The 144,179-nt window shown below is 42.6% G+C and overlaps 6 protein-coding genes and 3 long non-coding RNA genes across 27 annotated transcripts in view; 4 read left to right on the top strand and 5 right to left on the bottom strand.

The window, feature by feature from the left end:
• Positions 1–5,209: 5,209 nt before the first annotated feature.
• LOC125907552 (uncharacterized) lies at positions 5,210–8,587 on the bottom strand. Its single transcript, XM_049610619.1, has 3 exons — positions 8,573–8,587; positions 6,748–7,124; positions 5,210–6,449 (listed from the first exon to the last, which is right to left on the bottom strand). Exons 1-3 carry the CDS (start codon positions 8,585–8,587, stop codon positions 6,230–6,232), a joined length of 612 nt encoding a protein of 203 aa, XP_049466576.1. The 3' UTR covers positions 5,210–6,229.
• Positions 8,588–9,751: 1,164 nt separating this feature from the next.
• Positions 9,752–11,296, bottom strand: LOC120957771 (uncharacterized). Its single transcript, XR_005751982.2, has 2 exons — positions 10,199–11,296; positions 9,752–10,135 (listed from the first exon to the last, which is right to left on the bottom strand). It is a non-coding gene; the product is annotated as an uncharacterized LOC120957771 (long non-coding RNA).
• A 5,552-nt stretch (positions 11,297–16,848) lies between these two features.
• LOC120960018 (WD repeat-containing protein 81) lies at positions 16,849–25,324 on the bottom strand. Its single transcript, XM_040383880.2, has 4 exons — positions 24,790–25,324; positions 18,769–24,311; positions 18,239–18,700; positions 16,849–17,298 (listed from the first exon to the last, which is right to left on the bottom strand). Exons 1-4 carry the CDS (start codon positions 25,000–25,002, stop codon positions 17,067–17,069), a joined length of 6,450 nt encoding a protein of 2,149 aa, XP_040239814.2. The 5' UTR covers positions 25,003–25,324; the 3' UTR covers positions 16,849–17,066.
• Positions 25,325–25,683: 359 nt separating this feature from the next.
• LOC120960019 (putative inorganic phosphate cotransporter) lies at positions 25,684–43,253 on the top strand. 3 transcript variants are annotated; one of them, XM_040383883.2, is made up of 5 exons: positions 25,684–25,822; positions 40,417–41,048; positions 41,117–41,501; positions 41,599–41,837; positions 42,453–43,253. In XM_040383883.2, the coding sequence occupies exons 2-5, from the start codon at positions 40,452–40,454 to the stop codon at positions 42,660–42,662; spliced, it is 1,431 nt and encodes a 476-aa protein (XP_040239817.1). In that variant the 5' UTR covers positions 25,684–25,822; positions 40,417–40,451; the 3' UTR covers positions 42,663–43,253. The 3 variants fall into 3 exon arrangements, with proteins under 3 accessions (XP_040239817.1, XP_040239815.1, XP_040239816.1); XM_040383881.2 differs by lacking the exon at positions 25,684–25,822 and adding an exon at positions 27,376–27,662; XM_040383882.2 differs by lacking the exon at positions 25,684–25,822 and adding an exon at positions 34,981–35,447.
• On the bottom strand, positions 29,959–34,842 carry LOC120960021 (uncharacterized). The gene is made up of 3 exons (XR_005752285.2): positions 34,653–34,842; positions 31,044–31,477; positions 29,959–30,943 (listed from the first exon to the last, which is right to left on the bottom strand). It is a non-coding gene; the product is annotated as an uncharacterized LOC120960021 (long non-coding RNA).
• Positions 43,254–43,323: 70 nt separating the features above from the next.
• LOC120960020 (sialin-like) lies at positions 43,324–45,409 on the top strand. The gene is made up of 4 exons (XM_040383884.2): positions 43,324–43,454; positions 43,529–44,704; positions 44,775–44,815; positions 45,143–45,409. The coding sequence occupies exons 1-4, from the start codon at positions 43,421–43,423 to the stop codon at positions 45,275–45,277; spliced, it is 1,386 nt and encodes a 461-aa protein (XP_040239818.1). The 5' UTR covers positions 43,324–43,420; the 3' UTR covers positions 45,278–45,409.
• An 803-nt stretch (positions 45,410–46,212) lies between these two features.
• LOC125907541 (uncharacterized) lies at positions 46,213–50,784 on the bottom strand. Its single transcript, XR_007452759.1, has 2 exons — positions 47,270–50,784; positions 46,213–47,167 (listed from the first exon to the last, which is right to left on the bottom strand). It is a non-coding gene; the product is annotated as an uncharacterized LOC125907541 (long non-coding RNA).
• A 9,460-nt stretch (positions 50,785–60,244) lies between these two features.
• LOC120959366 (coiled-coil domain-containing protein 170) lies at positions 60,245–66,022 on the top strand. Of its 4 annotated transcripts, none has more exons than XM_040382677.2 (10): positions 60,245–60,809; positions 62,963–63,013; positions 63,080–63,824; positions 63,890–64,071; positions 64,135–64,305; positions 64,368–64,532; positions 64,617–64,730; positions 64,796–64,933; positions 65,061–65,366; positions 65,427–66,022. In XM_040382677.2, the coding sequence occupies exons 1-10, from the start codon at positions 60,729–60,731 to the stop codon at positions 65,856–65,858; spliced, it is 2,385 nt and encodes a 794-aa protein (XP_040238611.1). In that variant the 5' UTR covers positions 60,245–60,728; the 3' UTR covers positions 65,859–66,022. The 4 variants fall into 4 exon arrangements, with proteins under 4 accessions (XP_040238611.1, XP_040238610.1, XP_040238613.1 ...); XM_040382676.2 differs by lacking the exon at positions 60,245–60,809 and adding an exon at positions 60,822–61,587; XM_040382678.2 differs by lacking the exon at positions 60,245–60,809 and adding an exon at positions 61,597–62,017.
• A 31,513-nt stretch (positions 66,023–97,535) lies between these two features.
• The window catches only part of LOC120955947 (uncharacterized), a 57,504-nt gene continuing 10,860 nt past the window's right edge, over positions 97,536–144,179 (top strand). For 2 of the 14 annotated variants that reach the window (XM_049608344.1, XM_040377217.2), the window contains exons 1-3: positions 97,536–98,696; positions 98,812–98,900; positions 122,201–122,246. The gene's annotated coding sequence lies outside the window, so the exon portion shown is untranslated. Of the gene's footprint in view, positions 98,697–98,811; positions 98,901–103,532; positions 103,842–103,930; positions 104,644–104,723; positions 104,896–122,200; positions 122,247–144,179 lie in introns of those variants that run through there. The other 12 variants (XM_049608342.1, XM_040377216.2, XM_049608341.1 and 9 more) reach the window with 11 other exon arrangements.

Below are 144,179 nucleotides of genomic sequence, written 5' to 3' on the forward strand. Positions count from 1 at the left end.
AACTCTAAAACATTAATGCGGCGAACCTCTGTGCCGATGTATTTCAACCCTCGAAGCCGGCAGTGTAAACTATTCTTTCCATAGGAATCCGCACGTACGTGTGAAACTCGAGATACGCAATTGTGCTCGGTACCGTAATATAATATTCAGATAATAAATCTAATGCTAAACTAACGCGCTAACCGTTAGCCAAAACTCTGGAAGCCACGGCGCGCCACCAATCGCAACCTAAAAGGGGCGAGGACAAGCCTCCCATCTATCCGAACAAAAAATAAAAAAACCAATTTTCTTTCTTTCTTTCTTTTCGTTTATTTTTATATCACAAAAAACTTTCGGAGGTCTTCGTGGCGTACCGGAACGATGAAACACCAGCAGCTGCAGCTACCAGCAACCTGAAAAAGAAAACAAAACAAAACACTTTAAAATATGAAGGAAATAATAAAACTTATTTGTGATAGAAAACTTACCAGCTACCAGCAACCTTCCAGCAATACAGCCCTTCCCGCAGCTGCAGCTACCAGCAACCTTCCAGCAATACAGCCCTTCCCGCAGCTGCAGCTACCAGCAACCTAAACAAAACAAAACAAAACACTTTAAAATATGAAGGAAATAATAAAACTTATTTGTGATAGAAAACTTACCAGCTACCAGCAACCTTCCAGCAATACAGCCCTTCCCGCAGCTGCACGTACACGAACCGTGCTGTCGATCGTTTGTTGCGAGCTACCTGTATGGAATATACATAAAAAAACACGAATTAATAAGCATCGATAATTATTACACTTAGAATGTAATTTTAATTATAATAATACCTCGCGAAAGATATACAAAAATATTAAAACAAACCTTCACAAAGGGACGCCTCATTTTTTATCACAACAAAACACAGCTTGACAGCTTCACAGTGGGCCGCGAGGCGAGTTTGACCAGCATAGCATTTTGCACTGAACAAAAATTCCAAGTTCGAAAGTAAAATTAAAAACGAACCTCCGGTTTGATTCAATTCAAAAAATTTATTCTGAATCTAAAAACTCTGTGTTAAATTCAGTAAGAATCGTATAAAACGGTTAAATTAATTTTAGAGCCAAACTCTAAAACATTAATGCGGCGAACCTCTGTGCCGATGTATTTCAACCCTCGAAGCCGGCAGTGTAAACTATTCTTTCCATAGGAATCCGCACGTACGTGTGAAACTCGAGATACGCAATTGTGCTCGGTACCGTAATATAATATTCAGATAATAAATCTAATGCTAAACTAACGCGCTAACCGTTAGCCAAAACTCTGGAAGCCACGGCGCGCCACCAATCGCAACCTAAAAGGGGCGAGGACAAGCCTCCCATCTATCCGAACAAAAAATAAAAAAACCAATTTTCTTTCTTTCTTTCTTTTCGTTTATTTTTATATCACAAAAAACTTTCGGAGGTCTTCGTGGCGTACCGGAACGATGAAACACCAGCAGCTGCAGCTACCAGCAACCTGAAAAAGAAAACAAAACAAAACACTTTAAAATATGAAGGAAATAATAAAACTTATTTGTGATAGAAAACTTACCAGCTACCAGCAACCTTCCAGCAATACAGCCCTTCCCGCAGCTGCACCTACCAGCAACCTTCCAGCAATACAGCCCTTCCCGCAGCTGCAGCTACCAGCAACCTAAACAAAACAAAACAAAACACTTTAAAATATGAAGGAAATAATAAAACTTATTTGTGATAGAAAACTTACCAGCTACCAGCAACCTTCCAGCAATACAGCCCTTCCCGCAGCTGCACGTACACGAACCGTGCTGTCGATCGTTTGTTGCGAGCTACCTGTATGGAATATACATAAAAAAACACGAATTAATAAGCATCGATAATTATTACACTTAGAATGTAATTTTAATTATAATAATACCTCGCGAAAGATATACAAAAATATTAAAACAAACCTTCACAAAGGGACGCCTCATTTTTTATCACAACAAAACACAGCTTGACAGCTTCACAGTGGGCCGCGAGGCGAGTTTGACCAGCATAGCATTTTGCACTGAACAAAAATTCCAAGTTCGAAAGTAAAATTAAAAACGAACCTCCGGTTTGATTCAATTCAAAAAATTTATTCTGAATCTAAAAACTCTGTGTTAAATTCAGTAAGAATCGTATAAAACGGTTAAATTAATTTTAGAGCCAAACTCTAAAACATTAATGCGGCGAACCTCTGTGCCGGTTTTCAGCAGGCGACCGACCAGTGTACATTATTTGAATTAAGAATATTTTAAATTGAGATGAAAAAAAAGTTAATTGCTGTAAGATGAACCGATTTCAAGGAGATTTAATTTTTAAATAACAATTAAATAACAGGTTTATTATTTTTCATTGTTGCATTATGATTAATGAAAAAAGTCTGAAAGAAAGAAGCTCATGAACACCCCAAAAGCTTTCAATTGGAGTAACATTTTCTATGATTAGAAAATATAAAATATTCAAATATTTTTAATCAAATTATATATATGAAATATAACTATTAACTTTTCAATCTATGTTTCTGGCCATTTTGAATAAAAATTACTTTAGATGCAAGGGCTCTTTTTAAAATGAGGTTAATGAAGTTAATAAATACTTGTAAGTATTTCATTATACTACTTTATCAATAACTGGGTAAATAAATAAATAATCTTTTTTTTATTATTTACATATTTTATTTATAAGATTGTTAAAATTATAATTCTTGAAGTTGTGACAACTTTTCTAATTATCAACAAAGCTTTTCTAATTATCATATAAAAGTAAACAATAATAAGACATGATTATCTATTAATTTGCTCATCCACGGCGGTTAAAACAAACGTTCAAAAAGATTGCTTGGGTTTGTGATTAACAGGCGTTACGCGTAACGCTAGCGTAACGTAGAGGGCTGAGCCTTACTTTTACCAAACGTGCAAAAGTAAGGCTCAGCCCTCTACGTTACATTGGAGAAGCGTTACATTCCTTATAACATTCCCAAGCAGCATTTTTATGGCCATTTTGTCATCCACGCGGTCGAGCAGTGTAGGTTATTGAATTAAAACAGGGGTATCCAAAATTTTCACTTCGCGGGCCGCAAATATCGTTTTTGGGAGCAATTTGACGTCACCTTTAGCTAATAGTCGAACATTTAAAGCTCCTTTTGATAAGAAAAAGCAAATGGATGTATCAAAATTGTGTAACTTACTAGTATTGAAGCTACCCAAATAGCCAAAATTGCTTAAGCAGGCAATTATGGCAAGCTAAAGATCGCTGCTTGAATTCGCTTTTTGCAGTAGATAAATAGCTTCAAAGCTCCAGGTGGTCCTTCTAAATAGCGCCTAAGCAGCTTCCTTATGACAGGGTGTCGGGGATTATTTTTCTTTGTGTTTTATTTTTAAGCAAGTTGTCATCATTGAAATAGAGAACTCATTTTTTTGTTTTTTGTATTTCTTCTTTTTTTTGTATGCATTTTTATTTGTGAACTGTAAATTTTCATAACGTTCACAGAGTTTTAAATAATTTACAGTTAAATCAAAATCACTTCACTACATATTGCTACTTCAAATAACTAATCTAACTGGAGTAGTGGTGTTAAACAGGAATCACGAGGCGAAGAAATCCAGTACGTGTAAACGAGCGAACGAATGAGATTATCAGTTATATTTTCATCATCATTGCCGCGTGCACAATCGCTAAAGCTTCATCGATTAGCGAAAATTTTATATGGAATTGACACCTCGCACGCAGATTTCTGTATACGATTGCAAATTCTGAACAAATGTGCTATTCGTGTATAAACGCCTTAATAGACATGGGTGGTCGAATTTGAATCATTAGTAGGATCGGAGCGTTGTGTATACGATTGCACATTGTGAACAAATATGCTATTGGTGTATAAACGCCTTAAAAGACATGGGTGGTTGACTTTAAATGATTAGTGGGATCGTAGCGTTGTGATCCGGCTTTCTCGGTATGGTATACATAATCACATGCGTGTAAGATATGTCTGATCTGCTATCTGAAGAGAGAAGAATGGAATTCCGAAAATGATGGCTCACTTGCTCATTTGGCGCGATTGCTCGAATGCCTTTGTTTCGCTCAGGGAGGCGATGATCCGGATCTTTACAAACACCGATGCATGTTTCACTCGCTCAATTTACTGATCCGGATCATTTGAACGAATCCGGATCTAATCTTACATCACTAAACTGGAGCACAAACCATGAGACGGCGTCTGTCTTTGACACTTTGACACCCACAAGAGCCACCTTGTACCGATGTCATGCATTAAAAAGCTATAAAGTTCCACCTAGTTCGGTACACGTTCTTTACAAACCTTCAAGTTCTATCATGAATCCTACACATAGTGCTAATAAGCCGCAAAGTTCCGCGCGTTTGTTAAAAGTATTATGATTCCACCAAGTACCGTTTCATCTCTTAATCACCCACAAAGTACGACATCGGAACGATTTTTCGTTAAACAGTCCCAAATTAGATATGGAGCTCGAGCTGTCTATTTGGGACTGGTTGAACTTCGATTCCCTGCCAACTACCCATTAAGATTAAGCTTAAACGACTTGAAAATCGAATAACCATAAAAAAATAAAAACTCCATAGCCTCATTGGTTTGCTCAATTAGGAATAAATTAAATAAGCATAAAATCTTTACTATACACCACTTTTTCATTGTTTTACTGTTCTGATTCTCTTAATCACAAAATCTGCCGAACCATTGGCTGATAGCAAAACTGCCGAAAAAAAGCAAAAATTTTTTATATTTTGAAAAATACGTAATGAAATGGTGTGAAACTTCGTATGTGAATAACAAATAAGTACACTTTCACTACAAAATTATGTTTTGTGAAATTCTCCGCATTTGTGCAGAATTTCACGTTTTTAGCTACTCTGCCGAAAATAGGTACACTGCCGAAAACTGGTACAGTTTCCCTAGCTGTAATTGTTGTAATGAGAGCGATGTGATTAGGATTGCAATTCGTAGAGCCGTGCAGGGCTTGGGGGATAGACAATTTTGGTCAATAAAAAATCATTTTTAATTATTTAAAAAAATGGTTTGCCTACACTAAACACTGAACACGATGGGTATCGACTTCAAGTAGGGATTTGAAAGAAATAGTTATACTGTCAGTTTTCGTGAGCACGATTATCTTAAAATGTCGTTTCAAAGTAGTTTCGATGTTTTCATACTCTCTGTCCTCAGAGCAAGCAACAAGCATGTCATCCACATGCAACAGTATTTTTATGTCGGATGCATGGACGTAACTTTTGAGCCGGTCTCGTAGTACAGTCGTCAACTCGTACGACTTAACAACATGCCCGTCATGGGTTCAATCCCCAAATGGACCGCGCCGCCATACGTAGGACTGACTATCCTGCTATGGGGGGAATCAATTAGTCACTGAAAGCCTAGCCCACAAGTGGGTACAGCCAGGCCTTGACCGACATCGGTTGTTGAGCCAAAGAAGAAGAAGAAGCATGGACGTAACTACAACGACGAAGACGATTTCTTTGCATCGACATAACATATAAAACCTTTATTCCCTAATTATACAATACTATTCCACGGGCCCGTGTTAATCCTATCTGCCCTAGCTCAGCCGCACGAATGAGAAATACTCACTGCATGCACTATCTCTCTCAATGCTCTGGTCAGCGTCCTGTAACTCACGCACAACCTTCTACGCACACATCATACGGAAGCCGTCGACTGCTATCGATAAGTGGCACACCCAGGTGAACAGAATGGCTAAGTTCGATCGGACCACAACAAGTATGAATGACCATCGATCACGCTTGTTCTTCACAAACAGACAAGGATCTGCTTCTGAAGAATGGTACCCCAAACTCCGAAGCACTTCGGTTATAATGAGCATTTCGGTTCGGATTTCAGGGCTTGGATCCATACTCTTCCTGCTTGCTTTAAACCATATAAACTCTTTTTCAGCGGACACACGTCATTTTTTGAACCAATTTCAAATCCAGTCGGTTGTTTCATATAGATCGTCTCTGCCAGGTTTCCATACAAGTATGCCGACTTAACGTCCACATGTTTCACAATCAACTTTCTTGTTGCAGCGATTGATAACAACGTGCGAAAAGTGGTCTGCTTCGCCACGGGGGCAAAAACTTCGTCATAGTCCGCACCATACACTTGGCTGAATCCTTTTGGAACAAGTCTTGCCTTGTATTGGACTACTTTGCCGTCACCGTCCATCTTTCTTTTAAAACCCACTTACTGCCCACAGCTTTGCGATCTTTTGCAAAGAAGCGATTTCCCATGTGGCATTTTCGTGCAAGGACTTGATCTCCTCCTCCATTGTACGCTTCCACAAGTCTCGATCTGGGCAACTCATGGCTTCTTCAAATGTACGGGGCTCGCAATACTCCTGAGTGATTAAAATTCTTTCATTTGAGGATATTCTTACCATTCCAGTTGTTTCTTGGTTTTATGTTTGAACTATTTACAAGATTTATTGCACGAATTAAATAATACAAAACACAATACAATGCAGTATGGGGCCGCGCGCACGAGCCGCACCGTGAGCCCTACCGGAAGTCCTGCTCGACCGGTAGTCTGGTACACACTCACTGCGTTAGGTGGGCTCTACACACACTTAGCGCGCATCGCTAAGTGCGGCGTGATAGTGTGCGTGAGCGCAGTGTTGATTCCTGGATGTCGACCAGCAGCAGCGCAACTGCTACGGCGAATCCAGGGCTCGGCACGTCTATCCACAACACTCGGAAACGTTGAGGTGGTACACCCTTTGTGCTACGGGATGATCGTCGAACCGTCAGCTCTGCTGCCCTTTCGAGAGTGTGTTCATCAACACCGTCATCTTCGTTCGTAGTATCGCACATACTGGAATCCGTATCCATTAGCTCCTCCTCAACTAGAGTTTTATCTGTGCTGTCTTCTTCTTCAGATTCTAGACGATCACCGACATCGTCATCGAAATCGGAATCGTCATCGAAAGGCAAATCGTCGTCGATTTCGCACTCAACAATTTGAGGATTCGTCTTTTTAGAACAATTAAACGCATCATGTTCGAAATCCTCCATTTCGATAAATTTTGCCTCACGACTGAGGGTTATCTTATTGGTGGTAGGATCTACACACTTAAAAAAAATTGCCGAATCTTGGTTAATTTTTACCGAGATCTGCACAACTGAGATCTCGGCAACGATCTCGGTTAAATTTCTGTTGCCGAAATCTCGGTTAAAAATGCAATTGACATTTTGTTTTGACGTTTACGTTTATCCGAGATTTTCGGTTAGAGCAATCCGAGATTTCAGCTAATTATAAAAACAATCTTTTTTTTATTTTAGTGGTTTTATTTGCGTAAAAAGTTAGTTTGAGTTATAAAAACAAACTCAATTATTTATTGAGCCATAGCCATAGCAGCCTGAGCCCATGCTGATTGCCGGTCTACATTTTCTGCAGCATGATGCCACCATCGTATCTGTAGTTGGACGGCAGGAAGTAACCTCCCCCCCCCCCCATTATGAGAGTTGTGGTGGGATGGGAAGCGCAGGGACGAGCGCCGGTACAACACCAGATGGTGTACAGCGTCTGGATGTAGTAAAGGTGCAGGAAGAAGGGCCGGGCATGGAGCGGGCATCGGTACAGACACGGTTCTGTAAAGCGGGCAGAGTGAAACAAGCCTGAGTGAACCCTGTCATATTTTCATTTATTTTTCACACTATTAATTTTATAACACAAAATCACTCCGAAAGGTTTCTGTAAACGAATGTAGCCTCGTGTAATCGAAGTAGTCTTTTATAGATTTAGGAACGATCGATTCATTACAAGTTAGTCTCAAATCATCCATTGACGAGAACGGTCGCATAAAAGAGAAACTTGTTAAATAAAAAAACTTCCAAGGTATTTCAAACAACAGAGTTCCTTTAGTTTCTGTATCGACAAAATGATGAATGACAGAGAGAAAACCGAGCCTCGACTAACTCAAATAGTATAGCCGAAATTTCGGTTATTTTGACGGATGCCCTCGATGACAGCAGTATTAACGTACGTAATCGGCATGTTGTGTTGCCGAGTTTCGGTTAAAATATTTGTTTAACTGATATTTCAGTTTTAAATAGTACTGATTATCGGCAATGGGAAATTTTCAACTGACATATCAGTAAAACATATTGGAGCCGACGGATTTCGGCAGTTGTATTATCCGAGGTCGTGAAATATTTTTAAGTGTGTAGCAAAGTGGGTTTATTATACAGGTGGGCTTATCCCGAACAAATTGACAGCCGTACTGTAGAAAAATGAAAACGAAATGACAGGAGGGGATTCGATCATTTGTTGATGTATGCGTGTGAACTCCAATGGCTATTTTGGATGATGTGTCGTAGTGTGGGTGAAAAACTACGTATCACAATCGAATCCCCTCCTGTCATTCGTTCGTCCAATATGGCCTTCCCGCCAAACCTATAAGCCCACCTAGTCCCTATACCCACTTTGGTGTGTAGTATCAAAAGCCCCATGCACGGATGGTTTCCGTGTGCGACTGTGTGGTTGAAATGCTTTCACGTCAGCAAGAAATGAAAATTACGCGCTCCACCGTCATCGTGGTCATCGTCGTCGTCGTCGTGGGGGAGAGTGTTGCAACCCTGCGTACGTAGCAATCCGCAGCATGAGGTGAGGGAGAAACCACCAACGAGGCTAAAGCTTGCGCCAGCGAGTCACTAGCAATGGAAGGGGCGCCCGGCGAATGAGCTCGACGAATAGTACTTCTGGGTTGACCTACTTGTGACCTAGCGGTCTCCATTCATTTCCTTCAGGGAGCATACACGGGACCCTCAGGACGCGTTGTTCCCAGTACTACTCGACCGAGGGCATCGAAATTTGTTAGTAAAAGAATCAACTGGCCGACCCGGGCCGCAGCACGCGTAGCATGGTGTCGCGTCAGTTGGGCACAAGCGTCGATCAGGCGTGCTTCAGAGATAATGCACATATACACGCACTACGTAGACGGAGCATTCCCCGGTGAGCGATGTTCGAGCTCACACCCTTCAGGCCCGTCAGAGTTCATGTTGTGCTTGATTGGACTGTTTTGGTCTGAAATAATGGAGGAAACAGTATACTTTTTCTATTTTGATAGTTTTACTAAATTCTGGAAAATGCACAAGCTTGTAGAATGCTCTGAAATATGCCTTTATTTGAAAAATATCGCCCCTTCCCTCGGCCACTCCATTATCTCCCACGCCAGCGGGAAATCGTTCTCCCCGCGGGAAAGGTTCAACGACCCCCAGGACCGGCTTGTAGCATAGTCGGCATCGCAGCGAGCGGCGGCAGCTGGCTGGCCCTAAACAGAGACGACAAAGTTTTGTTATTATAAACGAGGGTCAGGTACGGGCCGCAATATTGCACCAGGCTAGCAGGAACCTGGACCATGCCGGAACGGGTAGCGAAGGCGTCCCCGCTTTTTTCGAATATTCGTGAAGAGACGAGCCCCCAGAGAAAAAGAACCGTTGCTCAGAGGAAGGGGAGCTTCGATTGCCATTGGCTGCAGTGGTGACGTGGGTGTATGAGTTGTGGAGTATGTGTGTGTGTGTGTGTGTGTGTGCGCGCGTGTGTGTGTGTGTGTGTGTGTGATGGAATGTCATACCACAGTAGTGAACTGATTTTACTGTGATGGAATGTTTCGGACTTCTAGAAAAATAGAAATAGCCTTTAAGTTTTGATAAAATAAAGAAAATTAAAGGGCATTTCTTGAATGAAGAATTTACGATTTTGTGATTTCCGTCTCCTTTTATTGATGACTTTACTGACATTCAATACGCATAGTGTGGGCATCGGTTGCCGAAACTCGGCCTGCTCTGTTTGTGCCGCTTTTGGATGATGATGAAATGAACCCTCAAAAAACAAAACATACGCGAGAAAGCGAGAGCATTTGGCTGTTGCGGTTACAAGAAGGAAACACAGTATTTTTGTGCTGGTTTTCTTGGTTTTCTAATGCCAGTATGAGACTGGAACCGAGCAGAGGAAACACGAAGCGAGGCAAACATGCTCACGTGTGTACTACACTAGCCAACCGGGTTGGGAGGTAGTGGACGAGGTCGGCTACGTGCTCTCCTGTACTCCTGGTCGATGTAACGTTTTGTTGACGGTACAGCTATAAATCATACGCAATCGTGAATGTGTAAACAACGCCCCTAAACAACCTGCTATAACGAACCTGCAATAAAAGCACAAACCAACACACCACGCCATGACAACGTTGCTTTTGCATTGATCAAGCACGTGTGGTTGAGCAAAACAATAACAACTCCGACTACTACCATTGCGTGTACACTATCCAACTGCAAGAACGCTTTCGCGACACATCATCGTGGCACACTCCGAAATGTCAAAAGAAGAGAGAAAAGTGTCCCCAAAGATATCAGGCGTCGAGGGACAGCTGGAGTACGACTCGGGTGACAATCGTGGGAAGACAAAAGTTGTTAAGTGAAAGCGACGTTTCCCCCCTTCTCGGTTATCGGTTCGAAAAGATGGAGTAACCACTTCCGTTAACGTTGTTTTTTGTTGTTGGTCTCTGCTCTTTCACCGTCGATTGACATTCACATCCCACTCACGCGAGGTGAAATCTGTTTTGAACTGCTTGCCTCCCCCCAGATATGACTCGATTGGCAGCGGAATCGAACTACGCTGCACGCTGCATCTATCTTCAGTACTCCACTGTAGAAGCACACACACAAACACAGAAACCCTCCATGGGCCGGCGAAAAAGAGGTTTCATTTTTTAATCCATCCGTCGCTACCCAGCGCTCATATTTGTGTCCAATGCGAGGAGAGTACCCGCTGATGGCCATCTTTGGATGCCATTCGTGTGAGGGGGAGATCGTGCGGCAAAAAGGTAGTATAACTGTTGTGTTCCCCTATCCTCTGTAGGTGTGTGGTAGATTAGAAAGAACCGAACAGAAGGCGGAATGGTCACACACATCTTCCCCTTTTTCGGCGAAAGATGCGCGATGGAAGAAAAACAGCGGCTCAGTCGTAGTAGGAGGGTCGGCCGTTCTTAGTGCCGTTTTTCCCCAACCGCTGCGGCGAGTAGAGCACGCGCGGGTTTGTGTAATTGTTAAATAGTAAGCGCCGTTGCGACCAAGGCCGCATCGTCCGGCGGAGGTGAACCACGCAGTTGTCTGGATGTAGTTCGATGTTCTCGAACTCGAACCGGTGAGCTGGTGCATTTGGGTTGTCGCTAAAGGTTGTAAACCCGATCGGTTGAAAAAATATTAATATATTTATATTTTTTGTTGCTTACTTTTTAACACATAAGTTGTTTCAGATTTTTAAGGGACAATTTTCCCATGGTCAAAATTTTATCATGTAGTTCCAATTTCTTAAGCAACGTTTTGTTTAACCCAAACGCTTTCAGTTGGTTCCGCTCTACAGATGGTACGGATCCTACCTCTTTCTTACCGATGCCAATGCCCCTTCCATGGGCCAACTGCTCGGCGACTATGCTGACATGACAGAGACGTTCATCGGCAGCGCTCTTTCTTCACGTTCGTGCAATTACTGGCCATCGAATGGGGTGGAATCTCGACCTGTTCGGCAGTGCATCTTCCACTCGCACACTTCCATTCGAGCACATGGAATCGAACTAATCTTCAATTTATTCTATTTTCTAAAAACCTTTTTTGTGTTACAGAAAACATGATTTCTCTATTTGAGTTTTCCCACTCTCTATATGTTACGTTCCAGTACCCAGCGAACCGTAACTAGTAAGCTGCGGGAATGTCGGGGTTTCTCCATTTTCTCGTTCCCCCTTCCCATGTCATTTCCCATCCGGGTGAGATCAGGCCACATCCGTTCGTTCACCCCCGATCCGTTGAAGCCGGCGGCAGCCTCCTGTACGCATAAGAACCTGGGAAAAGTTTTATCTCATTCACTGGACCGAGATGCTGGTTCTCACGCATCATCGCCATTGTTGCTGTTATGTTGGACGTCGCTGTCGGCGTTGTACAGCGCATCACCATCGCAACGTGGGATCTAAGGCAATCTTCGTTCGGTTCTCAATCTTCGCTACGCATGCTAGCCACTACCCCAATCACAACCACACATAAACACACACGCGCGGCCGCATCGATCGAACGGGGAAAGGGAAGATGCCCATCGTTCGACCCCCTCGGTTTTATACACCCTCCCGTATAAGAAGTGGCCGGGGACGGATCAAACGCGTACATTAAGGGGAGGCCGTGCAAGTACAGCGCGAGTAGGGGTGGTTTTCTATTCGTTTCTATCTTTCATATTCACCTTCTTGCTAAATCTATTGCCAGGCGCTCATGCACCAAGTGGGATGGCACACGGTTGCTTAGAAGGTGATTAGAAAAGCGGGCGCGCACACTCAAATGCTTCTTCACTGTGGCTGTAGTAGCTTCGTCGTCTGGCTGTGTGTGTGCTAGTGTCGTGTTAGTCAAACCCGTATCGATCGATTCCGCACGACTTCTCCAGGCGATAGAGAAAACAAGTCTAGCCGTGACGCAACCGCCAACACACGCACGCGAGTCGGGAAATCAACCGTTAGTTGTTCGAGGGGAGTGGAGTGTTTGTCGGATAGATGATACCTCCATGGTAGCATTGGACGCTAGTTACTGCATTAGAAGAACGGATCGTCTCATGCGCTTAGTTCGTCGGTTCATTGAAGCGGATAGGTCGGTTTAGCATCATATAGGGCCGGCCACAATCTCGTCCAAACATCCCAGGGCGATTAGTGCCGTGCAGATTGGTCGGATTTATTCACACCCTTCCTTGTCTTTTCTAACGCCTCGGGGGAGTTGGGGAATATAACGAACATCCCCTAAACAGCAACTAACACATAAATCGTGTCCGGATAACCGAAGCCGGTTTGAGCTGAACTTAATCGGAATCTACCCGGCGACCAGGCGGTTGCGATAGTTACAGCAAGGGATTTGCTGTTGGGAGTGAACGTAGCAGTTGTTTTCATCTTTCGTTCGGTTGCTTGGGAAGAAATGGTCTGGGTTAAAAAAACTGACGCAGAAAGAATTTGATATCTGTTACACCTGTTATATCTAAATATATGTAAAATTAATCTTTTATTTAGCTTCGAAAACAGGGAAACAATAATATCCCAAAATTATGATTAAAAACACTTTTCTAAAAGTTACAAATTTATTTTATCACGAAAAAATATCAACTCAAACCATCATCTAATAAAATAGTACGACAAAGTGTTATATTTGTTGATAAACTCGTAAAGTAAAGCTCCATCCATCATGTGCCTCATTCACGCGTACCAATGTTCCACGTGTTACCATGCTTCCAACGAGAAACATAACTTTAACTGGTATCCAACGACTACACTTATGTATCGTGTACGTCACAGCACGGTTTTCCTTTTTACGCAGGAAAACAGCAACAACAACAATAATGAAAGAAATTGAGAGAGAGAGTTAGCAACACCGACCGACCAGGGTCGCATGTACGGGGCGGACGCGCGATAGGTATTCCTGCATGCTGAGATCTCGTGTCTAGTCGGCGGTACGCCCTTCGTTTGCTTCGGGTTAGCCCGTGTTTCTGGTTTGCCGCCATCACGCGCCATTAGCAAAAGCGCCATCAGTAGCAGCACAACATGCACACCACTGTACAGTGGTTTGGTGGTGTACAGGCTGATGAGGAGAAATTGCTTGATACGATCACTGTTTAGTGACGGTTGCAATAATATAAATTTGTAATAATGAGAATAAAACATCGTTATGACACTGTGAGCTACTAGTTTTTCTTACAATGGAATTATTTGTCTCATGTGAGGAGCTCTTAAAATACAATTTCAAAAATTAAAATTTTGTTGTAGCTTTTTATCTAGAAAAAAAAACAACATTCAATGATAAGAAGCTTCAAATATTGATTTAGTGTAAGCTGTGAGAGGTTTGCCAAAGCATCTCTAACTTTTACGGCGTTTTATGCTTAGTAACTTACTTTATATCATAAAGTTAGTAATAATACGATCAATGCCATTTTTAAACATTTTTTACAGTCCAGATATGTATACAAACAATCCGCAACAGTTCGCAGCAGCGTGAATCTGCCTCCCTGTAACTCATCCTGGTCGATTGGTCGATCATTGCTCCACCCAGGCCAAGGACTGTGTAGGAACGAGGTCGAATATTAGCCAAAATCGGATTGGCCATCTTGGATGCCATTTGACAGCAGAAAGCCCTTGAAAATGCATCATTCCCTCAAACATTTACTGTTACAGACATACATACTCTTCCTGTAAAATGTATGAACCAATTAACATTTTTCTTGCAATGATCCGACCAGACCGATTTATAATTTTAATTACAAATAAAATTTGAATCGGAAAGGGCTCTTAGATGTCAAACTACCTGTAACGAACTTTTGGTTAGGGTAACTGTACCAGTTTTCGACAGGCTAGTGCATCAGTTTCACAAAAAACAGCTCACACACACCTATTTTTTATTATTTTTCATGAAAGTGATGTTGTGTAGGTTGATAAACTATCGTAATTTATTGCGCTATTTTTTATTTGCCGTTTCAAAGCCCCTTTTCACAAATATACGTGAAAATGCAAACATTGGTTTTGCTCCTATTTTCGGCAGTTTGTTCCTATTTTCGGCAGTGCGAATACGGGTCAGAAAATGCTTTTATCAATAAAAATATGTACAAAAGCAATTCTCTTACTTTCCTAAGATTGGTGTTAAAAAGAACTTTAATAATTAATTTTATGTTGCATATTTTGGCCCGTTTTGACAGCTTTTTTGATGCGACATTTCAACAGAGCAGCTATAGAAGGAAATTGACAGTTTTACGGTTATAGCGTACGGCACTAACTGGCTTACAAATAATCTTTTTTTCAGTTATTGCATTATTTGTCGTGAAATTGGTGATATTTGATACAAGAAAGGTCGTTTTATGTGTCGAAACACGCATTTTAGAGTTCTGGACAAGTATAAAAGGAATATTCAGCCAAATCCAAGGTGTGTTATTGTTACAAGTTTCAGCAGGAGCCCACAACATTGAACTGTCAAAAATTAACATTACTGTGTACCTATTTTCCGTAGCATTTAAAGTGAAAAATAACTTGTTTATCGAGATTTTAGATTTTTATCGAGAATTCCAAACAAGTTAGAATAAATTAAACATGCATAAAAGTTTAATATACAGGCGGTCCCCGAGATACACGGTACCTCTTATACGCGGATTCGGAGATACGCGGTTTTCAAAATTTGACAATTCTTTGAGCAAATTGTACTGATTTGACACATCAATTTCAAATTGCCAAATAATTTCCGTTTTGATCGAATGTTAAAAACTATTTCAAAAGGTTTAAAACAGTTATATTCAGTCAGAATCATATCAAATAATTCATAAAGTGACTAAAACCGCCCCCTACTTGCAAAATTACACGAAAATTTGTGATATTTTAGCAGGAAATCACGAGATTCGACTTACGCGGAAATTCGAGATACGCGGTATTTTGCGGCCGTTTTCGGTCCCCATTAACCGTGTATCTCGGGGACCGCCTGTACATCACACTTTCATTGTTTTATTGTTCTGGTTTTCGTAATCACAAAACCTGCCGAACTATTGGCTATTGCCGAAAAATGCTGAGCTCTGAATAATTTAGTTGATATTTTGGAAAATGCGCAAAGAAATGGTGTGAAACTTCGTATATGAATAACAAATGAGTATACTTTCACTACAAAATTGTGTTTTGTGACAGTTTTTACGGCATTTGTGCAGAATTTCACTTTTTTAGTTACCATGCCGAAAATAGGTACACTGCCGAAAACTGATACAGTCACCCTTTTTGTCAAATTGTTCTACAATACGGGACCTCGTTCCTACACAGTCCTTGACTCAGGCCTGCCCTTTGAATAAACTCACATTTCTTGCAAGTACTTTGATTTTCATCATAACTGATCACCACTAACCGCATAAGGAACGTGTTCGCTGGACGTGAACGCTGGTCATACCAATTTCGTTCTTCACCAAACGCATCCTTCACCTCGTAGTAAGCAAGTGTTCCTTGCTGCTGTGTGTATATTCCAGAGCGTCCAGCACCCGTGGCGGACCCCGTGGTTTATAGCTACCCGAGGAGCTCAGCGTGAGCGTAAGTCCGTACGCATTTATAGCGATGATTAGCTTCGACTTCTGTGCACCACCACGAATCCTATCACTGACACTAGCCTGAACATTCAGCCGTCTCTAGTAGTCAGTTTCTACAGTGCCCCAGGATAGTGGGGCATTAAGACCAGTGTAGCTGTCCCATGAGCCATTGTAATCGTAGCTCATCAGAATGATATAGTCAACATGACGGGCAATACCGGATATATCGTTTTGTCTCTCTCAGGTTTACTGATCTATTGGGTAGAATGAGCAAGCATGTTGTTAGTTGAGCTACGATCATCGTGGCGTGGCGGAAGGGGGGGGGGGGGGGGTGCAAATGATTCGTCAACGTCCAACCTTCCCAGGGCCCTTGTCGCTAGTACTCTGTCCATACGACATACATGTAATACATACGGCATACTAGGAAAAGTAAATTTACCGAAAGAGAAAGTAAATTTATCGCGAACAGTGTGAATTTTGATACATACATTATTTATTTCAAAAGGTCCACCATCCACAATTTAATTTATAAAATATTAAAAAAAGGAAAATTAAGTAATCATAACTCTATATACTACAATGTATGTTATATATAATGTAAGAACACACAAAAAACACACCAACAATAAAGTGGTTAATTGAAGTGAATTTGTTATATGCCCCCCAATAAACGCTGCGTAGCTCTGTAACCGGGACATTTAAACTAGTTCTTTCAAAATATGACAAGATATATTGGTCGAAAACTTTATTTATTGTGGGTTATAACGTCATAACAAAACACTAAACAAATTTACACACAGAATAATACACACACGCACACAAACACACCTGCACACGTTTGCTGCCCGTTAGGTCGAACATTCGCGCCAAATAAAGAAAAAGGAAGTGTAAAGAATAGCTAGTTGTAATAATATCACTATTAATAGGTAGCTATTCCTGGTCAGATCGTCTTAACACAGTAGGGTAATGGTACCGTTGTCGCCACCGACGAGCATCATTCGATTGAGTGGCAAGAGGGCAAAGCTGGTCAACACCCCGCGGAATGTTTCGGAACGCAGTTTGGTATACGAGTACGGTGAATCCGGCGCGATCGCACTATACACGCCAATGCGGTTGGTCGGCGTGCCTACAATCAATTCTGGTCCGTTGTTCACCATACAGTGGGCCGGTTCGGGACGATTTCTGAACAAGGGAATGAAGGGTAATGATTCGATCTGGGGTTTATTCTTTTACTTTGTATGCTACTTGTTGTGGGCAGCCTTGTCGACCCCTGGACTCGCCGTATCAGCTAAGCTGCCACCGGTCGATGTCCAGGGGAACGATACGCACCCTAAGACAACGCACCCGTGCAAGACAAGTTTGTGCCGAACGCCGTACAAGGCAAAATGTATACGAAAGCTGATCGAGCTGAAGCTCTCGGCAGGGGCGCTCGATGCGAATGGCACGCTTCGTTACATTTAAAGGGTTTTGCGTATGTGTCAGTATTTATTAAGGCCCGGATAGATTGATGGTACTCGCTAGTATAATTTTCATTTTCACTAGCGCACTTGGCGGCGATAAGCCAAACGGATTTGCCATGAAAATCTGCGTCGCTTCAGAAAATGTTATTTTTCTTTGTTTTTTTTTTAACTTAAATTGGACTGGAGAAGTAATAGGTAGATACTCATGTTGGGGCCGGTCTGAGTACAGACGTCAACTCGTACGACTTAACAACATGCCTGTCATAAGTTCAAGCCCCTAAAGGACCGTGCCCATACGAAGGATTGACTATCCAGCTATGTGTAATCAGTAAGTCACTGATCGTCAAGCCCACTGGTGGTACAGGCAAGGCAGGCCTTTCGACTGACAACGATTGTTGTGACATAGAAGAAAAAGAAGATATACATGATTGAAATGCATTTCAATCCTTTTTTGCAGCATAAAACGATGAAAAAACTTCCTTAATTTGAGATCCGGCAGGACAATTCCCTTGATGACACAAAATAGCTGCCTACAGCAGCCGCTAGTTGCGCTAGTAAAAATCGAAATTACACTAGCGAGAACGATCAATGTACCCGAGCCTTTAGGTATGTTTTAATATGTGTAAATAAAGAAACAAAGTTAAATTTACAACATTATTTACCTCATATGGAACTGTAGATGGCCTGTGTTGGGGCTCCACACACCGATCATCTGATCGAGGCTGGAGCTGACGAGCTGAGTATCGTTCGGTGCCAACAGCTGCAGCAGATCGTTATCGTTCGTGCGCCAGGAAGAAATAATGCCACCAGTACGTGCGTCCAGCACTCCGATGTGGCCTGAGGTAAGACCCACCGCAACCCAGTTGGCGCCGGGTGCGACTGCGATTGAACGCACTTGTCCGACCGGTGTCAACGCCACCTTCCATTCGTGACAGTAGCTAAATGTGCGAGCATCGATCAGCTTGACCGAACTCTCGCCAGTTCCGGCCAACACCAAACTGTTGGGCGAAGGGAACGTCTTGACCACATATACTGGCGAATGTTTCGAAACATCAAGCAAACCGATCTGAGCACCCACGAACGGATCCCACAGATGGACACCGGTATCGCACGATATCGTTAAGCTGCCAGATGAGAAAGGGAAAAAAGATTGATTTAGCATCGGCCAGGAGCTGGAAGGGTTTCAACTTACCGGAGCGCTTCTAAGAAGGCCAACGAGTGGACCGATTTGCGATGATTCGCATACGTAAACTGGCAAGAGGACATCTTCGACCCGTCACCCTCACTGCGCAGCGACCATAGCTTTACTGTTTTGTCCCTCGAGGCCGAGATGAAGCTGTTCTCGTTGTCTAGTGCTAGTACCGCCTTGATCGAGCTGGAATGGCCGGTGTACGTTTGCAGCTTGATCTGTTTCAAGTTTAATCGAATGTCCTTTTCCGACCGTCCGATCTCGTGCTCCCAGTACGCTAGCCAGTTGCCTCGTAGATTGCGCGAGCTATTAACATTATCGAGCCGGTACGTAACCATTCCGAGCAGATCTTTATGTTCAATCCTACTCGAACCGGTAGTGGCCGAGGATTCGATACGATTGCCGACAATGTTCGAACCGAAGCTGTTGGAGCAGTTCAGTGAATCCATCTGCTCTTCGTCCTTTGGTGTTGTGCCCGGTGGCATCGTACTGGCATCCTGGGCAGAGCCTGAACGGCCGTAATCCATCTGCTCGTGTTCGTGGCAGAGATTCAGTATGAGCGGCAGATTGGTTACGCATCGACTCATCTCCTGCTGGCCGAGGTAGTTGAGTAAGGGCACGAAGGTAAAGTACGCCAAGTTTGGCGTAAACACATCCCTTATTTCTTCCATCGCTTTGGCAAGGGACTGACCCTGACCCAGTGCCTGGTGGTCGGCGATGCTGCCGAGAGAGCTGGGGGGCGTAAAACTATCGAACGGAGGATCCCCGTGGGCTGTGTCCGCAACCGCGGAAGCGAAATGTTCCTGCTGCCGAGCATACGCCTTGTCGAAAATGAGGAAAAAGCGCTGAAGCCCGGGTACGCAGATGTGTTCGCGTGTCATTTCACGCCCGATGCGTACGGAGATGACGTACAGTGCGTCCATCAGTTTGCGTGCGAGCACGGACCGTGCTAGAAACCCGCTCGGCATGGTATACTTGGATGATTCTAGCAGCCGTATCGCGGGATGCAGAATTTGACGCAGAAACACTTCAGGCAGCTGCTCCATTACAGTCGAGTCGTTGAGGTACGGTATTAGACATTTTAGCAGCTGCAACGCACTGATCAGTCCACCTTCAAGCGTAGGTGTAATGCGTTTCCGGCAAAGGGCAATCACTTCGCTAACGTGCGGCAAGTACTGTACCAGGATAAAATGTTCACCAAACAGGGCCGATATTGAAATGAGACAGTCGATTACGCGTAGGGCTGCCTCATCCCCGACCACACTTCCATCCGTAATGGAGAAATGATTCAATCCGGTCGGGGCAACCCCAGCAGCGGCGGCTGTCGGAGATGATCGGTTCAACTGACTCGACTCATCCGCCCTCGGGAACAGATTCTCGGCTCCGATGTAGCAAAGGGTGAGCATTTTGAGCAAGTTGCGGGAAAGGTAGCGTGCGGTCAATACCGGACCGAGCCGATGCGAAAGCCAGATGATGCTTTCGGAACTCATTTCAGAAATTCGATTTGAGCGCGTCTTATTGGAATCCGTAGATTTCGAACGATTCAGCATGCTTGACCCGGCCAGCGATTCTCGACGGCTTTCACTCGTTGATAGAACGCCCGCAACCGAAGATGTTTCTTCTTTCGTGACGTCCGGCGTCTTGGATAGGAACTCTCCCGAATCGAGGCTCTTTTTGCTGCCAATTTCACACCCGATCGAATGGAACTCGATGCTGCGCCTAAAAGTAGACGTCGGTGGTATGGGAATAGTGGGAGATTTCAGTTCGCTTGTCTGACCCACCGTCAATGCGTCCTCGAACGCTTCCTCCGCCTGCGAGTGGTTCAGCTTCAGATCGAGCTCTTCGTCGTCGATGATACGGCGCATTGCATTTTCCACCGTATCGTCATCCTCCAGCGTCATGGTGGAGCGTCGCTTTGCTTGCGGATCTTCATCAAATGCAAACATCTGCTCGTTGTCTCGCAGCTTTGCCGAGTTAACTGGCGTGTCTGCCGCTAGCAATTCCTCTTCGTCGAGCGGATTGTACCCAGGACGGCTGCCGGTTGTCGGAGAGATGGTTCGATCGGAGCAGTTCGGTGATACGAGTGTGTTGGAGATGGATGCCGGATCTGCATCGGTAGATGCTTCCTCCACATTGTTGTTACTGTGTAGCTTGAAGCTTCGGTACGATCGTGACTTGCGGAACTCTCCGCCGAAAGGCCAGGTTGGTTCGTGTACGTGGTACGATTGGTTAAAATCGCCGTCCCGATAACCACCAACTGCTTCAATGAGGGGCACAACAAAGTGCTCCAAAAAGCAGCGCAGCCCAAAACGCACAATTAGCTTTAGCAGAAAGCTGTGGTGGTATAGCTTGACCGATTTTTTCGACTTGAACGACGTGTTGCGTGGGTTGAACTTCAGGTACGACGAGCCTTCTCCTTCTCCAGCAGTCATCGTCATTGCTCCATTGCCCCCGAAGGCTAATACATCTTTACTACTAGTAGTGGCTAGCGTGCGCGATGACCCAACGGCTGTATCCATCTCATCGGAATCGTACAGTGCAAGGATAGGCTGCAGCAGTGCGGTTTGCGTTCGGCGAACACCTAGCGTGGTTGCAATTGTATCGAACAAGTTCCAGGCAGCCGGTATTGAGGTATCATCGTGTATGATCAACTCTACAATGTGAGGAAGAAGCAGTTCGACCGCAGAGTACTGCTCCTTGTGCCCGCTGGGTTGCAGCAGTGGATCGATAAGTGCAACACAAGCGTTCACTTTACACTCGGCAATCAACCGTCGGTATTCTATACGCGTACGATCCAGGGCAGCGTACCGTTGGCAACTCTTACCATCACATTCGAAAAATGTCTGCAACTCGAGCAAATGCATACACTCGTCAAACGCACGCAATGCACGTACCGTCTGATAGAGACGATGATAGTGAGCCGGAAAAGGTATGAGCAGATTTGCTAGTAGCGGTTGCAAGTACTGATGGGGTGTGGGCGGTGGCAGACCCCGATCGGTGATTCCAGACGGTTCTGGATCCTCTTCTAACCCTAGCAGTTTTCGTACGATCGGAAGTAGACACGGTGGAAGGGCACGTGGCTCATCGGTGACGAGGCGTGTACACGCATCAAACCTTTCGTCGAATTCCTGCCGCAAACAACTGCCCAGTGGAAGCAATTTTGACGCGAGAAAAAGTTCCACCACAAGACAACCGAGAACCTTGAGATCTTTCGTACGTTGCTGCAGTAGCAATTGTTTGATATTCTGCCGAGCAGCACTCGCTTGCTGCTGTAGCGAAAGCGTTGGCTGCACCGTCATGTCCGTTGCTCGATCTTTCCGAAGCGTTCGTTCGTAGGTTTCGCTGAATAATCGATTCACAAATGCGTTCCCACCAGACGAAGATACCGGCCGAGCGTCCATCCGCGAACACCAGAGATCATACTCGTCGGGTTGTTTTGTTGTGTCACCACTACCGCCCGAGTGGAACACCTTGCGCCGAAACGTGCCCAAACTCTCGACTGCCGTCAGCTGTGCAATCGGGTTGAAGCTCTTTGGTAAAACAATCGTTCCGGATGATTTGGGCTGCAAATGATTTATATGGTAGCTCGACTCGGACGATTTCAGCGCGTGGTACTGTTGCTGGAGGTTTTGCGTCGAATGTCTGTAGGAAGTTGGTCCCGGGGCTGCAGCAGGTGAACGATCTCTTTGCACAGAGGCTTCACCCTCGCTCGTTTGCGGATTCCTTGTAAGATCCTCGGTACTGCGTGTTAGACGGCGATTCGTTTCGTTCTGTATGTGCTGCAACCGGGGAGGAGTTTTTCCGTTCCACGCGGTGGGGAACTGGCGCAGCGGATGAGGGCATGAAAACAATTGCACTACGCCACGGTGGCAGAGATTTTGATGCTTATCAACCAATGAGAGACACACATTTTTTGACCGTACGGCAGCAGTCCCCGTTAGCTTGTAGCCAAAGGTAAGATCTATCCAGTGGTGGAGCCGTTCGGACACGTACTGACTTTCTAGCAGCTCGCGATGTTTCAGCACAAAGTCTTCCGGGCAGCTGGACCAGCTCGGTATTTCCAGGTCGTGCAGATCCTCGTGGATGCTCTTAAACACGGATGGGTCAGTGAAAAACTCCGGAATGCATTCATCGGGCGTCCATTCAAACAGTCGCTGAATCGTGGCCGGATATTCTGCCGGTACCCAGATCGGGCGGACATGTTTACACAAAACCGCTTTGGGTGTCCTTCGCGCCATGTAAACGTAATACGTTATCTCGGACAGTACATCCGACACGTGGTGAGGAATGGCCGCCGGTGACGTGCCCGTTTGTTCTTGCGCTCCCGAACCGGCCAGTTGAGCGGCGGCTTGAAACGTGAGATCAAGCTGTGCATCGCCTTTATTTAGTCGAAACTTTGATTTCTTCAAATCGCGCCACGCTTGCCCGGAGCGGGAGAAAAAATCGGTCACCCATGGCATGATGTGATGGAACTCGGCACATCCGACACGCCGACCGGTTAAGTTGTTGAGGATGGTAAGGTAATCAAAGTTGGACAGCTGTCCATGGCACCACATCTCGCAGTACTCTTTGAGCGTAGTGCTCATTGTGAGCTGCTTTGGCATGCTTACGTGCATTAGTCCCGCCGTAGGGCCAGGGGCTGCAATACTTAGCTCTCCGATCTGCCGCATCAGGTCTTCGTCGTACTCGATCAGGTTTGCCTCGAGGTTCGGCATCACCCGTATCCAGAGGTTCTCGGTCGTGTAGATGTCTTTCAAGCTAACGTCACCCAAATTTAGACCACATTCGTGCAAGCTTTTCATCAACTGCAGCAACTGGTACACGATGAACAGTGGTTTGTTATAGGATCGTTCCACGATGGCGGGACTGTAGGTGACACAGTCCAACAAGTTATTCGCCAGATAGAGATCGTACAGTATGTAAAATGCGTTCCCCGTTTCGATCGTTGAAAGCACGGGAAACAGATTTGCATTGCTCAGCTGAGCATCTCCAGCAGGCGGAATGAAGGATATTTGTGGCCCCATGTGGTCTTCTTTTGCTGTAACGTTTTGCAACACTGGACAACCGAAAGCACGGGCTAGTACCTCTCGAAAAACAACATCGTGTGACAGTACCGCTGATTGGCTGCCTGTTGTTGCTCCCGTCGGTCGGTCCGCCGATGCTCCCGATGATGATATGTGACTTCCAGGTCCGACGATATCACCGCCCGTTGGTACCTTTTTACCATTTGTACTGTGGTAGATATTGGGATGCAAGTCGCGTTGCTGTTCGCTGAATACACTGCTGACAGAGTTAGCGGCGTTTGTTCCACCAGGAATGTTACTGGGCCGGGATGCGGCGTACTTTCGGTATGCTGCTTTCCATAGATTTTTATGATTCGTGGTAGACACGTACTGAAGCAACTGTGAATAGTGCAGTGGGTCTTCACCGTCGCCAGTGGTGCCCAGGGGCGATAGGAACAGATCATTTCCGCTCGATCCAGTCATTCCGTGCAAATGTTTATTTCTCGGCAGTGGTATTACATTACACTTTTGCTTTTTTTGTACCTAAAATAGAAAACATAGGCATATTAAACATTGTAAAATTTAAATTGGATGTATGTTAAATTAAATTGGATTGTGTTTTGCATCCCACTAGTGCCTTCTATTTTGTTTTAAATACCGGCATTTACATGCTGCTGCTGCAAATGTATGCGTGTTACGTTGTCGCTTGAGGGTGCGCACTGACCAGCAATAAATAGGAAGGAGTGGAATGCAAAGGAGCTAAAAGCTTTGTTTTGATATCGTGGCGCGAAATGTACCACCGAAAAACGAGGGTTCGCAAAAGAGGAAAATGGAGTTACGAAACCTGTATGTGGCGCAGTGGCTGAAGGCATAATTGCTCTCCTAACGGTACATTGGATTTACAGCTAGGAAAGTGGCTTAATACGGAAGCGTGATCTGGCAATGGGAACTCATGCGTACAAGAACTTTTTTTCATATTGTTATTATTTATGTATGACTTCGCGTTTACAGTGGTACTTACGGCTGCATAAATTCTGCTCCATGGTCCCGTTTCGTTTTCCGTTGGCCATTCGAGAGCATCGGCTAGGCCATAGGTGGGGAACTCTTTGGGTACCTTGCCCTGGCTGAGGGCGCGCAGCCAAGATTTGTGCACCAGCAGCACGAACCGATTCGGGCACTCCGTTTCCCGGATTTGGTGCTTGGGAATGGAAAATTCCTGCATGAACGCTTCCATGGCGAATCCGGAAGCGGCTGATTTGCTTATCGAGTGGAATGTTTACGTCCTGAGCAAAAGACTAACAATGAGGCAAGACATCGTCTTTTCATACTTCCATTATACTGTTGTGGTTCGCGATTGTTCTCAATTCACCCGAGATACTTTCGTGATGCTGATAGCTTTGCCCTACGATTGCTCACATGTCGCCTTCACAATGGAATGATTTCACCGAGACTGTGAGCAGGTTTCCAGCAGCACAGCAAATTTACACAGGTCTTTAATTTCTATTGCGTGGAAAACGGGAAAACAATCATCGATTTTTGTTGGTGGTCAATTATGACGTTTTACCCCAGCTGATCGCTGTCAAACGAAGCGTTGCTGATTTCAAGCGTTTCGTTCTGAAGCGTTGGAACGTCATACGGGCTGTTTGTACTTCCCGAGGTCAGCAATAAACAATACATCAGCTGTTCACTGTAAACAACAAACGAATTGCAGTTGGCGCTTTTTCTAACATTTTTCTTTAGTGAAAATGAGTTTAGATAGAACAAACTGAGGAGGATATATGTACCCTTTCTCGCTAAAGTAAAAGTAGAAGAGTTTAGATGGCTGAAAAGCCGTAGAATGTTGACAGTGGGAGCAACAGGGCTTGCCGAAAGAAATGAAAACATGTGAGTAAATAACAAATCTGTTTAACAATCTTGTTTATTTTCATTTCAGCTCCATATCTTTCAACCGGTAGAAATCAGCAACAAATTGAAAGATTTGCATCAAAAGCTTAGTTTTTAATGACTTCGGTAAAGATGATGTCGAAGACATGTGACGTTGGTGAACACTTGCGGTGAGTTCAAAAGATATTAATATTGTTTTTTTGTGATATAAACCTAAATAATTGAAGCTAAATGATGCACGTGAAACGAAACAGTACAATCATGTTTTATTCAATACTTTACACGTTCAGCCTGGCGCTTATTTTCTGTAACTTTGCGTTCTGCGGCATCATCAACGCAAGCAATTGAATTTATTTATTTAGTTGATCCAAATATGCATTTAGCAAACTGCAGCAAACGTGATTTTTTACTATAATTTCAACTATTCTCTGTTCATCTGTACTGTTGTATGTGCGAGGAGATTTTTGTCAACCGCGGTCATTTTTAGACTATTCTTATGGGTAAAGTACAGTTGTTTCTCTCAGTAAAAGATTAACGGAGGTCCCCAGGGAGATATCACTGGTGATCCCTAGAGACCGTCCTAGGCAAGGACAGTGTAGGAACGAGGTCCCGTATAGTAGAACGATTTGACAAGTAGCCAAAAGTTCGTTACAGGCAGTTTGACATCTAAGAGCCCTTTTCGATTAAAATTTTATTTCTAATCAAAATGATAAATCGGTCTCTGGTCGGATCATTGCAAGAAAAATGTTAATTGGTTCATACATTTTACAGGAAGAGAAAAAGAAAAATGTTAATTGGTTCATACATTTTACAGGAAGAGTATGTATATCTGTAACAGTAAATGTTTGAGGGAATGATGCATTTTCAAGGGCTTTCTGCTGTCAAATGGCATCCAAGATGGCCAATCCGATTTTGGCTAATATTTGACCTCGTTCCTACACAGGCCTTGGTCCTAGGACTGAACGTGTTAAAATAAAACTGATCGTTTGGGAAATGAGATGACAATGATCATTGTATCACTGTGTGGGTTGCACGTGTCACAGTTTTCTTTTGATGAAGTCTGGCGCTAGTTCTAGAAATACATAAATCATCTCAACCATAAAAGAACGGTATAATACATGACTTGACATAGCCACTCTAGGATCGTTAAAACAAAGCGAGAAAGAGAGAGTTTACTCTCCAAACCTCAAATACGCCATGAAAAACAAAACAAAGTACAGCGTTTGTTGGTGTATTGGTTCATCATTGGTATTTGCGTTCATCACCGTGTATGGAAGTATGGTGTATGATATGTTACAAAGAAGACAAAACAATCATCATCATAAAAACCTTTTTATACGCCTAATCTATAAGGTATCGCTATGCGTAGAGAATCATGTTTTTTGCTTGGGTTATTCGGGTAAGCAGCTGTCTTACCCTTTGCCGCGTTATCTGCTAGGCATCGGAAAGAGGCTAGACCGCAGCTTACAAAGTAGTGCGATGGAGGTCGATTCGGTTCAGAATTGTCAAACGAACGTATTCAGGCCGGGCCGGGACGAGTACGAGAGAAAGCACAGCTCAGCATCCCGCGTGATCTAACAGGGCGCGTTATCAGTTAATCACCCAGTGTCAATTTTAAGCCACCCGGACTTACTAATTATGGGTGCCACTTCCGAGACAACCTGCTGACGGAGAACGCTTCTTGTTTTAAGAAGACGAGTAAATGCTCGAGTTTTGCAGTTTCTCTGCACCTTCCAACCGTTTGGATCAGTCTCGTGGTGGTAATGTGGAGCAAAAGTTAATATTGGTGTACTGTTAGTTCCTTCCGGTGCAGAGGTGGTGTGAAAATGTTTAATTTTAGCTCCGCTGGAACGTCTGGCGAGAAGGAACCGCTGTTGAGTGGCAAACTGTTGTGTCCGGTCGTGGATTTGGAGGGGACGTCTTCGAATGTTGGGTTAAGGGAGGTTCCATTGCCCCAGGAGGAGTATGAAGCACCGTATCGTCATCGCTGTTTGGAATGGCTGTCCCAAGGTATGTTAATACAGTGTTTCTCTAGCCAGCTCAACATTGTTAGCTTCATTTCCAATCCGTAAAATCCCTATTCAACATTGTCAAATGAATGTCGTGCGCAAAGTCCATATAGGATACAGGTCGATGCATGCATAAGGAATTGACTAATGAAAGTAAGTATAGTAGAACGTCGATTATACGGGGACGGATTAACCAGCAGGCGGCTTAACCGTTCGCATAAATTTGACAGCTCTTCAATCGAGGCAAACATTAGCAGGGATAGTCAAGTTAGTAAACTTTTTTTTTTATGCAGCTTTCTAGTGTCAAGTGATATTTTAGAGTTTCATTTTTTGTTCGTGGACAGTTATTAAATCTAAAGTTATTGATTAGAATAATATTGTACTAATGAATTGTTTGTAAAACCAGTGCATTTTATATTTTTTATATGATTTTCTTATCGGGTATCGATTAACCGGCAACCGTCCGGTCCCGAGCTGCCCGGATAATCCTCAATAAAATAAAATATGATTGCCACACACCCCAAAACACCCAAATTCATGTGATATTGTGAAGAAATTGGAACATCAAAAACAGTTCATTTTTAGTAAAGCCCTTGTGTTTGGGGCGAATTTTCGCAGGGAGAACACATTTGAACATATTCTTAATTCTATTAAATAAATAAAAACGAAAAAAGCTCCGCACTAGGTAAAAATATTCGCCAAATTAACACCCCGTTCACTCAGAGCTTGTTTGTGTACGTGTAGAAATGGACGAGGCAACTGCCAAATCCATGATCTTTGTATTAGTGCAAAAAAGAGCTATGCATCGACCTGTATCATACATATACTTTGGTCGAGCGTTTACCGAGCAACCAATGACATATTATTCGACTTTCCATTGTTATTGTTGAAATCAGTGCTATAAAATGTAACTGCCAATGTCATAAAAAACTCTGACTGAAACAAATTCCATGTCAGCGTCACGTATTCAATTATGATAATCAAAGGTGATACTCAAAACAATTGGTGTGATCAATGCATGCTTCCTGACATTTTTGCGACCCCACGCTTCCTGTTGCTTGAGACCACACGCCAAGTATATTCCAAGAATGTCGTGATTATCACCAAAAAAAAAAAATGCCGTGACCAAGTGAGTGACCGAGAGTTGAATACTAAACAAAATGTCACCAAGCATGTGGTCTATAAACTGTTTGAGTATCATCTTTGATCATTACAGTTGTGTACGTTAGCTGACTTGAACTTCATTTCAGTCATGAGTATTGGTGACTGAAATAGTGGCATTTGGCAGCACTGTTCACAACCAGAAAAAACAGGATTATGCTTGCGCCGGCATTTAGCTCAGCTTGTCAGTCAGAGTATCGTGTTTGACTCAAACACTCGCATGTCAGTTCCGGCATGTCATGACGCACTTTCATTGAGTATCAGCAATAAGCGTCCAGCTACCATGGATTTGTTCATAGTTTTCGTTGGTGTAAAGCTCGTGATGCTCATAACATTTTGCTGCACTGGTTGAAATGTATTTTACGGGATACAATTGTTTGCTTCCGATGTTGAACCACCGACAAACCGACGTGACACTTCGAACAAAATGAGCTTCAAAAGTTGTCTCCTTATTTCAAATGAAAATACGTTAAACACTAGCGCCATCTCTATAATGATTCGCTTACTACACTGACACACAGAAGAATCTGCTAAATCCCCTTTTTGTTTTTCTTCGCAAATTCCTATGCGTATTGTTTTGTGTACTTCTCACATCTTTTACATTGATTTGGAAACTTATAAAATGATTTTCCTGGGTGTTTTGTCCAATAATTCTCACAAAATCTTGCCTCACATTTCCTTCGCAATTTGTATTTAGAAAAGTTGTTAACATCGAAGCAGCAGTGAACAGAGCTTACTTTGACAGAAGTGATCGCCACACTGGTAAATGACAGTACTTTCGTGTGGGACACTTTTGTAACGCCAGTGTCACGTCGGTTTGTCGGTGGTTGAACTGGCTAGAGAAACCCTGTATGCTTGTGGAGTGTGTGGAAATAACTTGCGTTTGTAGTGGTAGAAGAATAATTACTTACGAAACATTCGGATGAACCATTTTGTAAATGGGTGAGTGAGCGTACGAATATTTTGACACGTTACGTTGTTATCTTAAAAGTGTGTCTGATATCTGTTACGGATACAGGATCGGACTCGATCGGACGGATACAGGAACTCGGTTTGCTTTCGATTAAGATAACGTGAAGCAATGCATATGAACCCTTGATGATGCGACAAAAATGAATAGTCGATTAATTTTGCTAACAGAAAATTTTAATTTATTTTCCTGTTTCTCACAAATTTAATGACGCGCATGTATCATGTAGCCGAAATCTAATAAAAAAGTTCATTAATTCCATCTTAACCTAAGACCGAGAATTGACCTGTTCTGGAATCGCATAATGTCGAGAATGTTTGATGATTTTCTATTGATCTTAAAACGACGAGTGCTTCACTTGTGCAGTTCACTTTTTCATAAATCTTGTTCACGGAAAGGACAGTTCCTCTGACGAACCACAGGAGAACCCGTAAAACTTCATTATCGTGTTACGCAGAGGGTGTTTAGCAGTTGCATTTTATACAGACAGACCGCAATCATTATCCACGACCCCCACGCGCGCTACAGTGCATCATCAATCGCGGGCATAACTGTGTGTATTGGAAACAAAAACTCAAAAGTCCAGAAGGCGCCACATGTTCTGTACCAACAGCAACAGCAGTTGCAACAGCTGGGTCATTTGCATTTATCACCATTGGCCACGTCCAGCGCGAATACGATGGAGGTGGTTTGGTTGCAACATTGACTCGTGCTATTGACCCAGTCACAAAGCTGCGGATGGTGCTGCTCAACTAACCCGCTGTGTGTGTGCTTAGAATAATAACATCTACAGAAAAAAACCGGAAGATGTCCTCTTCTGGCGAACCGGCAAACATTCGCCATTATTGTTTCTTTGGGACAAAAGACTTTTCCAACATTTCGCTATGCGCCAGGGGATCAGATGAAAAGTTTAAGTGTTGTTACTGTTGTACACTGCTTGTTGTGTTTTTTTTCTTTCTCTTCTATGAAACTTTCGCTTTTTATCTATATTTCACTCGCCCTTTCTGTAGTAACAGCCATGTCCCCATTCAGTCATTGAGTGAGGGTGGATCTCTGGAGAGCACTTCAAACAAAGCACACAGCCATTCCTCAGCAGCGGTCAAAGTCTTGTGCTCTTCCCCGGCTTCACTCGAGTTCCGGTTCGTTTGTTGCTAAATGATGATACCAAAAGGTCCTTGGTTAGAAGATACACACACACAGCGCTTCCCTAGCTCTCTGCCTGGGGTTGGATTGGGTTTGTTACAAACTCACCTACTAAAATGCCGGTGCATCCTCCCGAGCTTCGTGCGATCCTGATACTTGGCCGAGCGCGTTCATCTTTGAAGTGAAAATATCAAAGGAATCTGGTCTCATCCGGGTGCTGCTGCGCTCTTTGAAGTGTTGCGTACCGGGTATATCGTCTTGTTGGGGCAAATTAATTTCATTCCGTTTTCATTAACATCAAACGGTTTTCGGTTTCGTTTCTCGGTCTCTGCGTGCCGGTCGTGCGTACGGAGGACAAGGGACACATTTGATGCTTCCTGTTTTTGGGGGACAATGACCAAGACAACGATGACGGGATAAGCCGACAGACAGACAGACAGTTTGTCCTATTGTTTAAAGCACTTCGGTGGGCCTAGAGCGGGCGGGATGATGCATGTATGTAGCGAAATGCCTTACCAAATAGATGGTGGTAAATTGTTTCACTGCAAAGGAACGAGACGAGAAAGGTAGGCAGAGAATTTACATTTACCAGCCGTTTGAAGTGGTTTTTGCTGTTGAAGATTCGGATATACGTTACACAACGGGGAGAAGGAATTTAAGTTACACTTAAAAGTAGCTTATAAAGAATGTACGTTTTTGCGAGATTTTTTTTTCGTTGATTGATTGTTTTTTTACGCGGCGTACATCGATTGGGCTGTTTGAATGCCAATTACTGTAGCAAGCGGTAACTTGCGTTCGTCTGCAAGGCGAAGGTTATGATTTGACTGTAGATTTTATGTTTACTTCGAGCGTGTTCCGATGTGCGGCAGGACTGGCATCGAAGTAAGCGCGTTAAAAATAACTTTTATGGGAAGCTTTACCAACCATGAAATGAGCTTTCGGAGCACGTACATATCAACCTGAAACTGATGATTTTTGCTAATTTGTGGCAGGTGTCATACATTCAAGATTTTTTTCCATTCTGTTGAAATAGAAAACAAATCAGAAAAATGTTTTGATTAAATAATTAACTAAATTAATTGCATTTTACGACTATGCCGTATTGTTGACGCACGTCAACGAAGTTGTGTTACTCGAAGAAGTTTCCTCCAACAGATCAGCCGTTTCAATGTATTTATGAAAATATTGGAGGGTTCAAGTCAATAAGCAAACACATCACTTCGAAATTTATATTGAAATTATGAAATTTATATGGTGCATCATTTAGATTTAACCGAATCTCACTTCTTCAATATAATCAAATAGTTCTCAACTCAATTCGTTCATAGGCGAAAGAGACCCAAGAGGTCGAAACCTCTTTAAATATTGAAATAACAACAACTCAAACTCAGGACATTGAATGATCATGCAAAGTGAGCATTTCCGTCATATCCGCAATACTTTGCGATTCATGTCACAGCAAAGAAAAGCGAATCAACGAACTCCAGTCGCTTCAACCTGAGTGTTTTTAGGCAGGCAAGACCTTGCCCGATACGTGTACGGCGCCTATCGCCAGCAAACCCCCCCCCCCCCCCCCCCAACCCCCATAAAACATCGTTATCGCAGGAAGGATTCATAAAGTGTCGCTCATAGATGGATGGTCATCGAAAACGATCTGAGATAGCACACGAGTGACTACCGTTGGTTCATCTAGCGCTTGGAGCGCGTGGTTGGATTTGTTGGTCGGCACGCGGTAACACGAAGAGCCGCAGAATAGCTCAACGAGATAAATGGTTCGAATCATCTCATCTCGCAACGAAAGAAGCGACCCAACTAGTGTGTTATCTCTCGCTTGTCGATGATGTACACAATGGTAAATTGTTGTTATTTAGCTTCGAGGTGCAGCTGCTCACTTCACAAAAAAGGGTGACCATATTTTTCTTTTTTTTCGACACCCGCTTCCCCTGTCGTCATTAGCTGATTGTATATCAACTACCCTCGGATAATAGCGCGGCCGCACACACGCGCTATCATTGGTTTTGTTGTTTATACGCCATTCAAGACTCTTGCTGTCCGTAATGCTGTCCCTTGTTTCACTTAAACATCATCGGCCTAATATGTCAGGCCTGTAATGTTGTGTTTCGACTAATGGAAATCCGGTCTTGTACAGCTTTTTTTCTTTTAAAAAATCCCAACATACGATTCCATCGTCTCAAAGCTGAACAGAGATACCCACATATTGTCACGGAAAGTTGAAAGATGTGGCGAATTATCATATCAGCCCCACATGAAACACTTTGTGTACACCGATGCTGAACTGCACTTGAATGATTTTGTTTTATTTACTTCATAAAAAGGGCCCATTTTTCTCATGCTACTCACACAACACAGGTAAGAGAGGAAGAGCAGTGGTCCCGTATCATTGATGTTGGCCTAATTATGGGACTTTATCATCGTATATCATGGAGTGGGAGTTTTAAGCAGCACAGAAGCCACTGCTAGTTAAGGGCGACATTGTGGCGTAACGTACTATGTGGAGATGGTAATGAACTGGGCTGTGTTTCATTTTCATCACAACGAAGCGTCTTGCTTGGGGATGTGTGCGTAAAGATGTGAAGATAAGTGCGTGTGTATTTGGAGCAGGATTGAAAAAAGAAGAAGGCTCTATATTGTGTTCTAATTCCATTGTTGTGAATATTTTAACTAGGAATTGAGTTAAAATAAGAATTTTGCATGGTTTTGCATTGCTCTGCCGACGAATGTCCAACAAATTATGAGTTACATTGTCTTCATCTATCAATGGAATCATTCCTTTCTACATTGCACCGGCACTATCTAACCCTTTATGGTGGCATAAACTTAATATAGATCAATACGGCCCACAATCCCACAGATATTAGCTCCCAATGCCACTATGGTGACCGATTATTGGCTTTTATCGACTACGGGCATTATAAACCTCCGAAAAGCATTCGAATTTACAATCTTTCCCCGTTATTATAGACATGCCTCTACAAATGCTATCTGCTGCTTCATTGGTATCTTGGGTCTTCATGGAGGGCACGATGGGCCACAAACAATTGATTGATTTATGGGATTAAAATCCTCGCCGAACCCGATTGCAGAAGCGATTGAGTACCCTGCTTTTTACGACACTATCGCGACATGAGCACAAAGCAGCACAGTATTTATCAATGACGGGATGGGCAGTTCTTCCCCACAATAAACCTTACCATATGGTTAACATACTTTGCACTGGAAGATGTGAATATTTCTGCAAGAGCTTTTATTGGAATGCCGTTGTTGAAAAATTTAAGTTTTATAGTATTTCCCCGATCGTATGTGTTTATTCCCCGTTGGCGTGCATGAAGAGATAATAAAGAATGTAGATGGATTTGGAAAAAAATAAACAGATAAGAAATTATCACCTCAATACAAATTAAGTGATGCTCTGCTAGAGGACGAGAACACTTCAGAAATTTTTACTGGAAGGTTTCTGAATTGGACGATTACTTCAAGTGTCTAGCATTATTCATGATGTGATTTTCCTACGGGTATCGCTTACGGGACCTAAACATTTGCAATAAAAACATCAATAAATTAAGAATTCTAAGAAATTTAAATCCATCCCTACAAGATGTATTAGCTTTTGAGCTTTCCCTACCCATCAACCACATTGAAACACTAATGAAACACTGGCCTATTGGAACACTTAAACATCATAAACCATTAACATACCATCCATACTTGTAGTAGTAGTTAGATTAGCTCTCTTCCCATGCTACCTAGTACGGTGATGACGACTACTACTGATGCGCTTACACCTGCGCGAGCAACAACCAACTTTTTATACACACGCATACGCTCAGTTCGATAAGCCAGTCCACCTACGCCAGCAACCCCCAACCCTTTTTGCCCCTCCACACACCTAACGCTCCGATCTCCGCGTCTCTTGTACGATTGCACCTGATACGCTGGGGGCGATACAATGGCGGTTGCTCAGGTGTCTGGACAATTATTTATGAGCGTTTCGTTTGCGCTTGGCGGTTCAATCGGCTCGCGAACGTCCCAATGGCCACGACGAGCTTGCTACAGTTGCCGTGTCACTAGTGCGAACGCGATTTTCCATTCCTGAAGTCAGCTCTGCTCGGTTGGATTGTATTCAGCGTTTTGGTTTGCGAAAATTTAACGAAAATGTGAATTGACATTCGCCGGCTGTGTTGCGTATAGTGTTTATGTGTGAATATAAGAAATTATTCTGTGCCAATGCCAAATGGTGGATGTGATTTACCAGCAGCCAAAGTTGGTGCAACAAAAAGGGCGAAAGTTTTAACTGTACACCGACCCATCCACCTCTAAAGACTATTCTTGAGGGTCTCGGCTGTGGCGAAAGTCGTCGCGTTGGACGCGTACATCGTCACAGTGTGATTGTATTTGTATATTTCTCTATCTCGTATTTGTTGTGGAAAGTGTGCTGAAGAAAAACTGCCATCACTATGTATAGTTCCAGCTGGCAGCAGCGGGTATCCCGATGTGAGTAGCGTAGAGTAGCGTTTACTTTCCGCAGAGTTTGGCTAAAAGTGTGCTAGGACGATAAAATTAACGATCAAATTGTAATAGAAACAAAATCACAACGCTTTGGTTGTTACAAAATTGTTACAACATTAAGCCTCCAGCGTGTGTTAGTTAGGTACATTGCATTTGTTCGCTTACCACAAATTGTTGTGGCATTGTATAATGTTTTTAGTTTGTAGCCGTTAGTTTTTGAGACTTTTTAATGAGTGTGAAGTTGTAAATAGTTTGCAAATGGTGTTTAGTGCAGGCAGTTCTCCGACTCGTTGCCCCTGGACATCCAATCAACTATCCATTCGTAGTAGATACATTTCTTCCCTCCTTCCCATCTTCACTCTCCCTCTCTGAATGATGTATGCCATGTGAATTATGGAGAGAAGCATCAATGATGTCGATGGGTCAATGTCACCAAGCCGGTAAACGACGGGTTGCCGGAAAGGTGTAAGAGAGTATGCGCAATACGCGCAATGGCAAAACAAGAGCATAAACCTGCCTGTGTCGGCAATGATGAGCTCCTCAAGTTCGGCCTTTGATGATGACCGCAAAATCTGTCATACCAATGAGCTATACTCATTAACAAATACATAAATAAATGTATCCGCTCGACCGCTCGACGGTATGACCTCCAATGGCGCTGGACAATACATTTTTATATTGTCAATAGTTGCTTATATTGTGATCGGGAAGGATTTTACTGGAAACATTGGAAACATAATCCCAAGCATAATCATTAGCGGACGTGTCGTGCATTTACTAGGTCATTTACAGGGACTGTTTTTTTTAAATTTTTTTAGAAAGTTTGAACCTCATTCGCTTTTTTAAATCAATTATAAAATGTAATATTAAAGTCTAACATTCTTCTTTGCAAGGCATTTGTGGCTTACTTGCCTTATCTCGGGTAATCATGGTGCTCAAACGACTAAATTTGCAATGCTTTTGCCGGCATTTGCTGTCTAGTGAGAGGATAGTGTCTATGCTGCGTTCCAGATAGGTTTTGCATTGACGATCGGCTCTGGAGTCGTTGAATGGCATATAACACAACAAGAGAATGTGTTTTTACACGTGATGAGTTGAACAGATTTTTTTGTAAAGGCGTGATAAGGTTTGTTGCATCAATTTGTTATGCACATTCCGTTGCGGTTTGGCAAGATTCACATGTGCAGATAGGCACAGCTTAACAAAATGGATTAAATAGAGATTATTCGTTCTGATGGATAATAATGACGGCAATAAATGTTGCTTTCAAGTATAGTACTGACAAACACATTTTACCTTCTTTTGACAATATTTCTTGAATAAAACGCACGTTTCATACTCTGTTTATAATTTATTCAAATGGACGACCAAAATCTTGCACAAACCATCCCAAGATGCGCTTCATTCGAATAAACTTAACATCGAATAAACATTTATGTGTCCTTAACAATTTGTGTCATTATCGATCCGTTGATCGGAAAGCGGCAGACACTTCGTCGATCAAACAAAGCCGAACGGGCGGGCGGCGATCGTCGGCCAACATGGAAGGCATTGTCGTCGTACGTTTGATTTCGTGTGTATTTATGTTGCCTTTTTTAAAATGAGCCATTGGACCGGGTCGGTTTGTGTGTTTACTATTTACTTAACGTATATGGAAAATATGTGTGTATGGGTGGTTTGTTTGCCAAAGCTTTGTTAAGGCTCTCAATGGGCGAAGCGTTTATGGTAGAAATTTCTTGCTATTTTTAACAGTGGATAAAACTAAATGAGTCGTTTGGAGTGAGAAAGAGATCTTTTGGGAGCAACCGGTTATCAAATATAGGAAGAACATATAAAACATAAATTAGAAACAAGGCGCAATGCACGCTCAACGGAATGAGTAACCGGAAAATGGATCATGAATAGCATTACACAACTAGAAGGAAGTGAAAATAGCATCTGATTAATTATCTACTTAAGGCCCGCACGAGCTATCGCCCATGATTAAACCAGAGATGAGTACCATTGAATGCAATGCCTGTGATTTGCATGGGAATGCATAACCGATCGCTATATAACCTCTGATTTAATTGTTTGTTAAGTGGTGAATTTTCCGTACTATTTTCAAATCGATATTTATATATTTGTGCGCTGAGAGTATGTTTCCATGCTTTGCCAAGGAAATGTGAAGCAGTAGGAATAGAAAGTGTGCAGAATGTGAACCACAGAGCATTTTTTCCCACTTGTGAAACATTTGTCTTTAGAGCACGCAATAGCCTGTGTATGCGGTACAACATACTTATACATGGTGCCACTGTTTAACCTGAGTTTCGATGGCGTTTTCCAGGAAGATTTGTCACTTTTGTTTTCATTTATTATTACGTGTATGATTTTTGGAAACAAAGACACAATGTAATTGGAAAATTAGAAACAAAACACGCAACGTGGATCCCTACTGACGCAGTAGCACTGTCGGTGTTTGTACGCATCCTCTGTCAAGTTCATGGTCTGTCTAATCAACATTTTCCGTACCATTGTCTGGAGAACGGTGGTTGAATTACAACAACATCAATGGAAACTACATAAAGCTACTAAAAATTTTAGTACACTATTTTAAACAATTGTAAAAACCAAGAAATTTTCTATTTTTAATAACATGAAGGCCGTAATGTAAATTTTTCAACCATCCGGTGTATGACTGCTTCTGTTGCATGAGAAACCTCAGAGAGCAATTGAAGGAAAATTGCGGAACAAATTAAATTGGCTTAGGTTCGGTAACATTAGCACATTGATAAACCGCAAATGATTTCCACGAATCAACCACGGAACAAATCAATTTTATTGTCCGGTAAAGATCATTGTTGATTCCAGTAAATGTATTTTGAGTTGGGACAGATTCGGCTCTCTATTATTTCCATTACCGAATGAAAACAACACATAACAACACATAAGAGTTTCCTGTTTGTAATTTTTCAAATTCCATTGAAATGTATTACACTTTTACATATCTGGGCACATCGACATCGATGGGCATTCATGCCACGCAAGCATGAATCTAGGACAGGGATAAAACATTTCAAGTACTCCCGACCAAAGTCGATTATCGGATCATCGTCCAGCTCTTACTGTCTACAAGAGAGACACTACAAGAGAGTGGTTGGTTGTATAGTTTGCGCGTTAATATTTGCTCGTATTCGAGTTTATCGCTTTAATGAAAGAGAAAACAAACAATCATTTCGCATAAGTGGGGCCCGGCGGCCATCCCTGGTGAGTGCTGGGGCGGGAGGTTTGTTTTCGTGGAGAAATCCCAGCCACAAATCCTTTTTACAAAAGATTACGATTTAAGTAACGCCAAATGTGTTTGCTGCAATGATTAAACCGGTAGAGGGAGGGGGAGATAGAGGATTTTTGGATAATATTTGCATGGATATTTTGTCATCCGAAACGGGGAGTTCTATTTTCGGGGGAATTCCAAAAACAATAAAGCGTAAAAACATCTCACATTGCTTTTATTGATATTTGCTTGTTTGCGCTGCGATGGCGTTCAAAGCGACCAGTGGAAATGGTTTGACATTGGACAATACCAGTCATCACACACGTAATCGGTATTTCTCTTGCGTTTTTTTGTTTTACTTTGGAAGATCACTATCTCCTATGGAAGTATGCCAATCATTAGGCGAAATGTACCTATTGAGGGTGTTGTTTGAGTCTCCCCACGCAAGACAGGGTTTATCGCAGTAATTGAATTGTGCTACTACATAAACATCACTTCGTTGATTAACCTGAGGGACCAGTAGCGAACATCCGAGATAAAAAAACTGGTGGTCGGCCAGTCTGGTGTCCCCAAAGAAATCTTATCTCAGATTAGAGAGCCGTCCCTATAGCCGTCTATAAGCACTTTAAGGTCTGACAGCTCTGATATCAGCGCCTTATTATGATCAGTGGCTTGCCATCAGTGAGTGGAGGTAGAATCCATGATGGATGGCAATATCATCCCTTCAAGCAGGCAAGCGAAGGGTGCAATTCAATGTTGTTAAACCACAAAAACACACACAGACACAATAATCGAACGAGGGTATGTGTGGGAGTACACTAGTCGGTTGATGAATTTACGACCGCACGTCGAGTATCGGCAGTGATTATTTGTTCGCACTGTGCACCATAAACTATATACACACACACACCACGTTCGGTCAGTCTTTTTCCCCGAGCATTGTGTTGTAGGGGAAGTAGATCCTCCAGTACCGTTACAAAGTGTCTGACAATAGAACGTCTACTGGATAACACGCACCAACCGCTCAAAGTTCATACTAGGGGCGATAGGTTAGCGATTACACATCGAACAAATTCAATGCATAGAATATGAATTTCCAACCCGAACGAACACAAAGGGTTTCCCCCGTTTTCACTTCATCATTGATCGCGATCGCTGAACAGTTCATGATGTTTGTTCTGTCCCCCTTTTCCCACGTAAATGGCGAGAAAATAGATCCACTCGATGGTGATTTTCTACCCATTCCGTTTATGCAGATGAAGCAGAAATGGGGTTTATTATCGTGTTGATGTTTTATATGATCTATTTCATGAAAGAAAAAAGGCTCTATCACATTTTGAGAACTGGCTGTGAACATATGTGATGATTGAAAGCCTTTTTACAATTCAGCTTTAGCAATGCTGTTGTAGCAAGGACACAAGATGTTGGACAAGTAGTTACAACGCAAATATTTAGCATAAGTTGATTGCTGTTGTGCAGGTCTGTTTACAAACTATTCGACTCATGCGTGAAGGTTGTATAGAAGATCGAAACGTAACCTACTTTTCACACTCCATAAAGCATATGCTACATGTGTTTGTAGGTAGAAGGTACATTTCCTTGTCTGTTTGGAATAACCATTAGCGGATGCAGACAAGGGAAATCTTTATATTTGCCTTCACTATTTTAACCTAATTTCTTTCTATATTTCTATTCCATCAGTCTTTATCATCCCACAGCGGGTGATATTAGCGATCATGGGCTTCCTGGCGATCATGAATGCATACACGATGCGTATCTCGCTGTCGATCGCCATCACGGAGATGGTCAACAAAACGCACGGAGCGACCGAAGAGGACGGCGGCGTCTGTCCGATCGACGAAAGTGCCAACCCGGATGACTTCACCGGGGGCGAGTTCGATTGGGACGAGGAGCTGCAGGGCATCATCTTATCCTCGTTCTACTGGGGCTACGTCATCACGCACATCCCCGGCGGTATGCTGGCGGAAAAGTTTGGCGGCAAGTGGACACTTAGTTTGGGTATCCTCTCAACGGCCTTCTTCACACTGATCACCCCGTGGGCAGTGGAGCTCGGTGGATCTACGGCGCTGATCGTGATTCGTGTGATGATGGGACTGGGAGAGGGTACGACCTTCCCTGCGTTGAGCGCACTGATGGCCACCTGGATCCCGGCGAAAGAGCGTAGTAAGCTTGGTTCGCTTGTGTTTGGCGGTGGACAAGTGGGAACGATTCTAGGCAACCTGCTATCCGGCGTGTTGCTGCACAACATTGAAGGCTGGTCGTCGGTGTTTTACTTCTTCGGTGGGCTGGGCGTCTTATGGTTCGTGATCTTTGTAAGTATTAGAGACTTTGGTCGGGTGTTTTGTTGTGAATTCTTAATAGATTTTCATGAAATCAACAGACATTGCTGTGCTACAGTGATCCAGAGTCTCATCCGTTCATCAGTGAAAAGGAAAAGGCTTACCTGAAGCAGGAACTGGGAACGTTGGAGCGTGATCGTACACTGCCACCAACGCCATGGCGCTATATCCTCACCAGTGTCCCTATGATGGCGCTGGTTTGCGCACAGATCGGACATGATTGGGGTTTCTTCATCATGGTTACCGATCTGCCCAAGTACATGAGTGACGTGCTGCGGTTCTCCATCAAGGATAATGGACTGTACTCCTCCCTACCCTATCTGGTCATGTGGATCGTCTCGCTGTCCACTGGCGTTTTGAGCGATTGGCTCATTACCTCTGGACGTATGACTATCACCTTCGGACGCAAGCTATTCACCACCATTGGTAAATGTGACATCTTCATATCATCTGCTGCGCATCATGGATGCAAAAAGTGCAACTATCTGATGACATTTTCATTTCTCTCCCTCTCTCCGCCTAGCCTCAATCGGTCCGGCCTGTTTCATTGTCGGTGCGTCGTACGCCGGGTGTGAAAAGGCAGTCGTCGTCATGCTGTTCACCTTCGCCATGGGTCTTATGGGTACGTTCTACCCCGGCATGAAGGTCAATCCGCTCGATTTGAGTCCAAACTACGCTGGCACGCTGATGGCCATCACGAACGGTATCGGCGCCATTACCGGCATCATCGCACCGTACGTTGTCGGCGTAATGACACCCAATGTAAGTTATCATAACCGGAAACACGGGCGATGTGTGTTTGTACGTTTGGAGCGGAGTAGCTTTTCAATTGGTTTGGTTTTGGTGTGGTCGTTTGAGTTATATTTTTTCCGGCTGGAGAGATTTCTTATGTGTGGGGTTCTTTTGCTGTTGACATTGTAAATCTACGGTCGTGTGTAGGTAACCATGTGCCATTAGGCGTGGTAGTGCAAAACAGTTTTATTGCTGAATTAGGTCGATTTTTGGTGACCAAACATACATGTTTTTGCAGAGGTAACCATTAACATACATTATGAAATTGTTAAAAATAGATTTGCGAGATGAATAACACTAGCGTAACTTCATAAAAACATCATTACATTGCTTAAAAACTGTGTCTAATGTGTGAATAGTCTGTTCATGATTAGGACATAATTTACATAGTTAATAATGTTCTTTTTTGCCTTTAGTGCGTTCTACTGCGCGTTATTAGGGACGCTAAGAATGTTGAAATAAGAGCTTTGAATATTTACCTTCATTAACAGTGCCAAAATCGAACCCGGCCCACCTATCTGCGTTACCATAGAACTATCTGTTTGCACACCGGTCGTTCTAATCAGACTGTTTCCGCCATTGCAGCACACACTGGAAGAATGGCGCATTGTGTTCTGGATCTCGTTTGCCATCTTCAACGTTACCAATCTGGCATACATCATCTGGGCGTCGGGTGAAGTGCAGCCCTGGAACACGCCCCATCTGATGAACAAATCGGTCGAGGCGGGTGAATCGATTGACGTTCCGGCAAATGCAAAGAAAAGCGTACAATCTCTAGAGGCCATAAAGCAGTAGAAGAGGAGCTAGCCCTGAGGCTCTCAGTGATAGGCTAATGATCCCTTGCAGTTCACAGGACCTATCAACCTGGAGTCTGCGTGAGTGATAGTAGAGAAGTAGAGGAAATTACTTTCAAATAGTAAAAGCTTTTGAAAAGGAAGCAATCGAAAGTTGAGAAAACCACACGCTGTAAGTCAACAAAATATGGCTTATTTTAAAAATTCCTTCTTTTATATATGAGTACAATGCCATTGTGCTAATGTACGGATTGATAGTTAATCCGACCATAGGCCACGCCACTGCTCTGCTGAAACGTGTAGGTTTAACAAAACCTCCCCCCCCCCCTCGATGCTCAGTGCGATAATATATTGTTGTGTTGAATTTATTTATACCACTTATCAGCTTGAATACGCGTTAGAATTTACGATATAGGAGCATGCAAGCAACTGAAACGGGTACACTAGAACAGCGATGGATTACGATCGTACATACCATTGTACCAGTTGTACCTGCTACGTAGATAGCAATAGGTGCCAGGGAAAGCGATCGATAGCAATCGAGAATGAAAAGTAATGGAGTGATAAATAAAGATCAAATCAAAAGGCTTTATGTGGATGGAGTTTTTTTTTTAAATTTTTTGATACAGACATGATCATAGTATCCATTCCTCTAAGGAATGGTGTTACACGATCTCAGCGTTATCTAATGGCAGTAGGCATTACAACTTTCGTTTTGTAGTTACAATCGAATCCACAGTCACGGATTAAGGCACAACCATGTTGAAGTGTTTGAACGCCTGTATGGCAGAGCGTAAGTAATTAGATGTATTGTTCTTTTTTCGTTTGGTTCGTTTGGGTGACAATTTTCCTTCTCTTTTCCCGTAGTTTGCTGCTGCCCAAAGAAGCACATCCTAGTGATGATGACATTTTTCGCCATCCTCAACCAGTACACTATGCGCATTTGTCTTCATCTCGCCATTACAGTGATGACCGGCGACCGTAACGACACGATGTCAGGTGTTTCCATAGCGGACAAAGATTTTTTCGATTGGGACGAACACGAGCAGGGTATCATCTTGTCGGCGTTCTACTGGGGCTACACCTTGTCCCATTTTGTGACCGCCTTCATAGCGGACCGTTACTCGAAACATCTTCTCGGACTGAGTGTTCTGATTACGGCTGTGCTCACGATTCTGACACCGCTTGCGATTGATGTTGGTGGAAAGTGGTTACTGATTATGGTGCGTGTCGTAGAGGGCATAGGGGAAGGTGCGACTTTCCCGGTGCTGAGTGCCCTCATTGCCCACTGGATACCGGCTTCCCAACGTGGCTTCTACGGTTCGTTCGTGTTTAGCGGCTGTCAGATTGGAGCGCTGGTTGGTGGCATCGGTACCGGGTACTTTATCGAAGCGCACAACACCTGGCGTACAACGTTCTACATCTGGGGTGCACTCGCCATCATCTGGTACGTGTTTTGGCTGTTCATTGGCTTCGAAAGTCCCGAAACGCATCCGTACATTAGCGAACAGGAGCGTGCCGAACTGGTGGAACAGCTGGCCGAAAGCCGCAAGAGCGTACACTCGTACCCAATTCCTTGGAACAGCATTCTTAGGTCTTGTCCGCTGTGGGGGCTGATAGCGGGTCAGATCGGGCATGATTGGGGCACCTATCTGATCATTACCGATCTGCCAAAGTACATGAAAAGCATCCTGCACGTCTCGGTGAGCGATAATGGGCTCGTCACCTACACGCCCTTTTTCAGTATGTGGCTGTTTTCGATTTTTGGCGGCTGGTTGTGCGACGTACAGATCCGGAAGGATTGTATGTCGCGCACGAGCGCACGCAAGCTGTGGACGACAATCGGGTCGATACTGCCCGCCTGCTTCATGATGGCTGCGTCTTACACGGGTCAGGATAAGGTCATGGTAGTAACGTACTTTGCACTGTGCGTTACCTTTCTCGGGGGATTCTATCCCGGCGTAAAGGTTAACACGAACGATCTTAGTCCAAACTTTGCCGGTGTGCTGATGGGCATGGTTAATGGAATTGGTGCCATTACGGGTGAGAGAGAGAGAGAGCGCGGCTAGAGTTGAAATGTGATATTATTTAACTGATAATCATTTATTTACAGGCATTGTTACTCCTTATTTGGCTGGCCTATTAACTCCAAATGTAAGTGTACGGGGAAATGTTCAGAATGTGTAGCTTGTAATGCTTCGTGTAGTGAACCTTTGGAAGCTTTTATTCTGTTCTTCAGCAGTTTAGTTTTACGCCTTGTGTAGTATGCAATCCGCATACGAGATTGTAAGTTTGGAAAATTGCTATGCTCTCGTGAAAGAGTTTTATGATTTTGGTCAATTTTTTACTTGTAACATTGATTAGTTCCGTCTTTCTGTCTTTGGAGATTAGCTGCATTTACTACATTCACTCCATCAATATCTTCAAAAAATGTCACTGCACAGTATATAATTTTATCAATCTCCTCCTTCTGTCCAACAGCAAACGTTAGAAGAGTGGCGCACAGTATTTTGGATAGCTTTTGCTGTCCTCAACATAAGCAACGTGATATTCATCTTGTTCGCTTCGGGCGATATTCAACCGTGGAACTATCCCCGGCAGCCAGCCAATAATTGAACGTAAAGAATGCAACGAAAAGGAATGCGACCAAGAAATGGAATGGCTTATTTCGCGTCGTATGCATTGTATTAAAATTAACCCTGTACCGTGTACCGCAGAGTGAGTAAAAAAGCGAATTTTATTTGGGAACTGCAGGTAGTGCCTTTTTTCTCGGCCATAAAGCAACAAGCAGCATACATTGCGATCCGGTACCAGGCGCACGCTGCAACCGGGGTGTACCGATGACAGCTGGTCGTGCTAAAGCAGCGGCCACAACCACGGGGACAGCTGCTGCTGCAAGGCAACACACAATACAGGGCCGCCGTCGTCGTCATGCGGTTGCGTCACGCAGTGCCGCCGTCACATGGAGACGCTCATGTGACTCTCGTACCAGGGGCGCATACATCGCAGCAGCGTGTCAGCACCAAACGTGTAATGGGCGCTTGTGCCGTTGCGTTCTCTTTCCCGCTTGCAGATTTGTTCGACTGTGCGCCACATAGCGCGCAGAAAAGAACGATCGATTTACGATGATGCGATAACAGGGTCCGAAGAAAACGGTGCACGATTAATGATGCTCAATTATCCCGCCGCCATTGCCAGACGGCGACAGTCATCATCGTTAGCGCGCACAAACACACTCACCCCACGAAGGGGCACATGGCTGCCAGTCAGTCAGCTGTGCCCCGGGAGGAGGGCGTTTTAATAGGCGACCATCCCACGGTCGCGCGCGCTATGTTGATGGGGCACAGGGCGATTATCGCTTGCAGAAGTTTTGAAGAGAACGTTGATTTTTTTTGGCGAACGATGAGTGTGTGTGTGATGAGCGTGTCCCCTACGAAGATTGATGGCTGCCAAGCGTTACGTCAGTCAAAATGACGCATGGTGTATTTCTAACAGGAAACCAGCAGCACACACCGGTTACTTTTCCAAAACCATCACCACACGGACTACGCCGACTTACGACAATAGAGATAGAGATGGGAGCAAATGGGTGTGTGTATGCGAGTGAAATAGCGAAACCGAAGAACATATTGTGATAGGGGATGGAAAGTAATGGTTTTTAAGCTTTCCTTTGCCTCGCTCTTTACCATTGCTGTTTCATGGTTTGACCCATTTCGCTTTTTATTGCTTCATGTTGTACATCGTCTGTTTAATATCTGCTACCCGTTTATGTGATCGATTCGCTTTCCTTCCTTTTCTTTTTGATTGCTATGAAAACGTGATTTAGTCTGTTTATTGTAGTAAATGCGGGTTTATGTTTACTTTTCCTTTCATTCATGGATTTAACGCGATGCAATTTCCATTAATTGATAATGACGGGAAAATGGTTCAAGACGTTGCAGGCGAGATTGATGACTAGGTTTTGGTTTAAAGCAGATGTAAAGCTTTTTAATATGTTACATTGGGGCATTAAAGAACGTAAAGCGCATCCTACTCCATCGATACTTTACATACTTCTGGCAAGCATAATACGAAGCACTGTGGAAAATGTCTTTTCCAAGATATTTACCCTCCTGCAACAGACGTCGGCTCGGCTACGGGAAGTCGGGTTTTGCGCAGTCAACGGTTTGTGAGTATCGATCTGTTTTCCTGTCCCTCGACACTTAAGACGAGGCTGGAACACATCACCACCATTCCGCCGCCATTGCGTCTTCAGTAAAAATAACCAAAGAAGCGGAGTTTTGTCTCGTGGAAACCGAACTGCCCACTCTCTGGTCGTATGTCCCACGTGAGTCGGTGATGCCAGCAAGAGCGGAACAAGGAGGCGGAGAAGAATACGTTGTGAGGCAGGCAAAACGAAGATACATTTTGGTCATCGTCACAGCAGAACGCGCAACTTGTGCCACCTTCTTCGTATCGGCCTACCAGCTCCTTGGCTGGTCAGACGATACCCTCGGGGGTGACTCTCTGGTGGTGGAGAATGGACGACAATAGAATGGAAGGGATGATTGTGTGCTTGTGTGTTTTGTGGCGTGCTGTTTTTCTCGATTTCTCTTCGATATCGCGCACCTTTCATCGAGCCATGCTAGCCTAGTAGACCGCACTACAATCGGTGTGCCACGGTGAAGGCCACACAGACGGTTCCAGTCAGGATCGAGTGTTGAAATTTAAATTCCCTATCTCCGATAGTACAGCGGCAGCCTTTTTCCACGAATTGAAGCAATATAAAATCACCAAACTAGAATTTAATGTGACGGCTGCTTCGGTCAACGAAGGAAATACAGTAAACAACTGGGACCATTAGGACGGGGTTTAAACCCTCAAATGGTCGATGTAATAAAACTTCCTCGAAGTATACGCTCGAAAGAGACTTTGAATGTACACTGGAAAGCCGTTAAAAACCAATAAAACACAGTTCAGTTTATAGTATCACATGTAATAATCGTAAAAAAAGTTCTTATTTTAAATAATGTGTGCTGGGCTGGCTTGCTAGATGGTTTCCCTTTCACTCTTGTAGGTAACGTATCCTTTATGCTGTTTCCCATTATGCTAGAGACGGTGTGGTGCGTGAGAGAGACTGAACAGCTACAATATGTCCTGCGAGTGTGGCAAGCGGTTCGTGTTGGTTTGGGTAAAAACAGATGCTTCCACGATACCGCGCATGTCCTTGGGGTGTTATACTGCTAGGGTGAAAAAGGGACTTGTAACGAATGTTGAAGGCCCAACGGTACCCCTCTGCCTATCGTGCGTTCGTACGCGGTGTCAATTTCGTGCTCATGCGCATTAGGAGGGTGATGGTATCGTACCACATAGTGACTCACACTGTCACCCGGCTAATCCCTGCCACTCCGGCACTCGCCTAGAGTTCGCTCGATATACTCTTAAAATAACCAACCCCTCCCAGTGTGTCGGGAAGAACCACTTGTTGATCCTTTTTGAGCGTATATAGGGTGGAAATCAGATCGCGCTCCTGACATTCCTGCTCGGTTGGTAGCATTTAACGGAAAGCTATTGACTGATGGAAAACTTGCTATTTTTCTCCCGATGGCGAAGGCGTACGAGCATGTGTGATCGAACGAAAGGAAAAGATTTTCCTGGACCCGGGCTGTGCTGGCGCGGGATATCGGTTCCTGTTCCCGTGTCTTTTGCGCGGAGGCGCTGTTTGTTTCAAGAGAGAATTTTCCATCGATTCCTTTATGCCGCGGCGCCCATGCTGACGGGTGGGTTGCCTTTACACATAGCACACACAGGACACGAAGACACATGTGAAAAATCGTCGTGAGTTTTCCATCCGTTTCGCGCCAAAATGTTGAATAGAAATATCATTGCGCGGTACGGATCATGCGCAGTCAGAAGAGTGCAATGCTTTTCGGGTTTCTTTTCTATGTTTCGGTGACGCAGGCAGAGGGGAACGATACTATGTAGCGAGAAACGAGGGATTGGTGGCTTAAAAGGAGAGGAGGAGGAAACAAAACACATCTGGTTGGTCGCCGGTCGGATTGGTATGGAAAATGTGGTGTCTGTTTGAATTTCTTGTGTTATACCTCCTGCTAAGGGTTCTTTGTATTAATTGTAGGACCGTTAAACAAACAGCTACATGGACCACATGACACGACATGACGAGATTGAAATGGAATAATTCATTTTAGGGTCAAATGAAATGGCATGGAAAAGTTAACGAATTGTTTGTAATATCTGTTTGATACTTGATATAATTGCCGTTTTTGATTACTTTTACATCGTTTTACAAACAATATTTAATGATCATTCAATTCGAATAACACGTTGGCTAAGTTCGCTACTCTGCCAATCAGCTTATTTTGGCCAGTTTTTGCATTTTGATTTTGCACTTCAATGGATTTAAAGTAATACAATTGTAAATTGTAAATAGTACAACACAACTTAACTACCATTGTAAAGCATGCCCCACCATTCTAGGTAGATTAGTGTTCATAAAAACCACCCCTCCGTATCAACCTTCCAAATCATAGCAAGCACAGACGAATGAAAAGTGGCGCGGGTATCTGTTGTGCTGTTCGGGCTACGCTCGGGTTGCCGCCACGAGACCCTGTTCGCCTGTTACTCTTCAAAGCAAAGTGGGACTGCCTCAATTCGGTCGCCGTTCGATACACGCCCACATATTAAGGGGGCCGTGGCCACAAAACAGACATGTCTGATGGTAGACTACTGCCGCACGCGTATCGCCGGACGGGCCGAGCCCAAAGGGGGTGGAAAAAATTAACCCCGGTTCGTGGCAATTTTTCTCCGCAAAGCAATCCCATTGCCACGCAAGAAAGGTGGTCACCATTCGCTACGTCATCCGGCGAGTTGTCTCCGTACCCCGTAGTCCGGATTTGTCGTTTGCGTAAAAGGCAAAATACACAATACAGGGGATAGGTAGGGGAGGATCCAAAGAGAGGCACGAAAAAAAGTCACAACCCTTGTGGTTACGATTGTGCGTTGTCGTCGTCGTCCGGCTGTCTGTTATCGCTCGGCCGCTTCGAATTGGCTTTACGAGCTGCCAGTTGGATTCGGGCGGTAATCAGGCGGGCACACGCGCCCGAAACGGGTACGCCCTGTGTGCTGAGCTGAAGTTGAGGGTTGAGCTTTGTCTAAGTGTCGAAAGTTTATCAAATAAGGGATGATAATTGTCACTGAATAGTTGACACTGGTACATTTTTCCATCCTACTGATTCAGTCCGGCTCACTATCTTCCACTCTATGTGTCATTTAAGTGCCTTTTGATTTAATATTTTTAAAACGTAAATCATAAAACTGTAATAAACAAAGTGGTTTTATGACACGATTGCAGACTCAAACCCCATTAATTTGTATAACCGCACCACATAGTCGGTTCATTTTTATTACGCTGGCCACACACTTTTGATTTTACGTTTCACACAGTCGTAAAGTTTTACAACACCTCGCTCGATTCGAAGGTGTGGTGTATAACGAATGGCAGTGGACGAATAAGGAAGACAAAAACCCACCCCAAACGCGCACGCACACAGAAGAGAGCACACAAGGGCTGCAATCACCGCAACTGTGCGAGGAAACATAAATGATAATGATGATGATGATTGCAGCCAGCCAGCCTACTATTCCATCGCTCCATGGGGTAGGAGGAGAGAGAAAAAAAAAGATCCGAGTGGTGAGATAGATAGAAGCGGGAAAAGGTACGCGAGCGAAAGAGATGCAGTCAACTGTACCGCCTTCCACTTGAAAGTTACACAAGCTGCTGTGCGCGTCTCTTGCAAACGGACATTGTTAACCCTTGGATGGGTAGAACATTGTCCAGAATCAATAGAAGGTTTTAGATTGCACTTAAAAATAATAAAATCGTATCGTATAAAATGGATATGGAGTAGCTGAATTCAAATTAGTATAACAATAAGCCTATGGCATGGCTCGTTTTTCGCGTGAAGAAATGTGATTACAGTCATAATTCAACAGTTCAACGCTCAATAGTTGGCTGACAGTTCAATTAAAAAGCATGCGTTTGTATGCGAAAACCGGTTTTTGAAAATTTCACAAAAATCTCATGGCAAATTTCAGATTTTTTTTGTATGGAAAAACGTGCTAACTAAAAAGCACATATTCAATAGTTGGCAGGGAATCGAAGTTCAACCAATGAGTTCGGACTGTATTACCATCATGTGATTATTATTTCTTATAACTTTATAACCAAAGGAAATGTACTATACCGCAAAGATAATTTTGTAACTATTTTTTCTTATTTTACATCTCCATACACCTTTAAGGGTTTCTATCGCTTACCGGGCAACCCCTAGGAGGGCGGTGCACCTTCTCCGGATGCTGCGCTCCTGGCCCGGGCGGCGTGGTCAACTAAAGATAGACAACTTCGGGCAAACCCGCCGAGCGTTCCCGGGGCGTGGTGCGCCAACACCGTCTTGCGATTCGATGCGTGTTCTTCTGCGGTTGACTCTTCCCACTAACAACCCCTGCCTGTGTGTACGAGCGCAACACCGAAATCCATCGCGCTTACCCTCTGTTTGTTGCGCTCGAGCCTGCTGCTGCTGGTGTGTTAGGCACGTCCGTAATTGGGATTGATACTTTTAATTAGAAAGGGAAGAACAATGCTTCACCATATGCAACAATCTTCTATCCCCCTCCCCCTCTTCCCCATCACAACTGCCTTTCCAACTTCCATTTTCGAAAAATCGCAATGGGGATAGCGATGATGGGCTGTCTCGATGGGGTAGAAAAAATGCGTATCATTGTCTATCGTCTGCCTTTTTGCACACACAACACCAATCAAAGCGCCAAAATTACGGGGCCGGGTTGGCGAAATTCTGTGGGAGTGTAACGAAATTCTCTGTGTGTCTGCGTTTGAAAAATGGTTCCTCGCTTCGTTTTGCGTGTCTACTGCACCGTGTTTCCATCTCGAGAGGGTGCCGTGCGTTGGAGGTAGTAGGCCGGTGCAGGATACTGGCGGTAGTAGCAGCACTTCCTGCTGTGCTAGTGTGTGTGGTTCGCTGAACATTTGCCGAGAGGGTGGGTCTACAAAATAGGCTGCAAATTGAGCGTCGTGCCGTGGCCGATTTGAAATCTGAAACGGTAACGCCCGGTATTTCAGACTGGCAAGCAGGGAAGCAGGACCTTTTAAACTCAGAATAACATAAAATAAGCCGTCATAAAGTGGCACCGGGAGGCTTAAATCATGGAACAGGTATACAGAACTGTTCAAAAGTTAAAAGCTGTTGCTACGTAGAAGCTCTATTTTGAATGAGAATAGCTCGAAAATCCAAAGGGTACCTGGTTTTATTAAAAGAACTGTCACGAATAATAGAACATAATTCCTCGAAAAGGTTATTTACTGCTTTTACCTTTAAACAAAAGTTCACGATGGCAAGCAGGTGTTCAGTCAAACATAGTTTAGGCGGAGCTTGTAGTACAATATTTCCACCCCGGTATAAATTACATCCCTAGGGTGAGTATTGATTTGATTTGTCGGACATACGCAACGCGCTCGAACGCGTTTGGCTACGATGGCTCGATTAGCAACTTTCGAATGGGGAACGCCTTTCCGGTGAGTGGACGAATATCACGGCAAAATAATATAAGAACTTTTTTTGTAAAGAGAATTTCAGGATACTTAGGAAAGGTCGACTACAAATGAATAGAATTAATGCTTTAATGCTGTTACTGTCTTTAGAACTTTTGACTTCATTTATTGATATGGATGCGGCCAACCAAATATTCCAAATGATAGCTGACCTTGACATTTTTGTATTGAACCCTGCTCGACGAAACATATTGAGTCCAACACTCCAAGGGCAATTTCCTATTGAACACCATTTTTTTGGGAATATCATAAGATTAATGATTCAACACGTTATTACTTAATGTAAATCACCACGATTTGCGCCTGAATGTTGACAACGGCTATGAGACGGGTGTATGAGCATACATTTTGACAAATCTATTTTGCCTTGCCGATTCGTTCTGCATTCCTTCTCGGCTTTTCCACCGCTTTCGCTGCTAGCAGTGAGGTTGCTCGGTCGCTCGCGCACTGTTGGAAAGAGAAGGGTTTTGTCCATTTTCCCCTACATTTTGTCCAATTTTCTTCCCCCAAACTGTTCGTGGCGAATAACGCTGCGAACATCCAATGGACGGAAAACGCGTTGAACCCATGTGAGGTAGGAGAAACGTGGCACGTAGCGTGTAGCCGCGGAGGGTTGGTACACAAAAATGTGTTCTCTCCCTTAGATGTCGCAGAACATCCTCCACCGGCTGCTGGCACCGTGGTAACATTTCGCCTTGATCAACCTGTATTTCGTCCGCACACAGCAACAAACCAGAACCAGAAGGAAGAAGAGAGCCCAGCAGCGAGATGGATCGAGCGGTGTTGCCTTGTTGCTGTGAAAATTTGCGCAGATCACGCAGGTGAGTGTAGTACAACAGTGTGTGCACACCACCAGCGGACGCCATTAAGTGTTTGGAAAGAAGGAGGGAGTAACCTATTTTGGACAAGAACAAACACCGACTGGCAACCCGAGGACTGTAGGAAGCGTTTGGCAGAATGAGAGCTACACCGTCTGTGCCTTAGCAAGACGTACACGTGTTTTTAAGCTTGTAGGTGTGGTCACGGCACGTGCGTGTCCTCCATCGTTATGCTGGCGCCCTGATGCATAGGGGTAAAGATTTCGACACACACAAAAGTACGATTTGCGCTCCGTGGTATGGCTCCTGTACGCACGCAGCGTGGGAAAGAAACCCATGGAAACCGGGCCTACAGTTGAGTTGATGTGTTGATGCGACCAACAGCATCATGAGGGAAACGCTTCCGGAGGCAAGCCAGGTAGAAAATGGAAAAAGGTTTGTTTTGTCCCTTGCTTCGAGTCCCTTGTCCCTTTGCTTTTGCAGACAGAACAGTGCCACACACGATGGAGCCAAAATGGGTAAGGGAAGGTAAGGCCGTCCGCTGAAGGATGCTGCGACCCTGGTGCAAATGTCAAAAAACATTGAACGGGTTACGAAAGATCGTGTGCTGCTTGGCTCGGCCCAAAAGGGGAATTGTTTTTTTGCACCTCCGCTCGATTGCTGGGGAGGTTGGGGAAAGTCTTCCACGAGCTCGATTTTTCTCCACCCCGCTTTTTCTGTGATTTTCTCACTCCCTACCGCGAGGGTTGCTTTTCGGTGGTCCGTTCTCCCTCTTAACACTTCCGCAGAGCGGACATCTTCACATAGAAGGCATGCTGCCCAGTGGGGAGCGCCAGCGAAACGGTGCGCTCTGATTGGCTAAGATGCTCCAATTTGCCCTAACGGCGGCGTTTAACCCTTTTGTTTTGGGCTCACTATGGGGCCAGGATCTAAGGCATGGCAGTAGGTAGCGCACGCTAGTTGCGCTGGCACTCTTGGGGTAGTGGTGTACATAAAACGCGCTCTGCCCAGACTCTGTTCGGTTAGGCGTGTTTATGGGTGTGACAGGTAGTACTGGTTGGTGCTGGCCATCGAAGATGTGAAAAGAACCCTAAAAACCGAAGCCTCCGAACGAGAAGCTGCTGATTCCGCTGTAGGCCTAGTAAGGGAAGGCTTTTGATCTCGTGTTTGTGGCAGGCAATGGTTTCTTGCTGTAGCAAACAAGAGAGCCCATAGGCCGAAGCCTTACAATGTGTTGACAAGTTGATGGAATAAGTTTTAGAGAGTTACAGTTATCGCCTATGGCATGTATGTGTTATACTATATTTAGCAAATATTTGGCTGCAGTAATCACTTAACTAGATATTATTCAACACACAACTTCGATTCCTTACCAAGTATTGAATATGTGCTTGTTAGCTGGCACGTTTACAAAAAAACATACTGATTTTTTTCTCGACATGACGTCCATTCGATTAAATTTGGTGCTTTTATGCACTAAAAATTGTATTGATCTGACATATATACTGTCAAAATTAAAAATTTGGGTTACTCGAGTGTCGCGTAACTCTGGGAAAGACTGTGTAGAGAAGAGACGGGAAAAATATAGAAATGTTTAATATTAATATAAAATGTAAGAAGCACAACGTCCATTTGAAATGAAAAACACTTTGAGGCATTTTAACACAAAAACGATATATTAACTACATAAAACAATCGTCACGCCGCGAGAGAAACTTTTCAATGCATACACACGCGTACCAACCGCCGAAAGCTCCGCAAGTAGATGTATCGAGTAGGCTTCGACTGGTATAGGGGCTACCGAGCAGCAAAAAAAAAAAACAAGGTATGCGCAGGTACACAACGCTGCTGGAGGCTCTAATAACGAGACAGGTAGATAGGAGCCACCAGGTGGCTAATGGCTTTCGACCTCCTGACGTGCCTCCGATCCTGGCACTGTGGTGGAGCGGAGTTTACCTGATTTGTACAAAATCGGACAGGTGCAAAAACCGAACATGGGCCAACCCCGATTCGCCATCGAATCGGTGTTTCCCGTTATTTTTGCGCTCACCTTCGCGGAAAGGGGAGTGATTAAAGACGAAGAAACTCCCATTCGTTTCCCACAACAAAAGAGCAAAGCAACTCCCCGAAAGATGAATGAGCGGCGGCACTGATATTGCGCACAAGGGGGGGGTGGGGGGGGGGGGGGCGGATGTTTAATGTGCCCCCACAATATGCGACGTCATACACAGCAATGCGCACCACCACCCCAATCCATTTTGTGTTGTGTGAATTGAGCGTGACCGAAAACTCAAATCAAGGGAGGGGGGAGCACTGATGTGGGTTGGAAAAAATGCTGCAACCCCCCTCGAACGTATGGTGCCCGCATTCGGTCGACTTTCATACGCAGCTGCATTGAGTCATTGCGCGCGCTGCCTTCTGCGTGAAAACTCCTACGAAACTGACAGCTGATGGGGATGGAGACAGACGCGCGCGCACACATGCACACACATACATGCGTTACATGGAAGCAGAGTTATCGCGAGCTACTAAGAAGTTGCACAGCCCCCCCCCCCCCCCCTCCCTACGACAAAAGCATTTAAAGACCTCGGCAAGTGGAATTTAAGAGGTCTCGGTACTAGGATGGCAGCATTTACAGGAGGGTTGCGCAAAAGCAGCCCCGGCGTATGCGTCATTCGCGCGTTGTTGCCGCGTCACTTTACGCTCTTTTCTTGCGGTTGTGCATGTGGTGGGAGCAAACGAAAACAGCGACTTCTTTTGGGCGCAAACACTACGCTCACGAGACAGAGGGAGATAAAGAAGCTTGCGTTACAACGGCACACGCGAACCTAGCTGCTGCGTGCTTGGTAGCTTTGAATCGGCAATTGGGAACAAGCAACGGATGCCATTTAAACCCAAGACACAAAAAGGGAGCTTTAAAATGGCTGAATATTTAAATTAATTGTTCAGCTGCTCCTATGGCATGTTACTTGTACAGTATTTAAAAGATGCTTTCGAGTGGTATTCCAACGAAATATTATTTTAAAATAGTAAAACTTCGTTTTTTTTTATTTAAACGTTGTCATTTAGCATCATCAGCAAAACTGTTTCAAATGTACAGCCCGTGCGTACGCCCCTGTTGAAACATATTCACATTCCTCTTTCTACCATGGCAACCGAGAGCACAGCCAAGGAAACGACCGCAGATACCGAAGAAGAACGCATACACAGACACGAGAGCAAATCTTCAAGACGTTTTGTACAACCGCGTTTGAGTGAAAAGGCTGGACGAGAAGAGAGATGTAGATCTTTCCGTTGCGCAGCGTCATTGCACGAGAGGCTGGGGCCCTGGTACCAAGTTCGCTTTGAGATGCTGTTTGGCTTCATCTCATGTTCCACTGAACCAGATATGGTGATCGCGCACAACAGCACACACAGCTTCCCAGCAGGCGCATATGAGACGATTTAGCAGCGAACGAACCTCCTGCTCACGCACATAAAAGGGGAAAATGAGATGCATTCAGCACGCCGTGTGCTCTCGGTGGGTGAGCGTGCGAGTGAAATGGGTTGTTGTTTCGCTGCATATTCGAGCACATTCTTTCCTTCCTTGGTGGGAGAAACCGTGTAAGTGTAAAATACTGCCAGCGGGCACCACACACAAACACACTCACACACCTTCGGAGGCCACCTTCAACTTCATCTTCTTTGTACAGCCGGGCCACCGGAGTTGTTGGTGCATTGGACCAGGAACGCATCTTCTTGTGGCCGCACCGAAAAGGCCCGCACTTTCTTACTTGCTTACTCATTCACTGCAGCACACGCTTGCACCATTGCAGTTTCGCAGTAACCTACGGCAGTACGCGCTGCAGTACGCCCCATTGCATGCAGTTCTGGTACTTGATGTAAAGCGCCGGCTACAATTAGTTGAACTTCCCCTTCCAGGTGCGATGTAATGGATTTCCACCCCATTTCTTCCTCGCTTTTCCAGTGGATTACTCTGCTAGGGTGTTACATCCCCTGGGTCTGGTGACTTAATCGATGCAGTTGCAGTACGCTGATACTGGTGCCTATCGTGCGCAATATGAGCGATGCGTTAAATAATTTGATGATGCCGTAACTGATTGAATTACATTATTTTGGTATTAAGCAGTACACACTATTTTACATTATTCGATTATTCAACATTTAAATTTACTGATTAACAAGAGTATTTCGTTTTTTTGTACATTTTAAACTAAGTGTTGTAAAACTATGCATTGGCTGAAATGCGTGTCCTTCCTCTCTGTCCATTTCATCACTGTGGATGAAATAAAGCGATGCCATATTTTTTCCCTTTCATTTCATCCCAATATCACACACTCACAACAACAAAATTGCGCTTCTCCTTATTGCCCAACAGGCATGCGCCATTTCTAGCAAATTTCTGTTGCACACTCCATGGGCTTGTAAGGTGGCAGAAAAAACAACAAAAAGGAAAAAAAGGTGGCTGTTTTTCCCCTACAATTGTTGCTCCGTTCCTTAAACATAGCGCCCCTCTGTTGGTAATGCCATCGTTGACAAGAGGGAGCCAAAAAAAAGTAATAAAATCATGATAAACCATCCCGCCACGCGGCTGCTGTTTGTTGTGGCGTGTTTCGTTTTTTCCTTTTTGTGGTGCGTTTTATTTCCTATTTTTTTGGGTTCGATGGCACGTGGGAACACATTATTTTTCGCATGCGGTCTTGGTAGGACACGTGTAGCGTTCGTAAAAGAATTGGACAAAAATACGCTCCTCTTTCGTCCTTTCTCTGGTCCCGGGGTATATGTGTGAGTACTCGGGGCAAGGGGGTGAGGAAAAGGGGAATTTTATTTTCGCGTATATTCGCGTATATTGGACATATTCGAAAAAACAGAGAAGTAGATCCAATCGAAGGATTCATGTGATAAAACGAACGAATGAAGAGGGAAACAAAAGAAGAGAAACGATTACTTCTAGAAGATGCGATAGAGATGTTAGAAAGGGCAGAAAAACACATCTCCACACAGATAGCTTCTGAGAAAAAAGGGAATGAAACATAACCCCCGCGGATACAAGGGAACGCGCACGATGCAGAAAGGATGGAAAATAGAGAATGAAGAAAGATATCGCCGCTAAGCAGAAAAGGGCTCCTGGGGAAAGGAAGCCTGAAGGCGACAATATACGTTGAAAGATGATCGCCGATTGCCGTTTTTGGTCTTCCGTGTATGCAGGTTTCTCACAGGATTGCAGCATAACGCAGAGTTAGCCGGGTCTTCAGATGCTGCTCTTGAGATTTTTCGTTTTGTTCCTTTTTACTCTCCTCACCTTAACATCTCGTAACGGAGAAGGTTGCTGAGAGCAACGGCTAGCGTATCATGAGCCACATACCAGTTTCGATGGGCTCTGTGTGCATCTGTTTCGTTCTCACCCAAAAACGCTCGCTCTCGCTTTCGCGCCAATCCCAGTAAACACGTTTTTATTTCCTCGTTTTCCCCTCGACGGCCGAGACTCGGTGGCGGGAGGTGTTGATTTTCCACCCCCTTCTTGGAGGGGTGCTCTCGGTACACGATAGTGATGCGCATCCCCTCTCTTCCCGCACATGTGCGTAAGCACGCGCGAAGAGCAGTCCCGCAAGGGGAATGTGTGTAATTTATTTTGAATATTTTGAAATGTACTTTCGATGAAGAAGCCATGCACAGAGAGAGGAAGATCTGACTGTTTACTGGGACTGTGTGTGTGTACTTTCTGTTTGTAAGGGAAAAAAGAACAGCGTGTGAGGGTTTTTTGATTTCTTCTTCGCTTCACTTCACCCCTACACATCATTTTGCCGGGAAAAGAAAAGCCCGCGCACTGCACGGACTGCGCGCACGATTGCAAGTGCTTCAGTGCATTTGAAGCCGATTTACAATCCTATTCCATTCGTTTGTTTTGGTTTCGGCAGCTGCTGCTGTTGGGCGAACACGCGCCTGTTTAATACGGTTGAAGCGAACGTAACGAATGGAATAGTGTCGCATGCAGGCCGGGAAGTGCATCGACGAGTAAATATTCTTATGGGACTCAACCTATCCTCCCCTTCTTATTGTATGGCCGGACAACTTTTCCCTGGTCCAAAAGGTTTTTTTAGCGCCAAAATTATTTACAAAAAAGGGGTGGTACAAAGGGCGCGTCCTTGTTTCTTTCTTAAATCTCAATTGGCTTTCGGCTCCCTTTTGTACTTGCTTGCCATTCAAACCCCGGCGAACCATCTTGACGGTTTTGAATGGTTACGAGGCTAGCCCTTTTCCGGGCGAAGGGCCCTTTGTTGTTTCGATTCGCCCGAAATAGGGCGTGTTTCAAAAGTGTATCATCCGAACAGGAATGCAGCCCCGCTGGAAGGTAGCATTTCAAAGGGCTTCTTTTCGAGGTTTGGGCGCGCGCGTATATGTAAAGCAATCCTGGTCTACCCAATTTCGTTCCTTTCCGTGCCCACGTGCTTGTCCTTTGCAATGGCCCCGGGATCGGATAGGTTTTGTCATTATTATTGGATTCTCCCTCCATTCCATTCGTTCAGCTTTGTTTGGGTTTCTTTATTCAACTTCTTCATCCATCCCTGAAATGCCCTGGAGTGGCGACACGAGTATATTTAACAGAATGTGGATGAGTAACAGGGAACAACCGGTTTTTCTGTCGATGGTTGTCCTTAAACTGGCTCTGGCTCTGTGCTGCATTCTCTGTTTCTTTTGTTGCAACCCCAGTTGCGTGCTTTGTAAAATTATGAGGAAGGAACAGTTCATTGCAGATAAAAATAGTCCTTAAAATTTATTTCAAACGAGTAAAATTGCAATAAGTAAGTAATATAAAGTAATATGGAATTCCTATCGTCAAACGAGTAATATTGTAATATTTAAATAATATAAAGTAGTATGGAATTCCTATCGTCATGATCAAATCCAGACTGAATCAAGATCAATTTAGTCCGCATGTTACGTCCGTTTTCCATCGTTATTCCAAAAGGCTCTCCTTGGAAACACCCTCTTAAAAATCAACAAACCCCGCCGGGCTGAGCGCTGAAGCGGGATGAAGCTTTGCCTCCGAAGGTTCCAATTGCAACCTGAACTAACGAAGGGGGTTGGAATTCCATATGTATGCGTCATCGGAATGACTTTGGCCGGAAGCTAGGGCGTAGGATGCGCAGCAGCAGCGGAATGCTTCGGATCCATTAGACCCAACAAACTACGACTAGCGACGTGTGGGTGGATCCCTCTGTCGATTCGTGAAAGGTGAACATTTGCCTTGCCAGGAAAGTATATTTGAGGGGTTCGGTAGTTTGTTTATTAGTTTGTTTGTCAAGCAAGTTTTCCAGCAGCGGCCACAGTATACACACACGTTGGGACACGTTTGTCCGCAGGGACACAGTTGTAGATGTTTATAGTTGATATTTTCCGTCCTGGAATCAGTTTTAATATAGCGCTGATTTTTGGATTGAACCACATGTAGATATTGGTTTAGTGCAAGATTTAAAAAAAGTGCAATACAGTTCTAAAGTGCAGTTTAGAGTGAAAGTAGCTAGCTAAAGTTGGTTTTATCGATACACGTTATAGTTGTGGAAAAGATAGTAAATAACGAAGGTGTCTTGTCGTTGAATACAATGTAAATGTGGTGCACAATATGTCCGGCAAAGGTGACGATGAGTCTACAGGAAACAGCGAAAAGGATTGGGAAATATTCGACATACTTTGCGGCGAAGAGGTAATACATGGTTTTGAAAATGTGATTAGATACATTCAATTCCGGAAAAAATTATATAACATGATAGCAAAGTGTATAAACGCCTGTTTATATACCTAATACGGAAAATATAGCTTTTGGTATGTGTTTAAATAAGTATTTTTGTTGAATAATAAATCTGTATCCTTCCCAATAACAAAAGAGGAATTGCCAATGCGGCCTTTGTGCCAATTCTAGTGAACAAAAGACATTCCCAATGCTAACAACAAACAACTGGAAAGACCTCGCCAGAAGGCTGGTTACTATGGAGATGGTAGCTTGTTAGGTTACTTTCCACTGTCCGCCGGAAGCCGACTCCATTTGAGATAGTACACGCGGTTATCGATTAGATTCGTTGCAAAAAAGGCACCTTGTTCTGGAATAAAACGCAGTACGTAGGCAGTTACCCATTCCGACACATAATTGCCAACGTTTAGGGAACACAACAAACTGCTGCCTCCTTCTGTATGGAATAGAAGTAAGGCTTTGAGGTTCCAACACAATGGTTTGAGCACGATGGCGTTCCTACGGGCATAAGCAAAAATCCGATAATATGAATCAAACTTCAAACTCCCTCCCTAGAGGTTACCATCGGAATTGGGCGCAAACTGGAGCGCCAACAATGGGAGGCGTCAGCTTTTCTTTCCGTTTCAGAACGGTGGAAAATTGTGAACGCGTTTTTCTTCAACATCGGAGCGTCGTGCTGATAACGTGCAATTTTGTGACGGCAGCCCGTAGTTCAATGCAAAACAGTTTTCAGGTAGTTTTCACCCTTTTTTCCAAGCGCTAGTTGCTGCAATTGTTTCGCGAGACGTTATGGCGTCCGGAAGTGTTGCGGAAAAGTGCATCGTTTTTTGAACGTTTTTATGTGTTGTTGCTTTTAAAGGGGAATTGTGTCACTGGAAAATTCTAACGCTCACAGGGTGCACCGAAAGAAAGGTGTTGATAAGAAAGAATGAACATCGGTTGTACTGCATGCATTTGAGTGTGGTTGTGCAATGCGGGAGTAGTGAACTGAAATGAGTGCAACGGAAGGACGACCTCGGCATACAAGCGGATGTTGATTCGAGCGCAAAAGTGAAAGTGACACTAAAAGTTAAATGTACCGTTTGTGTTATGTTGCTGTTACCGGATTATGTTAAGATAATGTTTTGTTTTTGAAGTACTTCCCTTCCTTCGTTCGAAAGATAGTAAGTGCAAAGAAATATTATTTTTCATACAGGGTATTTGTAATTATCGAATATTGAGTGTGGATTCGGAGTTATGGAAGAAGAGAAAATGTGTTCTGTTCTGACAAATAAAATAACACTGATATTTCATAAAAGCATGCTAAAATGTCATTCGATCCTCGTAAAAAAAACATGATAATGAAGCAAAGGAATGAACTGAATTGTGATGTTTGGTCAATTACGAAACCATTATTTTTTTTGGGTTGTTGTCCTATGGTTCCAAATTGAAACAGTGTAAAATCTATTATTTTCTGGAAGAAAAACCATAACAGGACATGAAACATAAAATAAAACTCGAAAGAATATAAGTATATTCGAGTTCTTCTTAATAAGGATCTCTATTCGAACGCCATAATGTTTACTGCCATTGAATGGGGTGCTCTGCTTTCAGCCAGCTAGACAGACAGGCCTGCAAAAAGTAGGTCATTCAGACCTAGAATAGAAATAACGAGAACGGGGAAACCCAATGCGCCATTGTCGGTTTGTTAGTTAGAACGAATGCGCGCGGTGATGGGCTTGATTGAATGAGGACAACCGTGGGAAGAGAGCCCTATCCACCCCACTGGCACTAGCTCTGATAAACAAATAAAAAAAAAATTACATCCTGATTCCTGATACACGTTCCGCTTTTCCGTTGCCCCCTTTCCAATGTCAGCATCGACTGGCAGAATCGCTTTCCAGCAGGTTGTTTAATGTAGAAACGGAAACCAAAGCATACTCGTTTGCGGTGTGTAAGGTCTCTGTGTACTACAGATTACGATTAGTGGTACTAAACAAAGTTTTTTTGGGGATCATGCGTGGTCTTGCTATCTTGCTTTGAACTTGTCAGTAAAGAAATTCGGTCGCACGTGAGCTTTGTGAAAACTTTTGCATTTTGTGGTCTTTTTTCTGGGTTGGGTATTCTAGAACATGCCAAAACATCACACTCCCCACTCTCCAGTACATCATCACCATCATGTAAGTATTGTGGCTTCGGTTATGTATCTCACTGATCAGCTTTTAATGCTTCTATTTCACTCTCAGCCACCTCCACCATCCTGCAATGATCATCTGGCACACTCGATCGATCTGGCCACAACGCTCCGGAGCGAGTTGGCCGCGTCGACATACAAGCGAGACAGGCTTATGGCAGAACTGTCGGACGTGAAGAGCTCGCTGTGTTCTAAAGAAAGTGAGTGTGAATCTTTGCGTGCCCAAAGTGCTCGCCAGACGTCATTGATCGGTTCCTTGCAACAACGACTGGCAGCGGCCGAGCAGCGGGAAAAGACACTTCACAGCCGAAGTGAAACGGTCATGCACACACTGCACCGCGACAAGAGCCACCTAGAGGATAAGATCAAGGAACTAAGCGGAAAGCTGCACCGTTTGCAGTGTGAGCTAACGAAGGAGGAAGGGTTGCGCGACCAGGCACGTTGCCAGCTGCAGGATCTGGTGCGACGACTCTGTCTGTTGCTGGGGGTGGATGTGTGCGACGGTGCTCATCTGACGCCAGAATGTGTGCTTGCCAAGACGGGCGAAACGGTGTCGGAAGTGCAGAGACTGCGGGCAAAGTTGGCCGGTACCTGTGAGAACCTATCCTCGACCGAATCGGAGCTGTTGAGTACGAAGGCGGCTGCTTCGGCGGAGAAGACTCGTCTTCACACACAGATCGAGGGTCTGCAGTCACTGGCGCAGAGTTTAGAGGGACGGTGTCGACAGGCAGAACGTGATCTGCAGGTGACGCGCGATCGGTTGGCTGAATGTGAAGTTACCGGTGATAAACTGAGAGGTAACGGTGATGCTTTGTACTTAGAAGAGTTTCAATATTACAGCACTGTTTACTACATGTTGCAGAGGAATTGAGAGGATTTGAGTCACGCTGCTGCAGATTGCAGAATAGCTATGATCGGTTGCAGACGGAGCGCTTGCAGTTCCTGCGTACGATTGCAACGATCGTAGGAGTCAGCGAACCATGTGAGAATAACCTCCGGGACAAAATCCGGGACCTGACCAATCATAGCCAGGCATTGCATGATGTAAGCATGTTGCGTTATGATAGCTAACTAGACGCGTTTGCTAATATTCGAAGTCTGTTTCAGCAAGTTTCCCAGCTTCGTGAACAACACCACCAGGAAGCTGCTAAGCATCGCGAACACCAGGAAGCTAGTGCCTGCCGATTGAAGGGGGAGGAGCAGCACCGGATGAATCTGGAGGATCGGCTCGAGAAAGCGTGCCACGAACTGCAACACTTCCGATCGGAACACACGACGGTAAGGAGAGCAGAGGGGCTAGATTTGATATTAAAATAGTACAATTATTGAGGGATTTTCAGCTGAGCGAGTACCTATTACGGTTGGCGAGAGCACTCTGCTGGAGTGAATGCACGGAACCACCGGCACCGGGCAGTGACACAACGATCCTCAGCGAAACGTTGCTCGAACGTGCGGAGCGTCTGGCAAACCATCACGAGCATCATATCCACGGCACGGGTGATAAGGTGAGTACAGCTTGCTTTGTCACGGCTTTGTCACAGTTATAACATGCGTTCCATGTATCACCCGCATGTGCTCACCATTTGCAGAGCTGCTGGGAGGCTATCAACCATAACCATCATCACCATCATCACACCTCGCTTTCCCATTCGGCGTCAAAAATACGCCGCGAGCGTTCCTGCACCGATCTACCACTGAAGGAAGTATGATTGTGCCTTTGCTTTGTGCGACCATTTCACCCAGCATCTCATGCCCATTTCATTTGTAGAGCTCTACCCTGTACCATATGCAGCGCAAGGTGCGCGTACTTAAGGAACAGATCCAGCGACGCGATCTTCATCTTGAGCTGCTGCGGCGCAAGATTGCCCTGCTGGAGGATAACGCAAGGGGGAAAGCCACATTACAAGTACACAATCATATTCAAACACAATTTTAGAGGGATCCAGGGGGTTTCATTGCTTGCGTCGCTTTTCCAGAGACTCGGGATGCAGTAATTACACATCTTTCGTTCGCTTGTCTTTTGTCTCCGATAGACCGAGCGGGACGAGGCTATGCACAAGGCAAGGAAGAACTCGAAGCAAGCCGAACGAACCACCCAGCAGTTGGCGGAAGTGAAGGCCCAGCTGGCGGAAGTGAAGCACCAGCTGACAGAAGCTTCCGAGTACAAGATTACTGCCCTCGAGCGGGCCCGCAAGTGTGACGAGCTGCAAGCTCGGTTGTGCGATCTCGAAACGGAACGGGAGCGGCTGGTTGGGCAGTTGGCCTCGTATAAATCGCGTGCCCGATCCGCGGTGGAAACTTCACACGATCGCCGTGTGCGCGACGAGCATGCAATGTCGGTAGGTAGTGGAGCTCTCTCAAAGGGAAATGCCCTTCTTTCATCCCAATTTTGTCTGCAGCATCTTCGGGAGGAGCTGTCGCGTGTGAAATTGCAGCTGGCCGACACAAACCACCGACTGTCGCAGCTGCAGGTCTTCCGCACCTCGGTCGCGAAGCTGCTGCACGTCTCGGACTGTGCCGATTCGGAAATTCTGCAGAAGCTGCAATCGGTGTGCAGCGACCACGGTCACCATCACCGTCATCATCGGCACCACAGTGCGTCGAATCTATCCAACCGCCGGTACGATTCCTCCCCACCATCGGGTGAGGCGCACGTGTCCCGGTACGATGACATATTGACGGGAGGCGGATCTGGTGCTACCGGATCGCAATCGATCGGTTGTCGTCCGCTTAGCTCCAGCCCGGTTCACAATCGACGCTACATTGATTCGGGATTTAATGATCACGATCATCACTTTGAGGATGATTTTGATTTTCATAAAAAATATTAGTTCACTGCCGAGGCAGAATCCTGGCCACCACCCAAACATCACAGCGTGTATTCGACGACAGAACGGAGTTGTTCACTGCCAGCGAAAATAGAAGTTTTCGAAAAGAGCGTTTTTGGATGGATTACAAAGAAATACAGCAAAAGTTATACTGTTTGGCAAGATTATGATGAAGGTCTGGTGTTTGTTTAGCTTCGTTTTGATGACCTTTCGTGGGAGCGATGTTAGAAGACCCCAAAGTGGGTATAGGCAGGGGCCGATTAAACAGCACACAATCTAGGCGGCCGCGTGGGCCCCGAGAAACGGAACCCACCCCCCGCTCACAAGTAAATTTGCTTCTTAATCTTTCTCTGGTCCATAATTCCTCTTATGTCTTCTCACTAGACACTTCAGAAAGGCTTATACTCGTGTGTCCGCTTAGGGACTCCACGCGTCTTAAACCGCCACTGGATATAGGACTGGGTATAGGAGGGGTATAGGGTCACTAGGCGGGCTTACAGCTTTGGCGGGAACGCCATATTGAATTAACGAATGACAGAAGTGAATTCGATTGTGATACCTGTCTTTTAATTCATAAACGACACATCAACCGTACAGTTCCGCACACGAAACATAGTAAGTAGAACTGATTTATTGAATCTTTAGTGCAAATTTGTTTTTTTTACTTTATCACTGAGTCTTATTAATGAGATAGTTGATGACTTTTTTAGTCACAAAAACTAAAATCAAGAAGGCAAGAGTACCAAGTTCGCTTAAATCGTTTATACGTCTCGTAGATAATCTCGTAGAAGAAAGCATGGGTAAAGTAGTACAGTGGAGCGCCGTTTGTCCGGGCCCATCGGGACTTGACCTTGCCCGGATATGCGAATAACACGGATAATGAGTCAAATAATATATTGTATCACAAACAAGGTTGAAAAAATTACCTTATTTTTTGATAAAAATAGCCCAGTTTTTATTAACTTCATGTTTTTCCAATGAGAACATTTGAAATTTGCCATGAATTATAGTGTTTTTTTGTTCTGACAATGTGCTCTGATAACCGTTTTTTTTTCAAATATCCTCCTCATAACGCATTGCCATCTTTGTATTGAACTGTCATTTCTAAACAGCACGGATAAACGGACAGCCGGATAAAAGGTACACTGGTGGACAAAAAGATAGGAAAAAAATTTGTTGTGTGTTTTTTTGCGTGCAATAGGTGTGTCATCGCCAACAACCTCAACCCGATTGAGAATCTGTGGTCAACTCTCAAGCGTCAGCTTAAGAACAAGCATGCACGTTCTGCCGATTCACTTTGGAGACGCTGCAAGGCTATTTGGAAACGCATAGACAGAAGCAAATGCCGTAACCTCATCGGCGATATGGCCCTACGCTGTGAGGAAGTGATAGCGAATAACGGTCAACACATTGACCGTTAGAATATGTTTCCGCTCTGTGGAACACCGCAACACCACCTCCCAACAACCACTTAAACAGTCCTTTTGAGGGCTACCAAATATTTCCGACAAGAACTATGTTTTTCGGTCACAGAAAAAAGTTCCTATTTTTATGTCAACCAGTGTACCTGAATAAACGGCGCTCCACTGTAATTTAAAAGATTTCTTAATTGATATCCTTTAATATGTCGCAAACATAGTGAATTTTACAGTAAGTTCCCGAAATAGCACTCGTTTTTTGCATTGCAATACCTGTGTTCAATTTATATTTTAATATTAAATAAGAACCCGCAAAGCCTAAAATACCTTCAAACAGTACATGTTATTAACAAAAAGAAAACAAAAACTTTTAAAGCCACTTAAAAGCCAGAATTTTCCTAGTTTCTGCACGAATCGCATGGGTGAGCGTACATTAATAAATTGATTTTTCGCGCGAAATCAGCGTATTTCGGGAACAAACTGTGCCCACTTTGGATGACCTCAAAGTCCATGTAGGATACAGGTCATTGTTTTTGGGTTTGACAGTTGCTTCGTTCTTTTTTATGCACACATGCTGGAAGTGAATGGGTTGTTAATTTGGTTATTTGTTTTCTGATTCTGGTGCTATTTTAGTTTTTCTTAATTTAAGTGAGCCAAGAATATGTTCAACAATCTTCATATTTTATGAATTGGATGGAGAATACGATGCAAAATGTAAATAAACGAACTGGACTTCTTCTACTTACTTTTATTTGACAATTCCCTAAGCATGCATCCCGCTAATTTTCACTACACGTCCTTTACTTGCCTACAGACAGCTTTTAAGCTTTTGTGCCCCCCTCTTCCACTTCACTTCAAACACTTCGTCCACCTTTGTCCATATGCCGTTGTGTTGGTGACAATTTACGCGTGGCACATACTGAGGTGTATATGAACAAGCAAGAAAGCATAAACGATTCCGCCCTGTTGAGGCCGCGATTTCGGTTGGTTTGGTTCAGACAAAAATAGGTCCCGATCCTAACTCGCCGTCGACACGTCCTCCGTGATTCCTAGCGCTCCTGTTGTACCCACGGGTATGAATAGATTCTGATTGGTTCATACCCTATTCCGGTTCGGGTCGTGGAATGAATCGTATCTCCCACGACTTGTTAAACAACTCCGGATAACTCCGGCAAAAAAAAAACTCGCAGATTACTCGGTGGTTAGATCAAGTTGTACAGACAGTGGTGGAAGGAGGCATAATTGGACCGAGCAAACTGTACGATGGATGACACATTTGATGACGGGTACCATAGAAGAAGAAGAAGAAGATGTTTATAATCCTCAGCTTGGATTCACAAGTATTCTAGGTCCTTTTTAATCATGTTTGAAGCGGGAGATAGTGTTTGTACATTTCATAAGATTTTTTTTTATTCAGGAGGAACGGTTTAAAAATGATGTATTGCTAATAGAATTTTAAATAAACAATAAAATGAAGAAAAACATATTTTTGTTTAGTTCTATGTTACTTATAACAAATGGTAGAATTGAGAAATTGCAATGAATTTGATGAAATAGAGCAGTGTTTGTCGTCCATGCCATGGTAGTGTTGCGCTACCATCTATCGTTCATGCCATGGTAGTGTTGCGCTTGGTACGGATAGAATATAAAGAATAGCAGGTTGACGTGGGAAAATCTTCTGGAACCTTGGTACGGAAAGAAATCCGGAACCTATTCAATGTATTTAAATATCACATATTGCTGCCATGCATGGAATTAAGAAGATTGATCAAGCATGGAACATGTTACAATTTTGTTTACTAACATGGGTTCCACCTGCACTTGCGCTTGTTTGATATAGCTTCATAACCATCTATCGGCATGACACGCGAATGGCCTGGCCAGAACCGGCACGGAATACATAGGAGAAAGCAGGGCAAAATGGGCATATCAAGCAGTGTACTGAATATTCCTTTGAATATGCCATAAAACACAAATTATTCTTACATTATTACACGCCTCCATCATTTATGTATGGATTAAGATTGCCATGAAAAAAATGAAAAACATGAAAAAAATGTAAAATAAAAGTCGATGTTTTATGAGCAGTTATTTTGACACGCTGGCAAAATGGGCATAACCCTGGGGCAAAGTGAGCATATGTAAACAAAACGTGAAACGTCTAAAGACTGGGGCAATTTGAGCCACAACAACTGCGCTTAGGTAATGGTGTATGCTTTTGCACACGTTTCGTGAAATGTATTCTCGTCTTATCTTTTGTTTTGCTGTTCAGGAAAGTCTTTAAAATTCTTCCAAAAATATATTGTCATAATTAAACCAGTTTTTACACGTTTCAATCTACAAAATCGAATCTTATGAAGCTGCGCCTGTTACCATTATTGTGAGGACAAATACAATACAATAAGGGTTATAAAACTTACATGGTATTCATAGACCACTCCAATGCATACATTTTGAGTATTGGAATATATCTTTGTTATGAAATATTGCTTAAATAGAAGGTGCCCATTTTGACCCACATGTCCATTTGGCCCGCGTTTCCCTACATTAATAAAGGCACCGTTAAAAGTTCGATACCGGCTTTACGCGTTTCCCTCAGCGTCAAGGTCACCAGCGAATGAAGACAGTACATAAAACACGCACACTGCGGGTAAGATGGACACATCTCATAAATGCGTGAAAAAGGTTATTTTTGTAATAATTCAACAACGCAGCATCCTAACTAAAAATAAAACAACACATTTGAGAACATTTTTGACACAACATATGTAAAATTGGTTAAATTAACGAACAAAACAAATTATCAATCGTGCGCACCCTTGTGGATCTAATTAGACTACTGCGGATCTTAAGCTCTGTAACTTGCATTGTTTATATTTTCTTTTATTACATGAATGAGTTATGGTAATTATTTAGTAAAAAAGTGGCGAAAGAATATGAGAAATAAAAATAAATTGTTTTCTGGTGGTTTCAGAATTCTGACACCAAAGCGGGAAAGACGGACATTCTGTCCTAGGGAAAGATAAACACCGAATTTGTTGATTTATTTTACTTCTTATATCAATTGGCGATGAATTTATTTAATCAAACACCTTTAATAAGTGCATTTCGAATAAGTGTATCGAAGATATAAACCTTCCAGCGACTAGAGAAAGTATTCAAATTAACACCGAGAAATGAAACACCGGTCAAAATAGCCTGCATGCGTTATGCTATTACTCGCTCGGCCCTGGTGAGACAATTCACAAAACCCAATATCTTGTCACGACTTGGACGATTTTAATCCACAAAACGAGAGAGCACTGATATGAAATCGTTCAGACATAGATGAAAGATACTATGGGATTTCATATACCAAGAAATTCTCTCTTTAATGGAAAAAATGGCTGCGCCTATTAATAAGTCCTTTAAACATGCTGTGATCGCTCAATTTCCGCGGAGTAATATCCTAAAGAGAAGTTTTAGACTGTTGTTCTGTAAGCTGGTGCAACATTAGCTATTAGTGTCCGATATTTCAAGAATGCTTTAGATTCTGCATTCTTCGAGGTGTTAGAAGCTTTGCATATAATTCTTAAATTAACGGCTGAATGAACCGCCGTTGCAATTGGCCAAAAATTGGTGTATGAACGTACCAGGACGTGGAATTCAATGTGATAGGTTCAAATCTATATATATAAAAATCTCGTGTCACGGTCTTTGTTGGATCATTTTCAACGAAACTTTGCACACACCTTATGGTGGTATGAGAATAGGTTTTAAGACTTAAAAATCGTTCAGATGTTACACTAAATTTAATTTAAAAATGATTTTCTAACTCCCATACAAAGAGCAGGATTGTTGTTGTGTTGTATACGGCACTTTGACACTTGGTGTGAGGAGCCTGGCGGTTTAAACTCGATCATCGAATCCTGAGGGGATACGGGCACGATACAACTATCCCAAGTAACAAATCAATAAAAAAACATTTTATTTTTTTTAATAGCTAAGTTTGTCGGGTCAGCTAGTATTCTATAAAATTATACTTGAAAAGCGATAGAATCTTAAAATTTTCAAAACATTTTCTGGTAAAATCCGAGTTTAAGATAATGTACGCACATTTTCGTGATCGTAATATTAATATGTTCCAAGATTTTTTAACATTTTCCTTAAGTTGTCCGTCTTCACCTACCTTCCCCTAAATATTGCACACACATGAAATGTAGAAGCCCGTGGGGTAAATAAGAAGGTGGTGGAGAGTGTAGTGGAATGTATTTATTTTTTTGGCCATTTGTCCACCAACGCAATCCCACATCAGCGCAAACTTTTTGGCGGCCATCATGAACCCTCAATATCCCTCATAACGCCTTTCAAAAACGCTCGCCAGCGAGAGAAATTCGCCCGATTTGGAGCGTTAGCGAGCTCACAACCCCAGCCGCAAAATCGGGTTTTCGCCGCGATTTTCGACCAAGCGAAAATAAAAATTATGCCATTTGTATGGGGCGAACACACACACACGAATTATGGTTGTTGATTATGGGTGGGAAGATTATGGTTATGACTTCTGTTTCACTCTCGCTCACAGGCGATGATGTTCCGTCGCTTTCTCACCAAGTTATTGGCGCAAATCTGTGGTTGTTGCTGCTCTTTCTCGCACGTGAGGCAGTTTTCTTTGTCCTTGTTTTTCCCGTGTGTGACATTGGCTGTGAATCCTCTTGATGCGTTAAAGGAAGTTATGTTAATTAAAGGGTAAATTGTTAGATGCAATGGCTCTGGCACACCAAATGATGTACCAATTCGTGCACGTTTATGTGCCACACTGCACCTAAAGCGTTTTGTGACTAGCACAACCACAAACACAGTATTATGATGTTTGTAGATTTGGGACATATTTTGGTAAACTTTTTATGCGGCCGAGCAACAATTAAATGCCGCATGTTGTATACCCTTTAAACCAAACGGCAATCAGCTGCAATCTTTTCATCGTCACTCTGGTGCTCTCTTCGACCAGCGCCCCGACTCATTGAACGCATGCTGTGATGAGACTGGTTCCTACGAGACCGGACGAGATCGATTCTTATCCGGACCATTCCCCAGATAGCAAGAACCGACTATCCGATAGCGTGATTTGAGTAAGGTTAAGAAGTCGTTTCAGCGCTGTCTACAGCATTGTTCGTTATGTCAAAGAAGAAGAAGAAGAAAATGGGTGCGGGAGGCTATGAGCTTGCAATGCCGCACGCGGCCTCGGTACGTGGGGGATGGCGAAATCACCCATACAACAAAGAGAGCTGGGAGATGGGAGGGAGCTGTGGGGTCTTATCGGCCACGGACTGCAATCGACCAAGTGGTTCCATAAAGGGCTAGTATGTGGTCAGCGAGTGCGCTAGGTAGTTTGGCAGGCGCCAATCCGACCCGTGGGTGCAACGAGTTCGAGTCGACACAAATGAACTGGATCGTTTACGGATGGTTCCGACAGAGAAGGATTACGCTGGATCCTTTCCTCGGGGCCCGACGCGGCCGCTTAGTTTGGTTTGGCCTCTGGTTAATCCGCCCCTGCCCGCACCTCACTATTGTTTGCCTTAAGGCTTACGGCAAATACAGTTTACATTTGTTATTCTAAACTATGCTAGCATTATTGAACAGCAATACGAAAGAAAAGGAATGGGAAGGAAAGAAGGGGAAAGCGAGTAAATAAATAGGGAGCTAACAAGAGCGGAAGGAACCGGAGGACCAGGAAGGGTGATAGTCGAAGAGGTGAGATGAGAAAATGAAAGCGGGGATTGCGTGTAGTAGCGTTTACTGTTCCGAAGCGACGATGGGTTCTAAACAATGGGGGACGAGCGCGAAGCGAACTGGAGGGAGCATACAGGAACGGGGAGGACACACAGGAAGGGATCAACATGCATTTTTTGAAAATCGATGTTCTTCCTTCTGTATTGTCCAAATTGTACACATCAATCTTATGAGCTGCGGATCGTACAAAGCTTCTTCATATTTTTCTTATTTGACACAGCAACCATTGCTTTTCTGTCTCCCTCAGCCACTCCTTTCTTCTTCTTGGCGCAACGACCTACGCGGTCATGCCGGATAGTTAACCGTTGCTACGAGAGACGGTCCATACGAGGCTTGAACTCATGGCGAGCATGTTGCTAAGTCGTACGAGTTGACGTGACCTGTTACTAATTAGTTTACCCATAGCGAGACAGGCGGTCCTGGGCCACTAGGATCAAACGGGGCTTGAACGCAGGACGGTCATGTTGTTGTGTTGTGTTCGGGTAGTACGACAACGAGGGGCAGCTAAATCTAACCAAGCCATCCATAAAATGCGGGGACGCGTGGAGCAGCTTTGTGCGTGAAAGGATCGGCTGCATCACCGGCATTTAAGGCTCCCGGGGGCCGTTCGCCACAGCCAATCCCCGAGCGCAGCCGCAGCGCTATCGACTATGTATGCAACATAAACGCCACTTACGCATCCTGCGTCAATCGCCAGGACAGTGACGGGCTAGAACACAACTTTCTATGCCATCCTCCAGGCAGCGACATGGCCGCGCAGCACCATCCGCAACGATGATGCGTCTCCAAAAAAGGCGAGAGAAGGAGCAAGCCAGGCAACGCGAGCGATGCATGCGTCAGCCAAGCCGGGGCGGGTCGCTCCTCGGTTACAGCATCGAGCGAGAGGCGGGGGAGACGTTTCTTTTTCTCTTCCGAACAATAGACCCCGATAATTAGAATTAAAAGGGTACACCATGGTCGGTAAATCCTAACCTTCAATCCGGTGGGAGGGAGAGAGGGAGGGAGGGAGGGGTGGGAGAAGACTGGAGGGTTTGTACATTATTGAAGAAAAAAAAAATGGAAAGACAATATGTGTTCAATGAAATCCCTCATTTTAATATTTGACCTTCCGTTGACATTAACTAAACATTGGTTGGCTTAACATGAGCGGACTAGTGCATTGAATGTTTGAATTATTTTTTTTTTTTTGCACAAGTGCAACTAACTGCACTAACAAATAACATAAAACCAGTACGAAGCATGCATTCAATCGATCCGGAAAATAGCTCGAACGGTAAATCGATTCCATCCACACGACAACTTGCGCGTTGATCGAATCCAGATTCGAACGACGGCGCTCTAGCCAACGCGCAATGCATCAGCAGCCAAAAAAAAACGGGAAGGAAAAAAACAATAACCCCAAGTCAAGCGCGCTCATACAAGGTCAAGCATTCGCCAATAACTGCTGGGAAAACGAAGGAGGTGGGGAAGGACGTCACTGAAAACGCGTATGATCTGGTAGAACGGATAAAGAAGACAGAAGATAAGCGATATCACTCCCACCACCATCATATGAACAGCTGGTGTGATCGCAACTACCGACCAGGAAGGAGTAAGGGGGAGGGCAAGATTCATTTTTTTCTATCCGTCCATAAAATTTATTTTTTGTGGCTGCTATTCGATACAACAACCCTGGGAAATCTGCCACAATTTTTGCCATAAAACCCGTCTAAAAAAGTTCGCTTGGTCGAGTAACCTCTTAAACCGGACGTCGTGTGGACGTCGGGTGGACGTCCACACGACGTCCACACGACGTCCGAAATCTTCAATTTTGCGGCTAGGGAAATTGTAGAAATTTGTTGTACGGGGGAAGGGGGTATTTTACTAAGGTTTTTCACGTATAGATGGCGCTAACGGGAAGCGTGAAATATTTCCACAGTTGAAATTACACACATTTCGAATGCCCTAGCCGCAAAATTGAAGATTTCGGACGTTGTATGGACGTCGTGTAAACTAGTGATGTGCTGTATGGAGCGCATCCACAACTCCGATCCGACTCCCACTATTGTTAGCCCGATTTCGACTCTGGCAAAATGGAACCACTAGATCCACCCGAAGTTGGAGACGTCCCGAGTCGTTCGGAGTCGTTCGGAGTCGTTCGGAGTCGTCCGGAATCGCCCGAAGTCGTCCGAAGTCGTCCGGAATCGTGCGGATTCGCCCGGAGTCGGAGTCGTCCGGATTCGTCTGGAGTCGCCCGAAGTCGTTTGGGACTCCGATATTGCAGCGCGGACCTACCTTCCGGAGTCGATTCCAAATTTATCGGAGGCGGATCGGAGTCGACTCCGGATTTTTGCCAATCTTACCCTTCACTAGTGTGGACGTCCACCCGACGTCCACATGACATCCGATTAAAAAGGTTACTCGACTAAGCGATTTTTTTAGACGGGTTGTAGGCAAAAAAATGTGACGGATTTCCCTGGGTTGTTGTATACAATATCAGCCACAACAACAAAATTATGGATGGGTAGAAAAAGGTGAATCTTGCCTTCCCCCTTACTCCTACCTTGGCAGTAGTTGCGATCACACAGCTGTTTATAAGATAGTGGTGGAGGAAGTGATATCGCTTGTCTGTTGTCTTCTTTATCCGTTCTACTAGATCATATAAGTTTTCAGTGAGATCACTACCCCACCTCCTTCATTCTCCCAGCAGTTATTGGCGAATGCTTGACCTTGTATGAGCGCGCTTGACTTGGGGTTATTGTTTTTTCCGTTCCGTTTTCGTTCCTTTGCTGCTTGATGCATTGCGCGTTGCCTACAGCCATCGTTCGAATCCGGATTTGATCGATGAATCGATTGGATTTGATGAATCGATCTACCTTGGAGTTATTTGCCAGATCGATTGAATTTATGCTTCGTACGGGTTTTATGTTGTTTTTAGTGCAGTTAGTTGCGCTAGTGCAAAAAAAAAGAATCAATAAAGGGCCAATTATCAATGCACTAGTACGCTCATGTGAAGCCAATGCTTAGTTAAACTTAACGGAAAGTCAAATATTCAAATGAGAAATGATATCATTGAATACATATTGAATTTCCATTTATTTATTTTTTTAATAATGCACAAACCCTCAAATTCTCTACCAACCACCCCCCCCCCACCTCCCTCCCTTCCATGCAATGGGTATTGCAGGTGGGGATATTTCTAGTCTCGGTAACGAAGACGCAGAGCAAAATGAACCAAATGTAAAAAAAATGTATGCAAATAATAGTCAACTTAAGAAAAAAGAAGTTAACTAGAATGCATTACAGGCGTGAGGCTTATAATATTTGACACATATAAATTAAATTCATTCCTGTTATATCTACCAATAATACCAAATACAAAGAGACGACATAGAATTTATTTACATCTTTTAATAAACAATCCTATATCTTACAGATCATTTCCACTAGAAACTGATAGATTCTGTTTCATTATTCATCAGCCAAAATACAATAGGTACGCTCAAACACTGCATATCTTTCTTCGCGAATCTTTCCCCTTCTACTAGAAACAAGTGTCAAAAAAAGATTCGCCATTATTTTTGCGTTCACACAACACGAATTTTAGCAGGATATAATTATCTCAATTAAACAAAATAATTCGTAAAAGACGGGTTGCGAAATGCATAATATTCCACCTTTATAACATTTACGGTTCGGTAGCGATCGAAAAATTATGTTAAAACACGAGAAAACACAATAATTCTATCTGCCTGTCAAAAGATTGCAAGCAAACATTTTTGTTATCCATCCAGCGATGGATAACTTGGATTGCTCGAAAACCATTCGCCACAGGCTGCTACACCACCCCTACCTCAGTGAAAATGTTTGTTTGACAGATTTTTTCTAGCAGAATATGCCGTGTCCGAACTAGTGTTGGAAGATTCAGGATTCGGAAGATTCGAAGATTCAATTCCTAGAAAGATTCGAACGAATCGTATTTTATTTGTAGGATTTGAAACCCTACACGATTTCTTTGCGATTGGGATTTGATTGCGATTCGATTGGGATTCGAAGGATTCTTATTGGGATTAGTATTACGATTCGAAAGGGATTGCGATTCGTTTGGGATTCGTATGATTGGGATTCTGAATGTGATTGCATTGGAATTGCGATAGGGATTCTGAGTGCAATTAGGATTCTGATTGCTATTCGAATTTGGTTTGCGATTGAAATTAGAGGCTGTCCCCGAGATGCTATTAATTATTATTAATGCTATTAATGGGGGTCGAGAGAAACCACGTATCTCTATTTGGAAAGTCTAATCACGCAGTTTTCAGTCGAAATATTGCAAATGTTCGTGTAATGTAGCTTTAAAGTTATAGTCACTAAATTAATTATTTGATTCAATATTGAATAAAGGTCCGCGTATCTCGGGGACCTGTACTAATTATGATGTAAGTACTGAAAAGTTAAATAATTTGAGTGAAACAAAACGATATCTTATTCTAGCTTTAACTAATTCCCCCTCCCCCCCCCCCCCCTCAACAAACTACAATAAACCGCTATACCATATTGGGAATGCGATTCAAATATTCGAATCCCAACCAGGATTGGGATTCAAAGATTCGAATCCCTTCTGAGATTCATTTTTCCCATCACTAGTCCGAACGCGGCTAATGTATATGCTAGTTAGGTTGCTGCACTCAAAAGACACCAGTGAAACAAAAACCCTTCATCAAAACCGGTTCCGCTTGCTCTTTTCTGTTACTACCGTCAACAGCAGGTACGCAGAAAAAATGACACGTGTTTTGCATTTGTTGAAGGAATAACTCTCGCCCCAAAAAATCTCTTGATCATACCCACCACCAACAACGGCATTCAGACACATCAGTGCATGATTGTGGAAACTGATATTACCGCGCAAAGAACGCAAAGTACAAGGTCCTCCTTAGCCCCACGAGAAAAGATAACCAAAACTCTTCCCTCAGGGCATACAGCAATCGCTCGGGCAAGCATCGTTCCATAAAGCCGTTCGAACAGTGCAAGCATTTCTCGCTGTTGCAGGTCAAATCGACGGTCATGTTCAGCGGATGTGATTCAGGTTTCGCGCTGTCAGCGCGTGAAGAAAACGGAAGATGTGTTAAGAAGAGGTGCAAGTCGTACGATTGTCCTTGTTTGAACGCCTGATTGTCTTTTTGCCACGTGGTGCCGAATCACATGATTTTATCCCGTTTGAAAAACGCTTTCCCAAGCCTAGAAGGGGGATGCGCACAAGGGAGAGTTTCAAATATGATTTAATCTTTTTTCCAATACGAGCGTACGGATTGATGTACCAATGACTCTTTGCGGTAAGCGGCAAAACAACAAATCAAACATTAGCAGTTCTAGACACAGGCAGATAAAAAAAGCAAAAAAGAAATAACACATAAACCATAAGCATATCAATCGTGATAAAGTGAACGATTTTACCTCGTCGTCATCGCAGCAGGTCTAGTTTCGGTACTCAGAAGGTGATGGTGCTACACACCCGCAGGAAAACAATCCTATGACGACGACGACGTCTTGTCACTCGCTTAACTTCGACCACAACATTCGCGTCGCAGCATTTCTCATATGAAAGTTTTATCTCAACCCTTGTTTGCTTCACCACAATCGCCCCCCTCCACTTCCATAACCAATCGTGGGCCAATAAGTCGATTGGGTTCGTTTATTCACCCGCAGCAGCAACATCAGCAACAGTTCATCATGGCTTGCTTTGAGAATGATAGGGTGTGTATGTGTGTGTGTGGGCGTGTTGAGCAATTCAGCATCGTTCGTGGAGTTGCAGGGGCGCGGGCTTTAAACCGATCGATTCAGAAGGATTTATGATCGAAAAATAATACAGTGATGTGCTTTTTTTCTATTCTACTATACATGTTAAGTTCAATGTTGTTATCTTACTTGAAAATACGTTTCTCCTTTGCAATAATGTTTCAATTGATAATTCGCAGTTTTATTTTGTTATTCAATTTTAGAAGCGAATAAAAATACATCTTAAAATTTGTCAGTGTAGCACTCACTGTAACAAAGGCTATGCATCGTTTCACTTCAGCTTGTTGTCAATGACCGGTTTTCCATGATACTTTCGTCGTGGGTCAAACAAATTATCGTTCATGTCGGTTCCCATCAAGAGGTTCATCTCTTCAAAACGACTGCCAGGGTGGTTTACAGGGTTTTCCAAGTCACTTTAGGATGTCAACAACGGATCAGGTGTAAACGTCTGTTTTTTTATGCCGGGGGTTGAAGCCGGATCTCACTGGCCGTTGAAGTGTTGACAATCAAGCTGAAGAAACAAAACATTATTACAGGGTTTTCCAAGCTAATTTTGAATGTAAACATAGTTTTTCACTGCATGAAGCTATTCCGCATCGCTATGATATTTCATTTTCATCATACAGGGTTTTTCAAGTCACTTTCGAATGTAAACATTGTTATTCACCGCGTGCAAGATGTTATTCCACATCAATCTGATATTCCATTGCCATCATAATAATTTTTAATTACTGCATCATGATTTTCAACACAACTCAAGCTTGATTGAGTTTGAAAGCTCTTTTTTATGTGTTGAAAATCATGTGTTGAAACTGAAATTTCATTTTGAAGCAGATACACCATGACAGCTTTTGAAAAACACCTTGGATGCGGTTAATATATATGTGCAAATTCGAAAGTGACTTGAATTGACCCTGTAATAATGTTTAATTTCTTCAGCACTCTCGGAACCTCTTTCGATACCTCGGGGCCCTTTATAGCCGTTCAGCTTTATAGAAGAAAGCATTTAGCAGTTGAATATGCGAATATAAATACTTGTAAAAAAAATAGCGGAAATTGGGGCAAGTGTGCCATACGGGGCAAGAGTGCCACCTAGCATTTTTCCTTAAAAACTTTAGTTTAATGATCAATTGTGTATACAGTTGGTTCCTTTCCAATGACTAGGTATACTGAGCCGAATTTCATATAGACCAATCGATATTCCCCATTGTTTTGAGCTGATTTATATTGAGTTTCAAAATTGAGCAGAATATTATAATTTTTTAATCCAACCAAATAAGCTCTCAAAAATTATGCGAACAATCAACCGAGAAAATATTTACACCACCGTATAGCTGAGAAAACGTGAAATTTTTTGTGGGGTTGGTTGAAAAAAACTTTCTTTTTGTCACTGAAAAATTCAATTTCAAAAAAGTTACAACTTTTGGGGCAAGTGTGCCATCTCTGTTTGGGGCAAGTGTGCCACAATCTTTCATAGGCGCGAGCTGTCAAAAATGTAAACATTGTTGTAGCGTGCTGCGGAATGGTGCGCTATTGTGAGCGGATTCCACGCCAGAAAAACAGAACAGTAAAAAAAACCATATTGTGGTACAGTTGGTGGTCAAAAAGGGTTCATTGTTGACTAAATACATGTAGGAATACATACACTAGTGGTACAAACGTAATAATTTCCAATTATCTAAGAAATACGGTTATTTTAACCAGGTGGCCGTCTTGCCCCATACGAGTGGCACTCTTGCCACATAGCCCAAAAAACAACGTCTTTTTGGACCCTTTTTAAAACGCTTCAAAAACAATTTTGTTTGCACGTTTTTTCAAGCGAAACTCATTTATAAGTGAGGAAATAGATGTAAAATGGTTATGAGATTTAAATCGGCTTTTGAAAAACACGTTTTAGTGAGTTATAACTTGAAATGCTTAAGGTGGCACACTTGCCCCAAGTTCCGCTACCTACTATGACAGCATTTAATATAAAAATGTGATCTTTTCCTCAAATACCATGCATAAAACGATCTACGTCACCAACGCTCGCGGCTAGCAAAAGCGCATTCCATTTCACGCTATTCCATTCCAATAAATTGCTTCCTTTAGAGATCGAGATAGTAAGGCATTCCTGCTGCTCGTGTTGCACGCAATCGTCAGCAGTAGTTTGATTGGTTTCACCCGGCGGCAAACGGTGGGACCAACTTACACAAAATCACAGTACACCCCTAGTAACAAGCACAGACGTTGCACAAAATCACTGACTAAAACATAATATGATATGCGAGCATTCGTGGTTGCAAAACTGTTTTCACACCCTTTTCACAAGATCACGCTCGTATGGAACAGCACGAATGCAGCAAAATGCGCGGCTAACAACATCGAATCGAATCAAGATCACTAACGCTAATCCTTTCACGCCGGAAACTCGCAGGACGCAAGGCTGGTTGGGTGGATGGTTTGGGGAGCTTGTTTTGCAGATCAATACCAACCGGACCGAATGAAATGGAAAGTGAGTTAATAAAAATAATAAGACCACCGAACCTCGTACACGTATCTCGTCCTGCATACGACCAATCGCTTACATAAGCACTTTCTCGCTGCGATAAATCCGATGACACATGTCCGCCATTGCTCTTATCGCATCGGTTTTTCGATCGATGAGTACAGTGAAACGAGTTCATGCCCAGGAACATGGTGAACACAAAAAGGGTAAGTGTGGTAGGCAGGGTAGGTGCCGGAGGGTGATCCTGCGATCACGATATGCTCCAATAGATAAGGACGCTTTTCTGGTGAATATTTCGAGTGAGCGAGAAGATGTCTATATCTATTATAGCGAGGCGGTGTGGCAATTTGAGTGCTTGTTTGTAATTTTTTTTTTTTTTATAAATTGAATGACAGTTCGTACGTTCAGTGTGTTCACTTTCTCCACTCACGTCTCATATCGAGCAAATCGGCGCTTGTGTTTTCGTTTGTGTGTTTTGCTACACCATACCACAACACAGACATATGAGCTCTTACTTGCTTCTCTTGAAATCGGGCCTGTGTGCTTCGATGCTTGAAATGATTAACGTTGGGTGTTGCTGCTGTCGGTGTTTCGGGGGTTCGCCGTTTATTAAAATCATTTCATACAAGAGACTGTTGATCGGCTAAGCGGCAGAAAGAAATGCAAGATGAAAGCAGCATATGCTAATGATCCCCACATTTGAGGAAGTGATGGGCCTTCAACAATTCAGTGTTGCGCACATACAATGTTGTGTGCGCCAGCCTGCCCGTCCCTGTCCGCCTGGTTTTGAACGTACTGCTTTTGATCTAGGATAATGATGCTAACTATTTCTCATTGCGATTGCGTTTCATTATAGTGGGCTCGGAGATTGCGCAACAGCGATGGTGGTTTTGGGTCGCCTTATATCTCGATTGTCGGGGCAGCTCGAACGTCGAGGCTAATGAGACGTGGAAGCGCAACTAGTGACTTTCTTGTCTGTTGGAAAATGCGTTTGAATCGGTGGATGCGCGAACACCAAACGGTAGAAATCGAAATAAGCGACGGAGAGATGTATGTGACATTGGTGGTGAATTTATAAAGAGACGTTGGAAATGAGAAGAAAGCAAAGCCTGCCAGCGTGATGTCACATATGATAAATAATGTCGTCTTTCGTGGTTGCATTCATAAGAAAACAAGAATGATGTAACAGTTCCGTGTAGACAAAACTATTTAAAGTTACAACAAGGTATGTAAGAAAAACAAAATATGAATTTTGTGTGCAAAATACATGATGAATACTTCATGGTCTTTTACTCTGAAAATCATCCTCTCAGCCGACTTCCATCTCCAAAAACGTTCATGTCGTGAAAAAAACCTAATGTTGGTGTCCCAAAACAAATGGCTTTCTGCCCGCATGATTTTTTAACAAAATTTAATTAAAATTTAATATTATCAGTAACAAGGTTGTGCTGTATGTTAATAAGGAAAGCAAGATGTCTGCAGAGGAATCTCCTAACATTTATGTCTTCTTCCTACGGCTGTGCGAGTGCGTTGGTGCAGTGTTCCTATCACAGGGTCGTGAAATAAAACGGCTAGCCAGAAAGGGAGCACGAAATCTTTCCTTTCTTTAAAGGGCCATTTTCCAAGCATTGCAACACCACACATAACCGACAGATATGCTCCACAACCACACCAGACCAGTAACCCGCATCAAACCCGCAGAAACAGGAACATAATATAGAGAAGATTTCAAAATTGATCGCCATGCTATAGGTCCTCGACAACGACGCTGCCATTTTCGCATCGGGGTTTTGCCGACTGAGTAGCTTCCGCTCTAGCAAAAGACACCACTTACAGGAACGAAGGAAGAGAAATAAAATCACCAGTCTCCAAGAAGATAGCAAAGAAGAGCATCAAGCATTACAGACGCTTAATTCTTTCCCGGACACGCGACGTCGTTTGGCGTCCTGGTTACAGGTTTCTGCTGTTGCTGAGGAAATATGTTCGGTGAAAGATTGGGTTCGTTTCGAGGTTGCTTAGCTTACTTGTTGTCAGCATTCGCCAAGATACCAATGGAGAGTTTGGGACGTCTGGAAATTGCATCAGCATTTCGAGGTAGAAAGGAAACGTTTTGTTTTAGGGGATATGGAAGAAAACACTGACACGTAAAGTGAAAATTACTCCTCATTCACACCTTATGGGACTGCCGCCTATTTGCCTTATGGGTGGTAAGAGTAAGATGCAGAGGGAGACGGGAAGTAAGTACGCAAAGGATAGTGCGATCTTTTGTTAACAATTATCAACCATCAAACTGTAACCGGAACTTACGCAAGCAAAAGACCCAACACCGAGCATGTTGTTGCATGGACTGAGTCCTTCCCTGCCGTGTGCGCAGGGGTAAAGGGTAAAGTAAATGAATAAACATAAAAAGGAGCTAAGAAACGAACTCACGACCTGCTGTATCCACGATCAAACATTTAACCACCGTACCATGGAAGGCTTAAATAAAAGCAGTTGCATGTGCGCTATCCATAGTGGTGCAATCAAAGTGGTTCGGGCCTAAAATAACAGAGAAGCGGAGCGGTTAAAGGGTGAAATTTAAAATTTGAATTGCTTTCCTATAATTTCCAGGATAAACCCGTTAAAACAGAGGCGGTTGAAGCTTTTGGAGCATACTTCCACCGTTATAGCTCATTTGCTGATCAGCCTGATAAATAATAGTTTAATATAATATTTTTTAATGTAAAACTGTTATATCTTTTACTATATTTTGCAGATAAAAACGGAACGTTTCAAATAATATTGAGCCTACGCCGATTCCATGAAATAAGCAACCATTTTCATGGTGAAACATTTGCATAAATTATAAAGCATGCTTTTTATTAACTCTACCCAAAGCATACCAGCTGTGCAAACACAACACACTGTGTCTGCTCCAAGACATCGTTGCTTCTGTTTTAGCCCGCATCGTTACTAAAGTAGATGCTGATGCTTTTTGTCTTGCCCTGCGGTGAAGCCCATCTCTCTCCAGAGCACTAGACACCTCGTGCTGGAAAGTCCAATGCAATCTGGTGGATTATAGAATTTTGCGAGTGGTGTTAACATGGAAAAAATGGACAGAACGAAAAGAGGCCGGTTACATTCCATTAAAAATATTAAGCGTGTATAACATTGTATTCGTGTTAGCGTCCGTGTTAGTTGACCGTTTTCCACTAAACTCTTCCCTCATGACATCAATTAAAAATTGATTCGAAATGCAGGACTGATTCAAAATGCATCGGTTCGCTATTGCTTATACTGTGGTTGATGCTGCTCTCTATTTGCATGCATATTCAATATCTGTACCTTCACTGTGACAATGCTATCAATATTTGTCCACAGTCTATATTTCCTAACATCCCGGGTGAGAATTTTTTATCCTATTCCTGACAGGGAATGAGAAAAAACAGAAGAAGTCGTACTGCTGATTTGACACGAACAAGCCTTTTTTCTCACTGTCGTCCTACTGTTTGTATACCACAGCCGATGTAAGGATTGTAACAATATGTATGCATTCTGTATTTTGCAACGAATTGAGGAATATCCTCTTTCGCCAGCAGCAATAGCAAAATGGTGTAAAATGTCCTCAAACAGTAAAAGAATAATCTTCCCTCGTGAGGAAAGCAATGCCCTAATGATCGGTTTCACTAAGGATAACGTCAAGTTTTGGTCGAACGTCAAATAGTGTAATCTTGTATACTCCTTAGAACCGATACATACGATAGATAGAAGAGGGATGAAAAATAAATATCCCTTTCGATTGCTGGAGACACATGTTTCCGAAGTCCGAAGAACAAGGAAGCAAAGACGGTGGCAGAGTGAAGTTGTTATTGCTGTTTACCCCGTTGCTCGGTTTACTAACACAGGATAAAACCGGATTGAAGTTTTGACGCCAGGCTGCATTCACAGCAGGAAAGTTTCATGAGTACGGCCAAGATTTTGTGAAATTTGCATTTTTCATTATCGATAACATCGCGCTTCCGCAAAGATTCGACTGGAAAAAGTGGAACATTCAGCGATGCTGTGGGACGATGCTGCGATATGTTTGCTTACACACAAAGAAGACGTGTCCTTTTTCTTTGTTCATCAGATCAACTTTCTTTTGAGTTTTTATAGAGAACGATTTCAGAAGATGCATTTAGAATGCGAATGCATCTTAATGTAATCCAACAGCATCGAGGATGACGTTGTGTGCAAATAGCAGGTGCTATCCTTGGTAGACGGTTGATTTTGACGGTTTATTGTGTTTGTATGGTGAATATTTCGTTTCTTTTATGATCGGATTAGAAGTCAAGAGTAATGAAAGCTTTGCAGGAAACGACGTAGGAGGGCTTTAGTGTACAAAACAAAGCATTTATTTGCTTTTGCTTGTCTGGGCTAGGACATGTTGACGTAATGGAGAGCAGTCCCGCGCGGGCAACTGCACAGCAATTGGGAACATTTTTCAATTATTTCCTGTCGGTGGAAACGAAGAAAGATTGTTTTAGTTCTAAGAAAAACTTAGTCATGAACCTGGGGATGCATTTTTGAACAGAAATGAGTCGATTGCACTAGTAGAAGGATGAGATGGTAGTTGATGAGATTTTGGATTACTATTTTTAAAGAAGCAAAGGGTTCAGTTAAGATTTAACCACCATAGGTACACATTCTTTTTGGGTATCTCCTTTTTGTTGTGTTCAACAGCTCCGTTGTTCCATTCTACCATTGTAATCTTCTGTGACGCTTCGATGGTGCTTGCTGGAGCGATAAATTGCGACAAATAAATATTTGACCATAGTAACGAACCGTCAATTTAATAACACGCACCCAAAATTGGCCACCTTGGACCAAGTGAAAAAAATAATTAAAATGGAAATGGATCATTGGATATAACAACATAAAATATGAAGAATAGCTGTATTTATGAGTGATTTCATCAAAAGTAACATTGGTCGAGCACAAGCAGGGTAAAAAGGCATGAAGATAATTCCTTTGTCGGTGTAAAAAGGCTGTTTCATTTTAACTAATTGAAAAAAAAATTAAAATTTAATAACTTGTTGCTACGATAGACGTTTTAAACAAGAAAGTAATATGATAGGTAGCTTTACTAGATCAGTGTTACGCACTGATCTTATCATTTAGCTTCGTGCCTTCGATAGTACCGGTTATTGGCACGGGACAAGGCATGGTTAATTGTAGGAGATAGAAATTAATCACTTTAAACACGGCTAGGATGGAACTCAGTTATCGCCACCAGACGACCAAGGCGTCGATGCTGTAATGCAATTTTGTTTAACTCACTGGTTACGTTTGCAGGTGCCGCATAGCCGCGCATAGACGGGTGATGACCAGGGTGATGGATTGCCTTAATGGTTTGATATGATAATTTAACAACCTGTTTGCGATGTTTCGTCAACCAGCTGGAGCCGGTGGATTAAATTGACAGCTTACAGCGAGCGTAATCTAGATATTGACAAAGCCAGCCAGAAGATGTGTGTGGTGCGTCGTGCGTGTGTTTCCTGTTAGAAAATTCATCTTCAAAGTGGTGGCATATCGTTAAATTAAGTAGCTCATTGCCGTTCGGAGTTTTGCACCTACCTTTCGGAACCGATTCCAATTTTGGCGGAGTCATTCGGAAGCAAATTCGGATTTTTGTTGAATTTACCCATCACTAGTACATACTAATCATAAATACTAAATACTAAAACTAGTAATCATAAATGTTACTTCGGTAACAATTTCTTTCCGGGTGTTTGAAATAAGAAAATGATCTTTGACGTTTTGATGCAAATTCTATATTTTTAACTTGTCCGGTCACACTCGCTTTTGCTACTGCCAATAGTTTCGCGCCGTTTCCTGTCTATGCCCTTATGCTCGACCTTTATGGGGTGTATGACCGGAGGCTGGATCGTGTCTCTTCATCTCTTTCGCAATGTATATGTTTGCCTCTTTCAGTTGATAACAACCTTTACGCCACCTAGCGGCACCTTTTCTAACTTGGTTTATCTACATATCTCGGTCGCTAGGTGACAGCAGTTGTGTTGTTTACCTTTTTCACGCAGCCAAAACAGTCAACACAAAAACGTGCTAACATACCCCACCCCGTCAATCCTAAGTTGCGCAGGATTTACTTAAAATACTGGCACGTTTCTATTTGATGCTTCTTCTAAGCGTTAAAGTGTGTATGGACAATATATAATGTATGGGTTGACTCAGTGCAGTGCTAATATAAATGTTCATAATTCCGGTGCTAACATTTCTGTTTCTATAGAGGCAAGTTTTACCACTGCTCGTTTCAAAAGTTTTCCAGACGCTGTCCTTACTACTGCTTGTCTCACTCGTCCGTCTCGCCCAGCTATTGTTTCTTCTACAATTGCTCTCACCCAATCCTTTCGACTTCCTTCCGTAATAAATACCAAGTTTCCGACCCTGATTGGTATGTTGTCATCTCGCCACTTTTTCCTAAGATTGAGGTTAGGAAAATATTCCTTCAACCATCTGTCCCACATTTCGCTAGATAGTTTCCGGCTTCTTTTGTAGCTGTTTTGGAGTGTATCAGCCAGATCTGGGCATGTTGCTAATGTTGATTTGGAGCCGGACGAATCTCCTAAAAGGAAATGGTTTGGTGTCAGTGCTTCTGCATCAGTGGTATTGTGTGGCATATAGAAAAGTGGTCGAGAGTTAATTAGACATTCCGCATCAATCAAGGCAGTATTTAGAATTTCATCATTCAATTTTCGACCATCAACAAATGCATTCATGGACTCTTTAACGCTCCTTACCATCCTCTCCCATACTCCGCCCATATGTGGTGCTGACGGCGGATTAAAGTTCCAGTTTGTGCGTGAGTTTGTGAAGGTGTCTGCCAATTTAGAATTTAATGCTGCTATTTCTCTTTTTAGCTCGTTGTTTGCACCAACAAAATTGGTTCCGTTGTCGGAGAATATCTCTATAGGCGGGCCCCTTCTCGACACAAACCTTCTGACAGCCATTATGCATGAATCAGTGGATAGGCTGAATGCAACCTCTAAATGAACCGCCCTCGTTACAAGACATGTAAACACAGCAACGTATCGTTTTTCGGTTCTTCTGGCGTTGACGACATCTAGCGGACCTAAGTAATCCACTCCAACATAGCTAAAAGGACGAGCATAGGATTGCAGCCTCGCGTTAGGTAGAGGTGCCATTCGGGGATTATATGGTTTGCATTTTTTTACCTTGCAATACTGACAGTCTCTCGCCCTTTTTCCAACCAAAACTCTCAGGTGGGGTACATAATATCTTTGGCGAATCTCGTTAACTACAGTCTCATGATTTGCATGTCCTAGTCTGCAGTGAAATGCATCGATGATAAGATTTGTCACTGGATGTTCTTTAGGCAAGATGATAGGATATCGAGCATCGTAAGCGATATGATTAGCGTTTGCAGTACGGCCATCGATTCGTAAAATGCCATGGTCGTCTATAGTTGGTGTCAGCTGGTACAATTTGCTATTGTGCTCCAGATTTTGTTCATGTGTTTCATTCGCCATAATCTTTAGCTCTCTCGGAAAGCTTTCTTGTTGCGCCACCTTTATAAGAGCCTGTTCGGCCTTTTGGTACTCGGAACTTTGTAAGGGCATTTGTTTGGTGGTTTGTGAACTCTTTATCATTTTTGCCTGACGTTTCGTGGGTATTAACGTTTCTAGTGGTAGTTTCAAAATTTTCCTGCGACAGTTACTTATGAATCGATATACGGTTGCTATAGTACGTACCAACACCGTCCATTTCGAGAACCTTTCTACTTCTATCAAGATGTTATTAGCAACTTCGCTATGCACATTAAGTGTTCTGCGTTGTTCGTTTGTCTTCGCTATTTCCTTCTGTTCCGGCCAATTGTCTGGCGGGAGATATAGGAATGAAGGACCATTGTACCACTTACTATCCTTGACTAGAAGGGTATCTTTGCTCCATTTGGTTAAGCAGTCCGCTGGATTTTCTTTTGAGGGAACGTGTTTCCACATGTGAGGCTCTGTTAGTGAGAGGATTTCACCTATCCTGCACGCTACAAATTGTTTGAATTCTCTAGTTGCTGATGCGATCCAGGAGAGCACGACTTCGGAATCAGTATGGAGGAATTTCTTACTTATGGGAAGAGTATGGTTCTCACTCACAGTACTCATTAATCTCGCGCCCATCAATGCTCCTTGCAGTTCCATTTGCGGGATCGTTAAATGTTTTAAGGGAGCTACTTTGCTTCGAGCCATCACCATCGAGCAGTGTACGCCGTGTTCATCTTCTACCCGGAAATAAGCTACACAGCCATACCCGAGTTCACTCGCATCGGTAAAAACATGTAGCTGTAGCGATTTGTACGCTTTAGAAGCAGTATTTCCAAAATAACACCTCGGTATTTCTATTTTGTAGATTAGAGGAATTAGGTCTACCCATCTTTGCCATTTTAGAAATTCGGCGTCAGCCATTTCTTCATCCCAACCAAGTTTTGCACGCCACAGGTCTTGCATGATCATACGACCATGTATTAGGATGGGAGCGAGTAGTCCCAATGGATCAAAAAGACTCATTATTATTCTCAGAGCAGTGCGTTTAGTAGGCCTTTTCTTTTCCTCGAGGTATGGTAATAGGTCGTCCCTCCAGGTTGCAGTAAACTTAAACGTGTCTCTTACTGGATCCCAGGCCATTCCTAACACTCGTTGTTGTTTTTCTACGTCTCCGTATTTGATTGTTACGGATTGGTTCGAGGTGTTTTCGAGACTATTTAAAACAGTTTGGCTGTTACTGACCCAATTTCGCATATTAAATCCGCCCTTAGAATGAATTAATTTTACTTCTTGTGCTCGTTTAATCGCTTCTTCTTCTGTATCGCAACTATCAAAATAATCATCCATGTATGTTTTCCCTTTTATGGCTGCAGCCGACTCAGGAAACTCAGTTGCATTTTCTTGCGCATTTCTATGCATGACATACTGTGCGGAGCAGGGTGAGCAAGATGCGCCGAAGGTCGCGACATCCATTATGTATACTGAAGGTGGTTGGCTAGGATCAGTCCGAAACAGGAACCTTTGTGCGTGCTTGTCTTCTTCACGAATTTTTATCTGGTGGAACATTTTTTCAATATCCCCACCGAAGGCCACTCGTCGTTCTCTAAATTGGCTTAAGACACTGGGGAGCGTTACTAGTAGATCTGGCCCTTTAAGTAGGAATGAGTTTAACGATACTCCGTTTACTTTTGCCGCTGCATCCCAAACTAAGCGTTTTTTGTCGGGTTTACGCGGGTGTCCTACGACATTCAATGGTAGATACCATACTCGGGAGGGGTTTGCTCCATGCACTTCCTGCTTTGTTGCCTTATGTGCGAATCCCATGTCTAGATATTGCTGAATTTGTTGGTGAACGTTCTGTCGCAGTTCTGGATCATTTGACAGCTTTCTTTCGAGACTTTGTAAGCGTTTTACAGCCATTGGGTAACTGTCAGGGAACACCACTTCATCTGTGTTCCAAAGTAGCCCTGTTACAAACCTCTCCTCTTGACGTTTAGTGGTAATCTCAAGCAAATGTCTGGCCCTAGCTATCTCACTTGTTTCAGGCAACGCGTTAAATTTAACACCAACCTCTTCTAATGTGAAATAATCACGGAGCAGCATGTTCAGGTCTCCGTCGCTGTCTTCAGTGTCGCGTTGCACCGCATTGCCGGGTTGCACCGGACCAATATGCTGCATCAAGACGCCGCTCGTCGTGTTGTTGTACGGTCCGTACACAGCCCATCCAAGAGGGCTCCTCACAGCGACCGGTTCGCCTGCCTGCCCCGTCCGGGTCTCCAGTGGTGTAAGCAGCTCCATGTGTTGCAGCCCGATTAATAACTTTGGCTCAGCTTTCAGAAACGACGGGATCGGCAATTTCTGAAAGTGAGAAAAGTTATTTATTAGGATTTTGCGGTTTAGTTCTTGCTTCGGCAGACTTAGCTTTTCGACCGTACGAGCGCCGGAAAGCTCGTAACGTCTATCGTCGCCTCGCGCCGAAATCTGCACGTCTACTCGTTGTGATGCATTTTCCTTTCTCGTCACATCGGCTGTCCAGCTTAGTTCCAAGGGCTCTGGTCTTCCGCTTACGCCAAGGGTGTTGGCCAGGCTGGTTTCCATCAAGGTTAAGGATGAACCTTCATCCAGGAAAGCCAGAGTTTCTACACTTTTCGGTCCATAGTGCACTATGACTGGTACGATTCGGAACAGCACACCAGCCTTTGTCGTACCGTTATGGGCTAGTACCTCTGCACAACGTGTCGCTGACGGCAAATGCAGCAATGCGTTATGGCGAGCTTCGCACCCGTTTATCTCGCATCGGAATCGCGATAAGCAACGTCGTAGGCCATGTTGGTTAAGGCACAGCTTGCATAATCCATGCCGATCTACTACATCCAAACGGTTCTGCACATTCATTAGTCGGAACTCTTGACAGTTCCTCACTCGATGACCTGTATCACCACACGCAGGACATTTCCGCTCTTGCCAGGTGTAACGTCGTGGTTGTGCTAGGGTTCCCCTTTCAAGAGTATCAGTGTGATGGTGTGTTCGATAGCGAGGAGGAGGAGGGTTTGTGGGTTGTTGTGGAATATAATTGCACACTTCGCAGGCATGCTCCATCAATTCATCCATGAACTCACCAAATTGTTGCAAACTGATATGTGGAAGACCACATTTATATCGCGACCACTCCAGTCTCCTTGATGCTGGGAGTTTCTCTACTAGTTCTCCTAGTATTGCTGGGTTCTGTAGGTGGTCTTCTAAGTCTGCTGCTACTAGGTGGTCGCAGAAATGTTGCACTGCTAACCCGTATTTAATCAGCGACTCTAGGTTTTCTGGTTTGGGCGCTTCGGTTTGTCGTGCCTTGTCGATTAACTCTTGTACGATTAGGGCAGGACGTCCATAGAGTCGTTTCAACACTTTGATAATGTCTGGGACTGCGTTTGGCGTCGTGAGTTTTGATTGCACTGCCTCTCTAGCTGCACCATGAAGGCACTCTTCTAAGCGCAACAAATTTTCTCTATTAGAGAATCCGCAGGCTTCATTGGACTCGTTGTAGCAGCTTATGAACACGGCCCATTCTTTAGGAGAACCACTAAATTTTGGCAGCTGTTTTGGGTAGTGGTTCCTCGCAGTTATTTGGCTGGGGGTCAAGCCGTTTCTTTCCACCATCGCGTTTTCCAGATTATTTTCAGCTATTCGTCTTTTCGTTACTGGTGACGCTTCAGTTTGCGGATGAGTCTGCACTTGAGCAGGTTTAGCCAAAGCCTGATTTTGATCTCTTACCCAAATTTTTGCTCTTACACTTTTGCCACTTATGATGGAACATTCCGAGCCTTCGATGTCGAGCTGCTCCTCGAGTTGCATCCTGAGCTCCTCCTGCTCGAGCTCCATTTTGGCCATCTTTAGCTGGAACTCCTTCTCGGCCATTTTCTTCTCAAGTTCCTGTTTCTTGGCCAGGCGCTCTAAGGCGTTTCGCACAGATAGTTGAGAAGACGCTGAGCCGCCCCGTCTTGTGCTTGGTGCTTTAGATTTGGCCGTTTGGGGTGGACTTGGCTTATCCTGCACTACGGTTCGCTCCGAACTGCTACCCTCGCTATCAGCTGCTCCCTGCTTCTCTACATTCTGGCAGCTTTCAGCGGGCTTGTTGTCCTTTGCACTAACTTCCTCACGTAGCGTCGGTTTGGCCTCGCTTTTCCCGATCACAGGCACTTTCTTCACACACTGAACACAGAACCACTTTCTTTTCGCTACGTTTGCGGTGACGCCAGCACACCCGTAATGGTACCACTTCGCGCAACCGTCGCACAGCACCATATCGTCCACGGTGTTCGCTTTATCGCAGGCACCACAATCGAAGCGATTTTCTTCACTCTGCATTTTTATGCCGTAAATTTATAACTCGCGAAAATACAAGTGTGAAAGTTAAAAACTTTGTTACTTCGGTAACAATTTCTTTCCGGGTGTTTGAAATAAGAAAATGATCTTTGACGTTTTGATGCAAATTCTATATTTTTAACTTGTCCGGTCACACTCGCTTTTGCTACTGCCAATAGTTTCGCGCCGTTTCCTGTCTATGCCCTTATGCTCGACCTTTATGGGGTGTATGACCGGAGGCTGGATCGTGTCTCTTCATCTCTTTCGCAATGTATATGTTTGCCTCTTTCAGTTGATAACAACCTTTACGCCACCTAGCGGCACCTTTTCTAACTTGGTTTATCTACATATCTCGGTCGCTAGGTGACAGCAGTTGTGTTGTTTACCTTTTTCACGCAGCCAAAACAGTCAACACAAAAACGTGCTAACAATAAATACTAAATTAGATGTCTGATAGGTTGCAATTCAGTTTGGAGATAGTCGACCCAATTATAAATGGAATTACTTACACGCAGTTTTTACTTTGCGTATTCCTGCAAGGTAAATCATAAAGGGTATCTTCAGTTCTTATGTCGTGGCTCAAATTGTGATTTTAAATATTGTTTCAATTCACAACAATTCACAAGCAAACACCATGTATTAAATACACACTGTTCAACCACCATTCAGATGAAATCTCGTTCTCTCTCTCGTAACGGAAAGTCAAGCTGTTTAGTTCCCTGAGTAGTAGTCGCTAGGTAATCGCTGCTCGAGATATTAAACTTCTGACAAATAGTGTTACCAACAACTCGACTGCAAAGCAAAGAGGTTGCGTTCTTCAATAACAGTTTTGCCACAAATCATCTGCTCAAATTATCCGACTAATTTGAGGATTCATTAGCAGCATCAGTAGTACTGGCAGGGACGCTGAGTGGGATAATTACACTTGCATCAATGGCAATGATTGCTCCAACGCAATAACAGAATAAAAAACACGTTTATTGATAGTTGATAAGGCAGTATTGCCGATGACCTTGTGTGTGCAATCGGTATTATGCTGCCAACGCTTCCGATTGGATGGTTCAATTACACTATTTTCCGGCTCAGTTTTCAATGTGAACAGCATTATTCAAATCATGCAAGATGTTTTAGAACAACTGTCATTGTTTGTAGCAGCTGGGCTGTTGAAACCCCCTCTTGCGATTGTTGAATAATGTCGTTCACATTATAAACTGACCCGGAAAACAGTGTAAAGCAAAACATTCTCGCTACCATGTGGACGGTGGGTCGCATTTTGTGGCGCTCTGCACGTGGTATTGGGTTGGGACCCGTTGATTACAATGTGCTGCTAGACATCGGTTCACCAGACGATACACACACGATGCTTGATAGAATTCACGCATCAACAACTAGGATAAGCCTTGCATTGGAAAGTAATGTGTTGTGAACGGTAGCTTGGTATCAGTAGGTTTTTATTATTCTAAAGTGTTTTTGTTTTTCAAAATAGAACAAATGAATACAAAGCTCATCGACTATTGTTTGCCCTAAAAACCAAAAAATCAGCCCACATATATCAAACAGGTAACAATACATAATCATAACACATAAACAGGCAAAACTATCAACTGATAACTGCTTGTCGTGGCGTCTGTGGTCGTTTTTCAAAACGATCTTGTCCGTCGGACTTATCCACCAGAGAACGCCCTCCCAATTAACTCTTGCTATAGATGAAAACTGATTTCAATTGTCCAATTCGAGAAGCGCCAAAGAAAAGCAAACGGCAATTGGTGCGTTTGACCCCGGGGGCGCGAGCCCGTGTGAGTTATATGATGGATTTAATAATAAAAACCTTTCATATCCTACTCGACGGCGAGCACAATAGGACGCTTGTGTGCTCTTAATCCGCAAGGAGGAAAACCTTCCTTGTCCTTGATCGATCGTTTCGCACGACAATATTGCAAAACGCAGTCGCATGGCTTTAAGATGATTTCATGTTATGAGAGCGCGAATGAGACCGTGCGATCGTGTATGCTCTACCACGCAAAAAAAACATAAGAGATGTATTGTTAATCTGTTTGCATCTTCACGATCCTCGCATGTCAATGGTGCAGCAGCCAACCATTGGGAGGTTTCTGTTGTCTAATCCAGGCGGTAGACTGCTTATTACGGTCTCTTAGTGCCTCTGTGAGCATAAAATCTTATCTTAACGTATCTTGAAAGATAATTTCGTGCAGCAGGCCACATTATCTCGAGAGATCGCGGGAGGATTTGAATATTCTAGCATGACAGAAAAATGACAAAGATGCCTCTCTCTCCGTCCGTTGTAACGTCGTTGGAGATAATGTTGAGGCTATGTTGCAGTTCCGTCTCCCCTCATCAACATCAGAACGCAACGATGATGTTGTGTGAGAGTACGGTTGGGTTGGTTGTAAAGTAGGCGCTATCATACGACATCATAGCGTCATCGCCCCTGGCAACGGGTAATGTTGGAAGCAAATTAATGCGCAGCCATGAACCTTATTAATAGCAGGATTGGGTTGGCTTGGAATGCTGCATTTATCGGTGCATGCAACATTTTCCTTAGGATACCGATTAAAAATTGCCGGTTGCGGTACTCGTTTCAACGTAATGAATGAACGTAATGAGGTAATTATTTTATTTTTCGGAATAAAGGGATGTGTTCAAATGAATATTGAATGCCATGATTAGTCAGTTTGTTGTGCAGCGTGAAGTTGAATGAAATTATAATATTCAAACGAAAAAAAAACGCCTCTAAAATGCTTTGGAGGGTTGCAACAACAACAGTTATCTGCATTGTTTGTGTGTCGTGGTATGACGTTCCAATGATAATTCTAATTAATTAATAAAAAAGTGGAACAAAATAAACACTCTTTTAAACCATCTCATACCGAACGAAATCGCAAGCGCATGACGATTGTTTGTATTATAAACAAAAGGCCTCATGAGGTGATATTAATTGTCAGAAGACCAATATTTGATTAGAACAAAATCGACGTTTTTTTCTGGCTTGATGGTTTTTGATAATAGGGGAAAGCGGGGCAAAATGGGCATGTGGGGCAAAATGGGCACCCTCTATTTAAGCATTTTTTGACTACAAAGATACTTTTCAATGCTCAAAATGTATGCATTAGAGTGTTCTATGAACACCATGTAGTTTTCATAACCCTTACATAACAAATAACTAAGAAAAATGCAAAATAAGGTTTGTTGTAGGTTTGTTTGTTTGTTAGGAAAAAGGCAAAATGGGCAGTTACGCTTGGGGCAAAATTGCCAGATGCTTTTGACATACGGCGCTTGGTGAGGCTATGGTGTTTTATTTGTCGCCTCAAAATGATAACAGACACAGTTTCAAAAGATTCGATTTTGTAGATTTAAACGTTTAAAAACTGTTTTAATTTTGATAACATATTTTTGGAAGAATTTTAAGGGCTTTTCTGACCAGCAATCAAAAGATAGAACGAAAAATACATTTCACGAAACGTGCGCAAAAGCATAGACCTAAGCGCAGTTGTTGTGGCCCAAATTGCCCTAGTGTTTTGACGTTTCACGTTTTGTTTACATATGCCCATTTTGCCCCAGGGCTATGCCCATTTTACCCCGCGTGTCGAAATAGCTTCTCGTAAAACATCAACTTTTATTTTACATTATTTTCATGTTTTTAAGTTGTTTTTATTCTATGTGGCAATTTTAATCCATAGATAAATGGTTGAGGCATACATTAATGAAAGAAAAATTGTGTTTTGTGGAAAATTCAAAGGAATATTCAGTAAACTGCTTAACATGCCCATTTTGCCCCGCTTTCCCCTACTTCACGCCAGTTGGTTTTGGTTTCTTATTATTTTTTTGTTATTTGTTGTTCCAAGCAACTGAACGGAGCTCTTTAAACCATTCGCTCTCGTTCTCTCCTACTCGGTGGAGAGCAACGTTTAGCTTTGAAAAAGAGAATATACTATTTACTCGCTCACTTTTGTTTGTTTGGAAGCAAATATTAGCTAAATTTATTAATTCTGAAAATAATGTACTTAAAGCTTGTATTAGTTTTTTTGTAAAATAATTCCCTTTTCAACTAGAAATCGAACTCCATTTCTCAAAAAACATATAGGTGGCTTCAAAGCAAACTCATTAAAATGCACTGCACTATGTTCATTGTATGCCAACGCTGCATGCCACTCTCGCGTGCTATTCATGCTCCCCTCAGCATACAATTTCTCTCGCTCACATTTTCGCTCCATTCCATTTTTCGCTCACACAAGAAACCCTAACTCTCTCACTCTCTCGGACCCCCAACAAACAACAACATTGCAGCTTCCAAGGCGCTCCAAAACACGTACCGGAAAAAAGCATCCCCATTCACTCTTAGTGTGACCGCCTAGTGCTTCGGACAAGTTTCGACTTTGTAAGCGCTCGTTGCCCGTGACTGGCTTTCAAAACTACTTTTCAGTTGTGTTGTCGAATTTCAAGTTTTTCTTGATGTGTTTGTGCAAAGTGAAGTTTGTGGGTTTGTTTGCGTAATTGAATCCAGCTTTTTTTAATTGATACTATCACGGTTGTAAAAATCGCAGCATTATCAATATAATCATCGGTTTCTATTTGACAGAAAAAGTATGGTAAAACGTGAGAAAGTGATAAATTGATTGAAGTATTATTCTAACGATCATTCCCCGTGTGCATTTTTTGTTTCTCTTTTGGATTATTTAGAGATAATTGGGCCAGTGTGAAGTTGGGAATAGCTAATTGTGTGAAGAGTAATTACTCTTCTGGAAGCAGAAAACCAAACCCAAAGCAAATCGATTGTGTCTCTTTCGAAAACAAAACAAAGCGTCTGATTGTATCATCACCAAGAGTGTGTGTGTGTTGATCACTAACAACATTTTATGTTACGATTTATTTTTTCGGATCAACGCCGTTTCTAAAACAAAACCAAAAAGATCGTGCCAAGAGCAAAGGGAATAAAATTTCCTGCTCGAGTGCTTGTCGTGCGTCCGTCGTTGTTCGTTGTGACAAGTGAAATACTGTTCGATGCGCTGTCTATGCGCATTCGCGCCACAGCATACAAAAAGATTCTATCACAGTTTGAAATGAATAAATAGCGAAAATTCATTGTTAGTGTTCTCCCTGAAGTGCCATATATTTCACGGCCAACTCGTGTTCCCACTTCGGACACAGGGGCCAAGGTGATAAGGGTGGTGATACGTGGTGGTCCACACCACAGCCAGCCAGCCAGCCAGTCAGGACTTCCAGTGTTGATGGTGTATGAGTGGTAAAGAGAAGAGTTCGGTATAGAGTAAAAAGAATGCGAAAAATATTTTCGTTTAAAGTTTGTGTGAGTGACGTGAGCCAAGTGTGGTGGAAATAAATTGCCCTTTGGGTGTGTTGTTAGGGCAGAGAATAAAGGATATGTTGTCGCAGCTGTATTCAAATAGTATAGTGCTATTGAATTTTGTTTGAAGCTGAGATTGGAAGTAGGAATTGAAATCTTTTCGAGCAAAGCCCACTCAAGGTAAATATATGAGATATTAGCTGGCCCGGAAAACTTAGTTATTCACAAACTACCTAAAAAAATCCATAATTTCTTTCCTTTTTGGGATAATTGTTCCGTGCCCGTATCATAACAGTATCCGATCGTCGAGTGTAAACCGCCAGATCTTACACCAAGTGTTAAAGTACTGTATACAACAACAACAGTGCTGCTGCTTGTATGAAGGTTAGAAAATTGCAATTAAATTAAGTTTAGTGTAACATCTAAACATACTGTAAGTCTTCAAACCTATTCTCATACCACAATAAGATGTGTGCAAAGTTTCATTGAAAATGATCCAGCCGTTACGGAGGTTGCTGGCAACAAACACCGTGACACGAGCTTTTATATATATAGCAGCTAGTCTAGAATCAACAAACTGAATCATTCCAAAAAAAAACTAAAATATTCCATTATTGCTTTGTTACTTGGGATTGTTGTATCGTGCCCGTATCCCCTCAGGATCCGATCATCGAGTGTAAACCGCCAGGCACCTCACACCAAGTGTCAAAGTGCCGTATACAACACAACAACAATCCTACTCTTTGTATGGGAGTTAGAAAATCATTATTAAATTAAGTTTAGTGTAACATCTAAACGATTTTTAACTCTTAAAACCTATTCTCATGCCACCATGAGGAGTGTGAAAAGTTTCGTTGAAAATGATCCAGTCGTTTCGGAGGTTGCTGGCAACAAACACCGTGACACGAGTTTTATATATATATATAGAAGAAGATTGTGTTGTAATAATTAAACAGTACCTTTCAATGAAAATCCTTGAGTGTATGATGCTATAAAATTAATACGGCAAAAGGGAAACAAGTTTCAAGCATTAAATGTTGTAACCATCTGTTTCACATGTAATTTTTCCCCGGAAAGATGGTCGTTGGGGCTCTGTGGCTGAAGAAACAACGGAGGTGCAATTGCATCCCCCCCCCCACTCCCACGCCGGCAACAATTTTAGGGCCTGTGACCGATGATCATAGGGGTCCCATGGCCACCCCCCCCGTTGCTATTTATAATATTTAAGCTTGGTCTACGTCTCTGAATAGCAACAATTACATTTTCTTTAAAAATAGTCAGAATAATTAACTGTTTCTTTTAACCTTAACAAAGCCGCCAAGGGCCGCATAATAGGCTCCCGAGGGCCGTAGTTTGGAGACCCCTGGTCTAGAGTCTCCTCGGAAGCTTTACGAGCAGGCGTGTATTGCAGGAGAATTAAAACGGTATTTTGGTCATCTTGCCCTCCTGATCGCCCTAAGGGAGAGAAATAAAATATGGTTCCAGGAAGTCAGGAGGAGATGGGGTTGAAGAAGGGCCATAATACCTTATTTGCCTTCGAAACGGCGATGGTATAAAGTTTCATTCGCGTGTAGATGCGCTCTTGGTAGCAGCACCAGTGTGCGCTGACGGCAACAGTGGTTAATTTATTTATTGACCGATTCCCGATCAAGTCCAGAGACTTCTCTATCCGTTATTGAGCTTCAATCTCGGTTTTACATCACTCATGGTCCCGACATCATGGAATGAGTCAGACAGAGGCCTAACAGGGTGGTGGAGGACCCACGAGCTGTTAACTGAATAATGAACATCTGGTAGAGGGGCTGGGGAGATGGAATAGAAAATAAATCATCTACATGAGGCGCACGGGTTTGCATCACGATGATGTGTCTTTGGCTCTTTACTGCGTATTTTTATTTTGAGCTCATTAATTGCTGAATCGTGCTCTGCAGAGCGTTACTAAAATTTAAACAAAATCAATATTCTACATCAAACGATGAGAAGAGTCTTCCACCACAAAGATATTTGAGAAAAATTGATAGGGTTTGAACAGAGTTGAAAATCAAATTCGCTACACTTCCAGTACGAAGCTTCATTTCCTGTGATCTGCGGTCGATTAAAGCTTCCCCTCTAGTTTCCAATAATGTTTGCATTGTGATCGAGATCGGGATCCACTACAGCAGCGGAGCATGTAGCGAACCGAAATCGAATACATTATCCGAACAAACAACAACAACACTCCAGCCTCGACCGCGAACATCACCACAATTGCCTGGAGTTACGACGGTGAGGCACAGTCGACGACCACACCGAAGGTTGACATTGAGCAGGCACAATGTGCAGCGGTACCGCAACAGCCCCTCCGACCACAGCAAGTGCCGCTAAAGGAAGGGTTTTTTTTTAAATAATAATATTTTGTATTATACGAATAATATATAACGATACGTAGGGGGAGCGGAGGGGCTACGCAAAACATAAACGAATGTGAAACTCCTGAGAATGCGGCTCTCACTTGACTACTGATGTCAGCAGAGTGATCACGAATCGCGCGCTACACGCTAATCAGTCGTCGTTGTGCTGAATGCACGCAAACTGTGTCTCTAATTCGTCATTTGCTAATCGGTTGCGTTCTCACCACGGGAAACGGGTTCCGTTAGTTCCCAGCCGACATTAGCATCTCGCGAAGATCGCCAAGATCTCTCCGGCGGTACAGATAAACGGCAAGGAGAGCATAAAAGGCCAAGCAATCGGTTCATCTTTCCAGCATGTATCACAAAACTAAAGGGGAGGGGAACGACTGTGGCCGACCGTATTAATTTACCGTTCCAAATAATCGGTGTTTTTAGCGCAGGAGTCGCTGCCCTTGTGTGCACGACTGCAACTGTAACTGGAAGAACGCAGGTTCTCCGTCTCAATCTGCTTAATTGGTTTTAATTTAATTCGAATTCGTTGCTCTTTTGTGTTCTATGTCAAATAATACTGAACTTGCGCGTAATGTTCGGCATCATGCTACGTGCAGTGGCGGATTTAACGGTGCGCGGACTGAGCGGCCGCGGGGGGCCCCGTTAATGTAGGGGCCCCGTGTATGGTAATTCCAGCATATAGAAGAGTGTGTACAGTAGTCTCAGCGAGATCTTCTGTGCTAGATAGGGGCCCCATGGATGAAGGGACTCATAAACTATAGGGACCAGGTACAGGGATTCTGAACCCCCCCCCCCCCCCCGGGCCGGCAAACCATTAAAGTGTGTTTGATTCAAAACTTAATGCAGCAATATGCACCCCCCCCCCCCCCCCCCCGCTCGACACCAACCGTGGGGCCTCCACTGCTTTTAACGCTTAGGGCCCCCAACATCCTAAATCCGCCACTGGCTACGTGTGATCTACAAAATGGAGAAGGAAACAGTAATCCTTTCTCAACGTTGACCCACGCATCTTAGTAGTCACTTTTGTTCGTCGTTATTTAGTGTGTAAAAACAGTAATCCTTTCTCAACGTTGACCCACGCATCTTAGTAGTCACTTTTGTTCGTCGTTATTTAGTGTGTGTGTGTGTGCATCTTAGTAGTCACTTTTGTTCGTCGTTATTTTGTGTGTGTGTGTGTGTGTGTGTGTGTGTGTGTGTGTGTGTGTGTGTGTGTGTGTGTGTGTGTGTGTGTGTGTGTGTGTGTGTGTGTGTGTGTGTGTGTGTGTGTGTGTGTGTGTGTGTGTGTGTGTGTGTGTGTGTGTGTGTGTGTGTGTGTGTGTGTGTGTGTGTGTGTGTGTGTGTGTGTGTGTGTGTGTGTGTGTGTGTGTGTGTGTGTGTGTGTGTGTGTGTTTGTGTGTGTGTGTGTGTGTGTGTGTGTGTGTGTGTGTGTGTGTGTGTGTGTGTGTGTGTGTGACCGAAACGAGTATAAGGTACCAAAAAAGGTTAATTTAATAGCACACATCATCTTCGTGCCGGCTACCGTCAACCCCTCGATGTCGAACAGGAATCACAATAGTCGAGTTTGTTGAATAAGATGCGCTGACCTTAGAGACCAGCGGCTTGCGATGGACGTACACCGCAGCAGCAGCATCATTTAAGATGTTGTTCATCATTTACGATTTCCGATACGGCTGAGATGTAGGTAAATGTTTTGCAATGTACGAGGTGAATTCGATTAGGACTTCGATTACAACCGTTCACTAGAGGACGTGCCCGAGAGTCCATGCGGGTTGTCAAAGGTAGGTTTGGAAATTCCGATGACGTAATAAATTACCGTGATGCCCTCACGATTGTTTTAAATCTCCCATCACCTAACGGAGTCACATGTCGTTAGACATAGCAGAGACTCTAGACAGCAATACGGTTTATTAACAAAATGTTTGCATGAATTCGTTTTTTGTTTCTTACTTCTCCTCATGGACGTGCAAGACCTCTTTCAATTTGAGAAGTAATCGAACATGAGAAAGGAATTTGCGTCGTCAGCGAGCTAGAAAGTGAGTTTTTAAGCACAAGAGTGTAGGCTGTTTGGCTGTTTGGAACGACTGATAGTTTTATAGGGATTACATTCCACCCTTGTGCCAACGTTTGTTTATTGATGAAGCGCAATTTTCCGTTTATGAGTTTTTGCGCATTTTTGTAAATTCACCAAGTGTGTGGCGCTCATGGGCAGGGGCAGAAGTAATTAGAATAAATAAAAGTTTACCAGAATAATAGGAAGGCGATGTGCAAAATATTTGTGAAAAATTCATGTTTAAGATAAACTTACAATCGGTTAGTCGGCACTGGAGGCAGCGGCGTTACATTTTACGATAGCAAACCTGTGCTCCTGTGGGGGATATTTTAAACGAAAATAAAGCGAAATAGGTAAAATATGTCTAGCAGCTTACCTTCATTAGACTGTAGCCGACGCATGCTATTTGATTGAACCAACTCTGATTGTTTGAAATTAACAATGCCAGTCACATACATTACAGTATTTGTTTATAACATTCTCTTCCAAAAATCCCTACAAATATGATATCGAAAAGCACCAGAACGAGATACGATGCTGCACGGTGGTAACACCCAACCAGCCCCAGAACATAATAAGTAACGCGCAAACATAATGATGATAAACATTCGAAGTATTTTCATGCACGCATAATTTATCACAATTAGAGCGTCAAGCGGTCAAGCGAACGGAGGCGAAAGATGGTGGTAATGGAGCTTGAAATGTTATCCGATAAAGAATGCAGTAAATACTGGAATAAACCCCTTGGCCTGGTGGGTGAGGATGCCGTGACTCCGTGTTAGATGGTTGATGGGATGTTTATGTGAAGGATGTTAAAACCTGAATCCTGTCATCCATTTGGTATGATTGATGATCCCAATTGCACAATTAGAGGTAAACTGTAGTATGAAATAGGAGAGCACTTTGAAAGTTTAGATAAAAGTAATTTATAATTTTATTTTTCGTTTTTTCTGGAGAGACAGAGCTTTTTTCAGAATGAAGGGGCATGACAGCAAGATATTATGCTCATTTTCAAGATCTCTAAGCACGGTTGGGTGTTGGGTTGAATCCAAAGTTGAATCCAAACTGTTTCTCTTCGCACCAAGAAATGGTGTCGAAAAACGCTCTGGGAGGCGTTTGCTGCATTCAAGCAATCCATGACCCCTTGTGTTCCGAAGCTAATCTACACGACGGATATAGGCACTGGCTTGGGCATAATCGCAACGCAGAAACTTCACCTGAAGGCAAACATAATAAAACACCAAAGCTCAAAACAAGGATCGTGCGCTGTTGACCTACCGGCACCGTTGTGAGGTTGTAATGTTGGTTCGGGTGTATCAGCGCGACCTCTCACAGTCGCGATCTCACGACTGTTTATTACTTACGAACGCCCCTGCGGGCAATTGCGTTCGGTGCGTTCAATATTCGCCAGGCGTGCAAGAAACAATAACAATCAACCCGAACCCTGGTGATCGAGATTCCTTCCTTGTACAGCGCGGAGTGCTATTGGGAATGAACCAGTTTTTTATTCCCCTCCACCGACGCCGTACCTGGCTGGATCAGATAAAAGGTTTTATATCCGCACTGTTGTTTGTCTTTTTCGCATCGTGGTAGTTGAATGAATGAATCATGGTGCTTGAACATTGGACAATCTACATTTCAAACTGCTTTATTTGAAGAGGTGAAAGAGAATAAGGTTGGAAAACTATTTGACGTACGCATGTTGGGTACGAGCTGAATGATGTCAAAAGTGGTCATTTTTTCTTCTTCTTGCAGTCACCAATTGGTCACCTTGGAACGAAGGCAAAACATGCAAGCATTCGGTTCGGTGGCAGGTATCTATCAACTTAACAACAGCTTGGAATGTACACCCTCAGCAAATTATTTCAACAAAACGAATAAAAAACGAGGACACTCAAAACCTAACTTCGGGTTGCCCGGGTCGAAGGTAACATGTTACGTTTCTTTCAGTGTCCCAAAACTGTATGTGTGTTGTTGTTTTTTCTCTCACGTTTTTACTTTCACAGTTCTTAGCCTAATGGTTAGCATGGACCCGCTCTTCTCACTCCATAGCTCCCATAGACTGGGGTACCACAATTATTATGAACGTAACACACGTCTTTGCAAGCGGTGACGACGTCGATGATGTCATGCAAAATATAGAGAACTGTGGAAGATGGGACTGAGAGAAAAATCATCTTTCAAACGAGACGACCAATAAAAAATCTTCAGACTAGCGGTGATTCGAACGAGATATCGTTAACCTTCGTTTCTTTGATCAAACATACACCCTAATCTTTATGACCACCTACCCGGGTAGGTTATACATTTTATAAGGGAATTTGTATTATTATTGGTGAAAAAATGTCGAATTTAACGTATTTTATGTAGCTATTAAAAAAATACTTCTTTTAATGTTATAAATTTATGATGTATGGCTTTTAGTTACGTAAATTGAATGCACAGCAATTAGTTCAACTGACACTAATACATCGCCATGTCATCTCGACTGTCGGGGCAATCATTTCAATCTATATGACTTTAGAAGAATATTTGAGCTATAAAACTTTTGGAATAGATTATATAAATATAACTACATGCATTTCTATATATATATCATTACAAAATTAACGACTAACCGAAACCAAAATCTTATTTTGTATGTATTACTTACCCATGTAGGTGGATATAGAAGTAAGGGGTAAAAGTTGATTTAATTTTTTTAAGTACAGTTAAAAAATTAGAAAAATACTGATTTTTTTTTACCACTATATAAAAACATGTTTTTCTAGGCATTTTAAATAGTTCGGATCGATTTGATTATTGTATGTATTACCTACCCATGTAGGTGGATATAGAAGTAAGGGGTAAAAGTTGATTTTATTTTTTTAAGTACAGTTAAAAAATTAGAAAAATACTGATTTTTTTACCACTATATAAAAACATGTTTTTCTAGGCATTTTAAATAGTTTGGATCGATTTGATTATCCAATAAAAAGTTATTATAAAAGAATGGGCAAAACATACCCTGGTAGGTGGTTATGGAAATGAAGGTTAAAGGAGCAACCTCTTAGATGTTTATCCGTGTCGTGTGTCAGTTAAATGAGGTTTAGTGGGGAGAACAATGGATTGAGACGGGCTTGGATTGAGATAGGAATATTTAAGACCTTTTGAGCCTAATTGAGACTACACGTTTCGGGCTAGCGTACCGTACCGTTCCTTTTAGTATGGAGAGTTTGACGGAACGGGACGCAGAGTGACCAGAAATACCGATTGATCTGTATTCCTACCGATTTTTATATGCCTAACGATTCACAGATGACCACCCTAAAACTACCGATTTTTAAGAAGAAGCTGGTGATGATGATCCCTCCACTTTCATCTTCAAAGGTTCGAGAAGGACGAAATCATCTTAAAGATATTTAGGTATAAAAAATGGCAGTAGTATTTCTACATAAAACTCGAGTGGATGATTGAGTGTTTTCGAACTTCATTAATGAATCCGATAGGGTGACAATAAGTCCTATCATCTTACAATTAGTGGGTATAAACTTCAAAGTCCACTATACGCGCGCGTGTCTCGCAGCATAATCAAAAGTGTGTTATTGTTTCAAGTTTCGGTAGGAGCCCACAACATTAATGTGTCAAAAATCAACATTTACCATGTACCTATTTTCGGCAGCATTTAAAGTGAATAATTATTTGTTTTTCATGAATTAAAAATTCCAAGTGGGCTAGAATAAATTCTGCAACCCTAGAATCTTTCATAAAAACCACACATTGATTGGTTTACTGCTCTGGTTCTCTTAATAATGAAACCTGCCGAACTATTGGCTGACAGCAAATCTGCCGAAACAAGTTGAACTCTGTACATATTCTATGAAAAATATGAAACTTTATGGAACTTCAAATATGGAACTTTATGGGACGAGACCACCTGATCTATTTAAAGCACATTGGGATGAATGAAAAACACGCCCTTGTTTAGACATGTTTTCCAACAGGTATTCGAATCTAATCCTACCTTTGAGATTAAAAATAAATAAATAAATAAATAAATCATAAATCCTGTACTCTCTCTTCCTCTACGCCATGTTACACTAATTGGAACAAAATGATGTCACAGTGCGAAACTTGTACGTATGTTTGTGTGAAATACCCGCTTTGTCATAAATTTCCCAAATAACCAGAATTCATCCCCAGTGTAGATGGAATAACCAGAATTCATCCACAGTGTAGATGCAATAACCAGAATTCATCCACAGTGTAGATGCAACCACAAAATCGTAGTGAACACAATTCCTCATACCATATTAGATCTCGCATATGCTTGGTAGTGGGATTTAAATGTGTACCGTTTGTTACCTATTATTGTGCGCACTATAATCCACACACTAACGAGCTTCGTTGCGTTATGGTATATCAAATTACGATCCCTATACATGTCACAGTCCCACATGTCAGAATGACGACGATGATGTCAATCGACTTTCCTTTTACAGAATTCTTTTGCGTAAAGACCTAACGCGCGAAGTCTTTGGGACACTTTCTACAGGACTTTTTTCCGGAAATAAAACATTCAGGAAATAAAACAGGAGCAATTTTTACTTCCCTTGCACAGTATGGTACTGTGGTATCTTTTCTGTTATTATATTTTCTGGAACTTTTGTGACGTCGTTCACATGGTTTTCAAATATTAGTTTTATGGGTTATTTTACGCATCATGGTGGTTTTCGTGTGGTGCCAATTTGCAACAAGAGTACGTTTCGTCACGCAACGTCAACGTCGTGGGCAGAGAGAACGTGGTGTGCATGATTAAAAATTTAAGTCACCGCTGGAATGCATTGAAATGCAGACGGGGAGCTTCTTCCAGCCAGCGTCGTTATCTGTTGCATCTGTTGTCGGCATCAGGACGAAGTTAGAACGATCCAAAGGGAGGTTAAGCTGCTTCTTTTTTTCTTTGAATACTCCAGCTATGCAGCTTTTTATCGTTTTCCTCCACTTTCCACTATTAAAACCGAAACGTTGCACTATCGCAATCTGATGTTGTATCGCAACTCTCGGTGTGCTCATGTCCGTTATTTCAGCCAACTCGGTTCATGGCTTCGATTGAGCCGGGTTTTTAATACTGTCAGCCCTATCTTGTGTCTGGCTTCAATTGTTGCAGTTCTTAAACGCAGCCATGTGCGTTATGGTGCGTCAGCATCGTCGTACATCGCCGTAGAAGTTGCACGTACATTTTGTCGCCGTCCGTTCATTAACTGTCGGCAAAATAATTGAAAACTAGTGGTGTGGCACGTGACAATTGAGCCTTTTTCTGTCTCTTCCCATTGCTCTTTTTAAAGTAGATGAGTCATTCCTGCGCGCTCGTTACGCGGGAATGGGAATTTTTCTTTATGGCTTTGTTTACATTCCAACAATCGTGTAAACATCTTTTTTGTACGTAGTGTGACGCAGTGTTTGCATGCCATGAGCAGAGGAAAAAAGTTCAAAGGGAGCATGGTACGAATCATTCGCGACAGTCGCTACAAAACCTATGAGATGCAGCAGCACCAGCAACTACAGCATGGTATTTTTTCCATCCTGGAATGTCATTGACCGCAAAGGACGTTAGAAGCTCAGGCGTGTAGCTCCCTCGGGCTTCTTGATACCAACCATCAGGAATATCGTCATGTGCTAGCGTGTGTCTAGTTCCGTGAGAAAAAATGTCAGTATCTTGAAAGGGTTGGTAAATCATGACGTTGACAATGGTTTCGATTATGCGATACACGATGCCGCACACAGCGAAGTCCTGTCATAGCGATTGTTTTCGATTGGATACGTCGTTTGGATACGTTCGTTTGGATGCGTTGTCATGCAAAGTGGTTTGTCAAATAATTGCATAATAGTTGCGCGAGTGCGGGCATCAATGTGGAAAGGTTACAGCAAAAGAATGGATTGGAATGTTGACGTATGTGCAAAAGCAAAACGTTTTCTCAAAACGGAAGAGAATGATGACAGAATGATTCGTTCGCTGTGAGTACTTAAACAATTAGATAAAAACAATTCGAAATGCTTTTGCATGATAATTTGCTACTGAAAGACAATTTAAGAAGCATTTTATGTTTTAAAGCTATTTATATAAAATATCATACGTTCACAATGTACAATATGCGCCTTTAATTGAATTACTACTATGCAATTTTAATTCCAACTCAACCCAAAGAATTCCAAGGCACTTATATAAAATATCATGCGTTCACAATGTAAAATATACGCCTGTAATTGAATTACTAATATGCAATTTTAATTCCAACTCAACCCAAAGCTCCGTCATAAGCCTTTCAATGCAATTCGATAAAATAAATCAAAATATGTTGCAAACCGATTCGGAATCACAATAAATCGTAAAAGGACACACACATACTTCACGCGATAAAACATCAATGTGTAACATAAAGAGGCACCAGCCAGGAGGTAGAAGAGTGTGCCATTCCATTCCAGAAACAACAGACCAAACATGCACGCATAACAAACGACTAGCACGAGCCAACTAGCATCGTGCGGCAGTTCACATCGGTCTGATTGATTGCTCACGTTCGTCCTAAGGGAGAAGACCACACACCATTCCGTCGTAGATCGTGCTGGAACGTGCCATTTTGCTTATCATTGAGTGAAGCGAATTTTGCTCCCTTTGTATTGTGTTCAATTTTGCATTAAGCGTCGAGCACTAACACACACAAACATACAATGAGTTGCATTTGATCGAAAGTTGCTCTTTGTGTTCGTTACACTCTCACTCCCCATCCCACCGTTCTGCGGTTGCATAAATCAGTTATGCACCGGCATTCACGTGTCCACCACTCGACGAGCTAGCATTTTGTTTTTCCGTTAATTTGGGCGGAAACCCCGACAAAGAAATAGACAGGAAATAATTGAACTCGAGCGTGAAGCAGCAATTTTAATTCGAGGATTCCTCACCCCAATCGAAGTAGAATGAGGATCAAAATCGATAGAGTGCTTTAGCACGCAACAAACAAAAGCTAAATTTCATGGATTTGTGTCACACAATGTATCACTACACAGGCACTACTGCATGGGCAGTGCCGTACTTGACCACTTTGCAAAATCCGTGCCCTATCACGTCCTATCACGGGTGGTCACAATACATCCTCGAGAGCTCAAGGCATCGCGGGCACAGCATCGCTAATAGTAATGTTCTAGAACTAGGATGGATTTTTATACTGTGCCTTCAAGCAAAAAATGCTTTAAGAGTGCTTAGTACCGGAGGACACTACACTGAAACTAAAGTGCAAGTCATTCAAGCCATTGAAGTTAAGAAACGCCGTAAACCTTAAAGCAAAATGAAAAATAAAGAGGATTTATGTCTTCGGTAAAAGCGAGATCGCCTTTCTTTCCAAGAAAGCGTTTTCATAAGGGTCCTCTCGATCGATGTCCTTAATATTCACTTGAATTATCAGTGAAGCAGCAAGCAGGTCGTTAGTGGAGCAGCTGTTTTTATGCGGCATGGTATAATGGCATTATAAGTTTTGTGGTATGATGATTACAACTATGTGAACGGGCATTGAAACTGAAATGGCAAACAATAATTGTATTTATAACCGTCCCAGGACGATTTTATGTTTCTTTTTAATGGTTAAGGTGTGTATTTTTAATGATGAAGGTGTGGTTGAACTATTCCAAGAACTTGAAAAAGCATAACTTAGGGAAGCTAACATTTTGGATGTTCGATGTCGTGTTCGATTGCTGCTAGAGCGCCGGGTAAGCTGGTGCTCTGGGACCAATCGAACGAGACAAACAAACACGACTCTGTTCGATGGGTACTCTGTCAGCTGTTCGATGTCTTATAGAGCTGTCATGATGCACTGCAATACGCCTATTTTTTCATCTCTAACATGAAGCATTTTCATAGTTTAATGAATATCCATCTGCAGAGGGAAGATTCAATAAATAATTTACTACTTATACACATCAAAAATAATATAAAAATCATTCAAATTTAAAATTGAAAAATGTAAATAAACGTCCATACCAAAACACATACAGTGCATACACATGTATTATGTACACGTAATAGTTTTATACGTTTCAAACCTGTATATTTCATGTTATAATTGATTGTGAAGCGTTAAAATCATTATTGATAGCTATTTTAAATGTTTTGGACGCGATTTTAAGTAGAAAAAGTGACAAACTACGTAAACAAACTTGAAAATGTCCCGGATTGAATTTTATCTACTGTAGCTGTGAAGCGTTCGACAGCCAAGGTATTCACAGCACAGGTGGGTATCGAACATCACAGACAGAATCAACTGACACGTTCGATTCGACGTTTGCCTTATTTGTTTGTTTGTGTCTGACAGTGCACCTCCATATGATTATATGGGTTTGTTCGAGTCGGATGTCGTGTTCGATTGGTCCCAGAGCGCCGCCTAAGTTTTTACTTTTATCGTTCATTGTTCGTTGTAACTGTGTCCGTAAGATGTTTCACGTAATTGATTCACCTTGTGCGAACACGCAACGCATTGTGTAGAAGCTATCCGAGGAGGAGGCCTCCATATTTCAGCACGTGTTCATGAGTGGTTCGCTGTTGCGATGATGTCAATCCGTCGCTTGGTAGTGTGTTCAGTGTCTCGCGGATAGAAAGACAAACACTGGAGCTCCTATACCTTCGACCAGCCTCAAATATTAACAGAACAACGTTCTGCCATCTTGTTAAGGAGCATCGTCGACTGTCTTTAGGCGATTCTTAAATTTACTGTTTAAAAGAACATGCAAAATAACAATTGTAACGGGAATGGTTGGGTTATTCTTTCATCAACCTAATGCCGTGGATGGCTTCTCAAATAAAAGGGTTAACATGGCTTGACAATTTTCTTTTTGTCGTGTTGACCCCTACACGATGAAAACAAACACACAAAAAAGTCCTCAACATGCCCCCCCAAAATCCCCTTGTTGGACATTTTTACAACAATTGCTCGTATTGTGCATCCATAGGGACGAGCAAACACGAAGGATGATCATTGTTCGATAATCCCACTTTCACTACTGGTTGGCTTATTTATTCGGCAATCCTTTTTACAAACAAACCATCCTCCTCTCCGAATTGTACGTGCCTTGTTTTAGTAGTACGACATTTATTTTCAGCGTATACACGGTTATAAGACCTGCTCGGACGAAGCCGAAAAGTCGAGTCAACCTCGGGTAATAATGATAGCCAAACGGATAAATAAATCGCCCCTTCTTTTTGGGTTTTGTGTGTGTTTTCCGTCCCCTTTCAGTTTCTGTTGGCTCTTCTATAGGACACAATGCGATATAGATTATGAGTATTATTTAAGCTTTTATTTTGTGAAGGATTACAATAAAGTCAGTGAACATGGGTGGTCCAACCAGCTATCCTGGCGCATTAGTACATCCGCATTTTCTCCATTGGGTGGAAACCCGAAAGTGGCAGAAGAGTAAATCCACGCAAAGTATACCATGAAAATACCAAACTTCTTGACAGCTTCTGGGCCCCATAATTTGTCGATAATCCATTCCCGCGCCCACCGACCAAGCACGAAACAATCGGTTTAATGAAGTAAATCTTCTCCTACGACGCTTTCTCTCTCTCAATGGTGCGTGTCCTCCCAAATCTAACCTTATTAACGCTTCCAAACAGTTCAGCCCCGTGGTGGTATTGTGTTTTTTTTTTCTTTGTTTGGCCTCTTCTTCCTCACACCGTCCCCTATTGGCGCACGCTTTTCCGCAACTGCAAACGCGACCGCCCAGCCAACGTTTAGCCAATATCCGGATATTACCAATTTCTTCATTTTTCACCCGAAACCTAATAAAACACTCTGATCGGTTTGATGGTAGGCCAGCTGAGAGACAGGAGTGTTTAGCGGGTCATTTCGGTGTGAGCGTTCATGTTGACGACCTTCAACCACAACAGTAAAAGTAGGTATATGCGTGCAAGTTCTCAGCCACAACGAACGCGCTCGCCGATGAAAATTGGTATCGATTGGTCATGTTTATAAACTCAACTTGGTAGGCGCATACAGACACACTGGTAAAAATTCAGGTGAGATTTCGACTTGCAGTATTAATTTCAAACAATTGGCAGCTGTGTTGGTGTGTATCTTTGCTACAATCCACTGTGCTTGCTGAAATTTCGTGGTGTCTGTGAACGCTTAGTGAACCATCTACACATTTATTTTATTTATTTAATTTTTAGTATGACGGCTTTTTACTAGCCGTATTGTTAACACTTCTTGTGCTAACGGTTTACATAATTCTCAAGGTATTTCCCCCTTGTTGTTTTGCCTTATACCGGACATACTCGGTTGTATTATTATAATAATTACACTGTTGTTTGCTTGGTGATGGTGAGGTTGTTGATACAGTGAACTTCTTGTCTGGAAATCGTTTGGTTTCTGGTGTGTTTTGTCTTTTGTAGCGATGTGTGGTTGTTCAGGTCTATTGCTGCGACTGTGGAGTTGGCTTCCTTCGAAGGCTATGGTGTTATGTTTAGTGGCAGGTCGACAGTAACGCGTCGAATTTATTTGGCACCACCTCTTTGCCTTTTGCTCATTTGGACGCATTATTTCCAGATTTAGTCATTGCCAGGCTGCTCCTGAAACAAAACATACTGTATCAAAGTATTCCACTTCAAGCAAGCATTCTGCCTTCCTTTTGCGGCGATATAGATACCCAGGGTGGTTTTGACCGACCAAGTCTGCGTTGAACTGATTCTACTAAACAGTGGCACATTAACAACACATTTACAAAATTAACAAGGTAACAACATACATGGGATGGGATGTGAGGATGGGAAAGAAGTGAAGAAAGACGGTCTAGTCCTATGACTCCCAACCATCTACACATGTTGCAGAAAAATACTGTATAAAAACTATATCACACAACATAGAACATAGATGAACATGAGTTGAGGGACTGGCAATCTCAGCGCTCAAAACTCAATTTAAAAGAAATATTCATCACTTTTTAATCGCTACCTATTACTGAAAGCTGTCTCTCATCATCGCACGTCGCGTTCGGCATATCAGTTCAAATTTTAATATTGAGTGTGGAAAAAAAAATAATCTATTGTAAAAAGCCTATATAAAACATAACTCTTTCGCGGACCCCATAAGTTAACGCCGCGGACAAGTAGCCCCGAAAAACACTATTACCACAATATCCATTTCTCCAAAGCGCTTGAAAAATGTTTCCATGATTTTGATAGCTTTCTGTAGCAAAACATTTCCCGAACAAAAAGAACGACCTAGTGGGGTAGAACAAACAAATAAATCTATTCAATCTCCGTTCCGAATCCGTTGGCCAGGATTTTGTGTTCGACGGAAGCGTGCGGCGGTTGTTGACAAAATATGTCAACAGCAGTAGTCAGCGCCCTCCAGTTGGGAGGGGTTGTTGTGTGCATAATATCGGGACGCAGCGGCAAACCGGGGGAGTTCGCGCCGATGACTTGATTCACTTGCCAGAATCTATAAATTTCACTTGCGTCAAGTCGCAAGTACGCACCCTGAAATACATTCCCAGTGCTCCGGAAGAGGTGCCAAAGCAGCACCCGGTGACGGAGCCGGAGACCCAAAAATTGGCGGGAAATGTTTGTTTATTACACCTCCCAGGGGAAAAGCGTTCTGAATTCGCCAAAACCCACTGGCCAAACCCCTGTGCCAAAAATATACCATCTGTTTCTGTGTTCGCTCCGAAATCAACACTGGTTTGGCAATCTAGTTCATACAGATACTACATACTTGTCTGCTGCTATAATTCCAACCCTCCTCCATTAGCGCCACACTACTAAACTAAATCAGCGAACAGCACGGAACGCGTCGCGTTGAAGATGTCCCAAACGTACAGGCAGCATAGACAGATGTTATCGCATCTTTGCTTTTGACAGCCCGTGGTGGTGAAAACTCGGCGAAATGCGATTGACATTTGTCTATCCGAAGAAGGGGGTGGTGCAGGGGGTAAGGGATACTGCCTGGCGGGACATTTGCCTACGTGATAGGAAAGCGTTTTCCGGCAAATCGGGCACGACGTGAGACAAAACGGACCGGAATCCAATCAAACCAATACTGTTTCGCTTGGTGCTATACTGTTTGCCGGATAGTTAGAGGCAGACACTTGCCAAAATGATTTTTTTGTTACATCAAATCTTAACTTCTTGGAAGATGTCATTACATAAATAAAAAAATGTGAAAAATGAATACAAAAACCCAACAAAAAGTATAATAATTTTAAACCCTCAACTCGATATTCCAGGAAACTCAAACTTGATACAGACTCACTCCTATCACTTTCCCATTCGGTGTAATGGAGATCTTTCCGGTGGGGCGTGTAATCGGTGGCCCGCACAGTGACAGTGAGTGGAAAATAAATTGAAATTTATATTGGAAAAATAAATCCTCCCTCTTCGCTTCCTAAGTCAAATGCAGCACAATCCATCAGCTGTCTCATTTCGGCTTCTTCTCTCTCAATGGAGCAACATTTTTTTCGGCGCTCTAGCTTTCTTCCTGTGTTGGATGAAAGTGCTTGTTGAAGTCGTTACTGGGATACGATCTTTCAGCAGATAGTCTATCATTTTGGAGTCATCGCTTTGGCGGCCAACACTATGTACTTGTAGTGGGGTCTACTTTTCTATCTAGAAAACAATTCTTCAAATTTAATTTTAAAGAATAATATATTTTGAACTGAAATTCGCAGCTTCTTTGCTGTTTGAGAGTTTGCTGGAGCAGTTGGACATTAACGACACTGCCATTGAGGAACAGACGCGGAATCGCACGAGACATATATTAAGGAAATCGGATTTTAGGCAGCATGATTTTAGTAGCAAACGAAAGAAAAAGCTCTCGTTTGCTCATTAAGCCATGCGTCAAAGTGTGCGGAAATCGATTAATCCCAAATTCAAATAAACAGATGAAAGGAGATTAACCTGGTTTTCGAGGAGAGGCGGCTTTTAACTCTAGTTAAGTATAAGTACGCGATTCCTCATTTTGGCAAATAATCCTTGGCAAAAAACATGATTCAATCAACGAGCTAAGAGCGAAACGGCTAATAGCCACATATAAGAAAAATACGCTTGGTTCATCATGCTTTGCGCGTTGGTGTTGATGCCGTGTTCGGTATTTTGCGCGATAATGTTTCTCCCAGCCTTTTCCCAGACGAGCGAATGCCGACGATTGAAATTAATTGGATAAATTTTGCACATAATTAGTAAATTGATCTCGCTCCCTGTTTGGCCGGCTACCAACAACGGTATGTAGAGCCCGTGCTATATCGCTGTTGTTGTTTTTATGTTCGTTCCTTTGGGTTGTCATTTTAATCTAGTTCAAACGGGAATTGAAATATTAGCTAAGCATTTCCTCCACAGTAAAATGGGAGTTTCGTGGAAGGGTGGGAATGGTAATGCGCACGCGGTTGCTGAGGAAAATTAATTAAAATGGCGATTTATTTTATCCAGATACAATTTTCTAAAATTGCAGCACGATTGAGTATTCGAGGATGAGATTTTGTACGTTATGTACCTTTGAAAAACAGTTGAAACAGTGCACAGGCGGTAAGAAAAACATTCTTAAATCCGAATCCATCGGAATATTTACGTAATAAACTGCATTTTAACATTTAAAAAATCATCAAAAAAGAGCAGCTCAATCTCATTTTCTTTCTGCTCAAAATAAACTGTTATTGAAAAGCAATAAAAACGACGAATCGTATGTACGGGCAATAATCATACACCCATCAAAACCGTTCATTATACGATCACACAAATCTTGTACAATTCGTTTATGGTACATTCCAATCCGCTGATTTACACACGGTGCGCGAGAGATCCCTTGGAAGCAAGTGAAAGAGAGTTGCCTTTATAATATGAAGGGAAAGTTTTATTACTCCCTTCCCACACCATGTCTTACGTAATTGAGCGTTCGTGGTTCGGAGAGTCTCAAATTCGAGCCTATGGCACTGGCATCTCTATCAACAATGATGAGGCATAGTCCTGGCAGTAATCGTGCTGTACACGAAACACCTCGTTTTATACATACACATAGGGGGGTTCGAATGCACTTTTCGCAGGACCGGACGGTTCTTGGAAGCTACAAATTTAACTGTTACTTCCATGGTATCGGAACGTCTGTGCGATTTTTTTGTCGCTTCTCCCTTTTCCTTTACATTACACCATATATACACAGACGAACTGAAGCATTTTTTTTGCATGGTGAATTCTGCACTACACTTTTTTACATCCTCTGTTTGTGTGCCATTTCGCATGGTTTGACTATGTTGGACCTATATTATGTCCAATGCAAGTTTGATGCTGGCGCTGGTAGGAGGAATTCGCGTCTGGACTCGTGCAAGATTTATAAGGTCTTAAAAGTTTCATAATTTATTACTAACGTCGATAGCTAATGAGCACATGAAACACATACACACATTCACAGAAGTACGGTTGGAAATTTGGAATGAGGGAACTGCTGGGATGAAAATTACTTCCCAGACTAATCCTTAAGCCTCATATAATTAATTTTATAATGCAGCTAAAACTCCCCCCAGAATGAATGGATCGCGTTATGCATTTTTATGATGTATTCATACTGGATATGTGGCTTTAATATTTGTGGAAATTTGGGTTCCCAATTCAAGTACCTTTCAGTGACTGAAAAATCAGCTTACAGACAATCATACATCATGCAGCCTGAACGCTTATTGACTTGATATCACTCAAACGTTGACTATAACAAATGCTTTCCTAGCAACCGAATTCCCCATAACAACTTTAAAAGCAGCTTTTACTTACCACAGGCAAACACAAGGATGGAGTTCACGTGCTACACTACTTATTCGGTCTTTTCAAGCCCGATTCAGACCACACTAAAGCAACATATTTCGAGTACGCAACACAACCGTACGTAAAACGAACTCCAATGCCCGGCACAGGAAGTTGTTGAAACTTTCGTGCGGAGTTTTCTTTACCCCAAGCGTTCATCCTTAGAGAGCAAAAGAATTGAATGTGTCTGCCAGCTTCCCAGCACAAGCCATAAACGAAGACAGACAACCGACCGAACAAAGTGTCAAAACAGATCTCAAACACCTCGGTTGCACGCTTTACGATTTCCGGATCGGAAACACTTTCGATCCAATCGCTCAAAACGGTGACCGAAGAAGGGTAGAAGTTTGGTTTTGGACGAAGTTTGGGACCTGATCGTGGAGTATCCAGACACCTTGCCCATTGCCATTTCTCCGGTAAGGTAAGATTGGACATACAATATCCGGGGAATTGGATCCGGTTGGACACATGACTTGTTCACTTTCACTGCCAATAACACCATCTTCTAGGTGTCTGAGGGAGGGGGAGAGTGCCAATGGATTATGTTGGATTAGGGTAACGTTTTTGGGGATAGCCTCTAGTCTTGTTCATTTGAGAGACGTATACGGATTGCCATGAAGCTATCTAAAAACGCAAGATGTTGTGAAATCGGGCAAAGGTGACGAAATGTATTAATTACTTGTTCGATAGCAAACAACGAAAACATAAATCGAAAAAAACACATCTGACGTTGCTATCTTGGGTCCACAAAAGCAAACACCAAGTTAAGATGGGACTGCTGCTGCAGCATAATTCCATAAAATTGTCTACATTCACCTACATTTGCACCGGGTGCAGTTACGTACCACATGCCATAGACAATGTGACTTCTTCTGTTTCACGAGTCTTCTTTGCAAAGGAATCGCATTTATCGGACATTGAACTCATACACCTCAACAAAACGATGACATACTCCGCATATCACAAAACGGAAAGAAAGAGGAAGAGAAGGAGAACGCTCTTCTGTTGCATGTGTTAAAATATTCGTCCTGGCCATAAAACCAATTACTTAATTTCCTTTGCACCATCTGCAGCGGGTATGTGTGTGCGGCGTGTGTGTATATATGTGTGTGTGTGTGTGTGTGTGTGTGTGTGTTTGAGTGGAGTCGTTTTTAAATTATTTTTCTTCAACGTCGTTGTATTATCGTGGCCATTTATATATATATATATATATATATATATATATATATATATATATATATATATATATATATATATATATATATATATATATATATATATATATATATATATATATATATATTGGAACGGTTCTTGTATGTACGATATTCAAATTAATACACCATACATTGTGAATAAAAAATCCATTTAAACCAAATATTCTTGTGAAAATATTGTCAGCAAAAGATAATTATGTCCTCATCTTCTTTGATAATGTGGAAGTATGCAAGGCAACAATTGTCACTTAGGATTGGAACATGATTTTCATAATAATCAGATATATTTTTGGTGGTATTTGCGGTTCAAATATCTTAGCAATCAGAGAGCCTGTTGTGTTGAAAATATTCCCTCAGTAAAAATGAATATTCCCTCAAAATTCATCGAAAAAGTCCTACAACTTAGCACAAAGTCCAACTCGTAAAAGATTATTTTTGTTCATTTCCATCTCTCATCTAAAAAACACTGTGGCACCGCGATACACCGTATATTCTTTAGAGAAGCACAAGAAAACGATGATGATGGCACAAAATTACATACGAACACGCGCCTTGAAACTGTCCCTGACCTCCCTTGAGCACTCGGCCGGTCGGTAAGCTTCCACTGAGCAACCCAGCAGTGCAACAGGGCAAAAAGCAAGCCAATGGTATTCGCTTCTCTCTGCTACCTTCCCGATTCCCGATCCCAAATCGCTAAAATCATGGTCTCGGTTTGTTGGTCTCGCATTCCATACTCCAAATGAACATACACACAAACACAAAATTCATGATTCTCAGCGTGATGGATTTTTGGAGCCCCTAAACCGAGTAAATTTCTGAACACAGCTGAGCCGAAACCAGCCAGTTTGACCAGTTTCGTGCTGAAAATTTTTACCATCGTCGAGGTTTTCTTTTCGTGTTTGCAATTTTTGATTCTCATAAATATTCTGCAACATAATACAAACGATAAATTGGAGAATGGTGAGCGCGATGGTGGAACCAAAAAAAAACCGGCCAGACCGGGTTCGAGGCGCTGGTGGAAAGTGCAGAATCTTTTAAAGAATTGCGCGTAACGATTATTCCTGGACCTTTTGCTGGAATCTTCAAATCCTCGCAATGAAGCAAGATACAACTCTGAAAGTCATCAGATTGTCATCGTCAGACAACCATTCTAGAAATCCCATTTACAAACAAAAAAGAACAATTTCTGTTTGCGACGAAAAGTTGATACCGTAACGGGATTAGTATTTTCTCAAACGTGCGTATGATTTTCAGTTTCGGTATGTGTTTGTGGGTGAAAAGCCATAGGCTATAGCTGGTTCCCGAATACATTTGGCAATATTCTCTAGCAAATATGCTTATCGTGATAAGATTTTTCTCGACATGTTTTCAGTTCCGTTCGACGAAATAGGTTTGAACCAGGAGTTAATTTGCCGAAGCATAGAAAAAACCATGTGTTGCGTATTGGTTGTTGACTGTCATTATGGTTGACAGTCATGAGTTTTCAAGTTAAATGCCCACACACTGTGTTATGAAACCTATTTTTGCCATTTTCAATAAACTTTTTTTGAAAAAAAGTTAACAGAACATATTTGCGCATATACAATTTTGTAAATAATTGTGTATGAACATGTTACAAGTATAAATATGTTTCTTTGTTCATTATCAGTCGTGCTTTGTTTGCTAAATTATATCCATACAAAAAAGCCAAAAGCGCTATCATACACAATCCCAGCGACATCATGGGCTCGACCGCGACCGGAGCAATGATCGATCCAAGATGACACGGACGTGGAAGTCTTTCTCTATTCAAATGAACTGCCCAAAGAAAGATGAGAAGAGACGTTGCGTTCCACTTCGGTTCAAGAAAGCAAAAGCATTCATTGACCCGGCGAGCAGGTTTTTTGCCGGCAATTCCCTTCAACTGTACAGTGCGCGCTCGCTCGCACGGCAGTTCGCAATTTTCAATTCTTTCCATCTTTTGCATAACGTTTCCCACCATTCTCGCAATCTCCTTCTGTTCCTTGTCTACACTGTTGGTCGCTTGGTAGTCATTTTACGTTGTATTTTTGCCATTCCATTTATTATTATTTTGAAATACTCGTCGTGAACGCGCAAGAAAGCGAGAGAATGGCACACAACACGATTCTTTGCTCCCGCCTGCTGTCGAGGTGACAACTCCACATGGAGGAAGGTGGTTCGTTTTTTCACACCCTCCACGGTCGGACGCTGATGCGGCCTTTTCACCTCAAACAATCCACTCTCCTCTCCAATGTCGATAACAATTTTACCATAGAACGAATAACTTCGGTGACCATAGAACGGATAACTTCGGATGTACGCTCGTAAATGTCCATACGGGATCCGCTGATGCCTTTTCCGGTGCGCGAACAGAACGCTGCTCCCATTTGCTGTTGGTGGTGGTGTGTACTGGTGTTAATATTTTATGTTTTCCTTTGTGCCGTTTTTGTCTTGCGTACACGTTGGTGAGATGGGTGGATGTGGCTAAGCGGGCCTCCATACGTTACGGAGCTTACCGTACCGTTTCTTTTTGTATGTAGATTATGAGCCCGGTACGTGTGGAGGCCCTGTTGTATGCCAATATACTTTTTCGTTTATTTATCGCATACTTAATTATATTTTTAATTGCATTTGTATTGAAAGTATAAAATATGAACATTTACAAAGGGTAAGAACTTTGTTTAAATTTTTGGATTAAAAACAAAACAATATTTGATGGTACGGTATGCGAGGTCGCGAGTCTGTCAGCTTGATGGAAAGACAAAATTGACTCAGTTGAAAAATACTATAGTGGACTACCTGAGGCAGGCCAAGACCGCAAAGCGGTTGTAGCGCCGGATAAGAAGAAGGACTAGCCCGCGACGTGTGAAGACCCAGTAAGGGGGATACTAAGAGTTAAGAACGCATATGCTTTTTTTCCACACAAATGCACGAGTAGCGCACAGTGAACAGCGTCTGGCGTTCGGTGAATGCGATTCCGAACGCAATACATCTCGTCTGGGATATTCAATTTAAAGAGGATGTTTAGCTTTTTCAAGCACAATACTGCTCACAGTTCGTGGAAGATTTTTAAGTTTAAAAGCACCATATTGAATGTGAATTATGATGAGTCTTTATAAGAATGTAATAAAGGAAGATAACGGATAATTACATTATTATCTTCCAAATTTTATAATCTAAAATTACGATTTCTTTATTTATTACAGGATTCATAACGAATTGGCATTTCGCAACACTCCTGAGCTTCCAAAGGTAGCTATAATAATATTTCATTCATAACTCCCCTCCCCTCCCTTTTAAAGCATCTCCTCAGTTAATTATTTCTAGCTGCTGGCGACAAATTCGAATTAGCAAAACGCCGTATCGAACTCACCATACATCACCATCGACTCACAAATACGTGTCCACCGCCCATTTTAATTCTCTATTTATTGATCAACCAATTTGAACGAGCTAATTTAAATGATAAATAACGATCATCGATTGATTTACATACCGACACACACATACAAATTGTGTAAAACTCCTCTTTCCCTCAGCATCGCCGATTGTTGATTACAGAGATCACTGAAATAACACCGTAGGTCAATTGAAAGTAATTGAAATACACTCTTTAGGCCGAACATTAAGATAGACACACTACAGAGTGAACACGAATGGATGGAAAGCGATCATCCCTGCATATGTGAACTACATAATGGGGGTGTGGATGGGATGAGGCTACCATCCGCACACCGGTGCTGAAATGGTCATTCGCGGTTAGTCAAATAAAATGGCACATTACTACTCGCCGCTGCTCCCCGTATTAATTATGCTGAAATGTGAACTGCATATGTGAACTACATAATGGGGGTGTGGATGGGATGAGGCTACCATCCGCACACCGGTGCTGAAATGGTCATTCGCGGTTAGTCAAATAAAATGGCGCATTACTACTCGCCGCTGCTCCCCGTATTAATTATGCTAATGGAATTGCATATCCTTCCGAACCTCCGGCCACGACGCTACATTGCGACGATATAAATACATTGATTATTGTTGCGATGAAATGTTTGCCTATATGTTCCAGAGCGTCTACCGAGATAGGATTTTAATTCAAATCGAATCAAGCATCATATGGTAGAAAGCGCGCTTCCGTTTTTCTCCCTGCGTTATTAAACGCAGAGCGCTGTAGAGAGAGAGGTGTGATACGGTTGCTTTTAATGTGATTGAAACGTGTTATTGAAAGGTAACCTAGTGACAATATTATTATTTTGTATACATTATTGTGTCTGTTGATGGTTTAAATTGCAAGGGAAATGTTGCAATGTAGCACGAGACCGATCAATCCGCGATCTTTAAAATTATTCACAAAAAAAAAACAAACAGCTTAAAATAAACGTGCGGTCTCTGCACACCAAAGCGAAACCGACACAAAGGTATTGAGAGTTTGGAAATGATTTTATTTTGGACAAAGAAAAGTCCTTGTCAAATTTGACGCAAATTTTAAGGTGTGTCAAAATAATCGCCATATTTAGTCACTCCAAGTGATGAGATAATTGCTGCTATTGTAATAAAAAAAAATTTCTCCGCAAAGAAAATGCGCTACGCGTGACTGACCTTAAGATAAACGTTTGCGGCTTGCAGTTTTTTTTGCCCACAAACATCAATGCCAAATTGTTTCAATTATATGTTTGTTTAAAGCGAATTGTTTGATGGCGCCTGCCGTGCAGAGGATGTTTATTTTTATCCGACTATAGCCAGCGCCTCTGTGGCTCTTTTTGGTTACGCACGAGCTATACTGCTACCCCTGGTTCGTCCTAAACAATAAACATGTGACACGCTCGCAACTCACCACGCAAAACAACATCCAGCGAGGCGTTAACCGACCGTCATTCACATGTATACCGCCGGCCCGATTTAGCCCGGTTTATGACGTGTTTGCGATCATCTTTCACTCCATTCCACACAGTATTTAACCACCACCTACCGGGTGCGGGAATTTTTATCTTTGGCACACTTTATGCAAGTTCTGCTGGTAGTAGTGGTGATGGTTAATTCTATACACGTTTGTATTTGACTATGCCGAAAGATATTTGAAAAAAAGTATGATATCTGAACGATGGAGATATCACCGACAGCAAAGATAGCTAGCAAACAGTTTTACAGTACACACGAGCGCTTTTCGGCTCTGGTGGAAAGCTTTGTCATGTCGGTGAAGTGAAAATGCAAATGAAAGTGTCATATGATTGCACGAAAATATCATTATCGTTTTTTCCGACTAACTGAGAGAGAGTAAGGAACAGTTGTTGAATAGATACATTTATCTACTGCAGACAAATATAAAGCTTCTCCGCACGTATTAGTTAGCCGGCGCTCTGGAAGCTATCAAACAAGACATCAAACTCGAACAAACGTTTAGAGCTATATGGAGGTGAACCGTCGGTCACTCTCGAACAAACAAGAGATATATCGTCTCAAACCTGTCGGTTTGATTCTGCCTGTGATGTTCGATACCCTCCTATGATGTGCGCACTTTTACTGTCAAAGCTACAGTATGCAGAATTTAATCCGGGACATTTCCAAGTTTACGTACGTAATTTTTCTCTGTTTCTCCATAAAAGTGCGTTTAAAATATTTATTGTTTCAATAAATATTTTTTCTTAACTAATGGCATGCTTTACACTCAATCAAAATGTAAAATTTATAAAACATTTAAATTTTATTGATTTATAAAGATATAAAACGTACACAAATATTATGGGTACATAATGCAAGTTTATCCACTGTATATGTTTTGTCATGGACGTTTGATTACATTAATGATTATCAAATTTGAATGATTTGTTGATCATTATGGATGTGAATTACTAGCATTTCATTTAAACTATAATTTATTTTATTTTCCAGTACAAAATATTGGTGTTTTGCAGTGCATCATGCACTGCATGGTCTTTAAAACATTCAACAGATGACAGAGCACCTATCGACCAGAGTCGTGTTTGTTTGTCTCATACGATGACTGCCAGGGCGCCCCCTTACCTTCAGCTCAATTCAGCAAAACGTAGCTTTCACATTTTTTAAGTAAAGTTTAAATCATACACTTGATGCATCGGCAACGAGGCGAGAAGGAATAGCTCAGCTGCAACCGTACAGAGCTGCAACTGATTCGATGCAATTACATCGAAAACCGTTCGACGGTCATGAACTATTGGACGGTGTGTATCTTTTACACGAAAGCCCTGCACTGACGCAAACACACGTCAATGCTTTCTAAAGCCTGATGCTTCATTGCCACAGGGGACAGATCTTTGCCCCGAGAAGCACAATTTACCGCAAAACTGAGAAGATTTATGGACACATAGCGAGCATTTATCACAATTTTCACATTTATACACGGAAGCAATGGAATCTGTGTTTCAAAAGACAAGTGGAGTCTGGGTCAACAACCACCACATTGAACTGTTTTTTTTGTTCTTCATCTTGTTCGTACATTCAGGTCAGCCAGAAGACAATGCGGCAAAGGTATACCATCGAACCAGTGAACATTGGGGGAGGCGTTATAGTGACAAGCAGAGTGGGGAATTTATGATCGGTTAGAACCATTTTCTATGGCTTTCCGATTTGCATTCTGTTCATCCAATGATGCCCCTCTTCGTCGGGCTAGTGGTGTAAAACGCTCGAACGCGCTATTGTTAGGTAAAATGAGCACATATGGAAATTATGCCTTAATGCATAATGCACATTAGCGGGGTGTTCTCAGGCTGCGCAACCATTGACGATGCCATTCAATCATGGTGGGAATGTGAGCCGTGTAGAAGAGTTCTTGGTGATGATGAAGACTGCGAATAAAAAGGAAGGAATACATGAAGAAAAACGACTGAAAACATTGAATTCTGGAGACATCTGTAGACTGAGCAAGGACATGCATTACACCTTGCATGTTCTTGCTCAGTCTACAGATGTCTCCAGAATTCCCAGAAAGCAAAATTTACTTATTAAAAACCATAAATATGAACAACCACATGTACGATCCGAAACTCATCCCAACCAGACACTGGATAGAGACTGGAAATTTGTTCTGCCAATTTCTTTCTCATTTATTTTCCGCTGGGTGTATGCTGTCGGAGGGATTTCCGTTTCATTGTTTTCGTACACAAACGACGAAACGGTAATGGTGATTGATCTCCGCGCAAGAACAACGAGCATTGAAACATAAAGCGGATCGAATCGTGGTCGTGAAATGTTTACATCGGAGTTAAAAAAAGTTAAAAAAATCAACGTCTTCCGGGTGCCCTGTTAGTGTAAACATACACGCGAATGAGCAAAAAAGGAAGTAGCAGCAGCAGCAACGGATTATGTTATTTATTTATGTAGATTAAAAACAAAAACCGAGTGCCTCTCTGTTACCGATGCACCGTATTGCTGGTAAAATTAGACGACTGTATAATTTTCGGAGAACGTTTATAATGCGAAACGCACCAAGCGGGGGAGATTATCCGAACGTAGAAAATATGTACCCAATAATCATTGCATTGACCCTTGGAGAACGTGCTAATTAAAAAAAAGCGAAATCAAACACGACCGGCCGAAGGAGATCCGTTTCATATAAAGCGATAGAGAGCAACCAGAGTGTGTTTATAGTACATTGAAAAAAAAAAAAATCACACGGGAATTAAAAAAAAAACGGGAATTTTTAAACGGGTGTTTTTATCCAAACAATTGTGGAGCGACGCAAATTGAGAATAACCTTTTTGGTTTGGGTTTACGGCAGCGACATTGAAAACGGATCGAAATATCCAAGTTGCGTAATTAATGTCACGTTTGCAAAGTGTGGAGTGGCGTCATATTATTTCCATTATTTTTGACGTTAAATTATTTCTGTGTGAAGAGACAAAACGACCAAATATTAAAGATGACATATCCATTTCAAATGATAACAAACGAGGTATAAAGCTCATTGGCTCAAACTACAGTCATCTTATATTACATAAATTTAGTACATTGTAGTCTCCTTACTGGACTGGCATTCCATGATCCAGTTCTAAGCATCCTTCGACCAAATACAGGCATGCCAGGCTCAAAACAATAATTATGCATTCACCTTGTGTGGAGAGGTACAAATCTGCATCGTGCATGTACTTCTGATTTTCTGGTTTTTACTTGCAACTCACACAGCACCTCAAAACCAGCACCAGCTATACTGATGCTGCTTACACAACAGCAGGATCATTTCAGGACAGAATCACACATATACAAAAATCCAATGAAATTTTAATCCTACCATCACGCAATTATTTTTGACAGACGTCTGCATGCGCATGTTTTTGATGTCCCACTGCCCTGAACGAAATGGGGTGTCATGTTTTAGCGCAATGTAAAATATGACTTCGCTCGGGCCGTGTTGGATGAAACACAAATTCGGATCGCTTCCCCCATATTACATACTGAGACGTACCGTGTGCACTGAACGATTGAATGCACCGATGCATATGACGATCCACACCGATGAAGTTGGCGCTTATAAGAAAGACATCGTTTCATCATCACAATCCTATGATTCAATGAATTCTCTCGTGTTTGTGTGTGTTCGTAAGAGGATCTCGCCGTCTCCTGTTGAACCCTGTGTCCCACCAAACCAAGAATCCGGGTCATAGGACCGTACACCGCTCGTTTAGTGCACACGGCCCTGTGAGTATGTGTCGGTAATTAATGCTCACTAATGCAGCATAATTCCAGGCACCAGGCACACAATGGTCTAAGTAGTACGAGTGTGTGTGTGGATGAAGCAGCAGCAACAAAACCCAAAAGCACGCACGAATACAAACAATTCTATCGTGTGAAATGTATGAAGCATGCAGCATACCAGAGAACAATGTATGCAGAGCGAATGGAGGAAAGTAGAAAGAAGGGAGCCCATATGCATCTATAACATGACGACGCGCGAATGTGTGTGTGTGTGTATGTTTTTGTGTGTGAATTAAATTTACGGTCAAACAAATGAAAACTTTTTTCAAAACATTCAAACCCGTTACACCTGCTCTAGTTGTTACTGGCAAAACGCTACAAATCTGCTTTACATTCTACTTCTCTTCTTGTTCTTTGGCGCAACAACCATTGTTGGTCAAGGCCTGCCCTATACCACTAGTTGGCTGGGTTATCTTATTCTTGTGATTCTAGTACAGGTGTCCCCCGAGTTACGACTGTATTTGGGACCGAAAAAATGTCCCAAAGCAAGGTGTAAGTCGAAATAGTCGTACGTCGAATATCTGTGAACATAAAGTTTATAACCAAAATTGTAGAGTAGGAATCAATGAAATCTAGTATTTTATTTCAAATAATGTACGATAATTTGTAAACGGCTTTTGGGGTAAAATTTATACGATATAGATATTCAAGACTGGGGAGTTGTGAAATCTGTGGAAATGTGTTTGTAACGGTTATCAGCACAGAAATTCAAAAAATATATCAATTTCATTTCAATGGCAACTTTAAACTGTCAAAATCAAAATCGTCGTAACTGCGAATCGTCGTAACTCGAGGGGGTCGTAACTCGGGGGACCCCTGTACACATTAACACTTGTTTTTACCGTATGGAAATCACTAAAATCTTGTCCCAGCTGTCTGTATCTCTTTTAATTTTATTTATCGGAGGTCCAGTCACCTTATTCTCATGGCACAGAAATGTGTGCTATTATTATATTTTTGGAACTGGAAACTGGACCCGCGCGTAAATCTTTCCTCGTTTATTCCCGTTCCCACATTTTCCAGTCCATCAGAGCTACCTCGAGTTTAATGGTTATAATTATCAAGAGATAAAAGACTACAAACTGCAGTGTTACGTATTAGGGGTGTTGGTAGAAACAATCAACCAACCAAAACAACGCATTTTCCATACTCAGGGCACACATCTACGTACTAGTTGGGGGATTATTTTTTCCTAAATTTCATTTCTACTCGATTATGCTCTATAGCTACATTTTATCGCTGCAATAGGTCGCAAGCAAGCACGTGGTAAACGATTTCGAACCTCGCCCAGAACGACCCACCAGTTATTATGGGAGTGGTGGTGTTCACTGAACATAAATTGCAGACCTTTGAAACAATGGGAAAATGCTTACGTATTTTGAGCGACAGCGAGGTAAAAAATTGAACCGGTAGAATGGAAAAATCACATACTGCAGTGCATTATGCAGTGGTGCAAATGCTTCCCAATCCGTCAAGTGGCACTTACATAAAATCTATTACCACACGTAGCCCTAGTGTTGTACCCGTTGGCGGGCCCGGACTGAAGGATGTTTTCACCGGCCTTTCTGCGTTTCATCGGCGGGTGTTTTAGCAACAATTGCTAACGCATTGTATGTTACATCGGAGAAATCCGCGATGGTCGTTGCATATCGAGTATGTGGTAAGTTTTTAGTTAAAGTTTAGACGGCAGAAGCTTTCCAATAGTGGTCTTGCACCCTTGGCGAAGCAGAGCGAAAAAAAAACAACTGTATAAAGACACCTTAAGTTTAACGCCGGTAGAAAGTCATGGAAAACCAATTGAAACACAACAAATCTACCGGTAGATGAATAAATGTAAAACATAGTACATAGCATCGAAACTTTGTTTTATGACTGTGTTCTTCTACAATCTAGATCGATGAAGACCGCATATTTGACGATTGGAAACCGATCAAAGCACTTTAGGCACCGATGGTCATAGTGGTTGTAAGACGGTTGGAGGTTAACATTGAGCCATGCTGTTTCCCGGTTTCTTAAACTTTGTTTTCCTCTTACTACATAAGCAACATGCTGCTACTATTGATATGTTCGAGGCGAAGCGTTTGAAATTGGTTGAAGGTAAAATCGAACTTTAAACATTCACAGCGACCAAACGATGAGCTTGTTGCCGTGCTAATGTTCTTTTTTTCTCTGACTTATGATACCCTCTGGGCAAAAAATATGCTGCAACATGCAATCAATAAAAACGGCTATTCAAAATATGATGGCGCACTCACGAAAAAACACGTTAGAAATAGCCTCCAAAATGTGACCCTCAATGTCATGCTGCAACGAGCATTGAGCTTGTTTTTGGCATTGCTTTGGATTTGGAAACAGAACTTTGCTTCCGCTTCCTTTATATGGGGCGCCGTATATTGAACTCTCCGGTGAGCCCACCGTTCCAATTAATGATCTGACCGATTTGATTTTCACGCGTCTACCGATACAATCCCCTGGACCAGGGTTCTCCAAACTTCACTTCACGGGCCGGATTACACATAAATATTGTTTTTTTATTACAGTCGCTTACTTTTGGTTATGAAAATGTAATTTGTTTAATTGTTTAATTGATTATTTCTCATTCAATCGATAACAGTGATCCGTGTGAATATTCTTAAGTCTAATCTTAGTTTAAAATTAGTAAATAGATCAACTTAATAACTCGTTTCGAAGGCGGTTTTTAAAGGATTGCACTGAGGTTCCAAAATCAAATATATGACAAACTTCATGAAACACCATAGTAATGCTTGTAACATCGCCGTGTTTTGCGAGCATTATTCTCACCAACTCTTTCAAATGCATCTTACGCTCTAGATTGCTTTCTCCCCTGTTTCTATTTGTTGCTAATGTAAATTTTGCCTTCTTTCGCGATTGCTCCTTATCTTTCTCTCTTCACATTTAATTTGCCGCAATGCACTTGAAACCTAACCTAACTACGGGGCCCTTCACGATTCTAGTTAGTTTTTTGTACGGAGTTTGACAGTTGGAGGCTGAAATCATGTAAACACTCCATACAAAACCACACCCAAAACTAGAATGCAATTTTCAGTCTAGGTTATTCTAGTTTAAAAGCTAGAATTAGATTCGAGTACCTGCTCGAAAAATGGCAAAACAAGGTGGTGTTCAAGGTGTCTTTATTAAGGAGGTGAATTGTTAGCGCGTTTTCCGGGCGCCATCATTGAGTATTGTTATGTCAAATCGCATACAATTTTCTATACCCCCCTACAGCCCTCCCCGATTTTAATACCGGAGCCCCCAGTATTGTTATGTCAAGTCGTGAAATGTCAATTTGCTCTGAAGCACTTCACCTCCTATTATCCATACACCTTGGTGGTGTTTACATTTATCCCAAGGTGCATTAAAGAGATCTGGTGATGGAATCCAGAATCAAAGTGTATGTAGTCCAGGTGATCTCATAGCATATTTTTTTATAACCAAATTTGGATATCACTTTTTGACAGGATGGGTGAAAACTTTTGTTCAAACAAACTTTCTTAAGGCTTGACGAATACTAAAAACACTCTTAAAATCTTCATTCAGAAGCAGAAGCGATAAAAATCAGCCTTCTAAATTCATACACCTTGGGATAAGCCCACCTGTATATTATACCCACTTAGATAGCTGCTCGAAAACTTCTATATAATGCAAACAGCTGACAGGCTGACTTTTCTGTCTATGAACTTAAAACGGAAAGGGCCCCTATATACGTATCTAAGTATCTAAATTATAACCATGTTCAGGATACCATAAGTTTAAAGTTATAAACGGTTCAATATCTGGTGAGAAAATGCCTTAAAATTGTGAGGTATGTTTCATTACTCACATCTATCATCATAATTAAAATTTGAATAAAAGGAGCAATGAAATTATCCTCACGTTATCAGGCATTTTTAGAGCATAAAAAAGGTGTTTTAAACTTTTTTATTTTTTTTTTACCTAGCTAATGGACGAACGATATTTATCGTTCTCCTTTTAAATCAAAATTTCCTTTTTTTGAGAAAATATCAACTGACTATATCAAAATCGTACAGCTTCATATTATTGAAGCTCCTTTTTAAACTTATAAAAATAAACAATGAATTTATCATTAAAATAATCAAAATATTAAACTTTTAGTTTTAGTCTTTACAAAGTCATCACGGACCACATTACACGATCTCGAGAGCCGCATGCGGCCTTCGGGCCGTAGTTTGGAGACACCTGCCCTAGACAAACCTTGTATGGAATATTATGTCTAATTAGGTACGGTTCCGTACCGAGCGGTGAGCCATTAAAAATAGAACAGTGCATACGTTGGCAGCATGCCGTTGAAGGTCAACTGCTAAAACACTCCATCAACAGCAGCAACAGTTCAAACAGCTTCGTCGGAAGCTCAGTGTACGGAACTAGTTCGGAAAAAAAAACTTTATCTCGGTGCACGTCTCATATTTAGAAACTTTTTATACCGTTGCGGGGGAAAAAGTGGTAGCATCTCCGTACACTGCGGAGGAGAGACTTAAATAACACCACCACAATTTCTCTGCCCACCTGTTTCAAATGCCAGTGCCCCCGTTGATTACCACGGCAGTTGCTCCGCTACGCTTGGCGCAGAGGGAAAAACGCACAATGCTAATTAATTACCTCTCTAATAATTACTCGAGATTTTAGTCTGCCCGCACGATCGTTCACCGCCATTTTAGCATTGGGTTGAGCTGTAGGAGTAGCCAAATAAGAGAGATCGAGACAAAACAAAAACAAAGGTTGGTCGTCCATGGGGCACGGATAAACATGGGAATTAAAACTAAGCAGGTGCGTTATGGATCTACCGCACTGCTGCTACTCGCGCCAATTTCACGTTACGATTTTTATCCGCAACACAACAACTGCTTGCACTGGCTTATGAATATCGTATTCTGGGGGTATCTAACCTAGGGTAGATGCAAAAAAACAACGATAGAATTAAAGAAAATCTTTCTGAGCGTAGTTTTATGTGCTCTGCACAGGAAAAAGGGATTTGATGGCCCTAAAAGAAGGCACCGAGCGTTTTCCTGCGTAGAAAAGTTAAACTATGCGGTTGCCAGCAAGAGAGATGCATTCTTTGATCAAAGAGCACGTATATACGATTATTAAGAAAAGGTTGCTAATGTGGAGCGTTTTGAATAATTAACTTTCAGGACATAAATAAAACAACCGTCTTTACAGCCCATGGGTTTGATCTTATTTTTTTGGGCAAACAAAATATATTACCGAAAAAAACCACAAATATTTTTTTGCGAACGTTAACATATCAGCTGTTTCCAAAGGGGCGGAAATACTTCCGCTCATATGGAATATACTACCAAAACCAATATCGAACCAAAATACTTACTAGACTTTCTTCTAGAATTCCCCCCGTTGTCTACCCCCACGCTTCGAATGACACCTTCCAGGACGATGTTGATGAGCAGGCAGGAGATTCCGACACCTTGCCTTAGACCCCTGTGAGATTCAAACGTTTCCGACGTCAAGTTCGATACTCTCACCATACACTGTATCTCGTTCATGGTGGCCAACAAAGCCCATCGAATTCAATTTCACCTTTCCCCAGAGTGTGTGTGTGTGTCATTGGTGCAATCCAATGAATTTATTGCGTCTTTATCGGCAAGATTCCAAATTTCCGACTATTAACAATTCCCTAACATTGACACATTTGACGGGTTCATAGAAAAAGTTGTAGACTGCCACCTTTTTATCGAAATCCGATCTGATGTGCTGGTTGAGTGAACGTGGAAATTGGTACGCGGGATGAAAAAATATTACTTTTCCTTCAGACAACGGTTGGTTCAGGTCCAATTTTGGGGCCTTTTCCGTTTTAAGTTCATAGACTGAAATTTCAGCCTGTCAGCTGTTTGCATTGTATAGAAGTTTTCGAGCAGCTATCTAAGTGGGTATAATATACAGGTGGGCTTATCCCAAGGTGTATGAATTTAGAAGGCTGATTTTTATTGCTTCTGCTTCTGAATGAAGATTTTAAGATTGTTTTGAGTGTTCGTCAAGCCTCAAGAAAGTTTGTTTGAACAAAAGTTTTCACCCATCCTGTCAAAAAGTGATATTCAAATTTGGTTATAAAAAAAATATGCTATGAGATCACCTGGACTACATACACTTTGATTTTAGATTCCATCACGAGATCTCTTTAATGCACCTTGGGATATATGTAAACACCACCTTGTTTTGTCATTTTTCGAGCAGGCACTCGAATCTAATTCTAGATTTTAGGCTAGAATAATCTAGACTGAAAATTGCAGGCTAGTTTTATGTGTGGTTTTGTGTGGAGTGTTTACATGATTTCAGCCTCCAACTGCCAAACTCCATACCAAAAACTAACTAGCATCGTGAAGGGCCCCTTTGTTGGATTTTTTCCAACTTCCTATGGGCTTAGCTCCACGCTGCTCACGAGCTCCACGAAACCGAAAAATGTTAAAGGTATGAAAAAACAATAGAAAACATCATCCAATCTGACTCTTTTTACCCATCCAAGACCATGAAAAACAATTTAATTCATTGTAGCTGATCCAGTTAACAACATTCCCAGGTAGTTGTGCTGCTGACCTTATTGCCGTAAACCCAATTTATGAAAAAGTACAAAAATCTGCTATATTCCTTGGCAAGATGCATTGGTTAAATGTCAGTTGATTAATTTTTTGAAAGCGTACTGACTGAATGGGAACTGTGATGGAATGCAGTGCAAGACACGAAACGCCTTAGGGGCGGACGTCAGGTGCGTTAAAGAAATGACCGACTTTCACTCTTTTTCTCTCTCGCATCGTATCGTATGGCCCCACGGTTCTTTGATTGTGGACAATAAAATCCATCGAAAGATTTGTTAGCACACCATTTGGTCAATCGTCTTCGCGCGCCCTTCAATACCCAGAGGGGGGCCGCCAGCCGGTTCTTTTTCAGATTAAACGGCGGTGATCGGTTACGACAGAAAATTCACTGTTTTGCCGACGACGGTGACCCTACCGCCGATTACTACATCATCGACTTTTTCCTTCGGTATCGATTTCCAGTATCACCGTTTCCTATCGAAATCAGTCGTACGTGACTATTTCTTTTCTTCTTGCCTGTGTGACTTCATGGCATGGTTAGATGTTGCACAGTTTCAGTTGGGAGAATACAGGGGGTATACAAATACAGTATACATTTATGTGTCTCAAATCAAAACAAAAACAGTTTTGAAGAAAGTCTCTCATTCAGCATGGGTTTGGAAAAAGCTAGTAATAGGTAGTAAACTAATAAGCAATATCGGTTTCCAAGACATTCTTCCATTCCTGGCCTGCTGCTCGGGGCTGTGACGAACGAACGACGCTGTAACGCCACATATAAATATTCACTTGTTACGTCAAGCATCTAAGCGTGAACGTTTCAAAATCTCAAAAAAAAAAAACAAAAAAAGCGTGAATCTTTCGCTTTTGGTTCCAAACCGATACCATCACCACATTATGTTTGACCGCCACAGTTGTTTACGGTTCCATTTCCGATCAATCGCTTCCGATAAGTAAAAGTTGCTATAGCGAGCCCGAGGATTTCATCCGTCCAAACCAGTTCCATTGTATCTATCTCACGTTTCTTTCCTGTTGATACATAATTTGGAAATCACCATAAATGCCACACCGAATCTACTTTTGTTTCAAGCGATGATAGCAGGTGGTGTAGAGTTAGCTCAAAGTAAGCAGCGGAGGATCGATGACGATGGCTTCTAAAAAAAGAGAAAAAAGTCGTATGCATAAAACCTTTTTTCTTCTCTCCATTGCATGCGGAACATTTCGATACGAATCGGAACCGGGAACCACAAGCGTAAAGAGCGGGGATTATTCAATTTTCACACTCAACACAATTCTTCCTGTATTCCCCAGGGGGCATGGGAGACACTAAAAGTGGTTATGGGAATTTTTGTGTGTTGGCCGAAAATGCTCGCTGTTGGTTACGATTGAAATATCTAACAGTCCCCCTCTCCAGTTCTCAAAAAACCTGTTTTGATTGTGTGATGTAAGGGACGAGTGTCTATGGACGCTATGGAACTGAAAAGCTTCCGGACATAGATTAGACACTTACGTAATTTGAGTGTCTGCTTCCGTCGTTGCCAATTTGGTTGGAATTTGTGTTTTACAAATTGATACATTCGGGAAATAATTACTGTTTTGCGTCCCAGAACCCTGCCTGCGTCCCAGAACACTGTTTCTATAATAATTCTATCTTTGGGAGAAATGCTATTTTGTGTTGAGGCGAACGAAGAAACAACTCTCTCCAAAATTAAACCTTTTCCGTTCCTTTTTAGCAGTTTTCTAGAACGTTTTATTATTTCCCTCAGTATCGACGAAACTATTTTCTGTTAAAACTTTTAAACATACTACTATGAATAAAAGAGCCCCCCCCCCTCCCCATAGGAAATGAAAACTAAAGCCAACTAGCTAGAGTAAACTCGTTACACACATTTTTCTGTATCCTTAAAATAACCCAATAGCACAAGAAATAATCAATTAAAAACAACCAATTCATATAACCACCACTAAATTATTCACCACCGATACACCATCTGACTGTACCACACTATGGGTCGAGCCATTCACACAAATATTAGCATACGCATCCGAATGCCGCATACGTGTAGCACACTTGCGCAAACAAGGTTACGTTCTAATCGGTGCGTTCCGAACTTGTACTGGGCGTAGCAAAACTGGTGATACTGTAGACAATTACTTGTACAGAGACCAAGTGAGTCCTGTCTATGCTGGCTACGCTTACTACTCCTAGGAGCTCATTAATGGACCCAACTCATAATCTTGGCAAATTCATCAGGGCAATGATTCCGTTGTTATCCAATTGATGCATAAATTTACGATATTTACCTACGGACATTTGCCTTTGTGTGCTTTTCCCTTGTGCGGCACACGAGATCCTCCTGTCAGCCGGTGAAAGGTTATTACACATTCCAGCCATAGTCTCCGGTAGCGTCCGTAGCTCCAGTAAGTGACATATCTTTGCTAACGTTCTGCTGGTCATTTACAGTATACCTACACCCCCAGGTACGATTTCACCGTACCGAATGTACGATAAACATGCTACACAAGAAACATTACGCTTTCATGTGGCATGCACTACCTTCATGGTAGGGAGAATATCTTTGCCCTACTACACCAATGGATAGATAGTCATCGTGCACACTTCCGTTTAATATGTTGTGGCAGCATTCCAGTATTGTTCCACACTCTACTGGCCACCATGGAGTGGCATTTCCAACATGGTGCGGCTTTGGCTTCGGTCAGTGGATTTTCGGTAAAGCTCATTGCACCATAATTGGCTTCGTTCCTTTGCCGCTTCTTCCTGCACACGGTAGTCAAATTCAAAGATACTCCGATCTGTGGTGATAAAACGCTGTGGAAGGCAACAAACGTCCGACCGTATATTGTCCCGGTTACGAGAACAACTTTTATCATTAGCCAAAACCAGCACGCGTGTCATGTCCACGATCATCCTCCCTTTTTGAAGTCCGTTTATCCTTGTCGAGATTATGCTTGACTTTATTCCGGTTGCAAAGACACGGCGAAAGAAGCGATACTGTTTTAGTGACTAGAAGCAGACTTCAGTGGCAATTACGCTGACAGCTGACTGTTTAAATGCATTAGAACGTGCTAAAATGTGTGCCACGTTGTAATGGAGTTTCGATTAGATTGAGTAAGTTCTGAGGGATATGTGCAAAGAGACACAAATATCCAAGGGTTTCATTAAAGTTAAACTAAATCATGCTGAAACTCTTTGTATTTTTAGGTAATGTTTTGCTTTTCTTTCCAACAACATTTCAAGTTATGGAACGAAAATCAACATTTCCGAGTGGCTCCAAAGCCGCAGCCCCAGCACTCCAGAACAAAGAACCCAGCATTGCCAATAAAACATTCCCCCAACCCGCCAGAGACATCCCTACGTTACGACATACACACATATTGTTAATAACGATAGTAAACGTAAATCCTGCGAATGGCACTCTTATATTCACACCTACACTCTTTCCTTGCAAAATGTTCCCCATAAATATTTCCGACAGGTCCTACGTTAATGCTTCCGGTATGTGTGAGGCACAGACAGCGGTCTGCTGCTTGTGCCAGTCGCTGCTTGACAAGCCCAACCCATACAAAGCAACGTGATAGTTTCCTTGCCTCACTGCCAAAAGTCGAGGGGTGGTCATAAATGGTCATAAAAATACCGACAAGAAATATCTAACCAAGTACCGTCCAAACCGATTCTCCATATTTCCCTGCGAGTGACGACTGTCAATGATGTTCTACAGGTTCGCACAGGTGCGATGAGCCTGAAGGGTGGCAAAGCTTGACCTGCTTCCGGTATCGGTCGCCCAAGGGCAGCATCACGTACACGACACGTACCAACCAGACCACCCGTCAGCGAGCACCCGCCAGGGTAATCTGTGGCTGTGGCAAAATGGTTTATTATATGCTAATTTATAGAAACTCCCACGGAACTATCGAAACGTAGAGCAAACAAAAGGAATGGATAAACGGAACCGAGCCCGAGCTTTATATAACAACACGTCGCTGGTAAAAGTCGGTCAGGTCAATTCCCGACTTCTAGATTATCCCAGAATGGCAGGGGATATAAGCCACACACCCAGTTAGCACCGGCGTAAGAAAAGTGCGACTGACGGTGGCTGACGGTTGCAACCTCGAGACAAGATTGCAGGTCAACTGCGCTAGACGGTTTACTCCCTCTTTGTGTGCGATTCGGTGCATTGCTATTTATTACCGTTTTGCCGATCCCCTGGAAGAGCTTGGAGGGGGGGGGGGGGGGGGGTGGGGGGGAGGATGGAGGGAAGGCATACACACTGGGAACTGTGTCATTGTGGCACATTGTTTTGCGGTCAAATAAACTGAGGATAGTGATGGTGCAGATCGAGTGTGGCGGGTCGCCCGTTTGGTCGGTTTATTCTTGTGCAGAGGGAACGCAGCCAATAAACATCGTCGTGGCGGAAATCGGGTAAATTAGAACCGTGGGGTCGAATGTCAACTCACAAAATGTGTCAGTCTTGTTTGGGTTTGATGTCCATTTCAGCTGGGAATGGGGGTGGAAGGAGAACGGAGATAAAAAAAATATAGACGGGCTAATTTTTGTTAGCTCTACAAGTATTCCCCGATATACGCCATACTCGATTTCTCTATAAGCTATTTTCTCAGATAAAAAAAAACTAATTTAATGGCTAAAACCTCCCACTTCAAACAAAATTATACGAAAAGTAGCTATAATTTCACTGAAAACCTCGAAATTCAAGATACGCTAATATTCGAGATACGCTATTGCCACCGGTCCGCATTAATAGCGTATATCGGAGAATACCTGTACTATCGCGCCCTGATAAGAAGATAGAAATGGTCGATCAGAGCCTTGACATGATTCATGCTTTTTTGTGCGAGTTTGTTCTGCATCATAGCAACGTCATGCCACTACGTCTGTTGTGGATGGAGAGTGAAGCAAGTCATGGTGTAGTATAGCCAGTTTGTGTCTGCGTGTTGCGTTGGACACGTGGGGAATGGGAGAATGGGAAGGCATATCAATCAATGCTAATGTGGTACAAGAATTATTCACGAACGAAGTATCTTTTCCATTAGTGTCCATTATTAGGACAGATTGGATGGTCGGATCAGAAGCATGATATCGTGTGTTCAAACCACTAGACGCTGGGCCATAACAAGTATGATGAACATTTAGAATTTGTCCGTACGAATCGATACCAGATGAGAAGATAGAAAGTGGCTGATTAGATAAAGTAGAATAGAAATAAAGCTAATCACGTTTAAACTCATACTCGAAGTTAATCTGTTTCTATTACTTGCCTAGTAAATCCGAATATCATGCAAACGACCTTAAAAAATAAAAATTTACTTTTTCTCGGATGTCGCATTATAAAAATCAGTTCACTAGTATTCAGGACGTGAGCATGACCCAAACTTCTTTTGGCTCAACAACCGTTGTCGGTCAAGGCCTGCCTGTACCACTTGTGGGGTTTAGCTTTCAGTGACTTTTGGATTACCCCCCATAGCAGGATAGTCAGTCCTACGTATGGCGGCACGGTCTAGTTGGGGCTTGAACCCATGACTGGCATGTTCTTAAGTCGTACGAGCTGACGACTGTACCATGAGACCGGCTTGACCCAAACAAGGACATGAAAACATTGTATTCTCAATGCTAGTAATAAAATAAATGTTAGAATGAAACACATACAGCACAAAGCGACATCCTCTAACACTGATACCACACCTACCCACACTCACGTGCAATTTCTGGCATGCGATGGTAGCCAATTAATCGGTGGCTATATTTTTTCATTACTTTTTCTCTTCTGCCTCCCAAGATGCATTTACATGCTTCTCCATTGAAAATCTGTGCAAAACAAAATTCTCACCCTTTTCAAGTACCACAAGCTGTTTGTTGAATAACTAAAAATGTACCCTTTGCTGTCTCACTGCTACAAACCTACAAAAAGGTACAAACCTTCTGTGTCTTCTTGTTGAGAGTTTACTGCTGCTTCCTTGCTGAAACTTCATAGCGTTTACCATTCGGTATCTTCCCTGCTGCCAATCAGTGATACCAATGCGGGCAGCAGGACAAAGTGCTCGTCGCTGCGCGGGATAAAGTGTGCTAATTACATTTTAGTACACCGACACCATCTGATATTCGCCTTATCGAAGGTGTGTGCTCTCCTGCCGCCACTGACTGTTGGTGTACTTTCGCTGAAACGTACTGTATTAAACTTCAACTACGGTCTGGCGCATGAATTTAATTACACTTTTATTACAGTTTGTTTGCGGAGAAACCGTCGAAGAGGATCTCTCCAAGAGGAAAGAGAACGAGAGGATCTAAACGTGCCGTTTACATTGTTGTAATCCCTCCTAAAGGCAACGAAGAAAGCAAATCTCAACTGCAAATGCTCGCCTCGCGCGGACTATCAATGTTCGATCTTATTCCTGAAGTTTTATGCTGGAACAGCACGATACAGGGTTTTCCGAGTCAATTTCCAATGTCTACAACATTGATTGCGAGATGTTTTTCAACAGTTTGACAGCGGGTCGTAGTTTGGAGACCCCTGCCTTAGAGGCAAAAATTGATGCGCACAGTCAAAAATTGATGCCTTAGAGCAGCGGTCGGCAAACTTTTGAGGCAAAGGGCCAAATTTAGTAAATGATGTAAAGCCGCGGGCCAGGAGAATGCGGTTTTTCTATTATTGTGGTTTAATTATTACATTATATAATTTTAGAAACAAAATAATTGGTTAATTATATCAAGCAATGCGATTGGTATTATTGCTGTTTTCCTATAATTGTGTCATCCAAGTATGGTTCAAAATTGATAATACCTACTTTAAAAAAAATAATATACAAAAATATAAATCATAAAATTTTGTATTCGACCTTCATTTCGATAGTCTTATTGTGGTGTTAAAATAATGTTAATATTACATAACGGTTACATTAAAAAATGGACAACAATTGTCGATTTTTCATGGGTTTATCTTAACCTGCACTAACAAAACGTTAATTGCACTTTCAGGAGTAGTATCCCATTAGTTAGCAGACAAAATTTGACACCTCTATCAGTCGAATTCTAACCATGATGGCCAAAAAAGTGAATCAAAAGCGTGTGCGATCAAAGAATGGCACCCCGTAGCGTCCAAAATGGACTCCGTGCGGAAGTTTGTGGACGTCGTATATACCCGTTTTGGCATTTTGGTCGCCAACATCTTGGCACTATTAGGCACTAATGAAATAATCGAAAGAAAGCCCAGGTTCATTTTTGAGGTTTCAAAAGAAGCTGAAATGAAGACAGAAGGATAAGTGGCTACATTACTGCGTTAGCAGGACCGGGATATCGATGCAACCCACCAAACAGTAATATAGTAATATAGTACCTGGGAAACATGAATAAACAGATCAGGAATTAGAAATCGCATCCACTGGCTGCGCAATGGCAAACAATTACGCAAAAACTCAATGTAACGTGATGCAAAAACTCTACTCTAACAATTTTGTAGCAAAAACTTAGGAGGAATTGATGAAAATCGAAGGTAGAACTTAAATCATGCATGTTTTCGTCCACCATGGTGAAAATTCCTAATAACTGACGAAAGGCAATTCGCAAAGTCTTTAACTTATTTGTGCAAGTAATCTGAAATAATTCCCTTTCAACAGATGTAAAAGTAAAGAAATTATCTTTCCTAGTTTTTTTTCTACAGCCAGCCGAAAATGGCATATTTTCGTCACAGTCGTTATCAGGTACACGGTGGCGGTGCAAATCGAACCACAAACCATGGTTGATTGAAACTTGTAGAGTTTAATTAAAACCAGCTCCGACAATTCACAAAGCACAAGCGACAAACTGCACTTTAAAATTTTAAAGTTTTTTACATTATCATGCAAAAGTTACGGGGATATTGACCTCGAGCTCGAACATACTGAACGGTCCGTCATTCCATAGTACTTTATTTAAAAGTTGAAAAAGTACGATGATTTAATATGGTATACGAAAAGATCTTCAGTAATTTGTGTACGTATCGTTTGGTATGTTATTACTAATAGATTGCACCTATTTTATCATGTTTTAATGAAAGCGTATGTACAACTGTTACGGTTTGATTAGCTCAATACATTTAAATAAAAGCACCTCACACACGCGGGCCGGATTGAATGTTGTGGCGGGCCGCATTTGGCCCACGGGCCGGACTTTGCCGACCGCTGCCTTAGAGCCAAAATTTGGTGGCAACGACTGTACTCCAAAACTTGGTTACATGATATTAATTTTCAAGATTGAATATCTTTGAATGTCATAGAATTTGGCTTCACGGCGCGACGCTTTTTGGCGGGATGTCTAGTTGCACGCTTACAGGACAGCGAGGGGAAATAAGACAGCTTGTGCGATGCTGCAACGACAGCTATCCCCCGCTCGAGGGCACTTAGGAGACACAAACTGCTCACTTGACTAGGCGGTGGGCAACGCAATTTGGTCACGTGTTGTTATTTTTTTTCCTCTCTCGCCAAGTTACCATATTTTGGCGTTATTAATTTTACCACATCGTAATGTAGGGTGCGGTAAGGTTTTGAAGCCCTCGTGCCATTTATTGGACGCAGTATCGGTGCGTGACGCGGAACTCTCCATTCCCCATTTCTCTGTTTTTATGTGTTGTAAAACTAAATCGATTCATTTTCATTTTTCAATTGTGTCCCGAAGTGTCACAAGTTCCATTTGCGGTGGGCGCGCAAGACAAGACTCAAAACTTTCCAAAAAACACCATCTAGGAGTACCCTTTAAGATAAGTTAGTAAGTAAGGAGTACCCTTTAAGAAACGCAAGAAAAGAAACAGCAAAATTTCACGATGATGATGTGAAGTTTGAAGACGGAGTCGCTTGACAAATTCCCTTTTGCATAACGACATACGGCTTCTTTATTGCCGTTTTGGTTGTCCCAACCCCTGTCGCAAAGTTGTCTTTTTTGTAAGCCAATCTTCAAAAGCTCAAGTGAAGTCCTTTTCTTCGTGGATCCTTTACGGCTTATGTAACGGTTTGAAGGAAGAGACAACATCTCCAAGCTACATGAATTTCCACTCGAAGGTGTGACTTTAGTTTTCGACAGCAAGTATCGCAACATAACTTTATCCATTGCTGTTGGGAAGCAACACATCTTTAAACACACACATCACGATCACTAGCAGCATACGTGCTGCACGGAAGTTTGGAAATGATGATTTTAATTTGTAGATAACGTTTCACGCTGCACTTGTGCGCCTGAAAACGTCGGTAATGTATCTTAATAAAGAGCGCGATATTTGTGCAGGTTTTGCTGCGATGTTCTTTCAGTCTTTCCCTTGGGGCTGAAAGCCTTGTATTGGATATACTCTCCAGGCATTATGCAAGTACCATCTGTCTGTTTCAGATGGCAAATAAAATACACACGAGACAAATAGAGAAGCGTTAGTGTACGTGACTAATAGACGACACTTCAAAATATCATCGCTAAACATACACACACTCTCTCTCTCTCTCTCTCTAGAGACAACTTGTACAGGCAGATGCACGGAGAGTACGAGCAGCATCATGATAATTTAAATTTGCCCCCACATGCTCGAATGTATGTGCTGCTCGGTGCACCCTGAACCAGCACTTCAGTAGCGCCAACAGCAAACTAACAACATTCGATCGGTTGGAGACCAGAAGCAGTGCTGCAGCTGTATCTGATGCGAAAAGAAGTACTGTCAACGGTTCTCGAAACGTAAGACACAAGAGTAGAATACACACATGGCGAAAAAAATGACACTGCTCCCTCCCATGGGATGACACAAGAGTAGAATACACACATGGTGGTAAAAATGACCCCAGGGGAGGGCATGGCCGATCGAGAGAGCTTATAATCCGCGCTGTCATC

This window comes from Anopheles coluzzii, chromosome 3, assembly GCF_943734685.1.
Source record: "Anopheles coluzzii chromosome 3, AcolN3, whole genome shotgun sequence".
NCBI lineage: Eukaryota > Metazoa > Arthropoda > Insecta > Diptera > Culicidae > Anopheles > Anopheles coluzzii.

What these genes read in the sequence shown, in the direction of transcription:
- LOC120960020 (XM_040383884.2), top strand. Translation starts at nt 43,421, where the DNA reads ATGTTGAAGTGTTTGAACGCCTGTATGGCAGAGC. An exon ending in TGGAATTGGTGCCATTACGG is followed by an intron (nt 44,705 to 44,774) that starts GTGAGAGAGAGA and finishes ATTTATTTACAG; the next exon opens with GCATTGTTACTCCTTATTTG. An exon ending in CTGGCCTATTAACTCCAAAT is followed by an intron (nt 44,816 to 45,142) that starts GTAAGTGTACGG and finishes TCTGTCCAACAG; the next exon opens with CAAACGTTAGAAGAGTGGCG.
- LOC120960018 (XM_040383880.2), bottom strand. Translation starts at nt 25,002, where the DNA reads ATGGAAGCGTTCATGCAGGAATTTTCCATTCCCAAGCACCAAATCCGG. An exon ending in GGAGCAGAATTTATGCAGCC is followed by an intron (nt 24,312 to 24,789) that starts GTAAGTACCACT and finishes TTTCTATTTTAG; the next exon opens with GTACAAAAAAAGCAAAAGTG. An exon ending in GCCTTCTTAGAAGCGCTCCG is followed by an intron (nt 18,701 to 18,768) that starts GTAAGTTGAAAC and finishes CTCATCTGGCAG; the next exon opens with CTTAACGATATCGTGCGATA.
- LOC120959366 (XM_040382676.2), top strand. Translation starts at nt 61,381, where the DNA reads ATGAATCAAACTTCAAACTCCCTCCCTAGAGGTTACCATCGGAATTGG. An exon ending in CAGTACATCATCACCATCAT is followed by an intron (nt 63,014 to 63,079) that starts GTAAGTATTGTG and finishes TTTCACTCTCAG; the next exon opens with CCACCTCCACCATCCTGCAA. An exon ending in TCCACGGCACGGGTGATAAG is followed by an intron (nt 64,533 to 64,616) that starts GTGAGTACAGCT and finishes CACCATTTGCAG; the next exon opens with AGCTGCTGGGAGGCTATCAA.
- LOC120960019 (XM_040383881.2), top strand. Translation starts at nt 27,479, where the DNA reads ATGTTTAATTTTAGCTCCGCTGGAACGTCTGGCGAGAAGGAACCGCTG. An exon ending in TCTTATGGTTCGTGATCTTT is followed by an intron (nt 41,049 to 41,116) that starts GTAAGTATTAGA and finishes TGAAATCAACAG; the next exon opens with ACATTGCTGTGCTACAGTGA. An exon ending in TCGGCGTAATGACACCCAAT is followed by an intron (nt 41,838 to 42,452) that starts GTAAGTTATCAT and finishes CCGCCATTGCAG; the next exon opens with CACACACTGGAAGAATGGCG.
- LOC125907552 (XM_049610619.1), bottom strand. An exon ending in GTACCACCTCAACGTTTCCG is followed by an intron (nt 6,450 to 6,747) that starts AGTGTTGTGGAT and finishes AACATAAAACCA; the next exon opens with AGAAACAACTGGAATGGTAA.